We start from the raw sequence: 142320 nt of genomic DNA, 5'->3' as shown, positions 1-142320 counted from the left end.
CTGGATAATTTGAGTCACTCATTTGCCTTGCTCCTGCTTGCTGTAGTTTGATTTGCAACCACACATCTACCCAACTGGAAAATTTGCCCTAGGTTAACTAGCTTTGACTTGTCAAGCAGACCAGATACTTAGCAAAGGGTAACTCTGATTTTCCATCCTTTAGCTGGTGCTGCAGCAATTTGCAGCAGAGACCTGACCCTGTAAACCCCTTCCTTAGCACTGAGCATGAACTAAACACTGAGTGCAGGGAAAGTTCCAGATACAGCTGTACTGCTTTGTGCTGTTGGAGAGCAGCTCCTCAGATCTTTCAAGGGCCTAGCTGCTGAGTGGCTCAGGCCATAGGAGCAGGTGAGAGCTGCAGGGCAGCACAGCCACACTCGTGCACCAGTGACAACAAAGCAGGACCACCAAACCTGGCACACTAACACACCTGGCTCACACATGCCTGAATGCAGGGCAGCCCAGCCCTTCCTCAAAGCCCACACTCCTGCTGCAATCACAGGTTTGTGAAAGTCCACCAAAAGACAGCCTGAAGTGCAGAAGAGCTCAGCTTCTTGGGGCTGGGTATCCCTGTTAGAAGCCTCAGGCTCATGCAGGCTCAGCAGCAGGCATTCCCTGTCATTCACAAGGCCTGAGCAACACAGGGAGGTGGCAGAGAAGAAAGAAGCAGGAGTTGGCTAACCAAGCAGCACATGAGGCTTGCTGTAAGTTACCTTCCAGCTTGGCTGGTATGATAGCAGAGTAGGGACACTGAGCCTGGGTTTTTCCTGGGTACTGCTTGTGTAAAGGAGATGGTTTGCACAGCCTGTGTCATAGTGTCATGACAGCATAACCTCCCAGGGTTTGTACACTGATGGGGGGAGGGTCAGGGCCACGTGTACAAGTGCTGAGTGTTTAATAAAAAACTGTTTAATAAAAATGCTGAAATGACCAAGCTTTGGGTTATTTTTACCTCCTGTCTGAAGAGATCAACATATGCCACAGCAGCCACTTTGGCAGCTCCTGGAGGCTCAGTGGCCTCCCACCCATCCTGAGTGTTAAGAGTATTTCTCATCTTTCCTTATCTCCAATCCATTGAGACCAGTCCTGTGCTTTCCTCCCAGAGCATCCTTTTGCAGTACTGTCTCCATCCTCTCAGTGTGGCTTCCATTGGAGACCATAGTCCTGCAGGTTACTGTTAATTGCACCAAAATACACCTGTGTGCAATGCTGGCCACCCGAAGGAGGATGTGGATCCTCCCAGAAAAGCACCCTCCTGCTCAGTAGAAGGAGGAACAGGCTGCCTCAGGAAGGCTGTGACTGTCCAGCACCAGAGGCATGAAGGCCAGACTGTCAAGAGTGACATGGATAAAGGTGACCCTGCACATATATTAGGTTGCTTGAGGTCCTACAAAACCTGGCTTTCTACAGTTTCCATTTCTACTAAGGTTTGTTGTGAAGGTCTTGAGGGAGAAGGTCCAGGAATGAGGATGGGAAAGCAGCATAGTGCAGTTTTTCTGGTTAGCTTTCCTTTCTAATAGAGGGGTGTGGTGCTGCCCACTTCCACCCACCTTTATGCCAAAGAGAGGGAGAGGGAACAAGACAAAGCCTGAAAACACAACAGCTGCTTCAGCAAACTGCCTGAGAAGAACTTTATCAGAAATACAGAGATTTAACGCTTGGTGATGGTTATGTTTGTCCATTGTGGTGTTCTGTTAAAAAAAAAAAATGTACCTTATGCTCCTAAGAAATAAGTAAAAAGCATATTTTGAATGCTTTACCATCTGGCTCAGTTTGTGTTCACCCCCTTCGTCTACTGGTGTGATCGGCAAGATGAAAGACATCCCACCTACTGTAAACCAAACACCATCTGTAGGTGTGCATGTCCCCTGAGAGCCTGCTGTGGTTTCAGCTCTCAAAAGCTGACAGCAGCCTCAGCTATCAAAGAGGTGATATGGGGACAGTGCAAAAGGACAGATATGTTACTGCCCTCTGCTCAAATTATTTCATTTCTAATTCCTGCTTATTAACTTTTCAAAAAACCACAAAAGAGAAGCAGCCGTGAGGGGAGCACAGAGCTGCTGGCTTACATGAGCTGTCTAGCCAGACCTCGTTTCTCTCTAGCATCTCATCTGACTTCCATCCCTCTGTACCACTATCTCGCCTTTCCCTCCTTCCCTCTTGCTTTGTTTGTGTTTTCCCACCACAGTGCAATACCTTGGCTAAATCCAAGTGGAGTTTTCAGATGGCAACACAGGGAATGTGGCTGGTCCCAAAGGACCACAAGTCCTGCTCCAGGCCAGCAAGTTCCCAGCACATACAGTTGATTTGTAGCAAGAGATTTTTTTTAATTTTTTTTTTTTTCATTGAGAAGAACAAACACAGGTCCCTCATACCATAATGACCCAGGTCCTTTTGCCAAAGTGTCCCCTGCACCCCTTTAGCTACACCTTGGGAAGAAACCTGACTGCCCACACCAGGAAATCTAAACCCCAAAAGTTACAACTTCCAATGTTATTAGTGCCTAAAGACAAAATCCAACAGAGCAGGAAGCAGCAGATCTGCCCCAAATAAGCACCTGAAGAAACATATTGGAGGCCCAGCTACTCTTTCTCCTGGCAGGGTTGCTGGCTTGGGGATTCTGTGCTGAAGGGTGACAGTGCAGCAAGGGGCTGTGTGGCCCCAGCAGGTGGCAATGCAGCCCGACAGCAGCAGCCACCCCGCTGCTGCCAAGCACATTCCTGCACTCCTCAGCTGCTAAATCCTACCTCGGGAGAACTGGGATTCAGCTCTTGGGAAAGGTGCTCAAACCAAAAAGCCCACATGGGTAAGGGTGTGTTTGTATACTGTGGGAATAGTATATATGTGGGGGACAGATGTGAGAAACATGGAAGCCCTCCTGAAATGCATGGCCTGAGGAAGGGATGCTGCTACCACAGAAGTGGCATTGCTTGATGTGGGTGATGCTCTGCGAGACCACGGAGAAGATGAGGGGACTACTGCAAACGTGGCATCTGGTGACTGAGGATGAGCATTGCCACCACCCTGGTACCACCCCACTGGCACAACTGACCTTTGAAAGCAGAAGATGAATGTGAAGGGCTCTGCCTGCCTAGGTGGTTGCAATGCATGGCTGCTCTGAGACTCAGAAAAGACCAGCACATCTTTGCATCCTGCCACATTTTTTCTGTTTCAGAGACAAACTCGCTCCCCTCAAAAGCTGTTGGGGAAAAGCAGAACAAAGCAGTTCTCAATACAGCTGATTCGAGACAGAGCCTGCCATTGCCTTGCTCATAAAGCTTTGTATTCCCAAGTGTTCCCCCAGCCAGCTTTCATCTTCAGCATGGTGGTCTCTGCTGTTTCCTCCTGCAGAGCTGCCTGAAGACACTTCTCTTTTACCTCTCTCCCCACCTCAGTCACGTGCTTGTTTCTGTCTCCATGCTGCTGCTTTGAGGGAAGAAGGGTGGTGGCTTTTACTCTGAATCATTTCACAAATCCAGTTTACAGCAGCACAGCAAGGGGAAGGCAAAACACAGTGTGGGAGGAAGGAAAAAACAGCTTATCACAAGGAAACCTGTGCCCTCCCTGCCCCTCATGGGGAGGAAGCTTTTGAGTACAGCCTAGGATCACCTCAGAACAACCCACCAATATTTGGATAATCTAAATGATAAAAGTTGCCAGCAGAAAGAAGAGGAGAAAATTAAGTTGTTTTTCATGTATCACTCAAATTCAGAGGCACAAAAGCCATATGTTTTTGCTGCCCTCTGTTCTGGACAGGACAGCTTGCAGCCACCCTCAGATGGCCTGCATCCCACTCCGCTTTCCCCATAGGGTGAAAGATGGCAAATTTGGCCAAAATGGACAAGAGATCTTAATGACTGACCACCCTCGAAGCCTGGGCATGACAGTACACTGCTTTGCTTCCTCTGCAGCAAGGAAGACAGCCAGCCATGGAGAAGGCACAGAGGCGGTGCTAAAAACAACTTGAAAGCCTTAAGAAGGGAAGAAAAGAGCAGAACTGTGGGGAGCCATTTAACTCAATCTCCTCATGGCTGGGGAATTTCTCACTAGGAGGACACGTGTCAGGCAACCCTTGCAAAAAGGTTATTTTGTAGCCACTGCAATTTGCTGCAGCATTTGCAGTGTGTTCTCAGGCAGTAACCAAACCCACCGGTAGTATTTTGCCTGCCATAAACCCCATTGGAGCCCTGCCCACAAATAGTTTACACTGTAGTATGCAGCTGTATACAAGGCAGGAGCAAATGTTCCACATAACGGCTGTTGGCCCTAATCAGGTGGAGTCGTGGATCATATTTCCAGCATTTGGCAGAATTTTATTATAGATACTCCTCCTTAAGGATAACCCCTCACTCCTAAAGGGGAGACCACAGCAGTGCCAAACAGCTTCCTTGTTGGGGAGACCCAAAGCAGCCTTTAGTTGCAGGAGTTTCCCCTGTTCCCAGGAGGGCTTTGGAGCGCTTTGCTCTGTCACTGCCTACCTCCATCCTTACACTCCCAGTAGCGGACAGGAAGGGAATAGTCAGATTTTTACAAGTGGCCGAAAAAATAAGAGAGATGTCCACCTCAGAAGATAAAGTTTAAGACTTTGAGAGAATCATCATAAAACACAAGCTTTGGAAAGGGCAAATCCTACCTCCAGGGATACCCTTGTTGGGAATTTATAGCTCATTTATCACCATGGGAAAGAGAACAAACCCCACCTGGGTGACAGCTACAGTGGGTCACAGTTAGGTAAAAACCACAACAAGATATAGCTCCCCACCCCATCAGACTGCAGTGCTTAGTACTTGCAAGCCTGACAAATTCATCTGCAAACAACTGGGCTCCAGACCAGAAGTGGGAAGTTGCCAGTGGAAGCATTTGGTAATCCCTGGTTCATCACCATAGGGGATAAACTCCAAGGTGTTTATACCACCCAAAGCTGGGAAATATCCCATTCCAGCAGTGCTGACCTCGTGCTTTACAAGCACATGGAAAAGACAGTTTGATGTATGGATCCCCAGGGAGTACAAACATGTCCAGGTTCTGGGAGCACACAGACCCTTTTTAAAACAGAACAATCATCCTCCATTATCTTTCCCCCTCTCTTTTCGTTGTCTTCACAATGCCAATAGATCCAGTTCCCTGGCTTTAAGCAGCAATAATCTCAATCATTTACTCCAATAACCACTTAGCCTTCTGCTGAACAGTCTATGCATTCAAGTGTGGAATTACTGCCTTGTAAAACCCGGGACTATGATATTAGCACTAACTGCCCATACCCCTGATCTGAGCCAGGTGGTGTCAGTCAGCAAGGGGGAAAGAGACTTTCTGTGTAATAAAAAAAAGATGGTTTGGCATCCTTTCCTTGATTTTCTCTCTTGGAGATTTAAGTATGATAGGTGCTTTATTGCAAGAGGGCCTGATCTGGGACTCTCCCCAGTTGTGATTTTCACAAAACCTATAAGGAAGGTGATCACCTTTCTACACTTCCATCCTTCTTTCTAATTTTGTTGGAATGATCCAAAAGAGTCAAAAACATCACTGGGAGAATACAAAAATAAGGACAAGTAAGGCAAATCCTTAAGCCTCACCTTCTTAGGAAACCAGGCCAAGAACAAACCATATTACTCAGAGTATGGAATTTGCAGCCAAACTATTCAGTTAGCAAATGCATTAGATATACCTGAACAAAACTCTTTAATGATCTGGATGCAGCTTGGATCTTCCTTAGATAAAATGAGAGGTAAATTCTGCAATTAATTGCACCATTTGGAAAAAGAAAACCACATCACTTTTGAAGGCAGCTTTGAGAGCTCCACTAGGAACAGGGAAAAAGCTTCTATCCACTTGGGATAATTCTCTAAACATCATAATTTCATCAAGAGGAATGAAACTTGGAGCTGGAATGATGAGACAGCTCATTCCAGTGGACGTGCCTTGCCTTGGACTGGGACTCAGCAGACAAATCTCCTTCCTCTGTTTGCAACTGCCAAGCTGGGGCTCTTCCAACAAGTAATTTGGCTGCTCTCTGCTCTGATTTTCTTCAATTTCTTTTGCTCATTTTTCAGCATCTCCGAGGTAGAGTTTCTCATTATCTCTTGATGTGGCACATCACAGAAGGACCCCAGTTAGAGCTTGAAATCTGAAAATGCTTCTTTTGAACATGCCACACTGCAAATAGTAACATTTGTACAGCACTTTCAAAATGCTCCAAAGCTGCTGAAGAAGAAATCAGTACCTAAATCACCAAATGTACAAATATAGAACTGAAAGCAATGCAACATTAATACTATGGCTCCAACATTATGCCTGTCAAATCTTGTGAGAGAGCCTTGCATGGGCACAAATTTAGGGCTGGAAGACAACACAGAGAGAAAAGTCCAACTGGCAGTTTGCAGTGGCCATGGGAAGATGAAAAGCACTGTCCTTCAGGAACAGACAAATGGTGGGAGCAAATACATTTTAAAAAAAAGGCACACTAGGAGTCTTCTCTGACCCTGAAACAGGGAGCTGGAAACCAAACTGAACTGTGATCTTCCTAAAGTGAACCAGAAGTAATAAAATACCCCATATCTTTGTTTCCCAAAGGGGTTGAGCACTTTGTTTGCCTCATGACAACTCTGAGATGGGGATTCAGGCCCTGTGATGTGGCCACTGTGCAGACTTGTCCTGCCCCCAGAGCTCAAGAATGGAAAGGTGTGCCAGACCCTTGTTCCTATCAATTCAGCATTCAGGCATTTGCAGGTGATACCACTTTGATGTGCTGGGTACCAAAATTCTGTTTGTACATATTTTCCTCACTCTCCCTATGCCTTGAACCCACTTACCAGACTGCCTGGTTGTATTTGTGTCTTTGCTTGTATCCTCCACATACCACTGTTTCCCATTAGGATCATTTTCTCCTTAATTTAAATCCTAATCATGCAACACACAACATACAGTGTACTAGACATTCTTGTGGCCCCAGAGACATCATTAGAAGCAAATTTAGCTATGAGTTGCTCTTCAGAAAACCACCTGTAGTAATGGATTTTCAAAATGAAGTGAATTGAGATACCTTGATTTGGAGGATGTTCAGCTCAAAAATCCACAAAAGGAGGCCATGGGGTAGTTTGTTTTTTCAGAGACCAAGACAGGTCTGAAAATCACTTTTGACCACTAAAATCCTTGGCCAATAGATAACAATTACCATCCTCATTACTGAGCAAAGGCTGACAGGGAAAGCAGGTCTGCATCAGAGGGAAGAGCAACCCTCAGTCACTGAAGCTGCCAACAACACATTCCTCATGGCAGATGTCAGCTTATCCCAGGAGCTGCCACTGCCACTTTCTGCTGGATTGTTTTCTTCAGCTGGCTAATCCTGAGCTGCAGCAAATACACCACTCGTCCCCTTCCAGCAAGCAGACAGACCCCAATAGCCAGGGCTCACAACCATGCTGTGGTTTCAGCATTCTCCTTCCCTTTGAAAAGACAGGACTGTGGGATGAGATACACTTGTCAAGTTAATTGTGAACTGGGAAATGTCAGTTTTGAACTCTACTGTGAAGAAAGCAGATCTGATAAGTTATATGTGCTTGGAGTGGGGGCAAGGTGCCTTTCAGCATTCACCACCCTCAGACAGAGAAAAAAGTGTGCTACCCAGGATTATCAGCACGCTACTATGAAGTGTTAAAACCCACAGCAGACAGCGCTGATTACAGCTCTTTAATTACTGCTAAAATTATAAAAGCACTACACCAAGTCTTTGTGGAAATTGCACCTTTCAGAAGGGGAGATAAAACCTCTGCCTCCATAATTGCAACAAAAGGGAACGGTAAGAAGTTTTTAAAAAACAAAGGTGCAAAGAGAAAATGCTCTAAAGGAACATAAGCCCCGTCAAATTTTAAAAGAGAGAGAGTATCAACTGCTTGCAGATCATAAAAACCACAAATGGGAGACGTACCTCCAACCCCAACAACAGCAGGTATAAATGAGACATTCCAGCCTCACACCTCACGTTGGTTATTATGTCATTACTGAATCATGTAGAGCAGCTCCTCTCTTCAAGCCACCCTGAAAAGGCTGTGCTAAACTGACATTCAACTCAGGAAGAGGGAGAAGAGAGGCACTGGCAGCAGGCTGCTGACATTACATCCCTTCCTTTGGAAGGCACATCCTACAAGGGAAAGGTTGGATAGCCACAGTCACATTTCCAAATGCCTTGATTCTCACCTTCCCTGGTTATCTCAATATGATTTTAATGTAATAAGAAACCTGCACGCTCATTGCAGGGAACAGCATTGGATCTGAGAGATGGTATCTTCATAATTGCTATACAAATGCTAGGTCCCTAAAAGCTTGTAGTTTAAATTTAAGCAATCTCCTTTGTTCCTGCCAATTCACTTAAGCACAATAAGAATTAATAAACCATCTTGATTAGTCATTACCTGTGTATAACATTCAAAAGGGCAAATCAGAACACACACTAAATGATTTCACAACAGATTCTGAAGGAGAAGCACTGGCTTGTGTTCACTGCAGCACAACTAATTTAAAGAAGTCATGAGCTTGGCATTTGTGTTTCAGGATCCAATCCCCCACCTATTTCAGGGCCTCCAAAACTACAGAAGTGAAGACTTCTTCCACTGTACTTACCACTGTCATTTAAAGTGTCTTTGCCACAAACATTCATCCAATCAGCTTTGGCACTTAGGCTCCAGTTGTACATGCTATCCCCACTACTATGATCCAATAGCTCTCAAGGAGAAAGGTAGAAATAACCTTCCAAGTAAAAAGGGTTAAAAGTCACATCCAGAGCAGCCCATGGCCAATTGTTCCAGTTCTATCAGCTTAACACAGTTGCTTGGGATGATGAGTTTGGGACAAAAATATTTAATAAAAGTAACAGGCATTTCTGAACTACCTTCAGGAGTACCAGTCTTCTAAAGTATGTCATCAGCCTCACACTGGCAGCTCTGAAGCATCTCATATTGCACAGCAGCTGACTCTCACAGAAGTTTATCAAGCAGGAGAAAAGCTCTCAGGGCTGGCTATTCAGGCAGAAGGGGTTGAAATGGAAGCCTTGCTCGTATCACACTCTTTAAGAGACCAAAGACCTGATTACATTACATCTTATATGAAATTGCTACTTCAAACGTTGCAAGTGCTGCAGGCGGAGGCAGAGGCAGCTTGCACTGGCTGCCAAATACCAGGCACAAAAAGCTTTCTTAGGGTGTTCATAGGGACAATCCCCTCCAGGGGGTCCTTCAGCCCTTGTGCTCTGATGTCTTGCCCAACCCCACAGGATCTCCAGTTCCTGGATCCAGCAGCACCTTTTGTGCGAGTCACTGTGCTTTTCCCATTAACAACCTCTGATCTCATAGGTCACACAAGAAGCAAAGTGACATTCTTGAGCATCACCATGTCCCTTGCCTCCCTACAGCTAAATAAGGGGTGCAGCAGCAGAGGTCTATTTAAAGCCAGCCAGAGTAGCTACTTGACAGACCCTGGAGGAGAGACATTTCTTGTGTCAACATCACTGCTCCCTGAAAAACAGGCTTGCACCCATGAGCAGCTTCAACGGGAAGGTTTCACAGTGCTTCACCCAGGTTTGTTTTCTCTCACACAGAGGGAACACAGAAATGTTACAAGCACAGCACAGAAGATCAAGCACCATCACAGCCAGTTTTAAACAGCTTGGCCAGGTTTATCCAGTGTATTGCTGGCTACAGTGAGACCTTCCTACCTCCTGTAAGAAGCAGCTGGAAGCTCACTGTGTGCTCTGTCCCCTTGGGCTGCAGCATGACTGGTTGCTAAATCCCCCCTCTCCAACTAAAAGCATTAAGGGACCCACATCATCATCTTGTGACATTTATGAAAAGAGGCTTTTTACCCCTGGTTGGCTGGAGGAAACCTTGCCAGGTCCTGCCTGCAGCTTCCTTTGCCTGCTGCATGGAGGACACCTCTCCAACCATGGGCTGGGCACTGGGAATGAAAATCCTGGTGGGGGTAAAAGGACAGTGCCACCAGGAAACACCTGTTAACTCTATGGAAGAATGAAAGTCCACAGACAGCACTGAGCTGGGATAGCTGGGAGGCTGGACCAAAGGCACAGTGTCAATTATGAAAGGATGCTACAGCTGGAGTGCCACAAGGAACACTGCCAACAGACAGTAGCCTAAAACCTCCAAACCTCCAATGCAAAATGTTAGCTCCATCTTTCCATGACAACTCTCTGTATACAGACACTTTGTACACAGGATGCTCAGAAACATTACCACAGTGATTCATGATAAAGGAGGAGTTCATCAAATGCTTTATGCTCATTTGTGTCCTCTCAGATAACCACAGTACAGATTATATTCTAGATATTTGTGTGGATCTCTATCAGGGCTTAAATAAGCCTTGACAATGCTACTTGTGTTCTTAAAATACTTTTCTGAAATATGTATAATACGATTAATTATATGATAATGTAGTTATATCCCCTCTCCCCAAAGAGTATCGTCCTCATGGACATGATTCAAAATGCACAAATATTATCTGAAACCTACATAGGTCCCACAAATACAAAGTATTTACTGCTAGGCACAGAAACAGCCAAAAAATTTTGGTTCCTACAGCTTCGTTCTTGCTGGGCTGTCTCAAGGTTTGCATATGACTGAGCCACATACCACTTAAATTCTAACAGAACAGCAGGACTCATGCATGCAATTAGAAAACAAGGTTTTTGGTGTATCAAACACATTTTGGAAGGTCTGGGCATTAAGCAGTATTTAAGCAAATGCAGACTGCATGCTTGGCAGAGACAGGATTTCAGTGACAAGTCAGAGAACAAGGACAAGGTCTCAGTGATGCTTACATCTCCAGCCTCTGGGTCTTGAAAGTTATCCATACCTCCACTCATTGAGAAGTCTTATTGATGGCTGAAGAGAAAAAGAGGTGTAGATTGTGACAGCACCAGATTTCCTAAAACAGACAGGACATTTAAGTTTTGAGAGATTTCAAGCCTGGATGATCCCTAACAGAAAACAGGAAAAAAAAAAAAAAAAGAAAAAAGGGAAAGAGAAGAGGTTAATACCTCATAAGTCACAATGAAACCTTCCAGGCAACAGAGGTATGTGGGGACTCCAGGCCATATACTGAACTCTCCTTCAATGCCCTTTCCAAGCCTGAAGTCACTCCATCTCCTAGTAGATTAAAATGAGACCTAAGAAAGACACAATTCATTTTAAATGGGCAGTAATTTAACTCTGCTGCATGCTCCAGGGAAAAGAGAGGAAGGGGAAGGCAGGGAATCTGCAGCTCACAGACAGGCTGTAGAGCCTTGAAGACACAGGAATCCCAATTGCCCAGAGCAGCACCAAGGGGGATTTCATCCTATTCAGTGTGAGAGAGCACACAGAGTTTAACATCTTATCCAGTACCTAACATTATGTTTAAAACTCCATAGTACCCCTCCAGGCCCACCAGCTAATGCTTTCCTTGGTACAGAGTCTGTCAGGTGGGATTTGACACACACAGTCTGCCTCCACTGCAGCCCTGCTTATGCATATTTTTGTCACATTTAGCCAAGCTCTTGCATTTCAGAGCCTGGTTGCTCAGTGATCTATAAACGGGTGCTCATGCCAAGGAACCTGAGGTGCCAAGAGAATGACTGAAAGCTTTACAGTATGGCAGAAAGCAAACTGCAAAGAGCACTTGGGTGACACTTTCTCCCTGAGGGAATGATGGCATGGGGAGGGTGAGCTGAAGGCAGCCCCCAAGTCATCCAGCAAGACTGAGAAGCAGGCACACCTCGAGGAAGCTGCTCCCCCTGCAGTCAGCCCTCCTGGGGCAAGGCGGGGGGGTGGCAGAGATGCACGTAGAGGAATGTCTGGTATGTGCCACTGCCAGTTGCTGGGGGACACTGACATCATCTGGGACAAAATTAGAAAACCTTGAGCAGGAGGGCAATGTGGCACAAGTGCTAAGTCAGCCACAGGCTATATGTGGCACACCAGTTGGTGCCTTCTTTCCCCTTCTTTAGAGACTCATTCCTCTGCCTGCTCCTTCAGCAAGGTTTGACTTCAGCCTACACTGTCCTGTGACTGCTTTGTGCCCCTGGCTACATTCAGGCTAGCAACACCTTATACAGCCAAGAGGCAAATCCTCCCTCCAAAACACACCCATCTCCTCTGCTGAGCCAACAGAGCCCTTCATTTGTGCATGTAATCCAACCTTTGTGCCATTATATAAAGCTGTCCCCAGTGTTCATCCCTATTTCCTATCACCTGCAAATCCCTGCCTGTCTGGTAACAACCCTACACAGACACCTCCTCTCATGCTGTGCCCTGCTCCCAAACCACCTTCCTCAGGACAGGGCACCCTCCTCAGACCAAGACCCCCAAAACATGTTGACCTGGCTGTTTATTGGGCTTGACTCTCTTCTACATGAGTTTCTACAGGTTATCAGGGCATCCTGCAGCTGCATCTCGGATAGCAAATGGCTTTGCTTTTTGTTGAAAGTGCTTTCATGTTGAGTACTGAAAAAGCCAAATCATTAGCAGACTAATTAGGCACCCTGTTGCACACAGCATTACAGCTGAAGCTGAGATCTTGAAAGTTTGCTGACAGTGGATCCTGGGCTTCTTACTTAAAGCCTGAGGTGAAACGTGCAAGAATCAAACTGGACCAGCAATTCCTCTATCTTTTATGGCCAAAATTACATGTTTAAGAAAACACAAGGATCTCTGCAGCACCTTGGTGTGGCAAAATGCACCCAGTCTCTATCAGTTCAAGAACTGCTGAAGCACAGCAAAATGTATTACATATTCTTTCCAAGTCTGTTATGAATTATAGTAACTCCTATATTCTTGATAACTGCCTAAAGTCTCAGTTCCTTCCTGGATCTTATTAGGTTTTTGGCCTCAAATAATCCTCCAGCAACAACGTGTACAATTTAACTGATGTTGGAAAAAACATCATTTCCATGTATCAGTTTTAAATTTCACTGAACCTCCCTTGTTTCCATTCAAAACACTTCTCTGTGAATGTCCTTGTACTTCTTGTAACTTTGGATAACAAAGTGAGTACTTCCCACTCATGGGCTGAATCAAGTAGGTGGTTGTTTCAGACCACTACAATCCTTCTCAGAGATCACTGCTTGCCAAACGGTACACGTACACTTGCAATTTTTCCTGCTGACACTGCAGCCACCCAATCTTCAGAAGAGGAACACAGCAAATATTTAACAGCAGCAGGTGTCAGATAGGGGTTGATCACAGTAAAGAGAAAACACACTGGACAGCTGAAATGATAGCAGATAAGTGTGCATGGGTCACACTTCTCCTAAATGCTCCAAGAAGAGATTGGAATATGTTGACTATACTTAGGTGTTTGTAAACAGTCTCTATTCTCACACCTTGCCCGAAAGCAAAACTCCCACCAGAGCCTTTCGAGTGATCAACATTTCCCCTGGTGCTTGATCTGGCATCCTGCCATGAACTCACCAACAATTTCAAAAAACAAATGGGAAGTTAATTGCATTTTCAGGCATTTTAGACAGCAAAAGGCAAAAGTCTTGAAGGGAGATCATTGTGAAACAGAGCAGAAGCAGCAGTGCTCACCCTTTAATCCAGCAGCTCCAGGGCTTGCACGGTCCCCTGAAATACAGAACATCTTGTTTTCTACTTCACTGCATGGATTTAAACCATCACCTGCCTTCTCCTGGAGAGAGGCCTGGCTCCCTGGGCTACAGGAAACCTGAGACGGATCCCTCCTTTTAAAACTGGACCAGAAAGGCAGGGAACTTCAGAGCAAACACACAGGGTGTGCAGCCCAGCACAGGAACTCCCACTTCCTCCCACTAGAAGCATCAGAATGAATCAATGCCAATGCTCCGGATGGAAAACACACTTCTCTTATGTTAATTCAACTAAATCCAGCCCAAATGCATAGAATTTTTGCATTGGCCAGAACCATATCCTCATCAACTAAACCGGTAAAAACCAGGCAGGCCCCAAGCAAGCTGCCCCCTGTGTCAGTGAGGAGCAGGGCTAACATGGCATTGCTTCCAACCAACACCTTTCTCACTGCTGAATTTGCTGGGGCCTTGGGAAATCCGAAGCTACATTGCTGTTCATTGTGCCTCCCCTAAATATGGATTCTCCTGCAGGAGAAGAGCATCGATGCACTGCCCGGGAGCTGTGCACCCAACAAGGCAGATGCAAGTGAATTCTCATCCCCAGCTGCTGCTGCTTTCCCTTAGAAGTGGATCTTGGCAAGTCCCAGAAAGCATGAGGGAGAGTCTGGGGTTTGCTCTAGTATTCCTGCTTGCATGAAGTGGCTGCTAAAAGTGAAAGAGGAGCTTTCCTGCTGCAGCCCCTGGAATGAGCTCTGCAGCCCAGAGCAAGATGATATGGCACCACCAGGGACCTGCAGATAGCAGCTCCCATGCAAGATCATAAAATCATAGAATATCCTGAGTAGGAAGGGACCCACAAGGATCAGTCACTGAGTCCAGCTCATGGCCTTGCACAGGACAGCCCCAGGAATCCCACCACGTGCATGAAAGTGTTGTCTGAGCTCTTCTTGAACTTTGTTAGGCTTGGTGCTGTGACCACTTCCCTGGGGAGCCTGTTCCAGTGCCTGACCACCCTCTGGGTGAAGAAACTTCCTAATAGTTCCAACCTAAACCTTCCAACACAGCTTCATGCCACAGGAACGCATCTCTACATCACCTGGAACAACTTTGATCCCTATGGACAGATGTGATGTGCTCCCAGAGATGCCTTGGGACACATCCAAACTTACCAGGCAGATAAATCCATGGTGTTCTATCTCAAGATCAGAAAACTGACCTCCTCCTCCTCTTCCTCTATACCTGTTTTATCTTTTCATCTGATCAATATACAATTATTTTGGGTCAGCAACTCACAAAATCTCCTTTGCTGGAGATTCTTAGACAGGTTACATCATGCAGAGACAGCACAAAGTTCATCCTTCATTTCAGAAAGCCTGCCCTCATCTCAAAAATACATTTCATGGCATCTTTCAGGCTTATTTCAGTGGAAATCTCAGGATCTCATAGGAATTATTAGACCACCATTGGTTCTTTCTTGCAATTAGTATTCTCACAGGTGTAGTGATGTATAAAAATTGGTTTAGACTATTTCTTCCCAAGTTACACCTCCAGGATCCATTCACTGGATTTCACTGAAGTTTGGGTTGTGCAATATGAAACATCAGCATCACTGGACATACCCCCATCAGGTCCCTCAGGAATGACACCCTACAGGTTCCTGCTGACCTGCAGCAGTGCAGGAGAGTCCACGTTACCACCTTCCCAAAAACAGACTAGCAGAGCAGGGATCCCTCCATCAAGCACCTTGGAGGCACCCAGCAGAGCTCATACATCATAGGTTTTGGCCTACAGGCAGAGAAATAGGAAATTAAATCTCTCCTGGTCTGTGTTCCCTAAAGCAGAAACTGAGCCAAGGCTTCAAATTATATCCATCAGTGTAGATCTATTGATTCAAAAGGGATGACTCAACTTCCAAGAAGTCTCTTGCTCAAGGTCATGGGCTGTAGCAAAGAAGAGCTCTGAGCATAGGTTTTCTTACATGAAAATACACCTTCAGCCACTCTCCATCCCTTTTTTTGGTGTGCATTTTTTTTGTAAGTTTACTTTCCTTAAAATACATTAAACTAAAATGGAAATCCTTGGCTGTCCTGTCAGACTTTGGATGCATAAGTGTCTGTCCAGGCCTTCAGGTTTTTAATTTCTAATTACAAAACACTCCACAGTATAGCTCATGAGACAGAAAAAAGGGCCCCATCAAAAGCCTTACACTTACTATAACAGAACTTGAGGAGTCTGGAGAGTAAATGGGAGAGGAATTGCTGGAGAAGGAAGGAACAGGCAGAAAAATCCAAGCTGGATTTTTCTGCAGAAAATCTCGATCTTGCACACCCAAGGGAACCATCAGGTTTGAAAGAGTTAGAAGCTGTTTTGCTGTGCTAGAAAAAGTCTACTGAAAACAGAAAGGCCATCTTATTCTGGAAGTTGTGTCTCCTGGGGAGCATGGGGAGCAGGGAGGTCCATCAGGAGACTGAGGAAAGATAGACAAGGGACACAGGATGGGCAGGCAAACAAAGCAAAAGCAGACCACAAATGCCTCCTTGGCCTGATGGCCAGTTTCCATTAATAAATACATTACAAAAGGAAACCTTTCATGTGGGAAGACAAAATCCAGCTGATCTCCATTCTAATAGGGCACAACTTATCCCTAGCAGAAGAAAAAAAATATCAAAGAAAAAGATTAAAGGAAGCAATTTTCAAATTTAAACACAGTCTTACCATGATGGAAAGGAATAATAAGAACAGCTGAAAGACACTCAGGGTCACGTCAGGGAGAGATGCCTTGGTTGAAGGTACTGCAGTGTTTTCCATATTTGTCTGCTTTATTTTTAAACACCCAGAGCCTTTGCTTGATCAACACTTCCTTGAAAAAGAAGGAAGCAGAGGAGGAATGAGGGGCTGTAGGGAGAGATGCAAATTAGGTTGGAAAATAATGATCTTCCCAGCCATGAAAGTCAAAATTCCTCCTTGAAACCAAATCCTCCTGGAGTGCTATCCATGGCACGGGGGGAAAGGGGAGGGAAGAAAAGAAAGAAGATTTATTACTTAAGCAGAACTGAAATTCTGTTGAGAAAAAGAACTATTCAGTCCATACATGAATGTCAACAGTAGATCTGAAACTGGGCTTGCCGTATTTGCACACATAAAAAAAAAAGACAGGGGAGATGGTTCGAGTTTTTTAAGAGGGAGAAAAAAGCCACCGAAGTTCCTTGATCTTATGAAGCCCTGAACTCTTATATTCCATTTATAGCTCGAGCTGGAATGACATCCCCCTTGATTATCAAGCTGTCCAATCCAGCTGCATGTGTCAGGACTCTGTGAGGCACTAAGTGAAATATATATATGCCCTTAGAGAGTTTAACACATCGGGTCCACCTCTAGGGCACAGGCTGTAGCTCATTCTGACCACTGCTCCTTTCCCAGGATCACTTTTAAGAGGGTTTTTTTGCTTGTTTGGGGGGGGTTGCTGTTGTTTGGGTTTTTTTTTTTTTTAAGATTTTTTTTTTTTAGAGCACCTTTACTTTCCAATTTAAACACCACAAAATGGCACCTAAGAAGGACGTAAAGAAACCAGCCGCAGCAGCGGCGCCTGCGCCGGCACCAGCACCAGCACCCGAGCCAGCCAAACCCAAAGAACCCGCCATCGACCTCAAGAGCATCAAGGTAAAAGGACGGGCGTGTGCTGACTGCGGACACGAGGGGCTCCCCAAGGGGAGAGTCCGCAGAGTCGCGGCTGAGGGACGCAGGGAAGCGTTGCGTGGGTTCGGTTCCGCTTTGGGGACTGCGGTGAAATGAATGAGTAACCTCAGCCAGTGCATTTGCTGACCTGCCTGAGCTTTTAACTGGTTTAGTAGCTGTAGGGGTGTAAGGCATGGCGCATGATTTAACACAGGAGTGACGCCTGGGGATGTTAAAAGTATGTTGGAGTGTGGACCTCAGAACATTTTACCAAATCAGCAGTCTGACCTGTTTGGTGAAGCTACATTTTTCTTTTGAAAAACACCACAAAAAAAAACTCCCCAAGCCCCCTAAATTAGGTGCACAAGGACAGGAAAAGGGTTACTGAAACTTGAAATGCAATGTTTTCCCATAGCACTGTGCTAAAACCAAGTTTTATTTTACAGTTTACCCTCAAATTCCTTTCAAATTTTTGAACCGCCTGATGACACTGGTCATGTGCTTTGAGATCAGTATGACTTATCTTTAAAAGAAGAAACAAAACAGATGAAAACAGAGGGTTTTGGCAGTTTCACCTATTTTCTTTTCATTCACATTGTACAACAAACACTGACAGAGACCATGAGCCAGAAAGACATGGATGGGAGCATTTCAAGTGATTTCCTCTCACTTTTACATTTGCTTACAATTTGCTGCAAAAGGAAAGCATCAAAGAGGAAGAGTCTTTTGGAGGTTTCCCTCTGACTGCACTGTCATTTGTTCTCATGATGTTTTTAGACTTTGCATGTCAACCAACATTACTGACTGTTGCCTTGACCCTTCAAAGAAAACTCCTCCATTTTGGGAAATTCTTTACTTAGGAAAGAAGAGAGGGAGGTTAAGCAGTTAAAGAGAAGAGATAGACTAGTTTCTCTGGGTAGGACTATAAATAGTCATTCTCCACCTACCTGACAAGCTGATTGGTCCCAGGACCAATTTGCTAAGTTCTACATAAGAAATCCTGCCTATTATGGATAAAAGAAGGAGAACAAGGACTCCTAAGAGGACCTACTCATTTTCATCTCATGATGAATTATCTTTCAGATACCTTAATTCATATAATCCCATGATCATAACCAATTTAATGAAATTTCTTCAAGTTTACTGTAATTTATCCAGTCAGGAATCAGTATTTTTCTGAAAGGGTATGTAGCTTCTCATAAAATTGAAGCTAAAGCCATTGGCAAAGCATAACAATAACAAAAGTTATTAAAAAAAGGCATTTTTAAATACTTTGAGTGATCACGGTATAGGGTACACAAAAATCCCACTGGTTTTCAGAATACTGCCTAAAAATTAGATTAGGCCTCACAACACACTCATCTCCAGAAATGGAGGGAAACACAAGCTAGATTTCCTGCTAAATAATTTAATATGATTGGATAGCTTTATATGTCCAGTTCATTAGGAGAAAATAGAATTTTTAACTACAGTGAACCTAGCTAGTCTATCTTTACATAAATAGACTGAATAATATATTACCAGCTAAAAAATGGCACACTGCACTCTGAGGCATCTGCACTTCACTCCTTTACCCAGACAGCTCTCTGTAACAGCAGGACATATATACTGCTAGAACAGAGAGAACTCTACAGGTTTTGTCATATTCAGACTGATAAAAGAAGATACTCTCCTTAAATTCTTTCTTTTGAAAGATAATATCAGACAAAGTATTTTCTTCTAGGGTCCCAACCAGCCACCCTGGGTTATCCCTTTTCACCCTTTGAGAGTTCATGCAGTGAAGGGAAACAAAGTTGTGTGGAAAGTGATCTGCCTGGGCAATTTGTGGCAAAGTCAGGCATCTTAGTTTTCTGAGTCTTAGCCCAGCCCCTTAATTAATCCTGAATCCTTCCATTCAGCCACCAAAGTCTCAGCACAAGAAAAGGTGTGGCACCATTTCCAGCAAAACTTTGGAGCCAGAGAGTACTTAAAGCTAAGCTTTTGACTGGGACTCTAAACAGTTCAAGGCCACGTTGGATGGGGCTCTGAGCAACCTGGTCTAGTAGAAGGTGTCCCTGTCCATGGCAGAGGGTTGGAACTGGATGATCTTCAAGGTCCCTTCCAACACAAACCATTCTGTAATTCTGTTATCTGGAGCTCTTTGCACTGATTTACCAGACACAGAGACAAAACCACCAGCACTTTGAACCAGGGCATCAAGTGGGCTCCCCTGCACTCCTCAGGGAATTAGCAGCTATTCATGAGAGGTGACTGGGAATGCCAAGGTGCAGCATCATGATGATCTGGAAAGCCACACAGCAGGCTTTGTTAGCTTTTATAAAAAGATATCCGAGCCCATTCTAAGTGTTATAGCTGGAGTGGGTAAGGATAGAGCTGCCTAACAAGGGCTTACAGCAGCCAAATAAACCACATTTGGCAGTGCACTCCATTTTAAGTTAGCATCAGAAATCATAATAGTCTCCAAAACAAACAAGAAGGTGGTTTACAAACATGAGCAGTGATTCTTTTGGTGGTACCTCTCAGCTTGGATGCTCTGCTTGGCCCATCTGGTTTTCTGACCCTTTTGGTGTGCACAGTTTGAAACTCCAGATATTTTTTTCCTTTCTTAAGAGGACTCAGGCTGGGTTCTTGCAAATGCAGGCACCTCAAAACTGTCTGTCACCATCAGAAGTTGTGACAGACCACTCACTCTCTTCTGTTCTTTATCCCACTCTTGAAATTAACCCAATTAGAGCAAATATCTGGTGATTTGCTAGTGCTAATAGCAGCTGTCATGAGATTTTCTGTTTTTGAGCACCATCTATTGACTACAGAACTGAGTAACAGGAATACCTCACTGCTAAAAGCTCAAATCTCTAAACTGAGCCCTTTCATAGCTCACCTTAGGTTGTAGTGCAACCAACACAGGAAGAGAGTCAAGCCAGGGAGGAAGACTTTGTTTTAAAACAGAAACATGAAAACCTCTTTCCCTCTTACTCAGGAAAAAAAAAAATCATTAAAACCTCAATCTGTTTTGCACAAGCCTTTCCAGTCCAAATTTATATTTCCAGTTTTCTTTTTTACTAACATGGCCAGGATTTGCATTAGGCATAGGAGTTAAATAATAACTGAGAAAAGAATAGGGTGATGGATGCAGCTGAGAGCTACCACTGCAACCAATGATGATTAACAGCAAGTATGGTCCAGCGCACTCCCCAAAAGTTATATGTTTTGTCACTCCCTCATATGTTTTGTCAACTTCCTTCTCTCACACAAGCCTGGGTGAGAAGAAATGCTGAGTTGATGAACAGCACTACTATGGGTCTATGTCTGCAGCAACTTGATAAGACATTAATGATGTAGAGGTCTTATGCTTGGTTTTGCAACTGAGGCAGCGGGGAATGGATAAATTTCCTATTGCCCAAATCAATATAACTTGGTCCCTATCACAAACAGGAAAAACATGTTGTTTTTTACTGAAATCTGTGGGCCTTTCCTAGCACACACAGCCAGCCCTCGGAGTGAGACCAGGCTCACAGCATCAGCTGTGGCATTTTGGGACCCATGGGCAGGAAACGCTGGGTGCAGTGCTTTATAGGTACCTGCTCTGTTCAGATCGTGACCTGAACGTGTAGTACCCTCATCTGGTGTCACACTAGACCCTTCACTTCAAGGATACATCCGAGTATCCTCCCTCAAGTAGAGACAGAGATTGGGTTCTTGCAAGTATCCATGGTGTAAGTAAGGTTCATTTGGTACACAAGGCTTACCATATTGGTATTTTCAGACTGAAATCCCAGGACACCAATTATGCCATGCCAAACTGTAGATAAGCCACCTAAGTGTTTAGAAAAAAAAAAAAAATAACAAAAAGCTATCAACTAGTAAAGACTTTCTAAAGTCTTGTGTAACTGTGTGATGCATGATGATTCCTTTTGCATGGAAGCAAGCCTGTGATTGCTTGTTTTTAAATACAGAGCTCTTAAGGCAGTAACTCCAAGTATTTCTCCAAGTATCCTTATTTCTTGTTACATTCACTATTCCAGTAGGTCATCTCTGAACAGACACTCTGTTGGACATAACCAGAGAGAGAGAAATTCAGTAAAATGCACTGACAGAAAGCTCCTGGGCTGGAGGGTGAGCAGGACTGCAAATGTCAGCTAAAGAGCTCTGAGAGCTGTCATGCTGCAGACCAACTCCACGGAAAGCTGTGGAGGGAGAGCAGGAATGGGAACAGTAGCTTTGCTCAGAGCAATAAGGGCTTTCTTAGGAACCAGGAGGGTTTCACTTGAAACTTTTGGCTGAGGTCTTCAGATTATGCCTGATCTAACTCCAGCTATGGCTCCGGAAACATTCCCTAGGATGGATATTCTTGTTGGACAAGGTCATCAGTCCCAGGTGCACTTACAGGTAGGACGGGGACAGGGGTCAGTATGATTTTAGCCTTAAGAGATGTAAACATGCCTGTCTGATGCCATCCCGACCAGCTTCCTGCTCCTGCTTTGATCCCTGAGACACAGCACCAGTCAGGATCCAGCCCAGAGCAGCCCAAACTCAATCCCTTGCTCCATCAGTCTCACCACTGATGCCAGACCCATGTTGCTGACAATCACTGGATGGGCAAGGCATGGCACAAAGGTGCCTGAAGACAGGCAACCTGGACAACAGACTCTTGCTGTACATCAAGACATCCCTTTGGGACACTGTTGGAAACAACAAACAGAAACCACCGCTTAGTTTTCTTTACAACACTTTCGGAAGAACTTTGCCTCCTTTTTCCCTAAAGTGCTGCTAAGTAAGGAGTCCCTCAAAAGTAGGGACTGTCCATACATATTAGTAGACACTTTTCCTTATGTCTGCTAACCTGAAGAGTTATTTGGAAAACACTGTTGTTTTTTTTAACAAGATCCATTCTTAGTAATTCACAGCTTTGGCAGCTATAGATACCTGTAGCCTTTGGAGAGCCTGGGAAATGGCAAGCATTGGTAGAAACAGTGGAATTTAAAGTGGAAATGAGTGTGTAACATTTTAACAGCTCACACAGTAACTTCCAACTGTTAACAGTTGTGTGGAAGAGCCTTTCTCCCATCAAAACAACACCACAGTATTTCTAAACTACTGCTTTAAGCCCCATTAGAGCACAGAGAGATTGAAACAGATAGTAACAGAAAGATATTTGAGTTAATCTTACATAAGGCAAGAAGGCGACTAATTTAGCCAATGACAAGTAGAGAAAGAAGTTATCTGTAAGGAGATATGAAACAACCAACCAGGAAATTTGCCCTCACTTCACTGAGGTTTTATTACATCTTATACCCACTGCCAAAAAGTACTTTGAACTGGATGGTTTACCCCATAGCATTTAAATGTCAAGCAGCAATAGTTTAAATTACATTATTACTCTTAACACTGCCACTGGGAGGCATGTGAAAACAAGAAATCTCTCCAAAAGTAGGGCTCCAGAGCCTCACATCTTGTGTATCCTCTTGATTATACACATTCAAGCCCAACTAAAAGTAATTAGAGAAGTGACACATTTACAAATGAGCACAACTGAATGCTCTTCCCCCCATGAAGCTAATGAAATCTGTTCAAAAGGATATGATTAACAGTGCAGGTAGAGCACATATCACACCCAGACACTTCAGAAGGGCACATTAATTAAATGGCAGGGCTCATTCAAAAGTTTTTGCACAGCTGTAAATCAACTGTGAAGTTACAAGTTTGAAAAATAAACAAACTGGAAAGTTGCATAAAATGCTTAGGAAAAAATTCAAATTAATCTGCAATTTAGTCCATTAAACTCAGAGGTATTTTTGAACTATTATTCCAAACCTCCTGGTATCTCACACATGCAACTTTCTCTCCTATATTAGCAGTGATGGGGTTTTTTTTCTTTCTTCAGTTGTATTTCCAGGCAGCTCTGCTCTCAAAATGGACCTCACTTTTTCAAAAGCCGTTCTGCTTTCTAGTGTTTCTCTGCCTCATAAGCCATGAGGCCAGATCCATCAGGCTGTTGATTCTTACTTAAATGAGAAGCAGCCTCTCTAAAACCCATGGCACTGGTCATACACGCTATGGAACTGGGGTGAGGGGTGGGTGAAGGACAGCCTGCTTTTAAGAGGGGTTTAGAAGCTGTGTAACCCTGCACTCAGTGATGTCTACTAAAAAAGATGTTCAACTGTATTAATCAAGGAGCAGGCATTAATGGTGAGCAGATATCATATGAACTGCTATAGGCACAATCCTAGCTTATCTTCATCCAAAAATAAAAAAAAAATTCCCCTCTAGTCCTGCATAGAGAGCTAAATATACAATGAATATCCTAAGGGACCCTTCAATTTTCTCCTTTCTGATTTTCCAAGGCATCTGATATGTTCTTACTCTCTTCTACAGAGACAGTACCTTGAAATATCTGTTGACTCCCTAATAAACTCCTAAAATTATTCACTTCTCTGTAACTCATCCAGAAGGTAACAAGCAGATTGAGCAGCTGAATGCTTTAACTCCCAGCAGCATGCTTTCTCAGGGCTTTTCTTCCTGTCCAGACCTTTCCACATTCATAGTGAGGACAAGGCAGCTGTCACTCAGCACAGCTCAGTCCGACACTCAGTACGACTCAATCCCAGTGCCCACCAGCCTAAAGAGGCAAGCACAGCACCATGCTGCAAAAGTTGGGGCCCTAAAGCCCAGGAACCAGTGATTTGTGGGAAATCAGAAGCTTTGTTAATACTTTGGAAACAAAGATTTGTGTGGATTGGGTCTCTGTTTAGCTGGTGACAAAGGCTTCCATAAAACCCTATTCACCCTGTCCTATAACTGGGACCTGGTCAAAATACCTCTATCTAGCACCAGAATTCCTAGAAGGTGGTCACATGTGGGGAAAAGCCTTAATCTTAAAAAAAAAAAAGAAACACAAAACCAAAAAACCACAGACTCAAACCACACCACTTTTTTTCCTTGGCACAGGTAACCTTTTGGATAATAACTCTGCCCATCAATAAGGGATAAGGGAAGTTAGACAAATCCAAGTCCATCTGGTCTTTCCCACGTGTTGCAGTTGCTTCCACCTTTCATGATTTTGTGGGGGGGAAGGTGGGAGGGGAGCATTCATTTTCTCTTAAATCAATCTCCCCCTGAAACTTCAAATTCTTCCCTAAAGCCTTAAGCCTCAGTGTCCTCTGACAATGCAGAGAACACTGCCAGGATCAGAACAAAGAGCAGAGCGCTGCAAAATATTTCCATCTTTTGAAGTTTCTGAAAACTCCTTACAGAATCAGAAATCTTACCTTTAATTTCATTTAAAGAGTATTTGAAATATTTTCCATCTAGGCCATTGGTAGGTGCCCTTACTTAAAGCAAGTACACTTTAACCCCCCAACAGACCTACTGGTTTAGAGCAGGGCAATTCTTAATTCAAGGGAATGCAACATACCCATACTAGAATATTCTTCCCCACTAAAACTGTCCAGTAAGATTTTATTCAAGGATCAGTATTGAAGTGAAGAGCTGGTGTGGTGCACTAGTATTTCCTCATCAAAATTCTAAGCCAAAGTCTCACATGGTCAAAAGATAATCAACTTATATGTAGACCTCTCTCAATTTATAGATATTTTATAGCCCATTCAAGCCAAATGACTAAAACAGGTATCAGTTTTCTATGCCCAAGGCAAACACGCTCCAATTCTTTTCTGCTTGGTGTCTTTTGGGATGAGCTTTGTTGTAGCCAAAACTTATCTGCTCAAGAAAATTAATCTAAGTTTTCCTTTAAAAACAAATATATATTCTGTTTTCAGGGGAACACTTCTCAGTTGCCAGCACTGGAGAGCAAGAGGCTGAGGGCAGAAGGAAAATTCCACAAAAGGCAACACACTGCATTGACCCAGGCAACATTTCAGCTCTGCCAAACTCTTTTGAAAGGTCCTCTATTAATGCATTGGGATTGATGGCCAAGATCTGTATTAGCTTCCTCACTGCCCAAGTCCCAGTCCCAGCCTGTGTTAATCAGGTGCTCTGAGCTGTGCTAAACCTATATTAGCTAATTCAGGCAAAAGCATCAACCCTCTTTCAGCACAGCCACACCTGATCCTGGCTGTACTTGGCCATGAACACATCCCTGTTCCCACAGGGCTAATAGCAAAAAAAACCCCAACCAACCAACTAACCAACCTAAAAAAAAAACCACCATCAAAAACTAAACAAAAGCGAAGGTTTGGCAGTGGAGCTTTTTCATACTCAGGATATTTTCCAGATATTTCCCAAAAAATGCAAGTAATCTGTTTGAAGAGAGCATTTTTGAGCCAAAAGGGCAAGCTTAGAAAACCTTTGCAGTTGTATCTTTTGTTTCTTAAAATAGATTAGTGTCTCAAATCCAACCAAATACTTTGACCTATTTTGATTGTTCAGTAATAAAAAAAACCAGCAAAGTTAAGTCTGCTTGGATTTGATTCTTTCTTTCAGTGTCCTCAATATACTGAAAAGAGACATTCACAAAGGTTATGCTTCTCTTCAGGGTAACAGAGAGCTACAGGAGAAAGTTTTCCTCACTAATCACATCTTGTCAGTAGAAAACCAACAGCAGTGACTTCTCAACAGAGGCAATCAACAGAGATTAAAGAAGAGATTTGAGTTCACAACAGGGATCTGTTGTTGCCACACAACCATTCCCATCCTGGCTCCATGACGATCTTGACCCAGCTGAGGCAACAGAGAAAGACAGAAACTTAGAGTAAAGTTCTCCAATCCCATTACAACATCTCATCCATTTGGAGATTTGGCCTGGGCTTGGGGGATGCTAAATGGTGGGACTAGGTCTTTGTTACTGAAGAAATTGAGCCTCTATCTCCTGCAACCTACTTCAAAAATTCCCACTTGTGGGCCCACCATAAGCTGCAAACCCAAAAGAGCAAGTACTCCTTACCCACCATGAACAGTACTCCTCCCAGTTCACAAAGCCTTTTGGGGGCCTTAGCTCCTATCACTGCTGACTGACTCGATAGCTTACTGGAGAAATAGAATCCTTCCCTATAAGGAAGTCTTGGTAGGTCTGGACAAGGAATATCTCCTCTTGATGGTACAGACCCAGAAAGTGCTGACATGAATCAAAATTACTGCTTGTCACTCCCTGCCCCTCTCCAGGTTCCTAAAAATAGCCATCATAAGATGTCGATCAAGACATAGAGCCTCCTGTCACTTTGCCCTAAGAAAGCTAAAGAACTCGCCAAGGGGAGGGACCTCTTCCTTCTGACACCTAATCCCAGCAATGCCGTCAGCACCACCCCATAAATAAGGGGAAGAAAGGCCAGGAAAGCAGGACCACTCTCAAGACCTCTCAGCTAATCCCTCCTGCCTGTCTGCTGCTCTGCTTTTCCAACTCAACCATGGTGGGTGCACTGGAAAGCTAATGGTTAGCAGTGAGCCAGTGGATTTTATATAAGTAAATTGGGCTTCTGGCTCAAGTTAGTTCTGGGGAGGGGTGGGGGAGGACAACCCAGAAGACAGTTCAGGTTTGCTTGGTTTTCCTCCTGAAACCTAAAGGACTATGCAAAGTTTTCCAGTTAGCCTCAAGTTCCTGACATGCAATGGTAGATGTGAAGCTCCTGCAGCTTCCGACAGCACGGTTACAATTTGCTAAGCTTTTTGTTAAATCAGATGGAACATGCTAAAGTGGCAAAGGAAAACAGCAATATTTTATATGAGAAAATATCATAGTGTAGTAGTTTATGAAACTATGTACTGTCAAAACCTAATCTGAAACACAGACTTTAAGGGATTGGTTTAATGTCTATGTTCATGTAAAAAAGCTGCTTGTTGAGCAATATTGCTCCAAATTGTGTAAATAAAGCAGGTCTGTGCTAAAAAAGTAAATTACTTGATGGTACATTAATTACTTTAGTTAAGAGACTTTAGAATTTGTTGCTTATAGCCACAATTCTGGCTTTCTCTGGGATGCAGATTTTAATGGAATCTTTAACAACAGACCTGCTGATGCATTTTTACAAGGGAAGTTGCTAATTTAGGTCGCTATAGCCTAATTAAATTAGGCAAGACAGAGGCGAGAGGGTGCTCAGGTACTTTGTGCTATTTGCTTTCTCTCAGTGCATTTTCAGCAGTACTAGTTCTCTTTTTTCTCTCTCTTTTTCTTCCCAACTGCAGTCCTTCTCTGCTGATGAAATTAATGGTAAGTGAAATCAAAGTTAAAGTTCAACAGGGTAGGAGGGGGAACAAAATGGCTACCAAGTGCTAAATATTCACTAGCCTTAACAGCTCTTTTGCTAAATGCATTACTTCTGCACATCTGACAGACCACACTTTTGCTGTTTTGGAAGACGACTCATGGACTGAGCTGGATGCTTTAGAAAACAAACAGGTTCTCCCCAGCCCCCCCTTTCCTAAGCTATTTTTTGTGATTGATTTCCTTCCAACAGATCGAGTTCTCCAAGGAGCAACAGGATGGTAAGTTACAAGAGAGCTGATGTGTTTTAAGTGTATGTGGGTTCAGAGAGGAGCTACAGGCTCCAAAATTAACCTTTATGAAACGATGAGCTTGGACTTCAGCTGGTACAAATCATCACACTCTTGACTTCAGAGCAGCAGTGCTGACTTACACTGAACAAGAATCTGACCATAGATTTACATGTAATCTATCTGGATGCTTACATGCTGCCAAGCTGAGAAGTTTATGCCATGGTACGAAGAAAAAATACACTGGCTCTGCCTACTGAACACTTTTCTGTTGTGCTCCTGTTCTGGCTCTTCATAAGGATGCTGAAAACAAGTCTTGTATTTGAAAGTCACAGAGGAAATAGGTAGATGAAGGACAACAGAAGGGGAGTGGACTTAAGTTAGCTGCAGTGACTTTGCAATCTTACATGATCAGAAGATGCAAGAAGTCTACATGTCACTTTGGCCAGAAGGTATTGTGGAAGGGGGGTAACAAAGGCTGGTTTACTGTAAATGCATTCAAGAAGCATGGAAGTAGTCAGCAAATAAGTGACTTGTATAAACTTGCTTATAAACACAATAGTCTGGACATGTTGCACTTCTTTAGCATCTTGCTGTATCATCTAATTCACAAACCACAAACAACTTCCAAATTTTTTCTTTCGAACTTCTAGAAAGAGACAATTAAAATCCCTCATTGAAGATCTGGAAATCTAAGCTAGAGTGTTTTAAATATGCTAAGAGATGCATTTGAGCTACATTAAATAATGCTAAAAAATGCCAAGAATTCAGTAGCACATATAGTAGATTACACAAAGTATTTAGAAAGGAAGATACAAGGACTTTCTAGAAATTCAGAGGGGGTGGAATAGCTAGAAACAGATCTTGAGAGAGCTCTAAACTTCCTGAATATGAGCCTACTCTAGGCTACACCATCAAAGCAATAAGGAAAGGTATAGTGCAGCAAGTGAGACTGGAAACATTTCTCTTCCTGCAGTCTAAACACTTCTGGCCACAACAACAACAACAAAAACAATCATTCAGCCTCTTCTACACTTTCTAATTCTGAAACGTTTACAAAAGGATTGGGAGGGCTTATGGAAAAATGCCATCAATTCAAAGCTGCTGGCATGGATAACAAAGCAAAATATATCTTTCAGATTCCCCACGTATTTCAGATCATCCAGCTGCTGTAACTGTTGCAATGACTGAGCCAAGCAGTAGAGCAATTAGAACCTACTTGAGAGAGGGAGAATTTCCCAGGAACAGAGGTGGCCCACCCTCAGTAACTATTTCCATCCACACAGGCTGATGCACCAGCAACTGGTTAGTACCATCCTCAGAGAAAGACTTTAAACATGCTTATTCCAGCACAGATACAATCTAGGACTAGCTATGGAAAAAGAAAAGAATTAAAAAGAAAAACGCCGCAGCAAGGATATATCGCAGTGAAACGCATGCCTGAGAGACAAAATTAGATCAGGCCTTTTCTCCAAGCTGGGAAGCAGTGTTCAGAACACACTGAACATAAAACTTCATGGGACTTACAAAACAGAGGAACTCTCCTGACAGCTTTGCTAATAGCACACTGGTGTTGTTTTATAGTTCACTCTGACTAAATGTCGCTGATGCAGCAGATGAAAGATCAGATCATATGGCATAAATCACTACAGCTCTATTGATCTTAGCTGCTAGAGCAGGAGCTGATATCAGGTTGGTATATAGTAAGGGGAAGCTCTACACAGGTCCAAAGGCCTTTGTTTCATACCCTACAATAGGAGCTGTAAAGAGAGAGGGTTAGCAGTAAAAGATGACAGTCTCTCACATCAGACAGCAAAAGGATTAATTTCAGATGTATTAGATTACAGACTATCAGGCTGACACTGTGTACCAGCACTGTTACTAGGTGCCAGCAACTCCTCCACTAAGGCAGTACATGGAAGACTAAAGCAAAACCAAATACCTCCAAATCACATCCCCAGCACAAGACAAACCAAGGCATGACCTGAAATGTGGTGTATTACTCCCAAATCTGCCCCAAGACACCAAGAACATTCCACAAGCTGTGAAACACAAAGCCTGTCTAGCTGCTGGATGTGCATCACAGCCAAGGGAAAGACATTTCACTTGGTTTGCTTGGAGCTAACCCACGGCATCGTCAGACACTGCAGTGCAGAAGAGATCAACAGCACAGTCCAAGATGCTCTTGGCACATGAGGTTTCAAGATGGCTTTTTAGATAGACACTTCACCTCCATCCTCTCCTCTTCTTTCAAAGCCCTAGTTCTTCAGTTATTGCAAAACACACTCTAAAAAAACCTGAAAAATATGGCAAGATGATTGACATGGAACTTCCCAACAGAAGATGAAGGCCTGCAATGTTATGGAGGTAACCACCTGTACTGACTCTTGTAGGAGAAGTGCCTGTATCCCAAGGCCTTGTCCAACAGCAAGGGGAAATAAGTGAACACTGACCACTTGGCAGCACTGAAAGAAGCAAAATGTACACATTGGAAATGCACAGAATAAGGCACCACACAAGTTCTACCACTGGAAAAAGCTGGATATTCATCCATCTGTAAGAAGTAGGGACAGATCACAAAAAGCAGAGATAAGAGGGAACAAACGTGGGTAGAAATCTCTACTTTTAAGGAAAAACAACAGTACAAGCATTTGAAATCCACCTTCAGGTTTGCCATTAGCACTATGCAGTCGAGAGACTGGGATTGCAGGTAGGACCCACTGAAGCAGGCAGAGGTTTTGCCCTGCTAGGCACTTTCACAGGAGAATCCCAGTCCTCTGGAGAGATAAGGTGGAGTGGATAACAACATTTTTACCTTGTGCTGCTTCATCACGTAAAGAAACCTGTTCTTGAATGAGAACGTTCATGGAGAGCTTATGTTTCCCTGTCCTTGAAATAACTACAGGGTCAATCATAAAGCTATTGATGGCTATTAGAGCCAGGAAAGCTATGAAAGATAGATATAAAAGTTTAAAAATAGTGAAACCGAAATGTCACAGGGGAGGAGTTTTTCTTGGGATTGTGGGCCAAAGATTCCCCTGGCTAGCTCCCCCGGAGTCAGTGGAACATTGCCAGGAGACAACAGGCTCACATCTTTGTCAGCAGGGAGCTGCCTGGCTCAATTTAACCATTACTCTTCCCTTGCAGACTTCAAGGAGGCCTTCCTCCTCTTTGACAGGACCGGTGATGCCAAGATCACCCTGAGCCAGGTTGGTGATATCATCCGGGCGCTGGGGCAGAACCCTACAAATGCCGAGGTCAACAAAATCCTGGGAAACCCCAGCAAAGAGGGTAAGTGCACTACATTCTCTCATGGGCCCTTCTTGAGGCTGGGGAACTGCAACTGGCAACATCAATAATCACAGCAGGAGAGAGAGGAGCTCTTGCTCTGGTGGGCAGTGAGGGGGACTCTGCATCAAAAACATACGGAATTTCTCCAGTTTCTTTGGAAGAGGACGATGCTGATGCGGAATACAGGGTTAAAACCTTCTCTTGGGGACATGGAGAGGTCTCTGTAGGGGCCATTTTGGTGCCAGCTTGGTGTAGATGTAGCACACATTCATTGTTGCTCACAGTCCATTTGTGTCCCAGCCCTTGCTGGGGAGCCATTTCCAACAACTGATACTCGGATCTTCAGGTCCTTCCAGTGCAGGAGGACTGCAGAAGCCTTGACATGCCCTGGGACTGGAAACCCACCTGTACATTTCTGCTGGCTGGACTAGTCTTCTCAAAGTTCCTACAAATCTGGACATGCTGAGGCATATGTTGGCTATTTATTATATTTATTATAGCAGCTATTTTCTATTTCCTTTTCTCCCCTTTTAGAGATAAAGAGAAATCATGAATATTGTAGTCACCTCTTAACAAGGACCTAGAAGCAGGAGATCCCTGCTTTCAGTCATGCAGAGAACCATATTAAGATGGATTAAATTATATTCAAACCCCCAGGCCTGGCAAAGGCATCTCTGAGGAACAATTCAGAAAGCATTAGCACTAGCAGGGAGTACCAAGGACTAACACAGCAGTGAAACCATACCAGGACTTCAAGTGACTCCAGCAATAAGTGACAGTGATTTTGATACAGCTGGGTAGTAAAACAGTTTCTGTAACAACTGTATATTGAGAAATCTCTGTCATGTTTCCATCTATTATGTTTCATTGCTGCCTAGATTAAAGCTGTGTTTTGCAAAGATGTGGGAGGGAAAAAAAAAAAAAGAAAGAAAAATCCTTGTATTTGGCAGCCTTGGTACAAACAACAACCAACCAAAACCAACAATACTTGGAGAAGTCCTCACCGAGGTCTACAACTTCTGGCTCATGAGAGCAAAGGGGTTTGATGCACTAAGCTTGGGAGTCCTTAAACCTCCATAGCAAATATGTCAATAGTAAATTTGGACATCCCCCCCACTGTACTTTCCTATTTTTAATTCATTTATTCTTTTGCTAATGGGGCCTGCCACCACATCAAAGAGACCCTGAAAAGGTCAGTAACATGTCAGCAATCCCAGGGGCTTGTCTAAGTCACTACATCCCACACTGGTTACCTTTTCCCACTGCTGGAGCTCAAGATTTCTGTGTGACTACATTCTGTAGTCCTTTCACTCCCCAAATCCTTTCAAAGATCAACTCATACAACAAATTTCATTTCTGTGAAAGAAAAATACAACATGCACACAAGCACATAAAGTTATGTGAGAAGAGGGCTGGAGCAGGGATGTGAAAAATCAGATCTGCATGAAAAATAACTCCCAAGATAAGAGAGAATCCAGATTCCACAACTGTAAAATTGTGAGGCAAAAATTAGAGTAAAGGCCAGAAAAAGGTGCACACACGAGGTGGGAGGCTCTCCCACATTTCAGGGCAAATATCCCTAAAGAACATACTTGCAAGTGTCTAGCATGTAGCTACTGGTGCTTTCTTTCCAGAGATGAATGCCAAGAAGATTACTTTTGAAGAGTTCCTGCCCATGTTGCAAGCAGCTGCCAACAACAAGGAACAGGGCACCTTTGAAGACTTCGTTGAAGGTCTGCGTGTCTTCGACAAGGAGGGCAATGGCACAGTCATGGGGGCTGAGCTCCGTCACGTGCTGGCTACTCTGGGTAAGGGATTATCATCTCCGTGAGCTCTTCCAAAATTGCTGCTGTTTGAAGGCATATGAGAAGGAGAAAAGACAGTCCAACCAGCTAGGAGAGGTAGGAGGCCACCAAGCCAGACAAGACTCTGAGTTTTCTAACTGGTAACCCACTAAGAAAGCAAACAAAGCTTTGGGTTTTCTACTGAAAACCAGAGGAAAGGGCTTGGTTTATGACTTCTACATTCAGGTGAGATATTAAGAGTGCCTGATATTTGATGAACAGAGAGAAGTCTGTACATCTCAGGGACCTAACACACATGGACAAAGGTAGAAGATTTGCTGCATAGTTTCTTTACTCTGTGGTAATAATTGGAATCACTGTCTATATGCACATGCAGAACTTCTAAAGAAAGTAAAAATTAATAAAGTTCATGTCATATATGTCTTGTTGTTACTAACTCAGAAAACAAGGAAAGCCTTTGGAGAAGCTGTAGGGTTCAGCATCAGTTGTGTGTGGAGGAATTAACCAAGCTCTTTCTGCTCTCAGGTGAGAAGATGACAGAAGAGGAAGTAGACGAACTCATGAAAGGCCAGGAAGACTCAAATGGCTGCATCAACTATGAGGGTAGGTGCAAGAGTTCAACATCCTCCCACCTTACATCTCTCCTCTCTCACACAGTTTCACTGCAGTTGGCTCTTAGCTTCTCAGGCAAATCAGACAAAGCTCCAGGAAAGTTGGGTCAAAAGGCTTCTGCGTGCAAATGACCATGGCAACGCATTAATCCTGCAGTCACAGCCCGCAGAAGCCTGGGTTCAGCCACGGCAGAGGAGTTGTTCTGGCCGGCGCCAGGTCTCCAGACCGACTTTCTGTAGAGCAATTGCAGCCATTGGAACCAATCCTATAGCTAATGTCTTAGCACACTTAAGCAAGAAGAGAACTTGATTTGACAACATTAAACACTTCGAGCCTTCTATCACACATTTGGGTCAAATCTGACCAGGAACCCGCGTTCTTAATGCCATCAGCTCATAAACAGATGTTATTTATAAAGGTATTTCCCAAGGTAACATTTGCTGCTCCTTCTAACTAACATATCTGTATTTTTCCACAGCATTTGTAAAGCACATCCTGTCTGTCTAAGTGGAATTCTCCAGATACCAAATGGTATGTTCTTCTCATCTCTACACTTGTGTGTTTGCTATGCTTAAAGGTTTCTGTATACCCATGGCCAACACAGAAGTGACACTGTTTCCTCAATGATACCAACAGAATAAAATGAGACTGTTGTCCAAGAGCAAAGAAAACAGGAGTGCAGATTCCTGGCTCTTGTTCACAGCCCTGTAACTCATTGAAAACTGTGTTTAGTGGATTTTTCAAACGTACACAAACTGGGAAAAGAAACCTCAGGCATAAATATTATCCTAGATGTCTGTTGCCATACAAAATTAGAGTGTAAACTATGCAGATTGACAGCCTGAGACATTTATCCTACAAGCACAACTGAGATTTTTAAACAAAAAAAATGAAATCAAAGCAGCATCTAATAATTTGTAGATTTCTGTTAAGAAGTATCTTGAATACTGGTGTGAAATACTGAGAACAGCTCTGCAAACAAAATAGTCATGTGAAAAAGGGTATTGTAACAGTCATGATTAATAGCCAAATGAGGGCTTCAAAAGTAAAAAGAAATAAAATTAAACCCTACAACCTTTATATGTTGCTATTCTGTTCAAAATAAAATAAAAAAAAAAACCAGCAGCAGCTACCTTTAAAGTACAATCAAACTATTGTGGGTCAGTAGGTTTATTTGAACTGCTAGTTATTCTATCTCAGGAAATACACATTCCCAACTCCTATTTGAAACAAACACCTCCAAATAGGAATCAAGGGCTCATTTTGTCATTTTGCAAATGTTTCTTCAGCCAACATTGACTTCAGATCTAATTCTCTCATTCCTTCCCAGAACAAGTCAAATTCAGAAAGACCAGACGGCACTTAAGATTTGCCCAAAATTTTTGCTCAGTCTGTCACCATCAACATGGAAATTGCATAGAACTGGATGATGTGACTCCAACCCCATCACTTTTTACCAGTACAGCCATGGGTATCACCTCTGGGTCACTACACCTTCATCTAAGAAATCTGAGTTTTCACCAAAGCGAACTAGATGGAATAAACTGCTACCATCCAGGATCCATCCATCCCAACAAACTATTTCCATGCTATTTGCAATGAAACAATGTCATTTCTTGGGAAAATAAAGCATCAATAAATCCCTGTGGTCACTTTGTGGCTATAAAGTCTTTTCTTTTCCCTCCAAAGCTGTTCAAACCTACCCAAAGCAGCACTCAGCACTTATTTTCTCTGTGTATCTGAATTTCACAAAATAAAGTTTTATTAATAAATAGAAATATAGACATCTCCGGGAGGTCACTCTACTGAATCTGAATGAAAAGTGTTTTCTTTGGGGACTGGGAGGAGGACTAATTAGGGAACTACTACCTACATCAGCACTTAAAACATCTTGGAGAGGAGATCTGGTAGCTGGTATCAGAACAGCTCCTAAGGTGGCTCCTGCTGGCACATCAGGCAGCATCCAAAACCAGGCAGGGTGGCCCTGCTGTAGGGGACCTTGCAGAACCACTCTTCCCAGCAAAATCTCCTCTGTACTGCTGCAACAGCGGGTCTGCAGCACTGACAGGGAAAGGATCCTACCTGCTGCCTGTATTTATAGCTTCATGGCTATAAAAAGCTGCCAGAAGTATCAGCCAGCCTGAAAGGCTCCATAACTGGGAACAGGGGCAGGGCTGTGATAAGAACAGGACAACTACCCCTTCTGCAGTGACACTGGGAATAGCCATAACTCAGGGAAGTATTGTTACATCCCTACCCTTAGATGTAGCTCCTCTCTCTTCCTTAAGCATTCCTGAAACTGCCCTAATCCCCATTTGGGTATCAGCTTGTTCTATTAAAACCCTGCTTTGCCTTATTGAGCTGCTATGCACGAAATGACCATCATTCAAGAGCCAACAGGTGCAGCAGGGGCAGTTGGCACCAGAATAAACTGCAGCTGCTCCAACAGCAGCTGCCTCTTTTCTGAGGCTTCCCAAAAAACCTCCCATTTAAACCCTCACTAAGCTGGTAGACAGGGCCAAATGAACCTCTGAATTACACCCTGCACAGAGAATGCCAGCAGGTAGTTTACAAAGGGTTGTGGTTGCTACACGCACAGTGGAAAAAGCCCTGGATAGAAGGAATTAAAAAAGGAAGTTGTTTAACTTCATTCTAAAAAGGCAACAAAAAAACAAGTGTGGGATACACAAGCAGACTTAGCCTGGAGGGCATTTCTCAAGGCACTGCTACACACCCTACTGCTCCTTAGCATACATGCTCCAGGGAGAAGCATGCTCTTTCCAAGAAACTGTGGATCTCAGTTGCTGGGAAAGCAAGCAAACAAAAACCTAAACAACATTTCACCATATATGCTGTCAGCCTCCTTTTCACACTGCCCTATCAACACTGCACCGACACGTGGTCACAGAACCAGCCTAGTTCAAGGTTGGACAGAGCCCTAAAGGAAAGGCTGAATTTTCCATCATATTTTCCTTTCTGAAATTGCAAGTTTTACTAGTTTCTAAAATATTTGGGACCCAAGTCTGGACAACTAAAAAAGTTGAATGACTTCTCATCACTGCAGAAACAGATTTTTCAGCCACTCATTTTTAAAAAGTCACATTCATATTTTTGTTTAAAACAAAGTGCCAGATTATGAGACATAACCAGTACTTCTCTGAATTTCAATTGCACGGAATCAAGCTAATATTGATTAAATCACTTTCACTCCTCAAAGTACAAATAATTTTTAGAGACAAAACAGATGAAAACAGAGAGAATACTCCTTTCCTATTACACTGTGACCAAGCCTGAAAGTATTTCACAGGGCTGCATGGGGAATGGATTTTTATGCTATCCAAAAGTTTTAGTAATTTTGAAAAATTTCCACCCAAATTGAGGCCAATACCTGAGAAAATGTTCATGTGCTTATAAGACAAAAACGTTTTGGGGTGATCTTATATAATTCAGTCATTTATAAAGAATTACAAACTCTTTATATAGTACTAGCCTCTTTCAGCTAGTGACTTCAACTGAAACCTCTTTATTCGTTTTGAAAATGCAGAAAAAAGATGTTTGGGAAATTTAACTACAAGGAGTTTTTTTGAGAAACACACCAAACACTCTCAAAGTCAGCTTTAGCTTCATCAATAAATCCCCTTCAAAAGATACCCAATCTGAAAGTACAGTTTGGAAATGCCTAAACAGTAGGAGAGCAGGGAAATCTCCTACTTTGCCTCAGAACCATTTAAAGGTTGAACTTTTTTCAACCTACTGCCTCCATACTAGTAACACAAGCATCACTCAGAGCTCTGATCCTGGGGAATGCTCCTTACAAAAGGCTGCTTTATGTTATATTTTTTGTGTTCACCTCAGAAAAGAAATACTCCACACAACCAGGACCGAGCTCCAAGAGTGACTGCAGAGCCCAGCAGCTGGGGAAGGAAAGCCACGCTGCATCTGTTCAGGCTCTGAAAAGAGAAAGCAATTCCCAGTTCCTGTCATCTGACACCTCTTGCCACCATTACATTTGCTTTGTATTTTAAATAGAACGTGGTTAATGAACATACTTTCCACTACTCGGTGCAACTGATAGTTTAACTCCTTGGGACTAGGCCTAAATCCCTAGAGAAAGGTCAAGCTGCTAAACACTGGTTCTTGGTAGGTAGCAATAGACACAGCAACTGGCACGTGGAACAGGCAGCCTACAAAACTGAGATGGAAGAGTCAGAAGGATTGAGGAGAGGTGGTCACCAAGTCCAAGGATATATGTGATCCTGCTCTTGGAAGAGACTGTATTCATTGAGTTGGGTGCTACCACACACATCTCCACAGCTGTTTCTGCCAGGACAGGGATAGCCAAGAAGCCCATCCAAGATGGGGATTCATGTCCACTGAGCAGAATGCTCCTCCTGCAGTTCCCTGCTGTCTGAAGTCCAATGTCCCTCTGTCTAGCACTGCTCAAGGGTCTGGGTCCTTGGCAAGGAGAAGGTAGAAGCTGTTTTCTACTACTCACAGTAATTTCTTTGAATATATCCTAGACCCAAAAGGGCTTTCACAGAAAACCACATTATCAACAGAAACACCTCTTACATTCAGCAACTGAGCATCAGAAACATGGACACCACTCTTAAAAGGAACATTTCTGCACTCTATCAACATTCTCCCTAGTCTTGGACTCTATTTTAATTTATTTTAGAAGAACGATCTCCAGCCAGTGAGCAGTGCCATTCTGTGCAGAAATAGACACCAGACAGACAAGAAAGGGGCATTTATCCAGGACAACAAAGCACAGCAGTCAGGTATGCCTGATGTGTCAGAGTTGCCTGTCTTACAGCACCTGAGTGTTGTACACAGTGCACTCCACTCACTGCCACAGGCTTGCTTGGGCAAAGGTTACTCAGACATGTCCCCTCACAACTCTCTCTGTGCAGCTTTTTTCCCCCCTCACTTCCAGGAGACACTAGTCATTTCTCCTCCCACCTACTAAGAAACCAAGGAAGCACAACAGCCACACTATTCTTCCCTACAGCACGAAGGAATGGATAGTCAATTAATGAATTGACCCTAACACTGCAGGAGTCAGTGTATGTATGCACTGCCACCTCAGTGCATCCAGCCAAGGCTATGAAGATTTGCTATCTGTTTGAAGACATGTCCAAAAAGAGAAGGCTCCAGGGAGACCTTAAAGCAGTCTTCCAGTACCTTAAGGGGGCTTACAAGAACACTGGAGAGGGAGTTTTTACAGGGGCATGTAGTGATGGGATAAGGGCAAACGGCTTCAAACAAAGAGAGCAGGTTTACACTGGATATTAGGAAGATATTGTGAGGGTGGTGAGGCACTGCAACAGGTTGCACAGAGGATTTGTGGATGCCCTGTCCCTTGAAGGGTTCAAGGCCAGGTTAGATGGGACTTTGAGCAATATAGTAAAAGCTGTCTTTGCCCATGGCAGGGAGGTTGGAACCGGATGATCTTTAAGGTCCCTTCCAACCCACAACATTCTATGATTCCAACACTTTTATAAAATAGCAATATGTGATTATTTCCCATTATTGAGGTGCCTGACATCGCTGTATAACACCACCTGGGTCCTTCACACAGATCTGCCAGCCCTGACCCTCATGCTGGAATGGCAAATCCAAGAAGAGAAAATTTGGCAGACATCCTCTTTCTGGTGGGCAAGCCTGACTGTTCACATCACTAAGCCCCCTCAGCCTTCATATCCCTGTTCTCTACACTAGTACTGAGGTAATTTTACAAAGCCACCGTACATGTGACACTTCCATCTGAACAAACTCCACAATTGTAACTCTCCAGTGAAGTAAACTTGCTTCCACAGTAAAATACTGAATACCATTATTACAAGAACAATTGTTCCACTTCAGCAGGTTTTCAACCAAATCTCAAGTTTTAAACACAATGCATTCAAACACTCCTCTTCCAAGTACTACTTTATTGTCCATGCAGTCCTCCTGCAGATTTAAATCTACTCCCTTCTTTTGCTGGGGAGGCTGACTTTTACAGGCATACAAGGAAGGGCTCAACTGTGTAACAGAAAAGATGCTTCCTCAGTAAGCTGTTATTTCTCATCCATTTGATAACAAAAACGTGATACTTTCACCTACACAGGCACTTACATTTACTTCAAAATGAATTCTGACATGTCACTGAGAGTATCAAATTTCCCTCTCACGCCAACCTTCAGATTAATTGGCACAGTGCATATCAGACCATGGTTTATTAGTGCATTAAACTGAACTGTCCATTACCAACATCTATGATTTGGGAGGATGGTATAGATTAGTTCATAAACATTTAATTTCTCCACCAATGTAGCAATAATGGGTAGCAGCACTCCTAAATCAAACTGTTTGTCCTAAAGAAATGGCCAACCCTCTGGAAAGGCTTTGCACCAAAAAAAGAATGAGGGAGATCGATAAAAGCAATAAAAACACATCTGTGTATTTCCTTAGCAACATGAAAACTATTTCAATAGGGATTATCCACACTGGTTAAAAGAAGGAGCAGTGATAATTATTATACTTTTAAACAGAAAAAATCATTTTCACTGTGTCTCCATAGTTTACATACACCATTTATTTCTTTAAGGTGTACAGTCTTCTGCTCAGTGAAAGGTATTTAGGCATGGAGAAATGTCACATGGTGAATTGCAGCCAGTGGCATGGCTCCAAAGGACCCTTCGGTGGTAGCTTTGCAATTCTTTCACTCTAAGCTCTTTCTTTACTCCTCTCTTCTCCTCTCTTTATTTACTTCTTTCTTCTCTTAATCTCTTCTTTTCTTTAATCTCTCCTTAATCTCTTGTGGGTAACTTAAAACCAATGGTTTGCATTTTACTAAGTTGTGGCATTGGTGTTTGTTGGGTGCTCTAGTGAAATGCCTCTCCTTGGTTGTATGTTACCACTGTGAACCTTTTACCAAAATGCATATTTTCTCACTAATTAAATGAAGTCTCTTGGAAAGAAGCGTGTAGCTTTTTCTCTTTACACAACTTCAAGGTATCAAAGAGCTAAAGGCTTTGCAAAAGTTCAGGTGGGATCTCTTGAAGTCTTCAATATAAAAGTAATACTCCCAGTAAAGCTTAAGGCTTTGGGACTGAGGTGTTACAGTAAACAAAGTTTCTAAACTGTATTCTAGAATTCCTGATACTCAGGACTCCTAAAAAGTCTCTCTTCTCTGAGGGGAACTCCTCTTCCAGGCTCTCAGCCTCCATTAACTGAATTCTTCTCCAGGGCTCAAACAAACACATGCTTTGCTGAATCCCAAACCCAGCAATATTAAGACAAAGCTACACCTCCTTCCACGTAAAAGGGGTTAATTGCTTCCTATACTTTTGCTACAGATTCCTAAACCAGCCATCATTCAAGGAACAACGAGAACATTGTGCATGTTATCATGCCATGCACTCCTGGCACCACAGGGGAAATTGAGGATGGACATTTTATATTCACTTCCTAGGCTGTTATGCTTCTCCACTCTATCAATTCAGAGACACAAAACCACATAAGTTCTCTTTCATCTTTCCAAACATCAGCTCTCTAGAATGTTTGTTCAGGAAAGCATTTTCTTTGGCTCCTTGTGAGACAAAAACAGACGCATTTTTTACTCCATGCTACGCTGAACAGCACTATTTTTCCAGTTATTCTCCTTCATGCAAATGACAGTGCTTATTAACAGTCTCATTAGCTTAAAAAGTGGTTTCAATTCAGAGTTTCTCATCTGTAACATTCCTGTCTATCTGAAGAGCTAAGTTTGGTTTTAGAAATGACAAATAAAACATCTCTGCCTTTGTTTAACTTCCAGAGTTTCCTCTGGTCTGTTCCTTGGTCATTCAGGAACATATCTGATCTTCAGAGCAAGGGTTGATGCTCTTACTGTACCTCTTGCACGTCCCCCATGGAATAAAAAACAACAGCTGATTAAACACGTATGTGAACATGTGAAGGCCATACAGAAGAACACATTTTCAGAAGAGCAGAACTTTCTTACCTTTTTGGCACATTTGCTGAGGTTGTGAAACAAGCTCCACAAGGAGGGCAGGCCAGTATCTGCATCAGCTCAAGTCACAGCCCCACAGACACAAAGCAGCCTTACTAATCACCACAGTAGGAATTCAGCCATCCCAACATGCCTTTCTACTTCCTCTGAGCTCAACACCTGCACCTGTGCAAGTGTGGTGCTTGGCTAATTCAGGCTCTTGGAAGCAGTGGAGCACCTGTTTTTAATCCACACCTTCTTTCCTCGGTGTAGATTAAACCCATCACATTATTTTACACATCAATTACATTAATTTCAGTAGAAGCTTGCGTCATGCTATTCCTGCCAAATTTGGTGCCACTTTCTGAGACACAGGCAAATTCCCTCCCAACCCCTTGCTGAACTGGGGATAAGAAAACATCATTTTCTTTTTACCTGCACTAATAAGTCCAGCCACAGCTGAAAAACAGGTCCTGGTCTCAGTGTCTAACAAAATTAGCAAAAAGCATGTGAATGATTTCATACCAGGGGCTTAAACAGAGAATTCTCAGTCTCCTTTCACACCACCAACTCTGAACTGGTGAGAAGAGTTTTGGCTAAGGTCCAAGTTAGGCTGATTTCAACCGAGTAGCTCATTAGAGCTACTGTATCTAAACCCCCAATAATTGGTGCATGAAACAATACAAATGTATTCTGCACATTAAAAAAAAAAAAAAAAGGTGTTAAAAGAGCAGAAAAGCAACAGATTTTAGGACTGGCAAGCCCTGGCACCAAAGTTGCTTGGCACTTCTGAAGAAAAAGTAGTTCATGAGGACTGATCTCAGCGTTGTCTTTATCATTTGAGCTCTATTAAACCAGCCGAATGGAGCAGCTTTCTCCCAAAGACCAAACCAATAAGGAACAAGAAGTCTGAAGCTGTAAGCATCAGTACTGCTTGAACAGAGGTAGCTTAAAACACTATTTGGAGTGCTTAATGCCACCACACAGCATACCATTCATTTTGATTCTGATATAATAAGAAGTACAGAAGTATAGTTTCATCCTAAAGCAACAATAATACTGATTACACACACATGTAGCAGCCCTTTTCTGGGAGGTAATGCCTTATTAGCACAGCCCTGTTTCATGCAATGCTTTCAACCTTCAGCAACACCATAAGTATATTCATGTCTGCTGTGATCAGCAAGTGCCTTTCTGTGCCTTTTACAAACTGGTGCTCTGACCCATGTTGCTTGAAAATCAAGTGCATTTTTAATGGTCTGCAGGACAACAGCTCTGATCAAGAGACAAACTTTGCTGAATTCTTCATAGCCCTCTTTGAGAGCTTTCACCCTGTGCCACATGCTAAAGTCAATGCAGATGGGTGAACACCTGAGTGAGTAGCTGAAGTTTCCTTCTTTGGTGCCAGACTTAACAAATTCTCCCTACAGAGGAAACCAGGACTTCAGTCTGTAACTTTCATCCTCACTGGGAGCACTCCCTGCAACTGCTGCTCTTGAGCTTTGGTAGAAGGATTTTGAAATAATTTACTGAGAACTCGTACAATCCTGCTCCAAACCAGCACTGCTGCATGCTGAAAACTGCTGACAGCTACCTAACAGAGAAAGACATGTCTGCACAGGTTTCAGGCCAGCATCCTAGACTGACAACCCTTTTAAAACATGTTACTTTGAGGTTTCATATTAAAAGACCTGGCAAAACCAAAATGTGTCCCATGGTAAGATATTACCTGCCACCATCACCTTCAGACCTTCAAGTCATGTTCTCAGGTCATGAGACTCCCACACTTGACTCCCACATGCCTCTCCCTTGCTGATTCCCAGCTACTGCTGGACCTCATATGCAGGCTTTGGAGAATCTTTCTGTGGGACATTTCTGGTGCTCCAAGGCACATGTTGGAGGAGATGGCTCTCCTGCCAGCCTGTGCTCTGCCAGGACAGAGGAACGGGAGCTGGTTACCAGGAGCCCCTGCCCTGAGGAGGCCCACTGGAAGGCACACACATCAGCTGCAGCCCATGTCTCTCTGTCACATCGTCTCACACCCACATGACTGACACTGTGTGACCCCATGCAGAGGCACGCTAAGGAGAGTTGCATACCAAGGGCAGAGTAAGCTGAGAGCTTTGCATCTTATTCCAGCTTGCCCTGCACTATAATGCCAACATTAAAAAGTTGATGATGGGCACACATGCTAAATTGGCACTCTGTTCTTGAAAAAAGACAGCACATCAACTTTAAATAACCTATTCAGAAACCAAACCTCTAGGCTATTCATGGCTAACCAAACCTCTAGGCCACCTACCTTTATTTGCTAACTTTGTATTTAGCAAGGCCATGTGCTTTTTTTTTTTCAGTAAGATAATGCTTTAAATTACATGCACAATGGTAAACATGTTAGACATTGTTCCCAGCAAAGAAGGCACTGAATATAAGTTCTTTCCAGCTGTAGCAATGATGTATTAACATTGAAAATCGTGAAAAAAAGGAACATAAAGGGTGACTCAGAAGACATTGCTCAACCAAACCAACTTGTACCAAAGCCCAGATGTCACAAAGTTTTCAGATTAGGGCAGTAACACACTGCAGGGGAGCCCACTGACTTGGTGTTTGCACATTATACTGGCAACACTTCTAATACCAGACGGGTGGATATTGCAAGTGCTGGGTATGATAGGGGGCACAGTGTTTACCACAAAGTAACAGAGATCTGAGCAGTTGGGAGTCTCAAATGGAAAATTCCCCTGCTAAATATGCAATATGACAGCAGGAGAACTACTAATTTGGGAGAATTTGCACCCAATAACATAGGGCAAACCATATCCCTCTCCTGAGCCATATGTACCAGAGGTTAGAAAGGAGTCACCAAGAACAGTGGAAAATAAGAATTAGAGGCTCAGTCTGTGACTTTACCCACAGGAGGAATGGAGGTGAAGGGACCAGACTGCACGAGGAAGGAGTACAGCACTGTCAGTTATGCCAGGCTATGCTGTCTCTCATTAAAGTTCCATTAGGTTGTTGCAAGAAAAGCACAATTCCAAGCTGGAAACAGCATCTATAAGGCCAACAATGCATTTGCACTCTGCCCTGCTGCACTGTCTAATTCAAGTCTGTTTTCTGCAAGAACATTTAAAAAAAACTCAAAAACCCCCAAACAAACAAAACCTTCCATCGTTCTTAATAACTGATTCTTTATACCCACACTTCTTCCCCCCCAAAAATGGTATGCAAAATGTCAGTCTGCTAGCCACTGTCTGTTTTGAGGCATTTCCTGATACCAGGAACCGATACTTGAAACCTGGACAAAGTTTACTTTTCTGTGGCTTAGGACAGGATCTACCATCTCTCAGCTCCCTTATCCCTTCACCCTGTGTGTGGGTGATGGGATATGTCCTGCTAGATTTTCTTGCTACAGCAAAGCTGCCAAGACTGCAAACGGGGTGACCTGGCATCTCTGGGAATGGGAATCTCCTTATCAGCCTCCTGTTTGCTAACAGATCTGAGACCAAAGTGCTGGGCTCACCCAGGAGCCTATACCAGTGTAAGGAAGGCACTTCCCAAGAGGCTGCTGTACCTGACAGGGCCTCGTAAGCATAGCCAGATTTTACCTCTGGGCATCCAAATGCAGTAATTCCCACCAAACTCCCATTCAGTTCTTCTCTCCCAGCTGCCCCTGCATGGTTCCCTCCTGCCTACTCTGATATAATAATATGAGATCAGACTCCAAAATGAAAAAATAGCACAAGTTTCCAGGCTCCAACTGGTTTTGTAATGCAGGTGCTTCTGCCTGTAACTACAGACAGACAGACAACTCTGTGCATTGCCAGTATGTCACACTAAAAACACACATGCCCTTAGAGAGGCTAGGCTGCTTTCAGGTAGGCCCATCCATAGGAATTCCTGTAGTGCCATCTCCTGGCTTAGGGTGCAGGAACACAATAGTTGAAAACAGCACTGATCAAATGAAAGATTTTTTTATACGTATACACTGAAAAAACTTTACAACTTAGTTTAGACTATGGATCAATATAAAAAAACATACGAACCATGGGCATTCTCTCAACAGATTTTGTACAATTCTCCTCCCAATAAAGTATTAGCTTAAAATGAAAAATATCTTCTGAGCTAATCTGCTTTGTGCTTTCAGCCATTACAATCTTGTCAGCATTTTTTTTATTTCTCAACAAACACCAAGGCTGTAAGAGACCCTTACAGAAGATTTATGGAGAGGAGATCAGAGTTTGTTTTGCATAGGAAGACTTTTCTGCCTAGAAGAGGTATCTTTCCCAAAGAGAGTTTTAGACGTTTTCTCCTCCTGCATTCCAGAGAAACGCTCCCTGGTAGGAGAAAAAGGTAAGTCTTGCAGACATGTCGAAGGCCCCACAGAGTGGGGTCCAGGGATAATAAAAGCCCTGAGAAGAACACAGGGTGTGTCTTTCCTCAGGCTCAGTATTTGAAACACCCTTAAGAGTAATGTTCTTTGAAGTCTAGTGTTCTCAACTTTGGAAATAAATTTTCCTACAATCCTTCCTCTGCCTGGCATTTCGGGGGTACCTGTGTATTATCTTACTTCACAAAGGCTTAAAACTCCCTTTTTGCTTAAATTTTTCATGTAATCTCATGACTCCAGAGGATAATTTCTGAGGGTTCCATAACACCACACGGGAAGCGAGGAAAGCATGTAAAATCCCATTGATGGGGACTGTACATTGTTTTAACCCCATATTAATCATAATGATGATGGGTAATGCCTATTTTCTAGATATCAGTTATAATTAATCTATCAATTTGTAGCTTACGGTATTGTTGGTAAAAGAAGCGTGTAGGAGCTCCTTTCTCAGTGAAAGATGCCCATTTGCAGCTCAAAACTCTCCCCAGATGGCTGACTCAGGAAAAGGATTCTCTGTCGGGGCTGTGCCCCATGCAGCAGGGTGACCACAGGAGCTGGAGGGACAAAGAATGACAAGCAGACTGTTAAACCTTTATCCTTTCCCCCACCTCCAGCGATTTCCTTTTTCTTAAAGTAATGCCCCCTTGATATCGAGTTCCTCAAGATCTGAATAAGGGTTTGAGTCAAAATATAATTTATTTTCAGTACAGTTATGAGCACTGAAGTAACTGGGGGAAAGGTAATTCTGTCAGTGGGAGATCACGACCACCTACTCATGGACTCAAAACAGACTCCAGACTGCAATGGAGAGAAGAACTGTGCATGAGGCACTAATGAGCAAGAGGTATAACTAGCAAATAGGGGGTTGAGTACGTATTAATAAGAAGGTCATGTAACGAAATGTATGCGGTTTTTAAAATGTATAAATAGTGTAAAATTTTGAAGACCGGGGAGCTAGCCTTTTGTGGGTTGCCACCTAGGTCCCTACTTTGCGCAAACTAGAATAAAAAAGATAGAAATACCTCGCCTCAGTGTGCGACTTGGTGCTACGTGATGGGTAACGTTCAGGACAACAGCTCCACCCTTCGGAAACCCACGCACAGCAGTGATCATAAACCACCTCCTCGAGGGTAGGAGCACTCAAAAATCAACGTGGGCTAAAGGCACAATGACCAAAATGCCCGATGAGGGGCAGCCGTCAGGGGAGGGGGCCCGGCTTCTCACGCGGCTCGGGAGGGTGACCTGGTGACGGCCCCGTCCCTGAGGGTGCTGAGGGGGAGGACGGAGGCGCGGCCGGGCGGGGCCACGCGGTTCGCTCCACAAACCTCTGTCACCCCTGCTCCCGCTCCCCTCCCGGACGTGACTTCAGAGCTACATGAGAAAAATATTTATCATACACGTTTCACCGTAATCCCGCTCTAAACACGGAAGGGATTTACAACGGCGGGTAGGCGGGAGCAAGGATAATTACAGGGGTGCGCGTTGCTAGAGGCTTTGGGCAGCATGACCCTCCGCGCGGGGCAAGCAGAGCAGCACCGCTGACAGAACCAGACGGCGACAAACGAAAAGCAAGGGACAGATAACTGAACAATCGCACATAACAGAGCGCCGCGCTTCGGACCGCCCCCCGTCGCCGCACGCGCGGGCGGTGCGCCCGCGCGCTGCCCCGCCCTGTCCCGTAAGATGGCGGCGCGGTTACTTTTCGCTACGCTCGGCTCTGCGGGTCCCCGGCGCCGGCCCTTCTCTGCCCGGGCCAGGTGAGCGCGGCCGGCCGTGGTGCCTGGGGAATCCCGCCGGGGAGCACCGCGAGGGCGGGTGGAAGGGCGCCCCGAGTTTGGGCTCCTTAGAGAGCGCGGTGTGTGTCTTTGCCCATCTACGTGGGGGGGGGCGTGTATGCGGGTTGATGGGGCCGTATAGCTGTATGTGCGCACATTCTGTATGCATACGTGTGTGTGGCGGGTGTGCGCATCCGTGTGCGTTCGGAGGGGTGTGGATGCGTGTGCTCTGTACGTGTGGCAGGAGGGTTGCAGGCACTGTGTGTGTATATAAAGGCGTAATGTGTACGTGTGCGGTCGGTCCTCGCCTTTGCAGGAGGTTCTAGTTCTGTGTTGTTCTTTGTTGTCTGTAATTCCCGCCTGAGTCCCTGGCGGGTCCGGGATCCCCCGGCCGGGCGGGTCCCGGGAGCCCCAGCGCATCGCCCGCGATATCCCGAACCTTTGCTCCACTTTCCCGGCCGGCCTGGGGACAGCGAGTCCTGTGCTGGCAGCAAGGTGACGGCTGGGCGCCTCGTTGCCCGGGCACACCATTCCCCCGTGGCATCAGGCGCTCGGGATCGGGGAAGGGGGCAGAAGGGCAGGAGTGTGATCACACCTTCCCCGGCCTTGGAGTTGTCTTTCCTAGGGCTTTGGTTGGCGCAAGGGATCAGCCAGGCCCTTCCCCTGTGTGACATGCAGGGTGGGAGCCACAATTAAACATAAGGGGGGGGGCTTAAAGAAAGCTCAACATCGTCTTAAACAGCGTTAAAAATAAGGTGGAGCTTTTGGGAGAGTCACTGTGTGCCTAGCTTTGGGGGTACAAAGTACTCAAGTTGCTGTATCCATTTTTTTACAAATACGATTAGAAATAAATAGAGTGTGTGTTTCTGGGGTGTTTAATCCTTTGCACCGGGTGACTACATGTGGCAGTAAATAAAGACTTTCGTCTCAATAACAGAGTAAATAAGTGTGGGCTCAGCTGAATTTTGCAGGACTACACACAGTTGCTGTGCTGAGGAACTTAGGAGAGATTAACAAAATGGTTTGAGAAAGGAACAGCGAATGCCTTTTCCATTTACTACAGCTCAGCTCTACTTAAAATTTCTGATATTTTATGGCAATAAAATAAAAACAGGTAAAAGAATCCAATGCACAAATATAAATTGAATTTTCATTTCAGCCTTCAAGTACTATGTCATCCTTTATGTTCTAAACCCCTACAAAAGCTTTATAAACCCTTCCTTGTTATTTCATAATTATACTTTTCTTGTGGGGTTTCTACTACTGACACCACTGTTCCAGTTTTTATTTTTTTGTTAAAGCAGCATTTTATTTTTATGTATGTTTTTATCAGAGTTTTGTGAAGATCGGCCTTCCCGCACAACAAAAATACCGAGATTTAGAATGATTTAGAAAGTATTGCTTTCAAGGTTAAGTATATGTGATAATGCAGAATACAATACATCCTTTGGAGCGTGCAAATCCACCCTGCACTCACTTTTATTTTGAGTATGTGAATTTTCAGCGTCATGGGTTTGCAAGTTTGGGGCTTTTGGGGAGGCATGTACAGAATGAACAAAATTCACCAAAAAAGTTCACTTGCTCATAAAGCTATTCCCTCAGTTTAAAATGAGCTGAATTGCATTTTGGAGGTTGTGTGGCAGGGGGAGAGAGAAGGCAGCGATGATTTTTAGCATCTCTAATAAACAGAAACTTTATTATTTTAGCTATATATGTATTATTATTGTTTTTAATTTATTTGAAGTGTTGAGGACAAGCTAGTCTGGCCATACCTCCTTTAACAGCTCACTGAAGTGCAGTGTCTCTTAGGTCTTTGTATTTATCTTGCGTATCCTTTGGACCTAACAGCGTGCCAGAGTTGGGATGTGAACCTGTGTTTAGCAACACAGGTGTTTCCTCTCTTTTAGTGTAAACATAAATAGAGTGCCTGTGCCCTAACAGATGCTTTCATTTGTCTTTCTTAGTCCTCTGCAAACTGAAGAACATGGCACGAAGCGCCTGGAACCATCTTCTGCTAAAACTTTGATGGATATAGGCACTCGGAGAATCTTCTCATCAGAGCATGACATCTTCAGGGAGAGTGCCAGGAAGTTCTTTCAGGAAGAAGTGCTGCCTTTTCACGCAGAGTAAGATAACCTCTTAAACATTTTGTTTTGCCAAATGATATGCATTTTTTCCCCCAAAATGCTTTTTGCGGTGTGACTCTTAATATGACAAGATAAACAGGTTATTAGTTTTTGTTTACAAGCTTTGTATTTCGAATTTAGTGAATTAAAACAAACCTGTGAAAATCACGCGTGAAGAAAAATCACACGTAATCAAAATTTGCCACATCCTCTGAGCTCCAGTGTAGGCAGTGTGGCATCCTCAGCTTAGGCCTATGAGCAAACAAATGCAGTTTGCAAGAGTTGCAGCAAAGCATTCCTGCTTTGTAGGATTAACTCTGACACCAGTGTCTTGGATGGAGTTAGGGGACAGTTCAGTTCCCATGGGGCTGATGTAACTAAAAAAGGCATTCATCTTGTGTCTAGGTTACATTGCAGTAGATTTTGTAACAACATACAAGTTCACGTAGAGTGGTAAGGTGAATTATGTATTACCAAGAAACTTGCACAAAACATCTTTGTTTAAATTTCTGTAACTTTTACTTCTGTGGAAATATGGGACAGAGTAGAAGTGTTGTAATTCCACTGAACTAGAGCTGGAGGGTAGTTTTAGCCCTTATTTTAGCTATATCCACTCAAGTTATAGTTGGGGAAAGAAAAGAAATTGAGGATTAAGTGGTTGTGAACTGAAAGTGTTAAGCTTCAGTAGTATCTTTACTTGAAGTGAAAACAGTGGGGGGTAGTGAAGGGCTTATTCTGAAATTGCCCTGCTAGGTGAATGTCCTGATACAGCTCACAATTGAGTGGGTGGAATATTGTGGCTCTGGGGCAAGAATGAACAGCAGGAGGCAATGGAAAGGACTTACAGCAGGGTTGGTGGCAGCTAGTTTTTTTTATCCTCAAACCACAGCCTTGTAGTAGTATGCTATGCTCTTCCATTGTGCACTTACATTCTGTCCACAAAAACAGACGTTTTCCCTCGTCTGTTGTTAGGCTTGTGGTGCAGGTTTGTAAACAGGTACTGGGTCTGCTTGAGGTTGCTGAAGATCCTGTTTGCTGTCGTGCTGACGCAGGGGTTTCTTAGAGAGGCTGGAACAAGTTGAAATTTTGTTCTTGCATCACTTCAGTGACTGATGAACTGATCTGTTCTCACACCTTTCAAGTAAACAAGGAGGCTTTAGGCACAGTATATTAATTGTCTGGGCTGATGTGAAAAGCCAAATGTGGCATCAGTGAATGCAGTTGTGGATTATTGTGAGGAGGTGAAGCTCTGGCGATGGGTGAAGTAGAGACAGGAATGGCCCTGAAAGTGAGGGGAGGGGTGAAGCAAAGGTGGTCAAGAGAGATTTGTGTAAGATTTCCAGTGTAGGAGCAAAAGCTCTGGAATGGAGCTTAAACACTAGAAAGCTTAAATACTGGAAAACAGGTTGCCCAGAGAAGCTGTGAACACTCATCCCTAGAAGTGTCCAAGGCCAGGTTGGATGGGGCTCTGATCAACCTGGTCTAGTGGAAGATGTCCCTGCCCATGGCAGGGGGTTGGAACAAGATGACCTTTAAGGTCCCTTCCAACCCAAACCATTCTGTGATTCTGTGATGCTATTCTATATGTAGGATAAGATACTTGATTAACTGTGGAAGAAGAGATGTGATATAGCTCTGCTGCACTCAGGTGTGTCAGAGGAATGTCTCCGATGTAATCTGTCTATCATATAATTTTAAAATTGTGTTTTTAAAGAAAAAGACATTAAAAAAAACACCTGGACCATTAATGGCTATCCAACTTTCTACTGAGTTGGCAAATCCCATTAAGAGGAACTATTTTTCTAAGATTGAGGGATTCCCATGGTGTTAAAGTTTGCAAACTGTCAGCAGCTAAGCCTCAACTCTATCTGTTTACACAGACTTGAAACTACCTTAAAGCAGTAATTTCACAAAATACAGTAATGAGTTGTTCTAAGTGCACAGGGACCGATTTTTATATAAAATTGGCTAATATGATAGCATTTTGGTTCTGATAAAGCAATTCTCATTGGCTGAGTGGAAGTCTTTCACAAAAGATACTGATGTGTTATACTCATTTTGTACAGGGGAAAATGGAATGTCGTGAAGATAAAGACCTGCTTGTAATTATCCAGATGGTTGTGGCTAAATCTCCTAAAAACCAGTCTGGTATAACAGTCATAACAAGTCTTAATGAAATTCCTGTCAGGTTACATGTTGGAAGCAGGAGTTCAAACTTGTTTTACAGTTGGTGCCCCTGTAATGCCAGTGGCATCTGTGGACTTGAAGATTAGAAAACCTGTGATTAATCCACTGCTTCTTGGCTGTGAAACATAGTTGTGTGTGTACCCTCACACTGTGTGTTAGTGTTCCAGTGTGAAGCAGCAGCCATGACAAATAAACAGTAGCATGTGGGGGTTTAATGTGTGGCCTTGTTCTTGTGTTCATTTTGCAGATGGGAGAAGGATGGCCAAGTGAGCAGGGAGCTCTGGGAAAAGGCTGGACATCAGGGTTTGCTGGGTGTTGCTATTGCTGAAAAACATGGAGGCATCGGAGCGGATATTCTCTCTTCAGCCATTGTCTGGGAGGAGCAGTGAGTACTAGATGCTTCAGGAAATATTTCAGTGATGACTATTTTTTTTTTCCATGAGTTGTCCTCATTATGTTTGCTTACAGAAAATGGAGTTCTCTTTCTTGTGGAAAGGTTAGTTTACACATATGTAAATCCCTCTTGTTTTAAGTATTCCGGATCACCGTTTGAGTAACAAGTGTCATTGTGCTCCACTGGCTGGGGGAAGTATTTTTTTAGCCTGGTACCCATTTGGCTGTGAAAGTACATTCTATAAATAATGGTACCAGTGCCTTAAATAATGGTACAAGTATCTTAATGAAATTCCTATCAGAAGCTCAGAGTCTCTGAGACTTCTGTGTAGTGGGATTTTCTTCATTGTTGCATCTGTGTTGTAACGATGTGGAGTTCAGTGTTTAAGTCTTTGTAGTACTTTTTCCTGAACTTCCCCCCACCTCTTTTTTTCCCCAGAATGTATGTTAACTGTACAGGCCCAGGGTTCAGCCTTCATTCAGATATTGTCATGCCCTACATTGCAAACTATGGCTCTGAAGAACAGATTAAACGCTTCATCCCCCAAATGGTTGCAGGCAAGTGCATTGGAGCTATCGCCATGACAGAACCTGGGGCTGGCAGGTAAGCCAAATATTAAACCAATTGTCTCAAATTATGTGCTTTCTATCGATTTATCAGTGAAAAACATTCTGAACCTCCTGGTTTACATGGTCACCTTAGCGATTAGACTATCCTACATTAGGTAGGACCTTGAAAAACCTGTTATAGGTTACTACATCTTTGTCATTTCAAGGTATTAGCTCTGAGTATGTTTCTGTATCATCCTGCTATGGGCAAATATGCTTTGTATTTACTTTTGCAATATAAATTTATAGTTACCAACTTGCTTGTCATGTGAACATACTTTTAATATGAAACATAGGAGAAAATTACATACCTTGGTAAAGAAGGCTTGACTTTACTATTAGCTTTTGTTGTGGAACAGAGCACCCTATTTTATTTTCTCTGAATCCTTCCAGAGAAATACTCCTCCTTGCCCATCATTATTGAATGGCAGCCAGCACGTGGAGCAGTCAGAGCTGGCTAGTTTCCAAAAGAGAGAGGGACAGATGAAGAGCAAAACCTGTTGGTGTCATGCTTCTACAAATGGTAGATGTAGCCCATGGCTTTTCGCAGAGCCTTCTGATCAGGACTGAGCCTGCTTAGAGGATGTGGTTTTGTCTGGCATTTGTCATTTAAGGCATATTGACCTGAGGGGATGCTGACCCATGCTTGTATTACACCACCTCCCACAAGCAGAGATGGGAAAATGGGACCTTGTGCTCCTGTATGATTGCATAGATTTATCATCCTTTTCCACAGCGTGTTTGTGGTTCTGTGTTACACTCAGCTGTTTCACTGTGTTTCACTATCCTCATCTGTTTTCACTGAGCCCATGCCTGGATGATATAAAATCTACCTTATTTTGTACTGGCTAGAATTCAAGATAAAAATTACAGCTTCCAGAATGGTTTCTTGAAGGACCTTTTGAATTTCGTTTCAGTGACTTGCAGGGAGTACGGACATATGCGAAAAAAGATGGAAGTGACTGGATTCTTAATGGGAGTAAGGTGAGTGCACAGACATACATGCTGCTCAGACATACAGGCTTTGGGAACTGAATGCATCCAGTACAGTGCACCAGGGTGTGCACCACAATTAGGATCTCCTCCCAGTCCCTTCGCGTTTGGTTTGGGGTTTTTTGTGTGGGTTATGTTGTGGGTGGTTTTTTTTTTCTCAGTTACTTTTTTTAATAGATCTTAAGATGTTTTTGTTACTGGCAATTTACAGACCAGTTATGGGAGGGCTTGTTTAGATTATTTTTGTAGCTTTTCAGTAACGCTATCAAAAGGGCTGTTTTCTCTTAAACTGTGAATAAAAGGGGAAAAAAAGGTGCTGCACAGTATAAGCAGGACCAAGGCTGGTTTTTAATACTGAGGTTTAAAAATAAAATATATGCAATACTACTTGTGAAATCTTCTGTGGCCTGAGTAAATACATGTTTTGCCACAATGCAAACTTCATAATCTTTATTCAGGAGCTTGCTGGTCATGTTAGCAGAAAAAAAAGAAAACCAGCTGTATCAGATGCTCTGTGTGTGTTGTAAAGCTGTTGCAAAGCATTAACCTCTTCTTTCATTGCTGCAGTAAAAAAGCAAGAAGGCAGGAATAGCGTTGAAATAGAATGTGGGTTCAACAGAGCTTTTTTTTAAAGCTGTGAAATGTCTTAATCTTCTTATGTACCCCTGCTGATAACATAGACTGATGGAGACTTCTGACCTTAGCAGAACTGCAGTGATGAGAGTGTGTGCAAGCAAATATGTATGTACAGGTGCTCAAAAGGTGCTCATGCTGTTCATTTGAAGCCAAGCAGGACAAGAAGCTCATTTCTTTTGCTAGAGTTAAGATGGATCCATTTGGCAGGTCCATGAGTCATTCTACAGGATTATAGTAAGCAGTAGTGACAAGAAGTCATTGATAATTTTGTGCATTATACCTTGCTGATTTAATTTGTAGACAAGAGAATCTCTGTGTTCATTTAATATCTACATTTGATACTGTATTCTTCTTTGTCATGGGACAGAAAAAGAAACAGATGTGTGCATTCTGTGACTTGACACTTCTGCCCCACATAATACTTCTCAAACTAGTGTCTGCCTTGTTCCAAAACACTTAATTGAGAAACCTTAAAATTCTGGACGCTTGAACCTTGCCTTTTGGTTCACCTGCGAAAGTGTCAGTGTAATTTTGCTTTCTGCTACTTGATGGTCTCTCCTAACTTCTCTCCACATAGTCCATGGCTTTATTCCAAGCTGCCTTTTTTACAGGTATTCATCACTAATGGTTGGATGAGTGATGTCGTGATCGTGGTTGCGGTTACAGACCGGGAGGCCCGATCCCCTGCTCATGGGATCAGCCTTTTTCTGGTGGAGAATGGAACAAAAGGCTTCATCAAAGGACGCAAGCTGAACAAAATTGGCCTGAAAGCTCAAGTGAGTTCATACGGCCCCTAACGGAATAGACTTGGAGGAAGCCTAAACCACTTAATGCCTAGCAATGGCTAAATAAATATAAGATGGAACTGTGGTTTTATTCTAGTTGTTAGACTTTAGAGCACAACCATGCAGAGTATGTCTGCTCATTTTGCCTATGGAAGTCTGAAATGTGGTCTGCAAGGAGACGCTGAGGAAGCTGGGTTTGTTCCCTCTGAGGGAACCTGGAAGGACAGGCTGTAGAGATGGTGGAACCAGGTTCTTTGTGGTGCAAAGTGAAAGGGAAAGTGGCAAATGACATAAGTTACATTAAGGAAAATTCTAAGTAGGTATTAGGAAAAAAAATTCACCATGGAAGTGGTCGGGTAGTGGCACAGGGGCCCAGAAAGGTCATGGAGCCTTCATCTTTGGAGCTTTGGAACGCATAAATAGGGCAAGGCCCTCAGCTGATTGTTTTTCTGGAGCTGCTTTGAATAGGAGATAAACTAGATGACCTCTGGAGGATCATTCTAGCCTAAATAATTCCATAATTTCGTGTTAGAGTGTACAATAACAAGAAAAAAAATAGGGCAAAAGAAGTGTAACGAAGAGATTACAATGTTAGACTATCAACTGTTGTGTTTCAAATCCTCTTAGGACACAGCAGAGCTGTTTTTTGAAGATGTGCGGTTGCCAGCCAGTGCCTTGCTTGGAAAAGAGAACAAAGGCTTCTACTATCTGATGGCAGAGCTCCCTCAGGTAAGAGGAATGTGAGTGCTTGCTGTCTGTGGGAAGAATAAAAAGACAATTTTTGTCACTTAGTCTTGAAGTTTATGTATTGTGAGGAGTCACCTTGGACTCTGAAGCAGGATGTCTGTAGGCAATGTTGTGTTGATGCTGCTGCTTTTTAACTGAACTATGCAGTGCTAGAAGTGCAATTCTTTGGGCATTTTAAAAATGTTGATATCTACCAGGTCAAAGCCATATCTTTTAATTTTAATCTTTTAATCAACAACCCAGCTATTGAAGAACCTGAGGGTAGTGTATTAAACGGAACATACCACAGTTTCCTTTTGTACTTTTACTATGGAACCACTTTGGTTAGTAAATTAAATATAGCTTGGAGGTCTCTGATGCATTTGGCATTCTCTTTAAAAAAGAAACAAGCACTGCTGTTCTAGCTCTTCCACCAGTAGAAGCATATTAAAGATATATGGAACTCTGTTCATATTCCAAAGTGAAAAAATCGTTTAGCTGCCAAAATACCTTGCCAGTTACGACTTAGTTTATGAAGTTTTGGAACTATTTGGGAGGACAAAGAAGCAATGTAGTTTTTCAAAATGTGACTGTGCTTTGTCAAAACTATGACTTTGCATTTGTCTCATCTGGTAGAGATCACATTTATTTAATTTTATACTGTCAGTAAATACAAAACCTGATCAAAAAAATATACATTACAGCTTTAAAGAAATAGATACACTCATGAACAGATTCAGCGTAATCATCAGATGATTTCAGTGATGCCAGAAGCAATTGTTCTGCACTTAGTTTTTGGTTTTCACCACGTTATGAGGAAGGAAAAACTAGCTGGTTTTGTAGGCTTTGTTTTTTCTAGAGTTATCCTATTGAAATTGTCAAATATAGCTGTTACTTAGACTGAACAGTGAAAACCAATAACAGAAACAGAATTTCATGTGAATTTTTCAGTCAGTAAGAGTCCTGTGGTTGATTTGTGGCTAGTTTTGGAGTCATCATGATAGAGCACAACCCTGTCTTAAGACCTAAAAGTGAGCTTTAGGCAGCAAGGTGTTCATCCCACTTGCTAATTTCAGTAATGCAATGTTGTCTGGTTGGATATTTTGTGTGACTTCTGCCTCCCCTCTCTTAATGAACAATACTGAACATCTGTGTCCCGACTGTGCATCTAGTGTGGAGAAATGTAGGATAACTCAACTGAATCACATCATTTGTGTCCAAAAGGAAAGACTTCTAATTGCTGATATGGCTCTGGCTGGCTGTGAATTCATGTTTGAAGAAACAAGAAATTATGTGAGGCAAAGAAAAGCTTTTGGGAAGACAATTGCACACTTGCAGGTGAGTTTGAACTGAGAGACTTGTATACAAATTCCAGTGTATGCTTCCTGTACGTCTGTGTATGTGAAATAGTGAACAAATCAAAATTTTGAAAGGATTATTTTCATGGGTTTCACGTTTGGACTGTGTTGTTGCCTCTGTGCCCATCATTCATTTTTGAGAAGCAAAATAATCAAAAAAACAGCACCAGAAAAGCCTTAGTGTATGTATTTTATGACTGAGGTAAATACCTCCCAGCAGTACTGCTTTTGGAAGGGAAATATGTAACCAGGAACTATACTGGCTCTTTGCTGCTGTGAAGAACAATTCCCGTGTTGCTCTTAGGCTTGCATTTTACTGCCAGAGGTCATAATCACAGGGTCCATCACACCTGCCTGTGTTTCTGTATCTGCCCAGAATCCTGGAGGCTGCCTGTGCAGGCACTGTGTTCCTCTGCACACAGAGCATTGCAGAGAAATGGCATTAGAGGCTGGTGCTGGTGGGGACTCCCAGCAGTGTTCTTGCTGCCCAGGTGCTGCAGAGGTGCTTGTGTTGTTTTTGTTGGCTTTGTGGGTGTTGTAATGAGATTCCTCAGCCAGCAGCGAGTTGGGTGTTTGTGTGACTGCCTGTAAAACTGTTGGATTATGCTCTGTGGGCAAACCTCACTCCTGACAGGGGTAGGTAACTGTGTTTTGAGACGTTTGTGCCCACGCTCTTTAGCTGCAGTCATAAAACAGATGTTCCTTTGCGCAGGATTGTGATATTACAGTTTTCCTGACCAAGCTCCTGCATTGGGTTTATAGGATAGAAGTGACTCATACCAGTTAAGGATGTTGGCTGCCTCATTTTTAATATACTTTTGAAATAATTAACAACAACAACAACAAAAAAATCCATTTCTATGTCTTGGGACTTCCTTTGTCAAAATCAAGTCTTTAGTTGTGAAGGGCACCAGAACTGGGCCCTTTGGAGGCTGGAATGCCAGGTATCTTTCAGGAGACTATGATCTTTGTCTGTTTCTAAAGTTAACATTCAGGAATCCATAATTTCAGATGGAATTTAGTATGAGCACCATGCAACTTTAACACAAAAGAAATATATTTTACCTTTTTTTAATGTAGGTCAGGGATGATTCTTATTTGTATTAGCTCAGTATGCAGAGCTCTCCAAAATAATTTCCTTTTTTTAGGCTAGGCCACTGCCAACCACCTCATAAAGTGTATTATTTTTACCAAAATAATACATTTCTGCTTAACTCTTCAGTTTCCTTTTTTTGTTACTGCTGGCTAGAGCATGCATATAATAAATAATCCTTTCTATTAGAGCTCTGCCTTGGCTAATTTATTTACTCATGCTGTTTTACAGTGTTTGAAATCAAATCTTATCTTTGTAATAGTAGACTGGTCTGGTATATTTGAAGCAAGATGATCTTTTTTTTTAATACAATTCTAGAACTGAGCTTAGAAACAACTTTTGTTATTGGCTGATATTTTTATCCTCTCCCTACCAGACTTACAAGAAGATGGTCTGAAGCTTGCCTGGTCTGGTTTTAATACACTTATGATGGATTTTTCCTTTTCTATCTAGATACTCTTTTCCAATGTGACAGAACTCAGTGCTGAAAAACTTTCTGCTGGCCTAAAATTTCTTTTATTTTTTGCTTATGTCTCTTTGCATGTGACTGAAATTCTGAAGAATGCTTAGGAAGGCATTAAATAGATGGTGAAATGTTGTTGTTAACTGGGGAAATCCGTGGCTCTACAGAGTGAAAAGACGTTCCCCCACAAGAGGGAACACCCAGAGCCTCCTGCTCTGTGCTCCCTAGGAATTTGTTTGCCAGGCTCTATGGCTTTTTCTCTTAAATGCATGTTTTGAGTTGACCTTGAGAAGTAAAGGGCGGTACTTTTCTCTAATAAGACTGGTGAAGACATAATTGTAGGGACAGTAAGGTGTCTTCTGGTGTACAGAGCCAAAGTTGTTTGAAATAGTGATTTCTAACAGAAATACTTCTGGAAAATGCTTCATTTTCTACTTGAAGTGTTAAACTGTACTACTTCTGCTCTCTTTCCTCTGCCCCTTCTATCCAATTCCAAAACCAGACGATACAGCACAAGTTGGCAGAAATAAAAACGCAAATTTGTGTGGCCCGAGCCTTTATGGACAACTGTCTGCAGCTCCACGCAGATAAACGCCTGGACTCTGCCACAGCTTCTATGGCAAAGTATTGGTATGTAGTTACAGTCCTTTGGAAGTGTTACTTGCATGATCTTGCCAGGAGTCTAGTGATAAAAACACTGAGCTGTTAAGGACTCATGAAAAGATAAAATTACTGCCTGATTAAAGCAACATTGTCAGCTTCTAAAAGAGACCACTAGCTTTAACTTTACTCATGTGCTCAGCAAAAATGTTAGTTACATTGAAAACCAGTGTTGGTTAAACAGATCAATTTCAAAATAAAGATATGCTTTTGAAATAGGCTTCTATTAATAACAAGGTCAGGATTCAGCTTTAGCTTCAAGTATGTGTGAGTTCTCCATTGGTATTTAGACAAAGTTTACATTTTACTGTAGCAAATTGTTGTTCAATGTTTGTTGGGTTCAGCAGTTTTTTGGTGGTTTTGTTTTGTTTTGTTTTTAATGGGGTATGAGGCTTGTTTTGCCTTTTATAAAGAAAAAAAAAGGCAAAATTGGAATATATTTGAAGCTCTATGATACTTTTTAGTCAATGTCACTTAGCAATAGCTGTTTGGTGCAGCCAGTTTCCAAAGCTGTCGGGTTTTGGGAAGAAATAGTTGGCTACGGCTGTCGCTGTAACTGAGACTAAACAGTGCTTTCCTTTGTTGTTCAGAACTGCTCCTCCCTCATCCTGTACTTGGTGGTGTTATCTGTTAACTTAGGTTTAACCAGAGAAATCTGGACGAGTGGAAACATCTAAGATAGTGGCACATGAATTTGGATGGTTTGAGTTTGCTTGCAAACTCAAGAGGGGAGAAAAACGCACAAACGAACAAATAATTTTATGGAAGATGCACAGATTTACAGGTTTTAGGCTTTTAAAACGAAGTATAGAGGAAACGAGCAGAGAATGCTGAGGGGATCCAGAGAGAATATTTACAGTAGAAGGAAGGATTTTGATAGAGTGTTATTCCTGGCACTGATTACCTAGAAGTATCAAGTACATAAGCAGAGGCATTCAGTTTTGAGGAGGAGGAAACAACGAGTGCCAGCTCAGATACGCAAACTTACTTCATCAACGAATTGCCCAAAGCAAGGCATTTGAAACTCCCTCACTTTCCCAAACTGTTTAGCATCATGATTTTTTGTGGATTTCCCCTTTCACTAGTGGAGTCCCTGTGGCTCCCTTCCATAAAATTTCTTAAATGGTCTAGAAAATACTTGAATATAAAATTGCTTTATTCCCTAGTGTGTCAGGAGACTCTGTCCAGTTAATTTTGCTTCAAACCTTTGGTATAGTCAGTGATATGACTTAAAGCTTTGAAGGATTTTAAAATGTGGTTTGTGCATCTCTTTTCTTACATCTGGAGAAACATCTGCTGGGTTGTTTGGAGGGGGTTTTTTGTGGTGATAGGTTGTGTAACATACCTAAATTAATTTGGGAAAATATATAGGAAAGACAGTTGCAGTAACTCACTGCTGCAGATTTAAAGTTGGTATAATAAACTGTAAAGATTTCACTGAATGAAGGGATGGTTTGGAGAAAAGGACTCCTACATTCTTCCATGAGAAGCAGTTGACTTGAGTTGTCATTTTTGTTCCTTCTGTTGCCACTCTGAAAGCTGTATGCTTAGAAAGTGGGTTTTTTCATGTCTTGTAACTTTGGCTTGAGCTTCCAGTGCAGTTAAAATTTATTTTGCTGTTAAGTCCATATTTTACAGGGATCAAATCCCAGAAGAATTACAGTACTTTTTAGAATTGAAGATTCTAAAATTTATGAGGAAATGTAGTTATCCCCAGGTGATGGTTATGCTCAGAGAACATCCTAGTGTGTTGCTAGTGGGAATGGGTGGGGGGGAAGCCTGATTTTTCTCCTAATTTCTGGCAAAGCTGAGGGGTTTGGTAAGAAGAGAGACTGTATCTGTGTGCTTCACAAAAGGTATCTCTTGGCCTGTGAGAAAGGTGAACAAGCCTGAATGTTTTGAAACCTTTCCTTCTCTGAAAGCTGTTTGATGAAGAGAATACATTAAATTGAACAGTATTTATTTCTTACTAGTCATGTTATGTTTTTGGCTTAACATATCTCTCGTAATGTTTCACAGCATAACATCCTTCTAAAAACAAATTTCTTTTTGTCCATTTAAGGTGTTCTGATCTCCAAAACAGCATAGCTACTCAGTGTGTGCAAATGCATGGAGGATGGGGGTACATGTGGGAGTATCCAATTGCAAAGTAAGTGTAACATTTCAGACTTGCATGATGAAAGATTACCAGCAAAGTCAAATGAGGCACTTCCTTTATGTCTCCCTATCAGTTGTTTAGTGTTAGTAGTGATTTACTGTTCCTTTTCTCATCGTCTTTATTGAAAGGCAATCTACTGTCCGGATGTCTGCAAGAAGGCTTTGTTTTGATTCTCCAAATAACTCTTAAGCTGTTCAGCAATTACCTGTTTTTTCACAAAATAGGAGTGGGTTTTTTAGAGGAAAATATTAATTGAAAAAAAGAGAGAAGGAAAACCGTAAAAACAAAAATGAGAGGAGCTAGTTTTTATATTTTATCTGAAATTAATGCGTATGTATGAAGAAAAGAAAATGTTGATACAGTCTAAGTCTTGTATAATGCCACAGGATATCAACTTGCTGAATCAAGGGCATGCCGGGCTACACTCAGCTTTTTTACACCTCTTAAAATGAAAAGCTAAGAGATTTCTATGCAGAAAGAAGAATTTGCCATTCCCAATTTTTTGCTGACTTTATGAATTTAGAGACAGGAAATTTTTGTCTTTTTCCTTGTGCATTATCTGTGAAGGTTGTGCACCATTAGTGCCATTTGCCACAGTAAGAGGTTTTGATGCTGATTTTATTAAAAAAAAAAACAAAAAAACCCAAACAAACCCAAAACAACAAAGGGGGTAGAAGTAGCAAAACAAGGACTGCTGTGCAGTTGTCATAAATAGATAAAGTATTCTTTTTAATTAGTAGGTTTAGATTTTTTTTTAAATTCATTAAAGAGTATAAAATATTGCTTTAAAATAACTTGTTTCTAGGTGTTTTCAGTGAATGTAATTTGTGAGTGTTCTGCAGCCTATTTTACTAAAGGAAGGACAGCAAGTCTTGATCAGGGTGTCCTCAAATCCTTGCTTATCTGTGTGTGCAGTAGTTGCCCATACAGGGTTTTATTATCAGCATGGTCCAGCAACATGCATGTTTCCAGGGAATGTCTCATTGCTCCTGAGCTGTTCTCTCTATAGTGAAGCAGAATTAGGAGATTCCCGGTTTGGTTCACAGCACTTTGCAAAGTTATAATATTTTAGGCAGTTAAAGCCTCTAGGAAAATATGAACCTCTTTAACAACAGGAATTGCATTTAAAAAGAGGGATCTTCAAAGATAAAACAACTGTTTTTCTTTTGATTGTATGTCCATTCCAAGGAGGTGTTTTTAATCTTTCCTTGCTTTGTTTTGTTTCCCCCCCCCCACAGAGCTTTTGTGGATGCCCGTGTTCAGCCAATCTATGGTGGTACCAACGAAATAATGAAAGAACTTATTGCTAGAGACATTGTCAGTGACAAGTAGGGCAGATGCTTACTACTTTGGAGAGTCTCAGAGAATCCTTTTATATATTAATATATGGCATAAAATCAGGCATCAGAATGTAAGGTAAATAAATTTGGTGTATCATATTCTTTAAATGAAGTGACACTTAAAAAAAAGAACAACTAGTAACACCAGGGTGCTCATATGCAGGATATCTAATATCTAATGAACTTTAAATGTTTTTGGACAACACGGAGTACTCTGTTTCAAGAGTTTTGAATCCAGCCCTCAGTTTTCAGAATCATATTTCCAGAGGAGTCATATTCTTAACTAATAAACAAAATTAAATGTTAATGTAACTTTGAATTTGTATTTCCCCTTGAGAAGTAGAACTTGAAACTTTCGCTATTGTTGCTATACACCTGCTCACTGCACAGCAGCCGCCCGCTGTGCAGCTGACCCTTATGTTTACATCTAACCCGGAATGCCTTATTTTAATTAGTTTGTTCAAATAAACGTAATAAAGCATTTCTATGCAATCTCATGCTTGTCTACGTTACTTCAAAGCCCGAGGGGGAACCGGGCTGCTTGCTCCCTGCCCGTGTTCACCTCAGGGTGCTGAGGGGGAGTTCGGAGGGAGGGAACATAATGCCGGTGAACGTGTTTTTCTTTTATTGGCATAATAACTCGGAAATATTTAGGCAGGTTAGTGTGTTTATGGGTTTTTTTTAGTTATTTTCACATGTTAGAGGTTACAGTTGCACCTCCCGCGGCGGGCACAGCGCTCTCCCCTCAGCTCCCTCACAGCCCCGGCGCGGCGGGAGGGAGGGGGCGGGGGAGCGCCCAATTTGCGCGTCAGGCGGGAACCCTGCCAATGGCGGGAGGGCCCCGCCCCGGCGCGCCGGATTGGCGCGGCTCCCCCTGAGGAGCGAGGGACCCTCCCGCACCGCCGCGCTGCGCTTTTTGCTGGGGCGGGACTCTTCACATCGGCAGTGCGAGCCGCGCCGGGTGCCGCTCGTCGCGGGCTGAAGGCGGCGGGGCGGGCCGCTGCGGAGAACCTGCGGGTGCAGAGGAAGCGGGGGTCGCGGGGCACAGCGGGCAGGCTGCGGGCGGCGAGGCGCGGGAGGCGGGGGGCAGGCAGGCCGGGCGGCGGTTGGTTCCCAGCGGCGGGAGGGGCGGGTGGGCTGCGCGAGTGGGGGGGTGGTAGGTCGTGCTCGCGGCGGGCGGAGGCCGGTGGCGCTGAGGCGGGGCGGGGCCGCGCGGGAGGGGGCGGGGCTACCCACGCCCGCCACGAGTGTCCCACCCGGGATTTAAATCCCGGATCAAAACTTCTCTCTGGTAATCAACCTGAACCGACCGACAGAGATTCCTTTGCCTCGGAGTAACCCGGGCCGAGACTTCCCAGACTGCAGACCGCTTACAGAGCTGGATACTTGATATAAAGTAGTTAGGAAAGCTCTAGGGAGCAGCTCAGATCCAGGTGTGTCCCGCAGCCTGCCTTGAGATTTCTTGTGTGATCTTGAGCAAGCCTCTCCGTGCGCTTTTTTGCAAGCTCCCTGCTTGCAAAATTCTGAAGTGTCTCACAGAAAAAAAAAAGTAGCAATGACTGAGGTATTCCATACCCCTCACCAATGGGAAGCAAATTAAAAATGGGGATTTGCAATTTCCAATGGGAGCCAATTAAAAAAGAAATCCAAATTATTAAAGTGTGCTTTTTGTCAAAAGGCAAATACTTCCTTTTTCTGCTTGCTTTAATAAAAAGGAAATAGTAAAAATTAAACCAGATAAAGCCTGGTAGATGTACTACCTCAGAAAGCAGTCTGTGTGCCTTAGGACTCTCCTGCCTTATTAGTCCATGTTATGAAATCCTGGGAAATGTTCTGGGGAGTATAAATTCCAATCATCTTAATTAATGTCTAAGAGTTGAGTGTCTTTTGTTTAAGACAGGGTTTTATGGCCCTCTCCTCAAAGGCTGAAATTCAAAAGGAGAACTGAAATGTTGGTATGGACTTCATGATGGATTGGAAAGTACTGCTGATATTTGTTAGAGACATATGTACAACTTACTTACAGATGCACCTGTTGTAATACAAGAAGTGTTTAACATATGTTGAAATTACTTCAGATGTTACATTGTAAATGGTACTATAGACTGAACGGGAATTAGTTGATGCTGTGGTAGTAAACTTGGGAGGTACACCCGATTCTGTTTGGAAGCAGTCATGAACTGGGAGAAAAACAACCCCGAGTCACGGATTTTATCATAAATGAATTCTAATGAGTTCCACTTGAAGTACATCCTTTTTTTGATGGTTTTTTTATGACTGGAACTGGGTGGTCTGTCTTAAATGGGTTTCTCTTGGTGTTCAAAGAGAGATCCTTTTTAGGGGGTGTGTGCATGTGTGTTTTGTTGTGTTGGTTTTTGGCCAAAGAGGAGGAATTTGTGCTTATATCTTCTGGAGTGTACAAAACTGGAGTTTGGAGTTTTGTCTGGATAGTTGTGCCTACAGAGTGAGTGCTGCTGAAAGTTGAGACTCCCTGAATAATCCTGTTCGGGTTTATGTTTTTTCTTCCAATCTATTAATAGAACAAAATACTAAAATGCTTAAATACATGTCATGAGTAACTGGGCTGCTTTTGAACTGAAAACAAAAGCTGCCTACTGAGATGATTTTTTTTTAAAGGGTAGCCCCAGGTGTGTTAAATATGGATTTCTTTCCTTTTCCTTTGATACTTCTAACGAGGACATGCCCAGGGGGCCCAATATCTCTTTTGCGGTAGTTGCTGCAAACTGTTCTGTGAGGAAATGCAGACTGTGCTACTGAGCTGCTCTCTCTATTCTAAGAAATCACTGTGATCCTGTAGGTTTAAGGAAAAGTGGGAGGGGTAGTTAAAGCACACCCAGGGGATGCCTCCCACCAGGCAAGGCTTGGAGAAGCTGGGCAGGGTCAGTCCTGCCCACTGCACTTGGCTGAGGCAGTGCCGCAGTAGTGCCCGTCTGCCAGAGCACTTTATTTTTGTCCTGTGATTATCAGGAAGGCTTTCCAAGAGGAGCCAGGGATTACAGGGCAAACAGCACAAAGCTGTAGGAAACCAGGTTCTGTCAGTTGTGTTGAGGGCAGATCAAGCTTGCTTGTGTGGCGCTGTCTGTTCTGCAGGTTGTTTCTAAGAGGCCTTAAAGCCTCTCGAAATTGAAAATTGCAGTAGAGTATTTTTGAGCATTCTTGCTGAGCTTAATTTTCTGGTGTTTCACCAGATGCTGTCTGTTGCCAGGATCTTGTCTTTGCTTTTGGAATGCCTTCTAGACAAGGTAAAAACAGTGGAAGTTGGCTTATCTGAAACACTGGTAATCTGTGAGTAAACTGGAAATAGCCATATTAATTTGTAGGCCCTTGAATTTCAAAGCAAAAGGAAATAAGAAATATAAGAATCTTACCCTAGTCTCCAGAAATCTCATTACTATCAAGAAAATTTCAGGTGTTTGGGATGAGGAAAGATGACTCAATTTACAAGGAGTGAAAGCTGGTACAGAGGAGCCTTACAAAGGCCCATGCAAGTGGAGTTTTATTGTCATTGGAAACAAAAAGATCACAAACAAAAAATCCACTAGAAGACAAAGCAATCCTCTCCCTAAGCAAAAATCCCCCAGAACATTGTCTGCAGTGTTGTGTAACCAAAGTGATAGTGTTATGCAAGGGGGGGAAGTCAAAAAGTGAAAGGACCATAAACAAAAGCTGGGAAGGGAGAGAATGCCACCCTGAGTGCTGGCAGGTTTGTGGGTGGTTTTGTTGTGTTTCTTTTAATAGGGAGCAATAATCACCAACAGGAACACACTAGTTTCAGGATTTAGGCAAATTCTGGTGAGGTAAACCTGGTAGGGAAGGGTATAAGGCAGAAATGAGGACTAAGAAATCAGCAAAGGTAGCAGGGGGAGAGGAGAGAGAGAGAGGAGTAGGAGTCACTGAGGGCTTAGGGACCTGTAGGTGTGGTGAGAGAAGGGACCGGGTGCGGGGTCGGGCTGTGATAAACTGCAGTTCCCAGCTATATCCTCCTGGGTAATTAAGGCATTAAGGGAGGATAAGCATAAAGTCACTTTAAACATCAGTTGCTGTACTGTGCATGTCTGGTACTTGTTTCTTCCCTTCCCCAGTACTTATTTAATGTCAGCTTTTCTTTCTGCAATACTTTTTAGTCTTTTAAGTGGAGTGTGTATTCAGCAGATGAAAGGCAAACTGTTTGCCAGTTTAGTAGCATTTCAGCTGTTCTGGTTTTGAAACCTCACCTAGTGCACAATGGAAAAAGTTCCTGAAATGGTTTACCTATGACAAAAAAGCTTTTTGCAGAATGCAAATACAGTCTCTTCCAGAATACCATTTTGCAGTACCTGTCTTCCCTCCCTCTGTGCTTTTATTTCTATTTTTTTCCCCCCCAAAGGTAGTAGGTTTGGCTCTGGAAACTCACTTCCAATAAGGGTGGAGTGAAATTATTTTTGCAGCTTTCTGCCAAAATGAAATAAAATGTGTCAAAATGAAAATTGTACAATTCTTGTCGAGCCAAGTACTTGTACTAAAATTTGTTTATAATTTTTTTGCAGCTGATTCTTTGTTTTGCTCATATGTCAATGACTTTTTGTGTGTGTGTGTATGAACTTCTTGGAGAAATACCAAGAACGGGAGACGGGAACAGTCACAGCTTTTATGTAGTCTTAGTCTATAGTCTGAAATGAGGTGAACACACCTGAATGTCTCACATGACTGTCCTCAGGGCAGAAACATTTTGTGAGGATTGCAAGTTGCTGGGCAAGGGGTTAATTCAGCGATTTCCCTATTCAAAAGCATTTTATTTATTTTTTAGCTATATTGTAATTTAAGCGTCTTCTGTCAGGCACTCCTAATTAGTTAGTGTTTTGTCAGAGCTCTTTAGTTTACTGTTTGTGGTTCCATTTGATGGTACTTTGATTTATTCCTCTCTTTCCCCTAAAAGAATGGGAAAGAAGTCCCCCAGACTAAACAAAAAACAAAGAAAAAAAATTGCTAATGGTATGCATTGCAGTTTTGGAAATTTGAAACTGTACCAGAAGGGTATGTGATATTTGAGGGAATATGATCAAGTTAAAACACAGTACTGTGTAATTTTTGTGCTGCCAGTTTTTTGAATAGCCTCTCCATCTTCATGCAGGTATGTCTTCCACATCTCCAAACTTCTTGTTTGCTTGAGCAGCAGCTCTGCTCAATGTGAATGTTTTCTGATTTTCAGGAGTAGCAACCTTTGCCTGTTAAACCACTCAGACCAAGGGATGTGGACAGTAAACCTGAACAGTTATAAACTGGTTGCTCGGTGTATGTAGATACCAGGCTGATGTTCTTCTGGGAGAGGTTCTTGACATTCCAAGGGACAAATCAAACATGGGGACTCCTGAGCTCAGAGTAACCCTACAGAGGAACTGTGGGCTTCACTTCATTCCCCCTTATGTTTTAGCTGTGTTAAATTGCTCTGACTTACTACAGTTATTTGCCATATGCTGAGGGCAGGCAGGCATAAGTGTCTGAGTCCATACTCCTCTGGATTTAAAAATTCTTGGGCCTGCTGGCTTTTACAAGAATGGAAAGACACAAAGCCATGAGTTAACCAGATGCTGAGAGCATTACCGAGTCATCAGAGCCTTTAGGATTCAGGGTTCCAGCACTCATCAGTGCATTTCCTGATCCTAGAACGGGGCTCTTCCTGAACAGCTGTCCACTGGGAGGGCTTTGTTCTGATTCCTTGGTAGGCTGAAGTTATTGGCTTATTGATAAAGGTTAAAATCCTGGGGATTTTAGTAGTATCATTTAGGATTAGCAGTGTGACCACCAAACTTGGTCCCGGTGATGCTGGATAGGTGATGTACGGAGAATGAGAACCTCATGGTTGAAGTACGTGTGGAGGAATGAAAGGTGAATACAGCATACCAAGAGAGGTAAGGCAGTGCTGGAGCATGTGGCTCTCTGTTTTTCTTCATGTTTTGAGAGTTAAGGAGCAAGTTTCCAAACTGGTACTTCTCAGATCCTTAGGTTTCCATATCTCCCTTTAATTTTCACATCTTCAGTGTAAAAAGTCTGTAGTTATAAACAAGATAAGGCTTCAGACAAGGAGTTTGCTTTTCTTAAGGTCCATATGTGGACCTTAAGTCTTGGAATCATTGACCCCTTATGAGATCTGTGCATTAAAAATTGCTGAGCTAGGCAGTTACTGTGGAGATCAGAGAAACTGGAGACATTAAAAGTGGTGCAGTGGAAGTGCTGCACAAACAGTACAGTGGTTCAACAGAGAATGTACTGTGGCATTACTGTGCTACACTCACATTTGCTACTGCTCTCTTACTGTTTTTGGTTTTGTCTCTAGCTTCTTAACAAAGACCTGACCGTAACTTATCTTTCAGTCTTCTGCAGGCCATGTTCAGTTAAATCATTCACTGGGCTTCTTTAACCATCTCCTAAACAAAGCTGTAAGTACAGTGTAAAGCAGTGATTCCTGCTGTGTAGGCTGTGGAACAGATGCAGTATGACTTGGCAGCACAGCTGCTGGCAAGAAGGGGTGAAGGTTGAAGCTGGTCTTTTGATCTCAAAGTCTGGGAATCCTTCATTTAATGGCAAACCACAGGCAAAAGGACTTGTAAAGAAAAATGTCTTTTCTCAAATTGTTATGAAAAATATTTTGTTTGAATTGCACAGACAGTGCCTGATGAATAAAAAACTGAATACAAAGGCATGGGAAAGATTTTTTTTTTATTTTTTTTAGAAAACATTTAGAGCTTAGAGTTCTGTGTTTTGAAAGCATTAACCTTGATGATTGGTTTCTAGTGTGTATTTGTGAGAATATATAATAATTAATCAAATGCTTGCTTTATATAGATTTACAGTAAATATGTTTCTCCCAATAGTGCCAGTCATGTTGTTCATGGTCGTGTTTTTCAGTTTGGGCAAGGTGAGATGACAGTCCTGAACTTTTGAGTCTTATTTCTCAGACTGATAGGATCAGAAATGAAATGAGGTATGAACAGTTACTCCCCTGAGAGGTAAAGGCTTTCATTGCACGTGGAAAAACTCTGAATGAAATAAAAAGAGAGTGTTCTTGTTTGACTTGGGAGGGAGTGTAGTCTGTGTTCTTTAGATAACATCCTTTTTATGGAATCTTTGAATAATGATGAAATGTTGAAAGAATGGAATGTCTAAGAGTGTAGTTGTATTTGTACTGTGTCATGAAAATGAGAAAATTTACATGGCCCATGTTATTTTCAGGTTTGCTGTAAACTACCTACTGTAGATATAATGACACCAGCCCTCAGAGAGGCAGCAACAAAAGATCATGGTATCCACTTGTCACCTTCTTTGTCCTCTAGAGCTATGGAGTCTGATACAGCTTTGTGCATGGAAAATTCCAGAGCAGTGGAAGAGAAGATAAAAGAGGACTCCATCGCACAGATTACTTGCTCAGTCCTGGGGTTCCCCACTGCTGAGCCCAACCTCAGGAATGATATCTTCAGTGTACAGCATTTTGGTTCCCCACCAGCCTCCAAGCGCTATCAGTCTATCTTGTTAATGAGTACAAATTCTGCGTTTAGCAACAAAACTGGTAAGCACATGAAAGCAGGAGAGCCCGGCTGCTCCAAGATGAGAAAGGCATTACATAATGGTGGTGACACATCATTTGGTCAGATTAGTCACTCAGAACCTGAGCAACAGGTCAAAGGGGCAATGTTTTCAGAGGCCGCATCTCCGAACTTAGCAGGAACACAGAGACTCTCAGATTCAAATGTAACTGAATCCAGTAATGCAGAAGAAATGCAACTTTTAAATGGTAAATGGTACAAGAAGAATGGGTTTTTGGGTAGGGCTTTGGAAGTCTGCGCTGAAACAATAAAAGGGGATTTATTATACCAAATTCTTCACGGGCCTTCAGAAGGGATTTTGAGCTGCACCCAGGAGGAGGTGTATGCTCGCTTACTCCAGTGTGTCACTAAGCAACAAATGGAAATCAGTCGCGCCAAAAGAACTCAGAAGCGTTTACAAATGCTCCTGGCAAAGCATGTTATCAAGCACTGTGATCAGCAGCTGAAATGCTTCGTGAAACATCAGCTTCAGAGAATGAAGTTTTTCCATGAGCCAACCAGATTTTTGAGCAGTAACTCCCTCAGGTGCACTGAAGGTTGGCCAGAAAACAATGCAACTACTTTGGAGAGTAGTTTGAGTGTGGACGTACAGAACGGAGTTACCGTTGCACCAGGTGAAATCCGGGGGTTTGCACTCTCTACTGGAGGGCTGCTGTCTCGCGTGGAGAAGGACCTGGACTCTGATGCAACATGTAGCAGTTCAGATGAAGATGGTGAGGAACAGACTGTAAGAACAACTGTGGAAGCGTAAGTGTTAAATTCCTGCTTAGACTCGTGCTTCTTTCTCATAAATCAGGATGGAAGGGTCTAGATCTGCACATTCCTTCGTGTGTGATAGTCCTGCTGAAATCAGCAGGACTGATGGTGTCAGCTAGGTTTGACAGGGAGGGAGAGTAAGAACTTGTAATGAACGCATTTAAGGAGCAGTTGTTTACTGTATTGTGGAGAGCTAGTTTTGTACTGCACCCTGTCAGTTCGCATTAAATTAGTACTGCTAATAATTCAATACTCGGATAATGCTTAAATCAAATAGTGATAGCAATGCTGTAAATGATAATTTTTGGCCAGTATGAAAATAACTTTACTTTTTTTCTGGAGTTATTAAGAATTAGTTAACGTTAGGATCTTGAAATCCACTATGATGTGATAATGAGTAAAAATTGTCATCTGTTGCAGGTGTCAAGCCATCCAGTATTTGGGAGTTATATATTGAAAAAGTTTGGTTCTTTGAATTATAATTTTTAAGATGTTAATTTACTTACTGAAGTCATTCTGCAGTTAGGAATGTAGCTAGCAGTGGTGTTCTTATTGTTGCTGGTATCTTTTTCATGAAGAACCAGAGGGAAATGAGTATTAACTAATACTGTCTTGAATTGGCAGGAATCCTGTCTGTACAAATTATTGTAGATTTGGAAATCAGCAGCAGGTAGGAGAATGAGATAATAAAATTGTTCCCTGATGATGGTACAACCTTTTTTCTTTTTATTTTTTTACCTCTACCTTGCTACACTATTAACACAATCTCTTCAGTCCAGAAATTTTAGCAAGCAGTGAAAGGACAGCTGCTTTCCCCTTCCTAGAGCTGGAGAGACAGAGCACATCTTAAGGTTTGTTGGTATGTGATAGGACAGTGACACAACAGAGCTTCACACAAACACAGCAGCTTATTTGGAGCTTCATGGCACCCACATTTCTAGCATCGATAGCCAGGACTAGGTTTGCGTTTACTGATCTCATCCTCTCTGCTGTTAGGGAGTGTCTAGAAAAAAAAAAGTAAATAAAAATACTTGAAAACACTTATTCTTGGTCTGCTTCTTGAAAAGCATAATGCTGAAAAGAAATCAAGGAAACTTCTGAAATTGGAAAAGAGCTGTGCCCTGTTACACGTTTATAGCTTCAGTCTAGCACGGCTGTATCAAATCACTGCTGTTCTCTTAAATCACAGAGTTCTGTTAGACTCTGTAGGCCTGGAAAACATGAGAAAGCTTTCATTTCCTTTTACATATTGTCAGAATGGTAAATACTGTGCTGAAGTCCAACCAAAGCATAATGGCTCGCCAGCTAAGTTAGGATCACCCTAAATATTTGAGTTTGCAAAAGAATAATTATCCTTTTGAAATATTTTAATGAAAAAAAACCCATCATTTGGCCTCTTCCCAGTGTAGGAGAATCTACATTCTTAATTGATATGTTTGAACTTTTGAGTAATAGCTCTGCCTGTAAGATTCTTATCTTTCAATTGTATGAACTGAAAAAGAAAATTTGTTGAGAAACTCTTGATTTTCGAAGGATAGTGGATGATATAAAACTTTGACAAAAGTTTTGTGCAAGGGTTTTCTTTTTTTCTTCCTGCCAGGGACAGTTGAGTTCCTAACTCTGCCTGCCAGTCCTTTACCTTTATTTCTTCTTGTAGCTTTTTGAGTTCCTTAGAGGAGCCCCAAAGAAAAGATACAAGGACTCCCTGAAACAACATCTCAGCCTTGGCCATATTGATCACCATAACTGGTCTGCTCTGGCCTCCAATGGGGAGGCCTGGAGACACCCCATCTATAACGCTGCTGTCTCCTTTGAGAACACACGCAGGATCACTCTCGAGGAGAAAAGGCAACGCAGAAAGAACCGTGTCTTGCAGAATACACCATCTAAGGAGTCTTTCTGCTGTGCCTTTTGCAGTCGGATATGTCTGGCCTCATAAGCCACCAGCGTGCCTGTATCAAAGGTGGTTAGAGCCTTCCCAAATCTTTGTTTGCGAAGCCTAGCCATGATGATGAAGTTATCTGAACTTAAGGATTATTCAGTTTGCTTTGTTGCACTGATGAAAAAAATCACAGAGGATTATTAAGTGCAAAACCATCACCTTTGGCTTAGGAAATCCCCAGGCTGCTGTTGCTGGCAGCTAAGGGAGTGTTCTGGAGAAGCACTGCTCCCTCCGTGCCTGCCCTCTTGTAACATTCTTATCTTGGCCACTACTAAGAGGCAGGAGAGCTGGGTAGATGATCTGTAGTCTGACTCAGTGTGGCCCTTTTTTGTGGGTTGTTTATTTTCCTCCTTTTTTAATGTTCTTACAGCTGTGCAGTGGTGACCAGGTTAGTGATATGCCTTAGCTAAGGCCTTGCTACATTGGCAGGGCAAGAATCCCCCGTGTTTGAGTTGTGCTGCTGGGGCAGCTCGCTCAGAGTTACAGTACCTTTGTTTTAAGCAGAGGATTTGTCTGTGAGCGTAGGCTGAGGCAATACTTGAATTAACATAGCAGTGAGGACGGCCCTTTTCTATTTGGTCCTATTTGGATGGATCATTAGATTGGAATGTTTTTCTTCATTTCTCCAACCTTCCTAAGATTTGTGTTTGTGACTAAAAGGCTGCGGTTTTTCCTCTAGGTGACAAAGGTAAATTGGTTATTCACCAGTGCAGATGGTAAGATCAGCTGTTTCCTGAGCTTTGCCACTTTAAGGCCTTTTGGATTGCCTTTCACCTGGACAAAAGAAACAAAGCTAACATCCTTATTTAGTTCTCTTAAGTAGATTTACATTCTTCAAAACGCCTTTCTCTACTCGGGAATTGACTCGAAGTGCTTCCCGGAAAACCCGTAACCATGTGGGTTGGAGAGTACTCATTTCCTCATCTGTGACTTAATTTTTCATAGTGAGGACTTTTACACTGAATTTGTCTGTGATATTCTTCATAATGTGTAACTGTAGATACTATAATGTTCTACTAATGCAGCAGTTAATGGGAAGAATGTTTTAGTTTTGCCCATATCACAGTGTACTAACTACATTAGACTTGAGGGTATAATCATGCCGGTGACTGGTTTTTGACATGACTGGGGTGCTTTTTATCCTTTTTGGGCGGGCAGGAGTGTCAATCCAATGTGCAAAGTGGGGAGGAACCTGCAGTTACCCTAATTTTACCTGAAAACAGTGTATTTCCCATCAAGAGGAAGAAGTTGATTCTGGTTCCAATTCTTCACACTAGGAAAAAAACCTGGAGCTATTTTTAGCACTTTGAACCTGTTCATTGTCATTATCCTGAAAAGAGTTTTGCCCAATGAGTGTTGACATAAGCTCTTCTGAGCTGTATCTCAATGCTTTGTTGCTCAGGTAAGATTGTGTTTATCTATCTATTTCAATACCTTTGTTGTTTAGTTGCAAATAGCTGTTACTAGATATTTAGACCATTATTCCTCCCTTACATAGGTCCTGTCCTCAAGACAAGAAAGGTCCTTGGTCTGCTGGTGATGGCAATTCTTCTAGTTGATAACTCACAGTACTTATTGAACTTCTACAGTGTCTGGAGTAATTGGAAAGCCTCATGCCATTTCACGAGCTTAATGAAAACACATTTTGTTCTTTGTGTATTTACTAAAAAGAAATATGAAAAAACAATTCGCTGTCTTCAGGACTTTTGTTATTTTACTGCTGCTGTCAGCTCATGGAATGTCTTTAACCTGTCAATTTTCATGAAAGATTTCTTTGGCAAAGCACCAGCTTTCCATCCTTTGGGCATAGGAAATTCCCAAGACACCACACAGGGGCTATGGTAGTCCTTGTCTCTGGTTTCTCAAAGGGTCGGTGCTGCTCACTGGCTCTCTGCTGGGTGTTAGCACTTGAGGCAGGCAGAGGGCCAAGGAGGGCATCATGAAGGTGACTATGAGTAATTCTTCAGGAATTCACAACTAACAGTTGAAATCCAACACAGACAACATTTCACCAGCTGAGTTTACTTGAAACTTGTTGATCTTTGTGGTTCATAAAGATGAAAGATTATCCATAGAAATGGTCACAAATTTCAAACAAGGTGAACTGGGGGAGGATGTGAACTCAGATGTTTTTCAACAACACAGCTCTGCTCTAGGAGCTGTGCATTGTATCTGGCCAGGCCAACTTCACATCCTTATTGGTCTATTTTATGTGTGTTCCTGATGTGGTTAGAAGTACAGTGTACCACAAAGAACTCTGCTGCTCAGGTGATTATTTTGGAAACCTTTAAAGTTGCAGGGTGCAGAGTTTTCCTTCAGTATACGCTAACGTGTGTGATCTCCCAGAATCAAAAGATGCATCAGTGGGGTTCTTTGCAAGGCACAGCTGCCCACTCCATGTAATACATGCACCTCATTGATTAGAAGGAAAAGCTGCTTGCAGTAGATTTTTCTGCAAATTAAGTAACTCTTTCTACTCATGAAAAGTCCTGTGCCCTGTTTCCCCAGTCTTCCTTCCCCCATCCGAATACAATCCTTTTGCAGCATTTGGTGGGATTTTTTCCCTCTGAAATGTTTTCATGCTTTTCCTCTGATTTCTGAACATATTTTACTGATTATTCTCCAGCAACCTCAAGCCTGACGAAGACATGCTGTTATATTTTTCCATGCCCACAGGGTTTATTGTGCCTGGAAAATTTTTTTAATGAATGTGAAGAGATTGTAAATCTTTTTCTTTTTTATTTTCTTTTTTTTTTCCCCTCTTAGATTGCTAGTTGGGAAGAGAGAAGATGGAAAATCTGCTTTTAGTACAAATACTTGGTGGGGAGGAGAGCAGTAAGGCTGGGAGAATACAGGAAGGAAGAAAATATTATGACTGGTATCTCCAGACCTAATCTATTTGTTCTAGGTTATTTTCCATTTTTGCTCGCATTTTTTCTCACAGCTAATTGAGCAATATCAGTGCAGTTCTGCAGGCCTAACTATAGACAGCACTGCTGGGGTTTATTGCATGTCTTCGAGCCATGTTTCAAAGGGAGGCTGTTTGTTTTGCAAGGTCAGGTCCTAATTTTCCACTCTGAGCTGTAATTTCAGTTCGTACATGATATGAGAACTGAATTCTGGGTTTGGGAAGGGGAGGAAGAGTCTGCCGGGACTAAATACTGCTCTTAACCCCTAACCCCCAATTGTTTCCAATTTTTAAAGCTTATTTAGTTTACAAGTCTAGGAAATGTCTTATTTGCATAGGAAATTAATGTGAGTATAAATTCATAGATGCTAATAATATGCTGATTTCAAAATGTTTTATATGTTGCTTTTTCAAGAATTCCATTCCTTCAATTCTTGGCTTCTATCACTAGAATGTGGGAGGAGAATTGTTACCAGGGAAGGAAAGAAAAGATAGCTTTATATTACCTTCTATTTTCACATTAGGGATACGTGTATTATTTCAGAATATATTTAACCTCACTTGGTTGGATTTCTGTAAGATGGATTTACAACTTCTTTAGGGTCCCACATGCATTTAGTGTTTTGCTTTGGAGATCTCATGTAGAGCAATAAAAACTTGCTTTTGAGCAAGACTTCCTTCTTACAATACCACAGTAATGTTCTTGTGGGTGAGGATCCTAATTTCTAACCTGTAATTGCATTAATATTTTTGCAGCTGCTGAAGGCAGACTGAAAGGTTTTAATGAAAGACAGAAGCTTTGACAGGTTGTAACCTGCAAGGGAATCTTAGACCTGGGAATGTCAAAGCTTCTGAGTTAGATAGGTGCTGAATGCATATTAAATAAAAACTTGGCATTGCTCTCCTTAATAACTGTTTAATACACAATCAGCATAGTAGAGTAGCAAATCTAGTAGGCAGGCACATATGTGTATGCATATAACCTTGCATGCTTAATTAAATTATAGACAAGAAGAGTTGGTGTTTGATGTCAACTGCTGATGAATCAGCATTTTATGGCTAGCTTTTTTCTTTTGCTAAGCTGTGAAATGTGTTTGTTTTAATTAAAAGGCACATTTACAAACAACAGTGAACTGTCTTTATAACTTCTTGTGAAGAGAGGGCAGCATTATTTTGGTTTATAGCTAACACTGATTTTGTGAGAATCTACTTCAAAGGGATATACATCCAGTGCCTTTGAAAATCTGTGTACATTGGACCCCGATACAGGAAATCATTTAAATGCTTTCCTTTTCACATGAAGTAAAAAGTGTGCATAAAGACTTCCCAAAATAGGACTGCTCTCCTCTAACAGGGTTTCATTCATACTGCTAAATATGGGTTAGGAATGTAACTTTAGATGTTGGATTTAAATATATTGACCTGTGCTCTCTTTTAATAAACTGAAATAGCTCTAAATTATTTTATTTTCATCCAAACATTTTGCCTAGCTGTTGTGAGAAGACTTTTTCTGTTGAGGAATTTAAATCAATTTCATTTTCAGTTAACAAACTTTTAATTACTGATTCTGGTATTGGAAAAAAATAAACCTGAAGGTCTGTGTTTGAATATATGTGCACTATAACCTCAGATTCCTCCCAGCCTGTGGGGGTAGACTGGGCAGCAGTAAAACCCAGTGAAACTCAACCCCAAGCTCCTATAAAACACAAAACCATCAAACTGTTCAAACCTATGTTCACTGTACTCCCCACACCTTGTCCCTGCAGACTGAATCGAGGGGTTTAACCTCACAAGGAACTCCATCCCTGCCCTGCAGAGCAGACAGCCATGTGCTGTTTGGTTCCTCTATTACCTAATCCCAGCACGCCTGAAGCCACTGTCAGGGCCCAACAGCCTTGATTTCTCCTCTACCAATGTGTCTCGTGTCCCCAGGGCAGGTGCCACAGTCCCCGCTGAGGCATTGCTGATGGGGGCTCAGCCCCTCTGCAGCTTCCTCTGGGTCCCATGCTTGGGGTGGGTCCTAGACCTCAAGGCCTGAAGTGGGACCAATCTCAGCTCTGCCAAACTGCCCTCCGAGCCAGAGGAGCACTCTGGGGTCCTTCCAGCTCTCCTGTTAGCCCGTTCCCCACAGCACTCTCCACCCGAGGGGGCACACTGCTCACACTGGCGGACAGCAAGGCACGTTCCCAGAGGTGGAGGTCAGTGTGTGGTGGTACCTGTGTTGCTGCTCCTCCTCCTTTCTCACTGGTTTCCTCCACTGTGGACTTCCCCACCCGCCACGGCCCTGTCTGACTCTCAGTTCCTGATGGGGCAGTTTTACCCTGTTCTGAGGTGCTGCAGCCCCTCCACTACCAAAACCCTGCTGCTGATTTCAAGTGCATCTGGCTTCCAAGTTCTGGATCAACTGTTTCTTGTCTGTCCAAAACGTCTCAAAAAAGAATATGCTTCTTATCAATTTGACATTAAAATCTGATACTAAATATATATATAATGAGTTACAAGCTGGAGTTGTACCTTACATGAATACCATACCCACCTTTTCCTTATATATGTGTACAAATTTTAGAACCAACCCATTTGCACAGATCTTTAAAGGAATGTATTTTATAAGCTCTGCCTTATTTTGTGTTGAGCTTGGACTGCAGACTTAGGACTGCTTTCTTGATTTCTTTTTCAAGGGCAGTTGTGTAATACTTACAGAGAATTTCTAGGCCTGTGTTCCTAGTGTTTTGTTGTTAGTCTATTGATGTTGTGCCATTTCAAAGGCAAGAAAAAAAGCTTGTTTCCAGGCAGCCCTGTTGTTCCTGAAGAACACGAACATCCTGAAGAAATGAACGTGCATAAATTTCTCTGCATGTTAGCACTACCAGCTTCTCTGTTCCCTGTTGGACTGATGTACAGTGTGCTGAGGTTTTGTGGAAGAAGCTGAGGTGCTGGGGCACCTCAGTGGAATCTTAAAAAAAATATTTGTAACAAAAGGCATTGGCAGATATGCAATTTGCAGCGTGGGGGGTTTTTTATTTATTAAGAGGAAATTGTGCTGGTTGTTTACCTTTTGCAGGTTTTTACTTCTTGGGCAGTTAATATTTTAACTGACTCCACCTCCACCAACCAGTTTGGTCTTTTTATCATTAACAGCTCTAAAGAATTATGTAAACAGAATTGGAGATGAAAAGCACATACCAGGTTTTGAAGCCAGCCATTGGAAAAGTTCAACGCTGTAACAGATAATACTCTTTTAAGGAGTTGAATTTATAATTTCTTCTTTGAGCCCTAAATTGAGTTAACAATTGAGTGCAAGTGTAACAGTTCAGTTTCTTATGTAAAACCTGGTAGCAGCAGAGTGATTCTTTGCAGGAACCCTGTAGAAGGCAATTACTGGCTGTGGCATCTTATGAGTTTGGAAGATGTGATTTCTCAGATGAGGGAGTATATAGAGTGCCAGTGTGAAATTCTTATGAAATCTCTTCTTTGCTAGAGTATCCAAGCACAGAGACTCCCTTTCTATATTTGCAGTTTTCTTCTACAGGCTTTTCCCCCTAAATACCGATTTTCCTCTTCTCTCCTTCCTGCTGTCCTTTCTAAGCTTTTTTGTTAAAGATGTAAAAATCTTATTCTGTTGCTACTTAATTTCTCCCCCCACACCCACTCTGGTTCTATACTGTGAATTTTCTCTTCAAGGGAAAATCACAGCTGTGGTTGATAATTTCAGGTGTTACTGTGTAAATTCCTCAGGCTTGATGGCATAGCAGAAATGTTCAGCTGGCTACAGTTTTTTTGTTTGGGAAGGTAAGATGTGTGTTGTGTATTAGTATCAACATATGTTATTGGATGCTATTCTGAAAGTATTAAATGGCCTCAGTGTGTCAGAGATGGTGGGACCAAGCACAGGTGCCAGGAATTGTTGTGATGAGCAGTTGCTGATGTCTGTAGATGACAGGGAGAACTGCTGGAAAATGTCTACCAGGTAAAAATTTCTGTTAAACACCGAAGAAAACAGCAACCCCAGAGGCTCCAGAAGAATAACCTCGCTGCAGATCTTCACAGAGATTGCAGGATAATTTTGAGTGACAGAGAACTCACCTCGATTGATTGGAGGGGAGAGTGGGGGGTGCATAGTTTGGTTTGGTGCATATTGTGGCATATTGCTCCTAGATGGTCTGAGCAAAGGTTAAGAGTGAACTGTCACAGTAAATAGTGTTTTCTTGTGTAGTGTTGATCAGCTATAATACTAGAGGACAGAATTTGTTGCAGTTTGTTTTAATCTTGTTTGTACTCTGGAATGCATAGAAGAGATCAAGTTCATAAAACAGCACTCACTGTTTTTTTAAATTATGTAGTTATTATGGGTTTAACAGTTAACTCATCCAGGGGAATTAATACTTCAACAGCAACTGAAGGTGGTTCATTCTGAAAACAAACATTGAGTAGGTGTGCTGGAAGAATTAGTCCTTGAGAAAGCATTTACGGGTCATTTCATAGTTGGACATGCTTGTTCAGCCATTACAAGTGTTGGAAATTTTGGTTGGTAGTGGGCACTTTTATCTCATGAATAAAATAGAGATAAAATTATCTAAAATACAAGCACTACATATGTGAATTCAGCTAATTTAGATGTTTCATTTTGTGTCATCTAGTTTCATAGGTAATCTCTTATTTACTGTCGGTGTCTGTAGAGAGAAGAAAAATGGACATGTTGAATTTCGTGGGCATGTTGACAGAAAGTATCAGAAGCCCTTTGCTCACCTTAATGGCTTGCAAGAAAATAGTTGTATTCAGGCCAGCTGCTTTTTAAGCATTGCCATGTGTACTCACAGGAAAACTGACTGTAATCCTAGTGTAAAATTTAGGGGTAGCTCAGGAAGTTCACAGTCTTTCAGCTCCAGTCCTGGAGGGCCCCCCACCATACTAGTGGTGGAGCATTTGTGACAGAGTGCCATGTGGACAGTATGAACTCTCTTGTGGTTTTGTACAACTGAGTGAGCTTCCCAGGAGAATTGGGGGACGTATGATTTTTTCCGGTGTTTTAAGTCTCATGAATTTCATGGTGAGTCATATGGTGGGATTTAAAAACTGGAGAAACTTCTGATTTTTTTTTTTTGCTTTTCAGTTTCCAGAAATCAATCCTTTACAAAAATGATAAACTTCTGCCGTTGTTTTCACTGATTCCCAGCAGTGAAAACTCCCTCCTCTTTATCCTGAGGGTTGTCTTTCTGTGGTTTATGAGCTGCTTCTTGCTCCCAAATACTTCACAGCTGTGTGATTGGCAGTTGGCCTCTGATAGCCCAGGAGTTCCCAGTGAGAGGAGAAGATGAACCAGCAGGGATGGTAGAGGTCACTTTAGGACTAAATTATCTGAAAACTGGATGCCAGAAAAATGTGGATTAACTGAAGGGAACATCACCTGGCAGAAAGAGCAGCATTTACTCTGTTAAGAGACTGAATGGAAATGTAAGTGTGAGGGGTTGTCAGGAACAACTGCCATTCTTACTTTAATTGCAGAATTTTGGAATTGGAGACTTTTTTTTCCCACCCACACTACGTAGGTGCCTTAGTCTCTGGCTTATTCATGTTTAAGAATGTTGTAACTTGAAAGTGTTGGTGTTCTTTGAAACCTTTTGGAAGGAGACTATGTTTTGGGTTGGCAGACGTAGTTTTTGGAGTTCAGATGTGGGTCTGTTGCAAGCACGCTCTTTTCCTGTTCCGCAGGAAGCATCCTGTCATTGTCCGTGCAGACGTGTGTCACGGTAGGGCACGGTACTTGTTCACACTGGGAGTTACAAGGCTGAAAGGCCTTAGTTTCCTTTTAATTTTCAGGATATAAGATACTTGTGGAGAATCTTGCTGTGGGCACTCCAGAGTACTCTTTCCTGTGCTCACCATACCTATTTGAGTCAACTGTGCTGGATACTTACTATCAATCCCAGGTTCTCTGGGTTTTTTTGCATTTTAAACACCACTGTGTTTCTCCTTCATCATTTATGAACTGTTTTCAGGCTTATTGTCTGTTCTCTTCCAATTCTAATAGTCCTGGATGAATGCAGGAGATCATCTGCACATTCAGTCATTCCAAGACCAGTAAGTTTATGTGCAGATTTAATATTCCGCTGTGCTACAGTACTGATCAGGAGAAACTTTGTGAGTGTAACAGGGTTTGTATCGAGTTGCCAGCAGAAGAATGACTTTGGAATTCCTGTGGATGATGTTTGATGTTAGAGTCGAAAGGGCAGAAACAAATTAGAGATGCTTTGCAAAAGGTGCACACAGGAAGTGGGACAGACAGAAACTTCTTTATTCTTTTCTCATTCTCAACAGAGAACCAGAGCAGGAGCTTCTACTTCAGCACCTGCTCGGACTTCCTCCTTCAGTAACAGGCCTGGTTATTTTTGTAACTCTTTGTGATTGTTTTTTTGGTTTGTTTTTTTTTTTTCTTCTCTGGATTTTCAGAATTAATGAATTCTCTGGAGCCACCTTGAAACAGCTTTCTTTACTGAGTGAATGTTGAGCTTTACTCTCTAGCATCTCAGGAACAGATTATGGGCGAGTTTTAATGATTTTTTTTTTTTATTTACAATAGTAGGTTGTCATTTGTCACTCAAGTGACCATACTGCTTTGCATGCAAACAGTTCACTTCAGGAATGTGAGCATAGCTTATAGTGATTTTATCTTCCTCTGAGGAAACTTTACTAAATAATGTGTAGAGAAATAGACTTAGAAGCAAAAATGGTAAATAAATAATGCAAGATCAAACGAATATGAGTGACAGGAATGGGAACAGAGTTCAGCAGTGGTCTTGCCTCTTATCCTGTCTGCAAGGCATTAAAACTGGGAAAGGGATCTAGACCTAAACTTGATCCCTTCTCCCTGCCTCTGAATTTGAAATTACTGAGGAGCAACTCTCTAATCCGTGTCACCGTGGAGCTGCCCAAGTCCTCATGCAGGCAATGGCCATGGGGCAGCCTGAGCTGGCAGGAGAGAGAAGCTAAAATTGCTCAGGCCAAGCCTGAGCTTAAAATGTTTGTGCTTAGTTCAGTGGAAACTTTTCCTTAGAGTGGGGTCTAAGGACATTGTTACATGGTGTAATTAAATCCTGTTAGTTATATAGTACAGTTTAAAGCCTTATGAAATACTTGTATTTTAGAACAAAGCAAAAATGTACGTAAGGTATTTAAGAGTGAATGCAACCAATTAATTCAAGATTTAATATTGTGTTTAAAGAAAAAATGCAAACTCATTTTTGAAAAATAACTGGTGATGTAGCTTTGCAGAGGTTTATTGTTTTATATGTACCACAGTAATATACAGAGGATATAATTTATTTGTCTTAACATTTAACTGTCCTGGTTCTATCAGCTGTGGTTGGGTATTGCTTTTGGATTCCCTTATGCCATGGTGATTTCATGCAGTGTAGGGGAAATAAGACGAGCTCTGGCCCTTTCCATTCTGCTTCTGGTTTCCCAGCTGTGTACAGGGCACTCTTCTTTTTTTCCTCATTTGCTTTCTGCCTCAGTTTGTTTGAGGGTAGCTCACCTGTCTCCCCAGACTGTCTCATCTGGCTTGGGAGGGAAATGTCATTGTGATTTTATTTCCTTTTTCCTGGGCTTTCTTATTACAATGTCCTGATTTGTGGGGTTTCATAGTTCATTTGTTTGTTTGCCTTTTGAGAAAGGAGCAGAAAAAAACACCTCAACCCAACCTGTTGGTTTTTTTTTCAGTTATCCTCTTTATTCCTCTTTACCTTTTTTTGTTAAAATGATTAACTGAGGGATTTATAACAGCCTCATTAAGCAGCTCTTTCTTAGACCTAGCTTTTTGCCAGCCCAGGGTCCTAAGACAAATCCTAGCTTTTCCAACCACCACACTTGTGTGAACACATTTGATTGAAAACTAGGAATGCAGATTCCCTCCCTTTCCCTGGAAAGTGTATTTTATGAATTCCAGGAGCACATACATGCAGAAGCTGTCAATCCCAGAGAAGTTCCTGTTCAGAAGACCTGATGAAAGCATAAGTCACCAGGACTATTTTTGCTGATAATAATGGGAAAACAAAGAGAAATAAAAAGGGGTTGTCAGAAAAATAGATATTCACAAGATGACTTCATATGCCTTTTTTTTCCTAGGAGAAAATAGAGTTCTTTGAATTACTTTTTGATGATAGTCCACATTACTTCCACATAGAATTTGGATTTAGATAGGACATTTCAATGTCCTATCTAAAAGGAAGATATTTTGTATTTTAGAGGTGATGTACTGTCTATTCTTTCTATTTATGATAGCTTAAGGAGACTGCAAGTTCTGAAATTTTGAGTCATATTGTGTTTTATAGTCTTTGCCCTGAAAATATTAGGATTCTCACATTTGGCATTTCTTTACTCATGCCAGGACATGTCTACCATCTTCCCCAGGGTGCTGTATTATCTTTCTTTCATTGTTGAGGTAGTTGACACAAAATTTTGCATGAAACAATTACACTTCTGTGATGTTCCTGCACCAATTCACTGGCATCTGCTTTTTTTTTTTTTGGTATCTTTTGTGATACTTCAGTGCTCCTCCCTGCCTGGGGGACAGGAGATCATGTATTTTGCCTGTGCAGAACTTACGTACAGTGTCACCCAGGATTTAGATCCAGTAGTTTTCCCAATAACTTGAGTAAAAGCCCCTATTTCCCAGAAATTTGATTTTGTTTGTACAGTTCTTTTAGCTACTTGTCAACTTCAGTGGGGAAAAAAACACTAGTCATTTTCTGTAAATTAATAAACTCAGATAATAGTAGGATAGTAGTGGAAGTTGTATGCTAGAATACTGCATTGTCTTTCTCTTGCTTAAATTTATTGAATATTAAGATTGTTTGTTGAGTGTTACCACTCATTTGTTTAATAGGTAAATTGAGTAATGTTTGCTGATACCAGTGATGAATTCAGCATAATAAAATTAAACTAATCACAATATCAAGTACCAGGAAGCATATTTTTTGTGTTACAAAATACACCTATTTTAATCAACAGTAATAGTGACCTGACTATACTAAACTGACACAGCTGTATTTATAAAATAGCTTGAATAAAAGAAATCTAAACTACTTAGTTGGATTTTTTGGGCAGTGACCTGATATCTAGCTGGTCATTGCTAGATGGTGTTTTATTAGATTCCAGTTGTTAGCAAATAGTGTTTGTGAAAGCTTGTGGGAGGGAGTGTGGTGTAAGAGTTTGGATTCTTGCTGATGGAATTACTGGAATTCCTTACACATCTGTATTCAGCCTTAACTGATACAGTTTGGTAATTTATCCAGCTCTGAGTTTTATAATCCTGAGCAGAAAACTAGCTTAGTCTGGGAGTAGCCAATGAACATGAATTCTACTGGTTTGGGCAAGTTCTGTTGCTACAGGAATAAGCTGATGTGAAACTGGATGGGTATAGTCAGATATTTTCTGAAAGCAACTGAGATGCTTGCAACATGAGGCAGAGCAGCTGTCAAAAATGTTCTTGTGCAAATGTGGTTATCTTTATTTTTGGACTAACCAGCATTTTGTCTTCACAGCAGCTATACTTCTGAATGGAAGTGGCTTGCAGACAGAGCTAGAATTGGCAGCCGTTGGACGTGGCTTCAAGCCCAGATTTCAGAACTAGAATACAAAATCCAACAACTAACTGACCTTCACAGGCAGATACGTGCCACCAAGGTATTGTCTGTAAGCTCATAAATGGGCATTTCAAATCATCTTTTGATCATTTTTTGGTAGTATTTATTTATTTGGTTCCTTCTTGTGGTTTGTTTTGCCCTAGACTTCTTGTGTCTGTGCAGGCTATTGCATGCAAAGTTAATGGGAAAGACATCAGGAGCTAAAAAGTGTTGTACCCTAAAGGCACTCATATGGGACTGGGACTTGGGAACTTGTACCTTCCTGTTTAAGAGAGTTAGTGACTTGTGGCTTTCAGGGGCACAGCACAAAGTACTCATTTATCACACTAGTTTTTCCCCCTGCAGAAGAGGCGAGATTTGGTTTTCAGGTGTGATGGCTGGTTATTCATTTTTGTGTTGTGGGCTTTCCAGGGTGGGTTTTTTGTTACTTGCAGTGCATGTTTATTCTGAGGATTAGCTAGTTAATGTTTGTACAGCATTTTGAACAGGTCAAGGATTAATTATTACTAAAATTCCAATGTGTGTAACTCATGTACTAGTTTTTGTAAGTCGAACTGGCTAGACAGTGGGAAAGTGACATTCCTAAAACATTAGTAATCTAGCTATCTATTTAATGGGTTCCTCAGGTCATTCTCATGTACAAGAAGCCAAACCTGTGATAATTCTGGTGATGTGATAGTGAGGGGTTTTAGAAGAGAGTGCTTTAACTCGCCGTTGATAAGCCTCATGTAGGTTGTCTGGTCTGTGTTGGGGTCAGATAAGCACAGATTGAGAGTAGCCAAAAGATGCTTCAGACTTGGTGGGGCTACACATGAGATTGAAAAGGAGTTAAAAAGGAGAGGTAAATCACCCCAGAGATCAATTTTCTCTGAACACATGAAGAAAAATTATTCCCTCTTCTCCTTTCGCCCTCAAAGCCTTTCTTTTCATATCCAACTTCTCCCCAGTCAGATTTTTCTTTACCAAAGAATTGGAAAGCCTTTGTTGGACGGTGTGTGCCCACAGAACTGAAAGGAGATTTTGTACTTTGGTAAAGGGTGAGAATGCCCATGTTTTACTGTAGCCCTAAATACCAGAAACATGCACACTCTTACACCCAAAAGCTGTCAGCCTTTAGGATGTCATAGATCTGATGAGCTACAGGAGATGGAGAAATAAATATCAGAGGAATAAGAGGAAGAACATTCTTTTAGTCAAGCATTTTCTTCACATTAGGTGGTACGTTGGCTTGGAGCCTAGTCATCCTCCTGGTGGAGATTTTTAGGAACATTCCTTTTTGCAAACTTCATGCCCCTTTTACCAGCTGTGATTTTCAGTGTTTGGCATTGTGTCCCATAATGAAAGAAGGCACCTATTTTCTTCAGATGGGACTTTTTCGTGTACGTGTTTACAATACACCAATGCAGCAGCTAGAGAAGGACAAGTGGGCTGATAGAAGAGCTCTTTGTTTTCCTTTAGTGGCTGCAAAGGAGTTACAGAATATCATTAGAATTTGTACCCTGTGTTTAATGGTTTCAGAGTGTTTTTCATGTGTTTTGAGTGGAAAAAAATGTGATTCAGAGCCAGTGAACAATGATTTCAAGCAAAATGCCACTCCTGGAACACTATAACGCAATAGGAAGGGAGATGAGTAAATTGTGGGCTGTTTCCTGGCCTACTACATTGTGTTTTCTCCATCTCTACACACACAGAAGTAGCAGCCCTGGATCTTTGAGTCCTTATATCTGCAAAAAAACAGTTCCATTTGGGAGGAAGGGCAGTCATTGCCAAAGCCTGCTGGTTGTAACCCACTTAACTTATAATTCCCATATAGTCCATATTAGTCTTCTAATTCTTTACTCTTCCTCTTCTGTGCCTATTCCATCTCTCCCTTTCCATACAGTCTGTCATTTTTCCTCTTCCTTTTTGGCTTTCCTCTTTCCTTGCCTGGTAAGCAGGTTTCTGCAACTTCAAAAAATAAAATTCCAGTGGAAGCATGTGTGTGTGTGCGTCCCTCTTTTCACCACTTTTCATGTGTGTCTTCCTGTTCCTCTGACCTCAGAATTTGGGTTTTAGACTTTCTAGACTCTCTGTGGTCATGACCTATCATTGTTTTACTAAAAAGACCTAAAGATTCTAAATTCTAACGGAGTCTGAAGCTATTAAGGTACCTTGTCCTCCTGTTGTGGCAAACAAAAATTAGATGTCTGCTTGAATTTCCTTGAACACGCTACCCGTAGTATAATTCTGTCTGGATTTCTGTCTATCTGCTGGAAATGGAAAACCACCTGTGTAGAAAATCTGGCATTGATTTGATGGACATTCAGAATCTCTGTGCCCCTTTTGGATGTTAAAGCAAGTTTTCAAATCACTTTTGTTTGTTTTTAGAGAATATCTTTGTTTGAGGCTTTGAATTTATAACTCAAACAAGGGAATGAGTTAGAGACATGGTGAGAACAGGACAATTTCATGTTTTCTCCTGGTCTTCCCTTTGAAGTTTCTTTGAGATTTGCTTTCATGTTTTAAGGCAAGTGGCTGCTGAGGCAGGAGTCAAAGTCTGAGTAGAGCTACAGGATCCTTAGTTTTCCACAGCCACGACTTAGGTGAAGTCTGTCTTGCTTAAAGAAATAATAATAGGGCTTCCTTTTGTTTACATTATGACAGTCTTCCTTGTTCCTTGGGTTTAGTGGAATATTCTTATTAGAAATACAAATTCGAGGCAATGTAATTGAATGGTCCCATTCCTTCAATATCTGCTTGATATTGAAGTACTTTAAAGCAAGTACTTTCTTTCTCTTGGGAAAAAGAGAGGTTTGATAGCCTTTTCTGAGTAATAAATTTATTTACTCAGTATAATGGCAAATTAAGGGACTATTTGAGGACTGGGTTTGACTGTTACAAAGTAATTTTTGCTTGTATGTTGTCGAACATTTTAAATTTTTAAAACAAACCAACTGAAACATTACCTAGGATTGTACTTGACACTTCTATTTTTCTACTCTGCCATGTGGAAAACTCAATAGGGGTGTTATTTTCCTAGTTCCATCTCTGAATCTCCATTATTTCCTTACCAAGTAAAGTTATATTTATTTTGTTAGGTGGCATTCTAGATGTTACACCATGTCTGATACCACATTTGTGCAGATGGTCTTGAAAAGTAATGAGATTGGTAGAATGTTTAGGATAGTTACCTCTAATTATGAAACTCTAAAAAATCTCACCTTAAAGAAAATTATTAAATTGTAAAAGGCTTTTGTTTTGAATGGTATAATCTCCACTACATAAAAAATAACTGCCTTGATGTTTTACTTAGAACATGGATAGGAATAAGAGAAATAGAGCACTTTAAAATACCTCTGCAAAATTTATTGACTGCGAAGAGTAAAACCAACTTCAGATCAAAGGGAGGTTGTTTCTTACAGAGAAGCTATCTTAAATCAGTAGCAAAGGATCATATAATACTCTAATAAGTATGAATTTCTGATTTGAATTTTGGCACAGATGTTTAAACAGTGGTATAACACTGGAGTGATTGCTTCTATAAGGAATAGCAAAAATGATACAGCTTTTCATTAAGGAAAATGCCTACTGTTTCTATATTTTAGCTGTTAAATGTTTTTAAAATCTAGTTTAAGTGTTCCAAAGTCATTGGGAGGATTTAAGAGGGACGTGCCAGGTTTGACTGCCCCTTAAAAGTGATTTAGGAAGGTTAATCTGTTGTCAACCAACTGTGTTCAATTGCTGTTGTCTAGGGGATGGTGATCTTAGAAGAATTCCCATTTCCAAAAGACATTCTGAAGAAGCAAATACAATTGACAGACCAAGAAGCTTTATTAAACGCCACAGGGAATTCGCAAGCTGCCGTTGAGAGACAGGATTCTTTGCCGGAGCATGACTTTGAAATGTCACCCAGCAGTCCCACTCTGCTCTTACGAAACATAGAAAAACAGGTAAAGTAAAACGGAATTGAACGGGCAGTGGAGCCAAATGATTGACTTCAGAAACAGGGCAGGTTCCATGGTGATGACTTCCAAAAGGGAAGATATTTTGCAGTCCTGAGAGGGGGTGCTGATTAATCGAAGGGCTTAAATAACTACACTGTACACCAGATTTACAAATTAGCCTTTTATTTCTGATGTGTCTGTGTCACCGCTTTGTTTCCATTCAAGCGGCCACATAACAACTCCCAAGAGCCATCCACAAACCTGCCTCTGCTTTGTAGTTAGGGTCAGTGTAGAGTTGCCACAGGTTGTTTCAGGAAATACTCACACAGCTGACAGTGGAGATACATTGCACTTGAAATAAAAAAAAAACCCAGCAGAATGTGGTTGTTGATCTGCCTCCTCAAGCATCATGGGAATCAGGTTCCAAGCTGAGGAATTCCAGGTACTTAACAAGCATAGCAGAGGCGTAGTTGTGAGGGGAGTTCTGCTTTGTTGTTTTTAAAAGCTTCCAAGGTTAATTCCAGGGAATATGATGTAGACTCCAGCAGGGTTTTCTTTTGCTTGAAAGTACATAAAGAACATGATAGGATCACATTGCTGAAGGAGGTACAGGAAATTTGTTTTCAGAATGAATGTATGCAGTCTGTGTAAAGCAAACATGACAAAGCCACTGTGGGGCATCAATATGTTGATCTTCTGCTCCACATAAAATCCTTGTCATCCACGTGTTTTTTTCAATGGGATAAAAGTAACTTTAGGTACTAGTGAATCTCTGTGCCAATTTTTCTTATTTGACAATCATACTTTCTTGCTTTTAAAATGCTCCCCCTGTTTGATAGATCTTATCCACCACAGGCAGGAGTGGGGAAGCAATGAAACAGGAAATTTATATGCTCAGTGCCAGCAATTGCATAAGGTAAACCAAAGAGCATTTTTAGAAAGTGGTAAATTGCCCCTTTTTAAGTGGTTGCTTGGGGAATTAAACACACTTTTCAGTAAGGCATTTGACAATTAAAGTCGTAGTGATGTGTTTCCTGGTCCCCAGGTAGCCACAAACTTGGTCCAAGAACTTTGATGATCTGAAAATTACTTGGAATTAAAGCTGTTTTTCATTTAACGGATGTCACAGATCACATCGGATTTTTTCCCTTTACACCACAGAAGGCTCTGGGGTTTGATTTCCTTTTTGACTACCAGTTCTGTAAATCAACCTTAAATCTGAGGGTCTGAGTTTCTTGTTCAGTATTAGGAGCAGCAATGCTGTAGGCTGAAATACATCCACAGATATTCCCACAGGATTCTTCAGTCTGTTGTTAAGATATTGCTGTGTTAAAAATAATTTTACTTGTGAACAAAAAAACCCCTCGTATAGAATGGAAGTGACTGAGGCTGGAAATTTTTATTACTACTGTTTTCAAGTCCTTTTTAGAGCTTTCCAAGTTTTTTAAAAACATGTATGTTTTTCCTTGTGTTTTGGAAGTCTGCCATTGTTTTTGTGCTTTTATATGTCATAGAGACTTTTCTCCTTACAGATTGAATTTTGTTGAGATTTTTAAATCGATCTGCTAAATATTTTACTGGCATCTCGTTTGCTTTGTCCAGACCTTTTGTAATTGACTTGCTGTTTCTGTGCTTCAATATCCATCCCTGAGTATTTTATTCTGATGTGAAATTTTCACCTGATCGCATCATTTGAACGTGAACAGAAAATATGTGAGTTGTAATAAAATGGAAAAAAAGTTTTTCTTCCCCTTTCTGCAGAAATGTAAAATGTAAATGTAAAATGAAAATGTGAGGAAAGCTTACTGGGTAACCTTTAACAATGCATGTTTTAAACATTCCTAGTTCTGAATGAAAATCCTACAAAGTAATGTAAAAGTTTTTTTAAAAAAGAAGTATGCAATTTCAGATACATTTAATTTCTGTTTAGTATGCAAAACACAGTTTCCTCTAAGAAAACTATGTTTTTTGTCTGCCTTTAAGGTCTGACTTCTAAAACAAAAACATAGTTGAGAAATGTTATCTGGTGTCAGTCCACAATTCATTGCTTTGCAAGCAGTAGCTCTTAGTCTTAACAAGTTGGCTGCATTTGTTTTGGGGCAGTTCTGAAAGTCCGGGTCTTGATGTTTTTGGGGGTCTTCTTGTTGCTATTTTTGAGGATACCAGAATATTTTATTCATTTTATCTGTGGTTATAGTAGTCCTTCTGTAGTTACACTCCCTTTGTAAAAACACCTTTGTCAAAGTACAGTGAGCAATGAAGAGGATTCTTTTAAGAAGAAAAATACTTTGAGTGAACAAAATGTACAATGAATAGACAGTTGACCTTGTTTCCCCCCTGGTGAAATGCTTGTCAAATGGCCAGTTACCAGCTCTGGCTGCAGCTGTTGTAACATCAGCTGTGCAGTGTTCTGGTTTCTTTTTCCCTTTAAAAAACCTTTGGTTTCAATAGTAAGATTGCTAATGTGTTTTGTGTGCTACTTACTCAAATGTATAAACAATGTCTTTGGCAGGTTGTTCAGGGTTACGTTGGTGTTATCCTGGTTTTTCTGGTGTAGTTGAACATAATAATTGTGAAAGAAAAACCATGCAACAGTTGATTATTCACAAGAAGAAACTAAATGTGATTATTCCATGATGTATGTGACTGGAATCCTGTGCAGGAAATCAACAAAACCCCAAGACCTTTGAGCTGTTGAGTCTGGATAAAAGTCTGACTACATTTTTTTTTAAATTTTTTTTTCCAGAGTGCACAACTGAGTGAAATCATCAGCAGCCTAATCGCTCCACTCAATCTGTCTCCAGCTTCTTCATCTCTTTCCTCCAAGATCTGCAGGCACAGACAGCTGGTCAATGGCATCTCCTTCAGGTAGGTGACAGTGTAATTCTCTTTTTTTTTTGAGAATAACCTTTGGTAAAGTTATGTAGATGGAACTAAAAATCATTACAGTATTAAATCAGGAAAAGAGAGCTGCTTTCTGTAAGCTTCAAGAGAAGTCAAGTCTTGTTTATAAGTTTGAAAGTAGTAGGTTTTTGTGTTGTTCTTTGAGACATCATAAAAGTATGCAGCCACTGGGAAGATGAATATATCTGTGAAGTAATGAAAGAGTACAGCAACACACTGCTTGTGATTGTTTGAGACTTAAAGCCTTCTGTCATAGCGAGTACAGCTTTATTTCTGGAAAAGTGACAAACTAGATTAGGAGAGTACATAAGCAATGTCACCTGTGTCCCAGCATGGGTCAGTGCCAGGGTGGCAAGTGCCATTAATTTTAAGCACATCGGTCTTCAATAAAAGGCCAAATTTGTCTTTGCCACCTGCATTTTCAGGAATCTGGAGATACTATTTTCCATTTGAGGTCTTTTGTTCTGAATGGACATACCTTCCAGGATGACTGTAGCTTGAAATTAATATTGTAGAAGAATGTTTCTCAGCAGTAGTCCATCTTTTACCCAAAGTAATTCCATCCTTTATTCAGAGATTTTAAGTACAGTACAAGCTGTAATAAGTATTAGTCTCAAAACAGGTTTAAGGTGATTGACTACAGTTCTATCTTACAAAAGACTTGGGTACGCCGGATATTTTTCCTGATGCTGGTAATGTGATTTTTGAGGATGGAGGGGTTGCTGGTATTCACAGGTCTTAATTAAGATCAGGTGGGTGAAGAAACTGTTCCCAGCTCGAGCTGTGGTGTTTATGGCAGAGTGTGCAGCAGAATGTAATTCCCTGGAATTCCTCTCTCTCCAAGGAGAGCTGGCCACACCGTTTGTGTCAGCAGCTTTGCTGCAGAGGCTGTAGCCTCCCACAAAGGGATTATAATGAGCAGCTTGGATGGGCACCTTCTTTAGCTGCTGTCTGTTCCACAGCAATTTTGTGACTCTGCCCTAAATATAAGGATGAAGGGGTCCTGTCATGTAGTATCCATGCTCCTGATGTATCAGTTATTTACAGATAGTGTGGAGGAAAATCAAAAGATTCCTCAGAGTTCTGAAGTAAAAATAGCCCTGAAATAGGAATTCCTATTAGAGATGAGTATGTGAAAGAAGAGAGTAATTTAGTCTGTGTCTTCAATCTGTGACTTTTTCATGAGACAGCTGAGGAATAGTTCCTTTTAAAAATATTTCTAGAAGCGTATGAAGTTGACTTCTTGATGAGAGACTCTAATGATGTCACTTCAAGCCAATTCTCTTCTGATTTATTAGGCACTGTCCAAAATCAGTCTTCTTTCCATTTCATAAGTAACACAGTTGTTTGCTCATGGACCACTCTCTCTAAGGTTGGTTGTTTTCTACTCATGACCTATAAAAAGCCCAGAGAATGTTAGGACTTGGAAGATTTTCTCAGTGCTGTAGCTCTGAACAGGAATTTGATGAGTTAGCTGTTGGAAGGGGATCTGAGAGACTTGAGAGCTTTCTAGATGAGCTAAATGGGTAATTTTAACTTTTCAATGCTTATGAAGTGTTTAGAAATCTGCAAATAAATACTGTTCATTAAAGATGGTAATTAAATGTGATACAGGGTGGTTATCTGAGAATCTTGCAGGGAAATTTGCTCCCTCCTACTTCTTGGGGGGGTTTTGAGTGTGTTTCAAATTTTTTGAGGTATTTTATTGTAGTAGCTTTATGTTCAATCAATGGAGACAATTAAAAGCTGCAGTTAACTTAATTCTTGGCTGCATCTCCCTTTGCTTTTTTTAGAGCTCACTCTCACTGTATTCAGTACTTCAGAAAGTAGAAATCAAAATCAAATGGAAAGGGGATTTTTTTTTTTTTATTTTGAGGGGGGAAAGAATGGATGAAAGTGATTTTTATTGAAGTAAATTCTTGAAATTAGTTGTAGGCTGTTGATGTGAAAAACACAGTAGTGCATGTTTCAAGTAGGTCTAAGCATGAAGTTCTTTGGGGTTGGTAATCATGGAGTTTGGACTGTTCCCAGTGGAAGTGGAGGTGCATGTACATTTCCTGGCTGACTGAATGTGGGTAACCTTGAATTGCCATTGGTCAATGTTTAATTACATCAGTGCCTTCATTTCTCTATGTAGCTTTTCTTTGCTTAATTGAATCTAAGTGCCAAGATTAGCCAGATGCATTGCATGAAGGTAGATGCTCATAGAAGCAGTTTCCTAAGCTAGTGATAGCTGCTTTGTTATGAGGGGAGAGGAAGGAAAAAGTTCATTACTTCAGTGCAAACAGTGCCTGTCTGGTGTCTTTGTGTGCAGGCGTGCACCTGGGAGTTAAGGTCAAGAGCCAGAAAGGCCAACATGTGAGCTCTGAAGGGAGTGTTCCCAGAAATTTCATGACTTTCTCAGTTGGCAGTGCTCTACTGTAGAATCACATTTGGAAAACCACCGAAACTAAGATCAAACTAAATGGGCAACTCAAACCTTGATTGGGAAGCCTGTTTACACAGGTGACAGGGAAACCACACTGCTCTTTACTGGAGCTCCAGGCCATGGAGCTGAGATCTCTGCTCTGAAAATGGAGCTGTGCATTGCTGGAAGGCACAGGAGCGTTTGTAGAGCACTTGGCAGAGACTGCAGGGACTTGGGCAGACCACCAGAAAAAAGACAGGAATCACAGAAGTTGAGGAGCCAGACTGAGGAGCTTTTTGTTCTAATTTACCTGTCCAAGTTGTCTCTCATGTGAAAGTCTAGAAGTTGGGCTTGGGACCATCTGACTACAAGGTGGATAATTAAAAAATGTTTTTGATAATTCAGAGAAAGTATTTTAAGAAATCCATTGCATGGACTGTAAACCTTGTATTTCTTAAGCTGTAAAAATGCAGTGTTCACATTAAGAATGTCATGCTTCAGTATTTTGCTCTTTTTCTTGGCACTTACTGATACGTTCCTTTAAATACTTTGTACCATTCCTCTGTTAATTAGCACATTTTTTTTCATGAGTCTGTGTTGCTTATTAGATTGTTCTGATGTGTCAGAAGGACAGCTCAAATTCAAGCCCATAAAGCCTTGTTGCCTCACCAGCACAGCACGGGATGGTGCTTAATCACACTATCATAATAAGCCCTTCTGTTTAATAAAAATGTACTATTAGAAGAATACCACTTGTCAAAAAAGATGTGTAAGTGGCCTTGTAATTAATTACTTTTCATGTTTTGTTGTGTTACAGTTCTACTAATAAAACTGTGACTTGTCATAAGACAAAATAATAATTTGTGCAGATAGATGACCTGTCATGAACCAAGGCCAAAATATCTTTTATACTTGCACTGCTTGGGCAGTTTAGAGTTGTTATCAAATTTCTAAGTTTTGTAACAATAAATGCACACTTGAGTGCTTTTTGCAGCAAGCCTTCAACTTTGCAGGCAGATGTTCCTACAGCAACACAATGAATTCAGGAATACCTATAACAGGGAAGTCCAGTCTTCCCCTACCCAGTTGGGGGAGTGTTTTGAATTCTTGCCTTGTGGAAGTTATGTGTTTTGGTGAGCAGACTGGCTGTAGATTGGTGAGAGTGCTCTGAGGTTGTTCCTCGTATCAGTGAAAGGTTTTCTATTGCTCTTGGCCACGTCTTTGCACTTGACTTTGACTCCACACAGAGTGTGTAGAGTTCCTAATTTTGATACAAGTGCTTTACAGTGAGTTTCAGCCCCTATGCTGAATGGTCACTGGTTTGTAAAGCTTTGCTTAGGTTTCAGTTCTTGACCAAAACTAAGAAATCTTGAAAGTATTAGGGCAGGACTCTAGGTCTCCTGTCTTGAGTGAAATGTCAGTTTGAAGGGAAATATTAATTGTAACTTAAGACTCATAGATGTTAAAAGTGTTAGAGAGTTCTTGAATTTGGAAAAACCAAACCCCACTATATGCTTGAGGGCTTCATTTTGACATTTGTTTCCATGAGCAGAAAGGTGAACAAGAAAAATAAACTTCCTTTCCTGACCATAGAATTCATCAACAAACAAAGCACATACACTGTTTCATGAAACACTGTGCTAAAACATTTTAGTGCTTATAAAATTTCTTAGAATTAGATAGCTAATGCTAATCAGTGTGTGAAGTCTTGACCTCTGCATGTGGAACATATTTAACTTTTTGTATTTCTTCCCCCCATTAATCATGAAATTGCAGAGCTTCAGACAACAGAGAGGTGTCCTCTTCGAGCAGCTGGTTGCTTGATCATCAGCACATCAAGAAAAGAAGAAGAGACAGGACAAGACTAAGATCTGTCTCTGTAACTAATGTGAGCACATCTGCCCGTACAAGGCCGCTTCATAGTTTCCAGAAGAGGAAACTCTACAGAATGCACAGTGCCTGTCACTGGAATCAGCAGGTAGGCCTCTCTCTGTAGGAGGGAAAACCAGAGTCCAGCTGCTGGAGTCTGCATGTGTCTTGTCTGGTATGCCAGAAGAATAAGTGCATGCTGTGCTGGTTATTCCTTGTGTCCAGGGGCCGTATAGTATGTGAGGCAGGAGTAACTGGGTGTGTCAGCAGGAGCTCAGAGTTAACGAGTTGAACGTAAAAATTAAAGATCACTCAGAGTTCTGTTTATCAAATAAGTTTGTTGTATGGCTATCTTTAAAGCTCTTGTACAGTCTAGGAGACAGCTCGAGAGGTTCCCTGGGAGGCCTGACTGCTGAGGAGACATGCTACAGTGTAAATCAGCTGCCCACTTGTTTTCAGAATATTTGTTTTAGCTACGAGAAAGTTTACACAGCTGGTGGCACATTATTTTCTAGGAAATTGAATTGCAATATCTTAATCTTGTTTCTGTTTTTGCTGTTTCTGATTAGTCATATTGCCTTTTTCATGACACACTAAAAAAAAAATACTTTAAAACTCTTAAAATTTTCTGCATTACAGAGGAATTAATATTTTAAAATGGAGAAAGCCAAACTCTTTGTTGTGCAGGACAAGGCTATCTGTTTGCATCTGATATTAATAGCATATTTCTGGTAAGAATACATAATGAGTTTAGCTGTGGTGCTTAAAGCAACGCTCTAATTTGGGAGCAGAGACAGTACGAACTCATTCTTTAGAGCAGTACTAATCCCAAATGGTTTTAATTTCTTGGTTTTCCTTTGCCTTTTAAAAGTGTGTTATATCTCCATGTCTCCTCGACTAACTGCCTAGGATTTACTAAGTGTGCCAGTGGTCTAGGGAGAAATTTCCCTTGCAAGGATGTTTTGTGCTGATTCAGCATTCTCTGCAAAAACTGCAGACGTGTCCTAGTTTTAGCAAGATATTTTATTGAAAAACTGTCCGATTTCTTATTAGCTTCCTGGCAGTGGGGCTTAATGACTTGGCAGCCTGCCCTGGAGGTTTTGGTAGGGGAGTTGGGGGTAGAGTTGAGAGCTCTACCTCCTCCTAGATACCTAAGCTTTTCATCTTCCTTGTATTAAACAAGGAGTCTGTGGCTGACTTGGACTTTATTGTTTCCCATTCAATCCAATCCGTGTCCTGTTGCAGATATTGGAGGCCTCATGACTGAGTGATGCCTCCAATTCCACAAGTGCTTCTGGCAGCTATGGAGATGGATCCTTAGCCAGAGACTCCAGGACTTTCCCTTCCTTCTACTTAAACATGAGGAGTTTTCACTCTAGATGCAGTTTCTAAACTATCAGTTCTTCTAAACTGTTTTAAACTATCAGCTTTTCTGGAAGCATGTGTCTTTCAGGCTCATGTATTTCATATTTCTACAAGCACTGCCTGTGTCTCTGCGTTTTGAGAACTGGGCCAGTGTTAGTGCAGCTCAGAGAATAGCAGTGGAGCCTTGTGATCAGAAACTTCATTTCTGCAGCCCAGCATTGGGAGTTCAAGGCAGAGTTTACATTTTTACCTCCAACCAAGCCATAGAGCTGAGCTGCTCTGCATGCTCAGTAGTTTACCCTGACTTATAGATTAAAAAGATGTATTTGCAATTTACCTTTGATTGTAGAATGCAAGCAAACAGTGCATTTTCAGGTTACTATTTAAGACTTCAAATATTGGAAGCAACTGTGTGTCTGCTCCATGCTCTTGACATCTCTGACCATATACCAACCCAACTCCAGTGTCTCTGTACCAAAAGTGCAGAGATGTCCCAAAGACAATGTGGTAAAACACCCCTGTAGGGAATGCTCTTTGTGCTTACTGCATCTCTCAGCTCAAAACCCTGTATTTAGACTCTGCTTTTCGATGTCCTTTCCGTGGGGAAGTTAACCAGGGGGCAATGTGGAGAACTCCACCACAGGCTATAGATAGATGTGCTCCAATTCCTAGAGAAAATAAGACATGGTGGCAGCAATCAAACTGTTAGCTTCAGTCTTCATGCCAGTGCCAAACTCATTTCAAGTTTTCAGAATTAAGGTAAAGCAGTGAACAAAGCCTCTTACACAGTTTTGGTTAAAAACAGAGGATCAGAGATTCCACTGGGGAAGTAAGTGATAAAATTAGACTGGACGTTTCCAGCACATTCTGACAATCAAATCTAAATGGGTATCGGGGCTCTGAATTACGAGCCATCAACAGTGTATTGTTTCATTCAATAAATCTTAGCTAACAGGGCCTGTCACTTTGTTAGTCCTGCACTTGCTACACTTGGTTTCCTAGCTGTTGTTGAGATTGCTCAGCCTGTAATGGAAGAGCACTGGCTATCAGCCCAGGCTGGCTGCTGGATTAGGCAGATGTCCAAGGGTAAAATGGGGAATGGCTTCTGGGATTGATACCTGGTTTTCTCTAAAAATGCATTTATATTCCTAGTAGTAATCTAGCAAATTTCCTCTGGTCTTTCATGGAAAAAAGGATTTACTTCTTAGCAGCATGGAAAATAGTTTGATTTTTAACATAACTTTAGTGTGTCATCTCTAGCAAGTGCCTCTCCTGTATTTCCTCAAGTTTTACATATTTATGTAACCCACAATTGGTAGGCAACCCCATTTCTTTAAGGTCAATGGCCTGAAAGCAAACTGGAGCTATGGAAGGCTTGCTGCCACCTCCCTGCAGCAGATGTGGAGTTAACAGAGACCAGATTGCCAAAGTCAGAGGAGAAAACTGAATCTTCTGAAATTTGCAGCTCCAGCTTCTTCATGGTGCCTGGTTCAAAAACCACCAGCAAGCAGCGCCTGGCAGTGCTGAGGGGCAGTGCTGCTGTGCAGAGTAATTTGAGAAAGACAGTGACTAAAGAATTCTGACCAGAGAATCACAGCAAAAATGCAGACTTCCCATGTGTGGGAGATTAAAAAATGTTGGGATAGCTTTGAGGAACTTGGGTCTGGGGGTTTTTTTGTGATATCTGGTTGTACTCTCTGTGCATCTGAATGGCTTTCAGTGTGTTGTCCCTCACATCTCTTCAGATTCATTTGAGAAACTCATTCTCTCCCTTCACCCCCCAATATCCATGATAGGAAAAGCAGAGTATGAAACTGTGAACTGCTATCCCATCTGTCAGTTCATAAGGTCACTGGGAAGACAGCCACATTTTTTGTCTTATCTACTGCCATGCCACATACATTTACAATGAGTATGTAGTGACCTATTAGCCTCCTAGTGCCTGTTGAGAGATGCCCTATATTGTCCTCTACTTAGCTGTATTTCTTTTCTGAAGAGGGCTACACCTGCTCTGCTTACACAGGGTGGTATCTGAAAGAAAATATAGAATGCTATGAAACTCTAGACGACCTTCCAGACTGACAAGATAGACTGCAAATAAATTAAAACAGGATGCAGGGTGTTTGGTTTATCTGTCACCATCTGATATCCTCAGGAACTTGAAACATCCCTCGGGGCCAAATCTGCTTGTCCCCTAATTCAGATTTACTTAAGTACCACAGATGATCTGTTTTTCTATCTTTCTTCCCTATCTAAATAGCTTGGTAAGAGCTTAGGCCATTTCTCAGTTGTGAGTCAGTGCACAAGCCACCCAGAATAATCCACATGCACAACAAAAAAATCCATGAAAACCTTATACAGCTCTAAGTGAATTTAAGAGGCAACAGAGCAATGAGATCTGAATACTGTCAACTTTGGGTCTGTCCATTTCTTTGCAGGGTTGTAGAGCACAGTGGGTTTTTTTAATCTGAAAATTCTCATTGTATTTGTATCTCCACCTGCTGGAGGAAGACTTGATTGTGTGGGCTGAGGCACATGGAGAAAAACAGAATTCAAATTTGCAAAGATGCCAGCACCCTGAAAGTTGGGAATTGAGATGCAAAAACGTATGTTTTGGATACCACAAGAAAACAGGTGATATAATGTTGCCAACTCTTGCAGTTGCATATTCCCACATTTTTTTCTCCACAGTCTCAAATGGGAGTTAAGTGAGAGCAGAAGAATATCTGCTTTTGTTTAGTGATTTGGAAAGAAAAAAAGTCATTGCTTCTTCAGAAGGCTCCAAAACAGACAGGAGAAAAGTATTGAAATTCTAGGGTATGCGTTTCTTATTTTAATCTAATTCTTATGTTGGTTCTATGATTTTTGTGTCCAGCAGCATTCCCAGTGCATGCTTGGGGCCAATGAGGCTTTCTGTAGATGCCACTTGATAAATACATATGGGTCTTTTCCCATTATTAATTTTCAGTTTTTAGGGAAGAGTATGTGTGTATGTATATATATACACACATACTATTATAATTTGTATCTATCCAGCATGCAGAGCCTTTATCTTACTTTAACAGTGGAAGCTGCTTTAACACTGGAAGCTATAAAATAGGTTAAAAGTCACTGAAACCTGAGTGGGAAAAGAAGTTCTTCTGTGCATTCAGGTATTCTGAATGTGTGACAAGACTTTAGTGTAGTGGGCAGGAAGGGCACCTCTAGTTTTGTAATACTGGCAGTGGAACTAGATCCATCCTTTGTGAGGTTTGTGGCAGACCAGTCAGTCTGTGAATTCTTTTTTTTCAGAATGAAAAACCTGTGTGCTTTCCACAGTCCTACACCTCTAGCTTATTATGACAGTTCTGTAATGTTTTACTGATCACATCAACTCTTAATTTCTGTGTGGCATTTTTGAAAAGATATCCCTATGGATTAACATGTCTTTCCTTCTTTTAGTTAAACTGATCAAAGATTAAGCATTAGCCTTGATTTTTTCAATTGATTTGCTAGTTGAACTAAAGGTCTTTGTTTCGGGATGTAGAGGACAGCGTGCACTTCCTACAAAGCAGGTGAAAGTCTCCCATTGGCTTGTAGCAGGATTAAAGAAGCTAAACTCCATGTATATTTAGGAGAGGTGGGTGGTCTCTGAGAATGGTAGAAGCTATAAGTGCTTTTAGGACACTGTCCAAAAATCTGAATTTGAGACAAGCTGGATGCTGAGTAAGTTGTCATTAGTGTTTTATGGAAGTCTCTGTTCTCCACCTGGAAAAACTGGTTTCTGCCGTAGGATCTGCCACTTTATCCTTATTGACAGCTTCAGAGGGACCAGAGGTAGATGAATTCATTTACATCTCAAGGCAGCTTGCTTCCCTGTACCTAACCTGCACGGGAAAGGTCTGTCCATCTGACATCTGTAGAAACTTCACCTGAAAGGGAGAGTCTGTTGTACGGTGTGCATGTGTCAGCACCATCTGTTGTGCACCTTCCCATGCAAGGATGTCTTAGATGCTTTGCCCACCTTCTCTCCCATTACATGTTGATAAGAGAGAAGGTCTTTGAGGCTTTCAGATTAACCTTTCACTGCCCATGTGTTGTGTGTTGCCCCAAAGCACTCTGCAGTGAAGTCCTGCACGTTTATCTTGTGATTAAAAGAGGTTTCATGGAACTCTTATGCTCTGCCAGAGGGTCATAGCTCTGCTCAGAGCAGGTTGTTGAGTGCAGAAGACAAAGGCAATGGAGCAGTGGACTGGCCTTTAAGGGAGATGCTGAAGCACTGAAGCAGAGAGGTAATAGGATTAAAACTTGGTGTGTTTGATATTTAAAGAGTCATGACCCATACACACAGTGGTTCTCTTGAATCCCATAATTAAATCTCTGCAGTTTAGTTGGTTACCCATTTAAAGAACAGATTTTGATATTGAGGGGGATAGCTCTTCTTTGATGTTGCTGAAAAGTTCTGAGGGTGTGTTTGTAGGTAGAACAAATGCATTTTCCTTGCCTTTCTGGGCTTAATAAAAATAATCAGGAGCAGACATGACAGGTATTCAGCAGGGTGTATTTGTGCAAACTTAATTAACTTACTGGATTCATACACAGTAGCATAATTGAACTGTGTCTGTGTACTGTTACATTTAGGCATGTCTCCAGAAATGGTAGGAGTTTTAGTGATCCGTAGCTGAAACCAGAAAATGAGTATTCACTTCAGAATTTTTGTAAGGGAGCACAAAATATATTTCTTTTCAATTATGGCACACTTCATAGACTCACACTTTTTTCTCTGCAGAAGTTTGGGTGGCCAGTAGTGTTCAGCTTTCTGACCCTTCTATAACAGAGGCATGAGCCAGTTGTGCTTTGCCTAGTGCATCACTTTATCACAAAGAAGTGCGAGAATTGTTTTGAATATCAAAATTATTTGCTTACTGTATTTTCTGTAACTCAGTAAAATGGCACTATGAGGGAAAAAAATCCAAGTTTAGAATTCATAATATTCTAGAAAATTAGATTCTGTTGATTGACACTGTTCCTTATGAAGTTTAAACCAGAATGCTATTTTAGTTGAATATTTAAAGCTTGCACACTCCTGATTTCCTCTTAAATACAATGTGTTTTCCTTAATAGAATGAATTTAATGTAATATTATAATTCATATCTGCTTGAGCTCAGGAAGCATGAGATTTTGTATTTCTGTAGTGAAGAAAAATGCTCCAGGAGATGTACAAGGTATAGTAGAGCAGCAGGAAAATTGATAAGAGTTTAGTAATCTTGCTTTCTGAAGAGCTGACATTGTGGTCAGGCTTGCTACAGGGGCCTGTCTTGTAAAAGCTGTGTGCCATGGTCTTCCTGAAATCCCTTGTCATTGCTGTTGATGAATGGATATATTTATGGGCTTGTTTTCAGTTGGGGTGGGGTGGATTTTTTTGTCGTGTTAAAGAATTGATAATTTACTGCTGTAAAGGCAGCTGGGTTGTAGACTGTGTTCTGCTCGGAATTGGAAGCAGGGAGAGTTTAGCTTTCCAATAAACAGATCTTCAGTTTTGTTTCAGTAAGGTTGAAGCACTTTCTTTGAATGACACACTTTAATTCCAGAGCAAAGGGCTTCTGAAATTTTTTCCTCAAGAGTTGATTAAGTTGACATTCCTGACAAACATCACTAATTCAGCTTTTTCCAGTGGAAAACTACTCCATCAGAAACTTAAACTAGATCTGGTAGCTAGGAACACAGACACTACCAGGTTTTTTAGCTTTTTTTTCTAATAGCCTCACAGACATTTAAATAAAATTGCTCTTGCTTCTATAGAAGTCCTTATTTTCTTTATATTACAAACTAGCTTAATGAAAGATTTCATTACTTAGATATTGATGCCAGAGCATTTGAGGCACTAATGCACAAATTCACGGATGAGGTTTTATAATTCCCACCACAGGTAAGTTGAAGAAAAGAATTTTGCATTTACCAAAATTGGCAGATGGATTTTGATACAGTTTCAAAATAGATTGTGACTGTGGAGGTTGTTTGACCATGTTTTTGAGCAGGCTGAGTTTTAAGCTATAATCTAAATGTGTTTGTGGCTAGAGTGAACTAAAGCAAGAAAAAGTGAGTCAGGACTATAGAACTGGATGCCAGAATGTGATGGTCTTATCTATATATTTTCTAGGTAATTTTACTAATTAGTATTCGGGGATTTCTTTTTAAAGAATGAGAGATTTATTTACTGCAATGTGGATTCATTTCTGTAAAAAAAGGACAAGCAGAAGTGGTGCAGTTGCAGCTTAAATAGTGGAGTTTCAGGAAGCTACTTCATTTCTAAAAACCAAATATGAAGAGGAAATATGCTTTTGTGCATTTTTGAAAAGCAAGCCCTTAGTGCATGGAGGTAGAGCAACTACTTAAAAGCTCTTTAAGCTTGAGTTTAATGGTCCGTATAATGGGAAACATTAAACTCACTTCAGCATTTATCCCTCTAGTGTTTCCAAACACAGGTCCCAGTTCTGCTAGCACTTCATGGATGTTTAAAGTTTAACAGATGAAGAGTCCCATATGTTCGTCACAGGAGAATAACACAAAATAACACAACGTTGATTTGAAGGAGTCCTGGGCTAGAAAAGAATTCTTTCCAAGTTAAGTTGAAAGTACTTGTGTATAGACCTGTGTATGGAGATCAAAGTGGATTTAGGTCTGTTAATGTTCCCTTGTGGGGGGGAAAAAGTTAAATACGAGAACCTCACCACCATCACAGCATTACAACATCCTTGCTTGATTTTAATAGTTTCTGAGATACAGTAGCAGTGTAGGGAAGTTGTTGAGAAGAAGGGAAGAGATGGAAACGAGAACTTTTTAGTGGAATATTTTCTAAGATAGTGTGGGTTGTGAACACTGATGCCATCTGACAGAAGGACTGATTTCAGTAAGAGGAGGGGGATTTTATGTGGTGAATATAATCACTGCATCACTAACACATGAGTGGCACTGCTAGAAAACAGCCTGGAATATTTCAGGCAGGAGAAAGCAGCTGAAGAGATTTCTTGGATTTGGAAAGCAGCAGTACTGAAAATATAAGTCATGTTCATTGATGTTCTTGCCTTTGATGCAGCTGCTAGATATCTCCTTTTATAAAAAGTCATAAGAAAATGTTGTATTCATTCTTACAGTATTTTACACTGGAACTCTTTTCCAGGAGATGATAAGTGTGACTATTTGCACAGTGATAGGCTGAGACCCTTGAAGTACCCACTTCTCTCCCTTGCTGTTTGTAGGATCTGCAACATTTGGCAAAGTATCAAAGACCTATAGAAACCCTTAAAATGTCAGTATTTGGGGGATTACTACCACTGCTATCCAATAAGACTTAAAGTACCATCAGAAGTATTATTTCCCTGCAGGACTTCTGTAGCATGTGCTGAAGCACAGACTTGACTGTTTGCTGCTTTCTTGTAGCATCAAATTCAGTTCTTTCCTTCTGTCTTTCAGAGCTCAGTATATGGCCTGCACTCTGATGCTTACTCCTGCCCATTTTCACCTTCTGTCTCAGTCCTGTTATCTCACACCTACCAGTTCTGTGCCACCCATCATTTTACCTTCCATACTTGACCAAGCCTCACAAATAAGCAGCTAAATTAATCTTTCTTTGCAGTTCTCCTCTTCCTAGTAATTCCCCTTACTACCTATTAATCAATCCTCAGTGCGTCCCTCTCCGTATTTATTGCTGTGTGTCTTCTTTTGTTTATGTTGCTTACCTGATGTTTAAATTGTAACAAGGTGAAGACTTTGCCCTCGTTTTGTGTAAGTACATGGTGTGCTTAAAATGTTAAATATAGTTGTTTACATTAAAATGGATGAGCTCGAACTGTCTAGAGATATTGATAGTAAAAATGTGACGGGATAAACAAAGGAGACCCTTCTATTTAGTCTCGTGTTAGGTTTGTTTGTGCTCTCTATCTTGCCTGTTGTGCTGGAATTAAATTTTAAAGGGTATGGATTTGTCATAGGATAGATCAAAATAAGGATTAGAAACAGTTACGTTTTCTCTGAAAGCTTTGACAGCTGTTTCCTGCCCCTAATTGAAGGGGGTTTTTGTATTCTTTGTATTGTACACCATGGTCCACGATAAGTGGAGGTAAGTCACACTTAGACTGTCTGAAGTTTGTAGGAATACTTCTGCCATTCACATGTTAAAGGATATCACTCCCTGAGTTGTTAGTTTGTTGGGGTTTTTTCCTCTTCTGGTCTAATTTGAAGTACATGAGTAAAGGAGAAGTTAAACTTTGTTTCTATGTATTCTTGCAGACTCTGCCATGTAGAGATGCCTCCTTTCCATGTAAAACTCAGTTGCCATATGTGGTGCCGGCCTCCACTTTGACCAGCAATGAGTACAGCACAGAATCTAAAATCCTAGATTACGTGCAAGAGCTGGACTCTTCCTTCCATCCAGTCTTATCATTCCCTTCTGGTAAGTAATGCCATGACTACAACAGGGTGGTTGTGCTTGTGACAACTGTAGAGGTTAAGGACTAACTTGTCTTTTGAGTGATTTTTAGAACTTAGTTTTCTTAATAGAAAACCTCACACTGTCAAAATACGTGAGTTTAGACTACAAATCTGAACTTCATCCTAACTTTTGAAAAGCACACCACCTAGGTTTCCTATACCAGCAATGCTCTTACAACCTAGAAAGACTGACCAGGAAAAAGGTGGGTTTGGGTGTGTCATGGTGTGTCTAATTGAGTCAGTGTTAGTCCTTTAGAGATGGTACTGCTACCAACACACTACCATATCTTAGTTGTGTTGTTTTCATAAGCAACTTTCTGTTCAGGCCCTTTGTACTAGTTTTAAAAAGCTTTTTTTAGGTTTTCTAATTGTTTTTGTGATAATCAGCATTTTTGGTGATCTTCAAAGTTTATGATTTCTGTCATCTGATTCTTTAGTCTTTTTGGACAATAATGCATGTGATGTCTGTGGCTCAGCTGTGAAGTTAGTGCAGGTGCAACCCAACAGCAGTTGGGACTTCAAAATGGAATAATAAATGCTGCTATCAGCACAAGTGATTCATCCTATTGAGTTTTTGTGTGATTTTTTTTGTTTTAAGAAAATCCTGTTTCCAGATTCATACTTTACTCAGTGCTTTGTGTACTTTGCTGTCTCTGCCTCCTCATAAAGACCACTAGTCTGTTTGTCATTTTCTTTCATGTGAAAGAATTACTGTGAATAAATGCATGGTAGAAATTTTCCAAGTTGTAGCCTGATTCAGTTTCATGTTTTCTTTGCAGCTTTCTTGGTTATCCCCTTCCAGAGAAATAACTTCTCTTAAAATACTGCTTGTGCTGTGCCCACATCTTTATATATTAAAAAAACCCAAAAGCGCCAGCAGAGTAAAGGAAAAGGGGTTTGTTTTAATTTTCTCTTTGTGCTAAAGATGTATTATTGGCCTTTGTTTTGTTTTGGAACTCTGGGAGTTTGATTTTTTAGTGTGCAGAGAGGGATTCGAGATTCAGATGTAGTTCTCTCACGTTGTCTTTTCTTGTATTTTGCTTTCAAAGGTGAATCATAATTTGCAGACAACCTAGCAAATAGGGTAGAGGGACTGACTCACTTCTGGAAGCAGAGCTGCCCATAGGTCTAAGTCTTGCCTTCACAGTTTCCAAATGACCAAGGATCTTGTCCAAAAATACATCAGTAGTTGCAGTGTCCCTTAAACACAAAAGCACCTGTTTAAACTTGCACCTTGATAACTGGAGAATTGTAGTTTGTGTTTAAGAAGTTTGGGCTTCTGGTATTTCTGCACCTAGCCTGTGGATAAACTGAGACAAGCACTCCTGCCCTTTTGATTAAGATAGAGGAGCACAAAATAAAAAATCTCTGAAACATACAGGTTGTTCCTCAGGTGAAAAAAGACCAAACCAAAAAAAACCCAAACCAAAGCAGGAGAAATGTTTTGGTTAATTCTTTACTTAAATTTTGTGACTAATACACCTTTGAAGACCTTCTTTATGTTTTACTTGGAAGTAGAATAGGAAACACGGCAAGATCCTTGAGGTGTTATGACAGAATACCTAGATAGATCCATATCAAATTGAAATAAATTGTTCTTTTTAGCAAAATTTTTTGGAAGTTTCTGTCCTGGCTCACCTTGAAGGCACATGAGGCTGAGATTGTGTGTAAATATAAGTAATTTAAGGCCCACCCTTGGATGCTGCCCTTGGTCCTCTTCTCATTCTGAATATACTAGCTGTCAAGCTGGCTTCTTACACTGACTTTTTTTTTCCTATTTAATTTCTCTTCGTTCTTGTAATTTCTTTTTTCCCAGAAAGGCTTTTCAGAGAGACTTATTTTTCTTAAGCCTTCCTGCCTTACAACAGGGGGTAAATTCCTTACCACTTGAGATGTTTTGCAGGCTAATTCTGGGTTAGAGCTCCCATCAGGAAATGAATTGCCTTGCCCTGCTGTAACCTTTTCAGGGAGAGAGAGAAGGAATGTACCTTGAAATTACCTCTAGGCTCCCGGCAGTAACAATTTCCAAAAGCATTAATGACTAATGACTTGTACCCAAAAGGCTGAACTGAAGCCTCTGCAGATTCCAGGAAAAGCACCCTGTGTGCTCTCTGCTGTGCTGGGTCTTGTGCAGGAGTTCATCAAGAGGGGAAGAGCCCAGGCTTATTCTCACTCAGTACCTTCCAGAGCGTGTGTCACTCAGCACTGCTCAGGGATTATATTGCACTGTGTTGGGTGAATCAATTCCTAGACCTTAGTGATGATGGATAATACATTGGCTCAGAGGTTGCCATATTTCTAATACTGACCCTCTTCCATTTGGATTTTTGATTTTTTAGATATTCCTCTTCACGTATACTTTGAAACATTATTAAGGAAGGATGACATCAAAGGAGAACCTGTTGATACCTCATCTTTGGGAGGGGAGTTTAAAGTGTCCTCTGACAGTGGTATGTAAAGCAACATATTTTAGTATTGGCAAGACCATTTTCTGATCATTTGTCAGTAATTTCTTCAGTTTATAAATTTAGCACAAAGCAGGTTATCAAAGAAGGTAACCGATTAAGGCTTTAGGTGGAAGAGGAATCTCTTCCCAGACCACAGTGTCAAGCTCTCCTTTGTTGCACTGAGATGATCCCACCAGAGCTGTAGGAGGGCACTAATAGCAAGTGGGGGAGTTTGGGCCAGGTGCCTGACTGAAGTGCTGTTTACTATTGGGATTCCTATCATAAGTTTTGGTGTTGTTTTTTTTCCCATTATAAACAGTTTACCAGTTGAGATTTCCTGTAAATTGCGTCAATGGAAAATAAGTTTTTGATTTGATATGTGCTTTTTTCGTTGTAGACTATAATCAGCATCATGTTTCTGTCAAACAATGGAACAGTGGCTGTTTATCTGTTTCCAAATCTCAGTTGGTGTCAAGAACATCCGATCAGCTGTCAGAAGGAAGAAAGAAAAGACACCTAAGTGAGACAGCAGTAGGTAAGAGAAGTGCAAGAAGACACTAACTCTTTTAAAATATGTACTGTATAAATGCATTTGTAATCACTGGGCTTTGAGAATTAATTTTGTCTCCAAAAAGGATACTCTTACGAAACTTGGGACACCATGAAAATAATTTGCTATTTTAAAGTATAGTAATCCTCTTTCTTCTTGAGTATATATTACAACAGGACAAGCTTCTGTATTTTATTTTTGGAGCACTCTTAAAGGAAACTGCTTAGCAGTCCAACTGTGTTTTTCTAATACTGGGTTATTCTTAATATGAAAGGGGTTTTTTTATAGTAGTCAGTGAAACAGACTGAATTGCAAAGTTGTCTGTCAAATCATGTGCCCAACAAAACATTTACTATTCCTGGCGTGTTTGGTCCACTGTTTCATTTGTTGTGTACTGTCATTTCTGGTTCTGGATTCCTTCCAGACTGTTAAGAGGACTTGTGGCTAGCCACTGCTTATTCTGTTTTCACTCCTGTTATCATTATATTTTAAGCCATTGAATCTTTACTTCAGCACTTGGTAAATTAATAGGAAGTGCCCTCAAAGTTCTGTAGAATAATGTGATAAATTAGGGATAAAAAATTCAGTGTACCATTGAAGGATAAATGGCATCTTACCCTCTCTAGGCTGTTAGAATGTGAAGTGTAACAGATCTTGTTACTGATTCATTTACGTGACTTTTGGAAAACTTTTGGCAAATTCGCTCACAAGACATTTGAAGACAATAAATCACTGAGCAAGAGAAGAAACTATTAAACTAAAAAGAATTAAAAGGTCTAAATGATCAGCTAACATTGCAAAAAAATAAACTTCTGATGCATATCCAGCTAAAACTGCTAATGTAGTCTTACAGTATGAGGTGGAAATATGGGAATTACTGCAGAGATGATTTAATAAAAAATTACGATCTATGATTAAAAAAACCCCACCCAAACCCACAATACAAAACCCCAAACCAAACCCACCCAGTTCATGAGAAAATTACAGGAGAGTTACTCAGATCAACAATTGGAGGTACTTGGGAGCTCTAGTAAGAGGGCAGACTGCTTCCTATAAACCTTTTGAAGTTACAGTTAGTCTTCTGCCAATAGCATTTAGTTTTTTTAGGTAATGGAACAAAAAAAACTATCTGTTATTACAAGGATCATAGTTTCCCAATGCCAGAAAACTGTTCTGTGATGTATTCTCGAATAGCAGCACAAATTGTAGCTTATTAGTGCTATGGGTGTAGTACTACATATTTATTCCTAATTTGGACTCTGTATAGGAGAAATTATCCATGGGGAAGATCAGCCTAATGAACAAGGCAAAAAATAAAAGCTGTGTGCCAGGGAGTTGCAGAGCTGCCTGGGAGATGAGAGTTCATGTCCTTGACCCAGCCTGTGAAATACAGTCTTTAGAATCAGTCTCACCTCTTTTTCCACGTTGGAATACACTGATTCTTTTTATTAGTTGGTATTAAATTTGAGTTCTCCTTTCTTAATGGAAATTAAGGCAGAAGGAAGGCAGAACAGGTGGTTAGACTCTGAATCCCCCTAAATGCTGCTTACAGTGGGACTGAATGGGAGTAAACAATAATTACAGTTTGTCTGGAGCAGTGGATCACAACTAAAAGAAACCACTATTGGTTTGGAAATCTAAGCTAATTTTGTTCATTACCCTTGCTGCCAGTTTTATCATTTATTAAGGAAGAAACTGTCAGTAAGGGCTCAGAGAACTGGTGAGATGCACCCCAGATAGGGAAGTGCTGCTAGGGAACAGGGGAAAGCATTCCTCTGTCTGATTGCATTTACTGTGTGTATGTGTATGGCAGATCCTGAAAAAATAATCAGGATTTGCCCATGTGAAGGTGGTTTCATGAGGAGAAATCCTTTGTAGAAGGAGAGGGATGAGTTTTGTAGTAACAACAATGACAGGATAAGCAGCAAGTGTTTATTTAGATGGCTTTTTTTAGTATCCAGTAAATTGTGAGTGGTTCACTGTGGGGTTCTAGAAATGACTTTACAATTACTGTATGGAGAAATTCTGCACTCTGATGGACAACAGCCAGTATGTATGTTTTTATTGCTGTTTTTGTGACAGGCGAAAGTAACACTCGGTTTGAGACGTTCTCCTTTCAACATGGAGAGCCAGAACCCCACAGCAGTTTTGCTGCTGCGACCAGTGTCAGCACGATGTCTCGGCCCACTCACAGCTCTTCTTCACAGGTAAACCAAAAATGCACCACTGCCTCAACTGAAATCTCAAAAGGGAATTGTGCAAATTGATAATCCAAAGCCACACACCTTTCACAGCTAATTTAGTGTTAAATTACAGCACTGAGCATTTTTACAGTAAATCCATCAACTAATGGATTCCAGATTGAGTATGTGGTGTTTCTAAAACAGATACTTACTTGTGAAAGAGTTCTGCAGATCATACTGGAGTGTAAGTTTGGTTTATTGGCATTGTGCCTTTTTTTTTCCCCAAATTTCATTAAATACACTGTGATTTATGTTCCCAGTTTTACACATGGGCTCTTATGACCCTTTTTTCTTGGTGCAGCTACATAAAATGGCCTCATGGTGCAAATACAGTCACAAAATTTATTAATTCTCAGTTTCACCAGTTAAAACACTTTGTACAGAACTGTAGGCAAAGCCTCTGGTATATAACTTTGATGAGGAACAGCAGAGCTCTGGTTCAGTGAAATCTCTGCAGAAACAGTCTGTTTTATCCGAATTCATGGCGAATTTCACAATAATATTCAGATTTCAATTCCATGGTTTTGCTAAACTTAGTGGTATACTGGTGCTCTGTAAGTTGTCATGTTTTAATGCAGAGTGGAGTTTAAATGTGTGTCCCCTACGTAGTTTTGACAAGTCATACTCCTCCTTTTTTTCCCTTGAGCCAACCATCATCAAAGAACACCTAAATGGGCATTTTAGGATAGTCTGTTTCCATTAAAGCTCAGTTAAAAATGGAGAACTTGTAATATGGAATGTATCATGATTTAAAACTAAATTTTCTCTCTCTCTTGGAGTTCTTAATTATATCACACTGAAGAACCACTTGGGTTACAGGTTAGTAGATGACAGAAGATCATCTTTGTAGACTGCACACCATGAAGAAGGTGTCATTAACTTCACAGTTCTCCTAAGTACTCAGAATTAACTGTACCTGAAATCAAGGAAGAGAAACTCATGTTGATTTCAGTAAAAGTTACACTAGCAAGAAGTAAACCTCAGAAATGAGACAGTTTTAAGATTTATTGAGATTCCATTGAAGGGAGGGAGATGTTGCAAGTCATTAAGCCGCTAAAAAATGTGTTGAAGTTACAGACTTTCTCCTTGTGAAGTTCTGATGTTTCTCAGCTAATGTGTACTTCCTGTGATTTGAGCTGACTCATCCCCTCTTGTATTGATTGTATTATTCAGCATAACTCCAGGAGGCGGTTGAGAAGTGAGAGCTCCTATGACATAGACAACATTGTTATTCCCATGTCGCTGGTGGCACCATCCAAGTTGGAGAAACTACAGTACAAAGAAATCCTTACCCCAAGGTTTGCTCACGACCTCTTTAATTGCAAAGATAGCAAAACAAACGTGAGAATTTTGACAAAAATATAATTAACATGGAGCATGGAGTTAGAAAATGTTATAATTCAAGGATGGTCTCTTCATGTGCTTGAGGCTTTTTTATCTGTGCACTTCAGTTTGTGTGGCTGAAGTGGTGGGAAGACTGGACAGCTGATAGCACATGGAAAATAGTCTGATATACACAGGGAGGTGGCAGATGCACAGACTGGCTAAAAACAGAAGTGGGTTTATATCATCTGAATTATAGTGATACTCATGGCCTTAAATGTGCCATAAAGCTGACCGACTCTGAATGGTTATTTGGAGGTTGCTGTCTTTTTTGTGTGTTCCTAAGAAAATAGTTTGCTGTTTCCAGTGAATTAAACAAAATGGATTTAGCATATATTTTTTAAATTCAGACATTCTGATACAGTAGAATAAACTTATTTTTTTCCATACAGTGTAAGCCTATAATCCCTCATTCTAGAGACATTTTGTTTGTTTGTTTCAGAAAAAGAACATGAGGTAATTGATCTCCAATGCTATAATTCAGTGGCTTACTAGCAAATTCCCTGAAATTGGCTAAATGCACTTGTTCTGTATTTTAAATCTCTAATATGTAATTGCTTTTATATTGCCTTTAAAGCTAAAAATATCATTAAGACTCTGTTGGGTAGCTTAAAGACTGTGTTGGGAAAAGGAAATGTTAGATACTGAGTTGTGAAAGGAAAATTTAAATTTCAGGCATTTTTTATCAGCACCTTAAATTTGTGAAATTATTTTATTTGAAGGAAATTCTGAAGCACAAGCAGTGATGAAAAAGGATTAACTAACAATATACTTTAGAAACAAAAGAGTCATCTCTACTGCTGAAATAATGAAACAGTATTTAGGTAAATTAATTTGATTTTCCTTGTCTCATTTCTAGCTGGAGAGTTGTTGAACTTCAACCTTTAGAAAAATCACATACAGATGAAGAAGAGGTAGGCTGTATTTTAATTAAACCACCAGTTTTTATTTAAGCTAGATATAATATATAATTGGGATAATTGGTACATACTTTGTGAAATCACTGACTTCATGCAAATCCCGGTAAGTTTCAAGTTTCAGAAATAAAGTATTAAGTATCAGATTGTGAAAATTTGCCTGTCCCTTGCTGCTGCACAGTCAGCAGGCCCAAAGGGTCCCTTGGGTCCAGCCTTTGCCTTCCCTGCTCCTGAGCACTGTCATGCTGGCTCATCCAGTGTCTGTCTCCTCGGGGCTACCTGTGCTATAATGCTGTTCTTTTCTCTCATCCTCTCCCTCCGTGGCCAGTTCCCATGGCATGTTGCTCTTCAGATAGTAATTAGGCATCCTGCCTATAGGTCCAACAAGTTTATTCAATTTTCTTCTCAGTATTTGTTTTCCTGCAACCCTTTTGTTGGGAGGAAACTTTTCTGCTTTGTCAGGAACAACATAACCTTCAGTAGTTCCCACCTGCCTTTTGAGCTAAGTTTGCACATCATGGGGTACTGTTGCTTCCTCCAGACATAAGAATCTGCTTTTTCTTCAGGGAATGTCCATGGACTTGGCAGCTGAGGGTCTCTTTCTTCCCTAATCAGGGGTTTGAGGCATTTTGTAACCTTAGGGTGAACATACCAGCAGGTCTGGTCTCTAGGCTGGTTTTTTGTCCTTCCAATCTTTTTGTAGCTCCTTTTCCAGAAACCTGCCAGTTTTGCTGTCCTTTAAACATCTCTAATCTCCCTCCAGTCTCTGCCACTATCACCAGCTGTAACTGTAGAACTTTGTGCTCTCATCCACAGTATCTGTTCTTGAACTCCTATTTCAGAGAATCTCTACAACTGGGGTAGAAAATACACTCTGCACAAAGGCATTTAGCTTCATGACAGTTTTGGTAGGTCTGTAGCTTCCTGCTCCATGGAAATGAACCTCTAGGAGAGCATCATGGCCTCAGTTCCTTACCTGGTGTAGTTGCACTTATTGGCAGCATGCTCTTTGGTTGGAAGGAAGAGAAAAGCTTACTCTGTCCCCACCTTTTCCAATGCAATTGAGAAATTCTTGTGAAATCTGGTGGCCAGATTTATGTCACCTCCACCCACTGACTTTTGGGCTGCTACCTCCTCAGCCAGCAGGAAACATGCCTGATCTTCCTTTGTACTGAGAAGGTCAAGTTACATGCACAGGAGAACTCTCCTGCAAGGATATTTAATTAAACCATTCAGAGAATAACTAATAAGGCAGCAAGGGCACACTGTCCCTTGAGCATCTACTGTTCATTACTCTCTCTTTGTTCTGGTATCTGGTGGAATGAGGGATGGAAGAATTTCAACACCAGTTTGCCTTCAGGGCTTTCAGGGACTTGCTTGGAGGAGTCAGTGGGTTCCTTGTTTAGATTTCATATCCCACAGAGATGACTTGTCTTGTGCTTTAAGTGTATTTTGCTGAAGGGACTTCAGGGTGTCTCTCTGAAGCTCATGGGCCAATCACTCATTTAGGAGCCCTCCCAGTACATTTGTGTTTGACATGACTCATTGATCTAGTATGATTCATCTTCTGGCCAGGAAATAACTTGAGTTAACAATAAAGCAGCTTTGCCTCCTGCTGTGGCCCACTGTATCTGTATTGTTTGTGCTACTGGGTAGAATTAGAAGGGACAAGAGAAAAATGCTACAGATATTGTTCGGCCGATTTCCCCCTTTCTTTTGGGATCATGCTAATTGGTTTGGATGTTTTTCAGAGTACTGAGAAAAGGTGATTGATCATAATTCTTCCACTTCCTTTGCTTTAGCTTTGAGCCGAGTTACATTTGTTGCCGTGTAAGCTTGTGAAAAGACACAGGGAAACAGCACCATTACCTGTTTGCATTTTCTGCACTCACGCTCCTGACATGCTTGAAACTGCTCCTTGTGCTGAAGTAGGTCATTCATGCAGGAAAAGGGAAGGCAAAATCTACTCTCTGCTTTTATATAAAATACTCTTTTTCTTTATTTTACTGCATAGTAGCCTGTGGTGGCATTATATAATAGATTCTTTTCTGGCTATCTTCTGCATAGCTAAATTGAAAACTTCTGGAGTTGTCCTTGTGTCAAGCAGCAGTCAGGGATTTCTGCCACTGGATAACTTTTTTTTCCTTCCTTTTTCTCTTCTCTCTCTTTTTTATTTAAAGGCTTTCAGTGCAACAACCCCTATCCATGCAACAGACTTGCACTCAGTTTCCATGAGTTACAAAAAAATTTGTCATTTTCCACAGGAGCCACACTCCCAAGGATGGAAACTGAGCACTTTCTGGGAACCAAGCCTATTCACCATATTTGAGTATAAAAAGCCTTTATTTGAGTATAAAAAGCTTACCTTCTTTGGGTGCATTTTTGTTTCTGGAAATTTAGGCTTACAAGGATAAAATTGGCAATGCAAAAGTTAATCAGTATACTATCTATGTCTGCTCTATTACTTGCTCTAAAAATACTTAAGTTTCTGGAAATAGAGCATTTGAGTTTCCTGGTTTGCATGTGTGAATTTGCAGTCTGTTATTGCTTTAATGCATGGGAGGGTGTGGCACGAGTCTTCCTGTTTTATTTTGGTTTGAATTTGTCTTATCCAGGTTAAAATTCTGGAAAGGCACAGTTGTAACATTCAAGTTTATTTTGTAGTTGTTTGAGTAACGACAAATACTTTGGAATAATTCTGCGTGCAGTTAGTTTTGCGTAAGTGTTTTCGTGGCCTATGACTCAGTGTTCCCTGTGGAGCCAAAGAGTGAAACAGATTTTTGTTGTTTTGAGAACAGAATATTTCAGAAATATTCCTGCTGCTATTCAACATTAATGCACAGTGTCTTGTAGTGCAATGGGGGGATCCAAACCATAGTTTGCTTTAAGTCTTTTTCTTTGAGTGAAATCATTAGACATGTCTCACAAACAGGCCTTCCCCATTGCCTTTTGTCTCAGCATCACTGCCAGATCCGTCCACTGAGGACTGGCACTTCTTTTTTTCCTTTTTCAAACTAACCTTAGTGGGGAAAAATATCCCAAATTTCTCATGTTACAGCAACTTTAAATTAACCTAAAGTTGGTAAAGTACATAAAGCATTACAAAACTGGGGAGGGGCAGAGGCTGTACTGAACCAAGCAGAGACCTTTTACTCTGATGTCATGAGACTTTTATCCATAGAATAAAGAAAAATTTTTAAATAAGAAAATGTAGTCTTCAATGGAATAATGTAGAACTCTTTTAAACAAACAATTAGTTTAATCTGCTATCACTAGCTATGAAAGGAACAGTAAGGCTTATTTCTGTATTTTTCAAAACTCTTCACTTAAAAAAGGAACATGGACTTGGATTTTTGAAAGGAAGCTTGTTAAAAATGAAGTTTCTTCCCAGGATGAAAAGTTTTGGCAATTTGCAAAGAAAATTATTTTCCAAGTCTTAAGTTTTTCTTTCAAAATTATCTTTTGTTTCCACTTCAAAGGAAATCTGAGCACACAGAAAAATCCCTAATTTTCCCTGAGGGGTAACACTTTTGTAGTTCATAAAATTCTCACTTTCACGCTATACATCATTGACCTTGGAAAGACAAAATGTGAACTGAGATGCAGCCTGGTTCTGATGCCATCCAAGTGACAGAGCTGGTGAATTCCAGAGAGAGGAGGAAACCCACTAAGTTGACTTGCATGAAAGGAAACCAGCAGCTAACAATGTGGTTTGTGTTTAACATAAATAAATAAAAGCAATGAGGAGCCTTCAGCAAGGCATCATGAGATGGCCAAACAAAGCAGGCCTGTTTGTCTGAAGCTTCCTGTTGAGTGCTGAGGAGGAGCTGGGCAGCCACAGTTTTACCAGCAGGTCCTGAAGCTGATTCTTGTTGCACTGAAGGCTTTTGGATGCTTTTCATTCATTGTAATGCTTTGCTGTTGTACCCATAATGGCAGTGAACTACCTCTGGGCTGAGAGCTGTCCAGAGGGGAGCACTGCAGCTGCCAGTGTCACCTGTGGCACTATGGCACTACCTGGCACTGCAGTGAGGACTGTGCCATTCAGTTCTGTGTTTTGTCAGGCTCAATCAGAAGATAAATAGTGTTACTTGTATAAGACCACTGAGGATTTTCCTTTATAGAAAAAAAATCAGTTTATTTTCCATGGTCCCCCACTTATTAGTATAATTCTTGTCCAGGACTGATCTGGCTATGCAGCTTCACAGCTCCCATGGACAGGAATTGTTCTTTCCTAGAATTTCTCTGCTTTTGAGTTGGGAGTGGCTGACATAAAATCCATGGCTGCAGCACTCGTATGCTCTTGCCAACCTCAGCTTTTTAGCTGAACTTTGAATGGTTTGGAGCCCTTTGAAATAACTGTGAGTTGTGCTGAAGGGGTCCAGCCAAGAGCTCGCCTTTCCATCAGGGGAGTGAGGGGGAAGGGCAGAAGGGCAGCAAAGTGCTCCTCGCCCAGCCCTGGCTAAGGAACAGACTTCCTGGTGTGCTGCCAGCAGAGAAACAAAGGTGGCAGTGAAGGTCTGGTGCAATAACTGCATATTTTACCTGAAAACCTGGCTCTTGTTTGACGACGAGCAGGTAAAGTACTTGTGTTAGGGCTGGTTTAAGCTGTACTGGGGTCATGCAAACCATTGGCTAAGAAATAGTCTCTTCAAAGCAGAAGCCATTTTCTGCTTGGTTTTGTAGCAGGAATGCGGCACCTCAGGTTTGCTGAGTTTCTCTCTGTGGAGTTTTCGAAGTCCTTGGTGATCTCAGAGCTATTTCTCAGTGCTTAAAGAGCACCTGGCGAATCCTGCTGCCTCCCAGCCTCCTCCTGAAACAGTGTCTGGAAACTCCTGGAATTTTTGCTTGTCTTTATTATGTGCTTTTAACACTGCCTTGATTTGCAAATGAATACATGTCCTCTTAATTTTCTGCCTCTCACCATAGAGAAAAATGTGTTAGTTCCATGGGGGGGTATAATTTCTATATCCATTCAGATTAACCTCAGACATATAAAGAAATAAAGGTGCAAGTGACAGCATCCCATATACCAGAGCTCTCGTGAGCTGAACACGGTTTTGGGTGTGCCTTTATACTGCAAGCATGCATTGTGTTGTGTCCTCTTGTTCAGTGAACAGACCTTTGCAGAATTATATATAATACTGGCTGGCTTTGTTTCTAGTGATGTTTATGATGAGTGCAGCAGCTCTCCCTGTGTCTTGTTACAGGCAGAAGATCTGTCCGACGAAGCTTTTTCCTTGCGTCACACCAAGTATGAAGAAAGAGAGCGCGCGAGATGGTCGCTGTGGGAGCAGAGCCGCTGGCCCAGGAGGAACAGCAGGCAGGTGTACTGGCTTTGATAAGAGCCTTCCTATTGAACCTGGTCGGGGTTGTTGGTGCAGCAGTGTCACAAATGCTGTCACAGAGAAGTTTGAAAACGAGGGCGCTCTTCGTTAATTAACTCATCAGGGATAGTGCCAGGTATGTTTGGCTTTGTGGCTGGAAAGGGAAGGCAGTGCTGAGACATGCATACTTTAAGAAATTCGGCATGTCAGTGACCTGGTATTAGTGAACAAATAGCTTACTCCCTCACTGAAGACAGAGCTCTGGTAGCTGATGCCACTCCCAGTTATTAGGACTTCAGCCACACAAGAGTAACATGAGCCCTTCTTCACTCACCTGACTCAGATGAAAGTCCACTGCGTTCAGACATTATTGAAGGGGTCCTGGAGTGTGCCAGGGACCTTACGCTTTAAAAAGTCATTGTGTGAATGGTTCATTCTCTCAGGTTTGCCATCTGGTGCAGAACTCAACAGAATTAAATATAACCACTAAAAGTCTTTCAAAAAGTAGCGTATATCGGAGTGAATATCATAGAGCTGTATCTGCAGTTTGGCACTGGGAAGATGATTCCCATAAATCACTTCAGAATCTGAAGCATCCTGTAAATGCTGACATTTTCTGCTTTTTGTCATAGGCTTGTGTCTACTCTTGGATGAAAGTGAACCATGACACTAGGAATAAATATGCAAAGATAGCTTTCTTTAATGCAGGAGAAAAGTAGAGCTAAACCATCTTAAGGAATTCTATTTTAAGCAATTTTGAACATAAAAAGACCCCAACTTTAGAAAGTATATTGAAAAATAAAAAGTTCTGTATGTACCTTAATTTTGAAACTATGAACTTCTTGGCGAAATCTTAGTGCTACTTGAATTCAGAAGTAAAACTGCTCATTGATGTGAGCAAGGTCAGGCTTTCACCTGGCATTTCAGATGCGTGCCACTGTTTTATATCTAGTACAAATTTGTATTAAAGGCAAGGTCAAAATTTTTAATCCTGTTTAATTCTTGATTGCTTTGGAGTTGAGTCCAGAGCAGAGGAGAGAAGGGGGAGCCCAAGGACCTGCTGCTGCCTCTCAAGTTGCATTGGCCCAGACTGCTGACGGTGCAGTTTGGAGACTGCAGGCTCCGGCACATGATGCTGTGTTCTCCCAAGTGGAAAGAGCCCACGGCTCACTGACTTCTCTTGTCCAAAATCACAGTTCTGGTGAGCGTGTGGAGCAAGGCACAGGAGTGACCAGCCACCAGCTGTCTGCAGACAGGGTGTGCCTGTCCCAGCCCTGTTTTGTCCACTTAGCTCCTCCACACAGTGCTCCCACTTTGGCTCCAGACAAGAGGGTTGTCAAGAACCACATATGTTTTCATCTGCTCTTTTGATTTAAACAAGCAGTAGGTAGCATGTATGGAGAAACTGACCAATTTGAAAAGAAAACCTGAACTGTTCCTGGCAATGTGAGAGGACAGGGAGTAGTTCTTAAGACTCGTTTCTTTATCCTGCACTAGATCTTACAGCAAAAATGCCGACGGCCGACACAGCCAAGACCAGTGTGCTGCTGACCCTGCTCCCGACCCGACTTTGGAAGCCCACAGCTCTGTGTGTTCAGGGATGGCACCACTCTGCAGGGAGGGCCAGGACGCGAAGGTGGGTGCTTCCAATAGCTTCCAGGTCTGGACAGGTCAGTGATGACTCTCCCTACCATAAAACAAAGAACCTGAACATACTCCCCTGTCTCACTGATCAGAAACTTGGGCTGTCACCCCAGTGTACGTGCACTGAACGTAGTGCTGCTGTTTAGAACAAGATTGCTGTGCTTTTTAAATCAACCCCAAGATCTGTCAACAGGTAATAATTTCATTGCTCATTACACAGGGCATATGTTTTTAAGGCAAATATGGCAGGACTGGGTTCAGGCTGGATCTTTTTTCAGGGATGTTGGTGAGGGTTCCAGACAGGCCTGATGGTTATAGGGTCAGGTATCCTGATGGGTCTGGCACTGTGGAAAAGAGCTTCCCTCTTCCTGTACTATGCCTATTCAATGGTAGCTCTGTTAATAGTTCAAACCCTTATGTAGCCAGCTTACATTGCCAGCTGGTGCCTAGGAGTGTTGTATTCTTTATCTGAAGAGCCCTGCAAACATTGTAAAGAAAGACACTCATTTGTAACTTGATAGCAGATCATTCTGCACAGAGCTAATCAGTTCAGACTCAACTAAAATCCCTTTTTACCCTCTTTCCCTTTTTTTCCATCCTCACTCCTACGCTTCTGCTTCCTTTCAGTCTGGGCTGTGGGAACTTCGAGTTTTTCCACTAAAAGATGAAGAGGTAGAAGCTTTACTATGCCAAGATCAAGTAACAAATGAGGCTGAAATGTCAAGTGCAGATTTCCCCAGCAACTCTCCCTGCGCTCTGGGCACACCCACTGCTTTGCCAGACAATGGCCATCCACCAAGAAAACAATCTACCCAAGAGTCAGAAGACTGCAAAAACATTTGCCTGGGAAGCAACAGTACAAGTAAACAAAGGTGACAGGGAATAATGTGGTTCATTAAGAAAGCCAATTAAGGTGGAGAAAAGTGTAAGGTAAAATCTCTCTCATTCACACAGCATATGACAGCACAATTCAAAACCTTTGTGTTAGCTGCATATAATATATTTTCTTTCTTGCTTTGTAACAGGCAGGATAAATCCCAAAGACAACACTTTCTTCTTCCTGAACCCCAAGAGAAAGTAATTATTTCAAGCTGGAAGTCTAATATTCCCAGTGTCGCGAGTGGGCACACATAAATTGCTGGCACCATTCACTGTCTGTTGTCATATTGTCACATTTGTCAATAATCATCCTTTTCTGTTTTGTTTGTTTTCAAATGCACTTCTGGTTCTAGTGGACTCTGGTGCAGCAGGAGATGCTGCCTACCTTAGCCAACAACTTAAATTGAACACAGAAAAACTACTTGAAAATAGAGGGGATAAGCAATAGCCTCAGATTACTTTCCTCTGTGGCATGACCATGGGGCAAAAACCTGTCTCTCTAACTGCACGTGTAAGGTGATGGTAGGTGAGAACCAGCAGCTCCAAGCAGGTCATGTGGAAGTCTTGCATCTGGCTTAAAATCTGTACTCAGCTCTGAGTAGTGATGGGGCATGTTTCATATCTATGTCCTCAAGCAATAAGGTAGAAATAGCTCACTGTTTTTCCATAGTCAATGTATCTGCTACCCAGAAAGTAGGGTCTCTGCTTTGGGCGTGTGGGGAGGGAGAGAGAGGAGGAAAGGTGTTGAGTCAAATCAGTGATGCAGCTCTTGGAATACTGTGGTTTGGGTCATCTTATTTCTTAGTCCTTCAGCAGCTAATGAGGCTCATAATACTTTGCTTTAATATGTTTAAAGTCTTGTTACAATTTCTGTATAGTGCCTTGTAAGAGTCTCATAAGTATGCCAACATTTGGTGACTAGCTGGAAAGGAAAAGATGATTGATGTCTAGAAGACCAATAAAAAAAAAAGCCCCAAAGCTTTCCACTGTGATTCTGGATAAATTTTTCATTTCCCAGCACACTCACAGTGAGGAAACAAAGGCAAGCTGTTTAAACTTGCATCTAAATAGCATAGTTTGGAATGTATCTGCAATCCCAAGAGGTATTAACAAAGATTACACATTGAATGTAGGTATAATCCATCAACAGGATGTTTTTCTGTGTAGGACAGTTGAAGACAGTTTAATAGGAGTCTGTGTTTTTATGCAGTTTTCTTCCACGTGTAATATCTGGAATGGCACTGGACAGATGACCCAGTTTTAGTGTCCATTTTTTTTTTGGTCAAAATGACAGCAAATATACATACACTGGGTGTCTGCAAACAGTTCAGTAAAGTTTCAATGCTACAACCTATTGCTACATTGTAGTTTATTGCACATTCTGATTATTTTTTTAAACACTTTTTTAACACTGGTTTGTCTTAAACTTGAATCTTGCCTCAGTGTCTGATACAATAATCTTTGATGCAAGGTTGGTTTTTTAATTAAAAGTTATTTCTATATATGTTGTATATAGTCTGAATTTGATGGCTTTTTAGAAGTGAAGTAGCAGCAGCAGTGCTTCCTCTTGGCACAGAGCCCTGCTTGGCCCACAGATGGCTTTGCAAACCCACTGTAGCTTTGCTGTGGTACTGAGGCTGTGCTGGTGCTGTGGGGCCAAGAGCCCCCTCAGCACCTCAGTACTAAGCTGGATTTTGCCCTCTCTCTTGCCCTGCATGAGCATCTGCTGCTGGGAAAAGGTTTCTGAAAGGTACGTGTCTCAGATGCTTTGCAGGTCTTTTCCATACCTTTATCCATTCATTAGGAATGATACCTTCCATACCTTTATCATTCATCAAACCAGCTCTCACCCAGCTTTGTTGTAAGGTCAGGGCTCCCTGTGCTGTCTGATCCCTGAGGCAGTAGGAAGAGTTCCTGCACTTCAAGAAATGGGACACAGCAAGTAAACCAGCCAGCCAGCTGCCCTCCATGTCCTGAAGGTGCTGCAGGAAATGGAAATGCAATCTAGTACGTTAAGGGAAGGAGAGAGAGGAGGGTGTTTTTCTGGATTGGAGGGTGGGAAGGGTGTTAAAAAGGGGGCAAAAAAGAGGTAACACCCCCACACACACACAGGATAGGAGCTGGATTCCCGTTTGGTCAGCCTGGGGACCTGTAGAGTGTCCTTACGCTGGTGGTTCAGATCCTGGCTGCCAAACCATCGTGTGGCTGCTGGGTCATTCCAAGGGAGGGCTAAAGCAGCTGCTGCCTGAGCACTGCACAGCTAGAGCACGGTGCCAGAGCCATTCCTCCTGCTCACAGTGCCAGCATGGGCCTGCCCCACACGGTGGTGGCATGCAGGGCTCTGCCATCAGGTGTGCAGCATGTGCATGTCCTGGCAAGAGCCATTGGGGAGGGTGGCCAGGAACGGGCTGTATTTGCTTTCCCCCAGCACTTGTCCACCTGGAGGTCCCTCCCTCTGGCAGGGGAAGGTGGGCAATGCTGTGTGCACATGGCAGGTGAGATACTTTTCGGGAAGCCTTAGGCCGTGCTCCTCACCTGCGGCACCTCTACTCATCTGCCACCTTGCAGCAGACCTATGCCCTGCCCTCTCTGTCTCCACTGTGTCTCTGCTCCAGCCAGGAGCAAATTCAGGGAAGCACCTGATTTTTCAGTAGCCCCATTTCACTACTGGGACAGGGTTAGAAAACTTTCTTAATTCAGCGTGGTCCCAGGACCAGCCCCTCTTCATTTTCTTTCCATATGCTGGATGCAGCTGGAATCAGCACTGGTATAGTGGTTTATTGCCTGCAGCCCTTTTTCAAGCAGAACTGGGCTCCTACCTCCAGACAGCTGAGTTTTACCTGAATGCTGGTGTTGTGAGGAAGCTCCTGGTGGTGGTGGGAGTGGGCTGAGAGCTCAGGGCCAGGCTCATCCTTGAAGCCACAAAATGTGTAGGAACTCCCTTCTTGTTTTCTTTCCTTTTCAAAGTTTTAAACAGAAAAAAAACCAGAAACAAAACCCAACCTGTTTGTCTTTGGCTGTTAAGCTATCAAAACAGCTGTCGGTGCTGCTCCCAGTGCTGTGGCTGAAGGTGTTACAGAGGCTGACTGTGAAATACCAGCTTAAATATAATGCAGGAAGCCCCTCCCAAGCAAGAAAGGGGGGGTGCACAAAGGCATTTCCCCTGTGCTTAATTTACCATGTGCCATTGAGATTTTTTATTAAGGCCGCTTACGTTCTGCTCCCTGCTGCTCTGAGGGTTTAAACGCTTCATCTCTGCATCCAGGACCTTAATGGAATGTAAGTACAAATACAAACTACTTGACCCTATTAAAATTACGCCCAGTGTGTGTCTCCTGCAGTGTTTTATCTTGCCCAGGGCTGTGGGTGTACCCTCTGCAGGATGTGTCCAAGCCCAGCCTGACTTGGCTCTGTCAGAGTTGCTTTCATCCTATTTCCCAGTACAGACAGACCTGTGCTGTCAGACCCCCCTGGACTGCTCTAGACCATGTGCCTCAATACCACCAGGCTGTGCTCTCCCTTAACACAGCTCTGCAACCTCATGGGCCTGGGGTTTATTTGGCCCCATGGAGACCATGCAAGCAGCTTTTGCTGGGTTTTCATGTGGGCACTCGGTTCCAGTCCCTGGGGCTGTGACAGGCCTTCCTGAGAACAGGAGGGCAGGCCTGAACAGACCCAAACACATTACTTCTGTAAATGTACAGAGGAAAGAAACTTGAAACAGATTTAAAAATTAAAGGACATTCAAGAATCATTCATTATTGTTTTTCCATGAATGTGGTCACTAACAGCTTTAACCTGAGATGTGTAAAAGCTGCTGCAGCAGGAGCCAGCTGCATAAACCCATCTGGGTGGGACTCAGAAGCAATTAAGTAATTACACCCTGTATGTGTAATGTGTCTCTCCCACAAGACTCCTAACCTGAGAGTCAATGCAAGTGCAAACTGCCAGCTTTAAAACAATGACAAAGACATGGCTACAACCTGTGAAAGCATATCACAAGGTTCCACAAAACCTAGTACCATCAATTAACTAGCACAACTTGGGTGTTCCCCCCACATTATTTAGGATAAAAAGCAGAAATACTTTGATTACGCTTTCAATCCAGTTTACACTCAACTGCAGGAAGCCAGGATAGTACAGCTGTTGTTCTACTGCTTTCAACAGCATGAAAAGCCAGACTCCACATCCTGAACTAGCATTTTCGTAGCTGCTGGGTGCTCAGCCTGCATTTTACCTACCAGAGCTGTGACTGTTTGTCCATGCACGTACATTAAACTCAATGCTGGTTCTTTCTAGAAGCACAGCTAAGCTGCTCTTACACACCCAATAGGCCTTGGACTTGCCTTTCCTAGCCAAGCCTGCTTTTGGCAAGCCTCTTCTGAAAGATCACTCAGTGCAGTACGTCCAGACAACTCTGCTAGTTCCCAAATGGGGTTGCAAGTGGAAACAGGAAGCAACATTTGTTCACCTGAGCCACAATTAACCACACAGGAAAAAGATGCAGTTCAGCCATTTGAGACACTTGTCCAGACTGTTTGAACTAGCCCTCACTCCTCAAGAAGGGCAGTGGCCCTTGCTGTGGGGCACCTTGCAGGCTCTGGGCTCAGGAGAAAGGGTGTACCAGCTCCAGCACTGCCCTCAGCAGCTGCCAGGTGACACCTGCCCAGCTTTGCTACGAGGACAACACACCTGACTTTGGGCCTGTGGAAATGGGAGCCTCCTGGCCTGGGCCCCTGGGGGAGCAGACTGCAACCCTTCCGTAATTACAACTTAAAGGGAAAAATACCACGCAGAAAACCACAAAATATTAAAGAGTCAACAATCCTAAGTGGAGCTATGGGAGCCAGGTCTATGTAAAAATGGCCTGCTCAGGTCTTCCTCTGGTGTGTTGCAGCTCTCCTTTCCTGTGCCCAGACAGGCCAGTCTGTGAAGTGGGCACAGAACTATGTGGTTCCACAAGGTTTTTTATGGAGCCATCTCCAGACATTTCAACCTACATATCACTTCAGCAGTATCAGTTCTGTAGGTCACTACCTTAATGGTTTACTCAGGCACATAAACCAAGGAAGCTGTGGGACAAGAGAAAGGTTTTTAACTACCTGAACGGTTTTAAAGCAATGTTCTTCCACAGAAACTCATTGCTTCCTGGAATTTCAGACACTGCTGTCTTAACTGGCTATTTGAAAGCTAAATGAGAAGATATAGAAGATATTCCCCACTTTGTGACCTGGTAAAGATGCTGCACTCACTTGTTCGATAAAGGCAAAGCACAAGGATATTTCTGGCATCAGTGGGATTTTTTTTTTTGCTCTCTTATGACTGCATTTTCCCCAAACTTAGTTCCAAACCCAGTCATTTGTGACAGTCAGCTTAAAGGAGACTTAACGCACCAAGGAAGGGGCGTTTTAATGCAGTAGTGGAAAAGTTTTGTAGGAATGCACAGATCAAATGACAAAATACAGACACAGCAGAAGGCAGTTTGATTAAGAGTCTTCCACAAGACAGATCGCTTGTGGCAATGCTACACTCTTCTAGCAAGCAAAAAACTGACTGTAAGTCAATCCAGTCAGCATTAGAGCTTGTGCTATAAAATTAGCATCCACAGAATCAAGAGACAGGCTCAAACCATTGCATTTCCAACCCTGAAAGACAGGCACAACATTTCCCACTGCTGCTTGCTTCATCGCAGTGAAGGAATGACTCCTCTGTTCAGCATCAACAAGCTTCTGTGATTAGTGTTCATCCAGCCCTCCCTTGCACACGAGAAACAAGGGTTCTCCTGCATGCCCAGAGCCTTCTTGAACACAGCTTGGGCAGGTCTCATCGATCCAGACTGCGCTTCTGAGCTGCTTCTGAACACACATTCCTGAGCAGATTGATCACAGACCTCGGGTCTGCGCTCTTCATAATAGCACTGCCAGACACAATCATATTGGCACCTGCCTGAAAGACATGGGACACCCATTCAATGGAACTGGCTTACAGTTTTGCTGTTGTAAAGCACTTAAGGAGGTACTGAATTCTGGGCTAGTGGTAAACAAGCGCTACTTCTGGGACACAGGTGACATACCTCCAACTACAACACCCAATTAGGTTTAGAAAAGACAGCTCTTCCCCCCTCTTTCTCCATCATTGCTCCTATTTACCTGAACACACAAGAAACAAACAACTTCTCTAGCTTAGGGGAGGCTTCAGTAGCCACTATTAAGAAAAGGCAAAAGATTAGACCCCAAGTAGATTTTTATATTAGGTGCCTAAGTGTGTTCCCTCTGAAAACTTTTAACAGCCAAAATTCCTCCAAAGCTTCATTTTCTGGGAGCTGATCAAGTGTCTTAGCATAGTGACTGAGAACAGTACTCTGCTGTGACCTCTTACCTCTGCACACTTATGGATAGTGTCAGGCCCTACTCCTCCATCCACTTCTATATCCAAGGAGGGGAACTGTGTCCTCAGCCACTGAACCTGGGGAACCACATAAAAAGGTGGGCACTGAGATCCACACTGAGCTACCACCATCTCATGCAGTTTCTTACACATCTAGACAAGGTTTATTTACTTCACCACTACACTCCATACTGTTAGTTAGCTTTTAGCTCAATAAATAAGGAAAGAGAAACGTAGTTTACCTTTGGCATCATGTCTTCCATAAATTTTTGCCCTCCAAATCCAGGTTCTACTGTCATCACCAAAGCCATGTCTATCTGATTGGCCCAAGGTGCCAAGTGTTCAACTGTAGTGCCAGGCTTGATGGCCAAGCCAACCTGTGGGGAGGTAAGAAAAATCCAAGTGCACCTTAGGATGATGGCAAGGCTGGCCTGAGCTCAGTACAGACTCCTAGAAAAGTAACTGTGTGTCTGTCTAAGCTCTGGAAGAACAAGCTGGTTTAGGTAAAGATTCCCGATTCTCTTCACTGAGACTGAAGACTGACTTCATGCACTGAGTGTTAGGGCTGCAAGTGCCAATGTCTGACCACCTGAAATGGCAACAGTTAGTTTTTCATAGAATCATGGAATCAGAATATCCTGAGCTGGAAGGGACCCACAAGGATCACTGAGTCCAAATCCTGGCCCTGCACAGGACAGCCCCAACAATCCCACCATATGCCTGAGAACATCGTCCAAGTGCTCCTTGAGCTCTGGCAGACTTGAGGCCATAACCACGTCCCCAGAGAGCCTATTCCACTGCCCAAACACCCCCTGGATGAAGAAACTTTTGCTAATATCCAACTTACACTTCCCCCGACATAGATTCACTGGTCACCAGAGAACCTGCCAGCAAGGTGGCTGCTCATTACGCCGAGCGCAGACCGTGCTCCCCTCACCTTCATCCCATTCTCTCGAATGTCCTTTATCAGCGCCCCGGGATTGTCCGTCGCTTCTAGATGGAAGGTGTACTGGTTCGCGCCAGCGACTGCCATGGGCTTAACCCACTGCTCCGGCCTGGCCACCATCATGTGCATGTCTGGAAGAGGGGAGCGAGCGGGGAGCTGGGGCCGGGTCCCGCTGCCGAAGGGGCAGCGCCCCGCAGCCCCCGGCCCTTACCGAAGAAGGGCTCCTGGCCCAGCTGCTTGCGCAGGCTCTCCACGACAGGGTGGCCGAAGGTGATGTTCGGGACGAAGTGTCTTGGGGCCGAAGAGAGAGACGCGGCCGCCCGCAGGTTACCCCGGGCGGGCCGGGTGGGGCGGGCGGACCGGCCCGCCCCCGCGCCCCCGTCCCGTCCCGCCCGCCCCCGGCGGTTACCCGTCCATTACATCCAGGTGCAGGTAGTCAGCCCCGCAGTCCAGCATGCGGCTGCACTCGGCGCCCAGCGCCGCCAGGTCGCGTTGAGGATGGACGGCCCGATCCTGCACCCTGACGCCATCACTGCGGCCGCGGCTGCTGCCGGGACGGGGGCGGGGGCGGGCGGGGGCAGGGGGGGCGGCGCCTCCGCCATCTCGGGGCCGCGGCTCCGCCCGCGCTGAGGGACACAAATGGCGCCGCAGGGGGCGGTCGAGCGGCTTCGGCCCCTCCCGACCGCGACCCGCGGGCCCAGACCGAGGGGAGTAATGATAACAACCCTGGTCTGAGTGGTTTACAGTTCCCAGGGAAGTGTATTTCGTCAGCCTCAAAGACAGTTCCAGCCCCACGCTGGAACAGGGGAGGGCAGAGACCTTTCCAGGGGCACCCCCTGCGCCAGCACCGGGAGCAGACGGGTAAATTTTAACAAATGCTGTCGGTATCCTGGAACAAAACCGCCTTTCAGAGAGAAAGAGAGAGAGAGACCGCCCGTGTTGCGCAAGAGGCTCAAACACAGAACTCTGTCCTTTGCCGTCACTCCTTTGTATTTAGCCCTCGGGGCAACGTTTGCATAAAATGCTGAGGCAGCGGGACCGACCGACACACGGACAAGACAGGCACAGCCGGACATTGCTGAACACGACATGCGCTTAAGGCCTCTAACACTATGTAAAGCAGCATCGTTTGTCTTCACAGAGGAAATACACCAGTTCTGGTACAGAGAGACAGAAGGAAAGCACAAACCAGCTAGAGTACTTTGTATGCACCTCATCAGGACAGCATTAAGGGCAACCGATATGACAGTAAAACATGAGAAATCAGGCTAATGGGCCTGCGTGTCTGTGCCATCTCTCAGCAGCCATCCCACAAAACCAAAGCCAGTTGCCCGGCCACCTGGATAAAACTAAATTACAGATTATGTCATTTATATAAGCTGCATTGATTTCTAGCAGGATAGACATTAAAAATAGGCATTTTAGTCCTTGCTATGACTTACTACTGTGGATCCACCAGAGACAATGGAAACTTGAAACAGTTATTACATACACTGAATTAAATGAAGCAAATCACAGTAATTTTGTCATTTCTAAAATAGAGTACTGTGGTGAGGCCTCTACTTTTCATTAATGAAGATCCTTCCTTCTCATTTTCAGCAGGAAAGGTCGCGCCATAAAGTGCACCATGAATTCTCTGTGTGTTGTGTCTCAGCTCACATTTGAAGCTCTCCTCCCTGTGACTGCCAGTGACCCAGCCTACCTTGGGACTTGAAAGTGAAGCTGTGTTTTTCCTCATTTGTGCGTCACTGTTAATAATAACATTTATCCTCTGAAGTTCAGCAATTCTTGGAGTGACCTCCGAGCTAGGAGCTAATCCAAAGCAGTCTCCTACAGGTACCTGGTGTTGGCTCCAGTGCACTGAGGAGATAAGAAGCAGTACAGCATGTTTTGGTCAGCAGAGGAAGCAGTTTGTTGCTCAGGACATACAACAGGGCACTGCCAACCTCCACCCAACCACCTCTCTTAGAAAACCAGGTACCCTTTGGAGCTGCATTGGTGCACCACCTGTACATTATATATCCCCATATATATTGGGATATATATGCTGCACTATAAAAATAGTTGCTTTTTCATCCCTGCTTTTCCCAAGAGGGCTGAGAGCCTCCATCTCTCACCAGTGCAGTGGCAGCAGAGCATGCTAAGCACCTCAGAGAAAGATGGCCTTCGCTCTCTTCAGAGGTTTAATGCAGGCGAGTTCAGTCTTCAGACTGGTGTGCACAGCTCCTGTCAAATTTGAGCATTTGGCAAATGCCAGGCAGTGCAGCCTGAGGCTCCACCGGCTTCCACAGGCTGAAACCTGCTGCCAGGTGCGTGGTTAATGTTCAAAGCCACAGTAAAGTGCAGCGAGGCAGCTCTTTGTGTGGCTGTGTTTTAACAGCTACTTCAGAGTTGTTAAGGAGAGATGCAAGTCCTTTCTTTGGAAATGGCTGGCAGGATATCGTTTCCCTCCTAAGGCCGTTTTATCACGTGTGTGTCCAAATGACAAGCCTTCAGGAGCCAAACTGGTAATTAGCGTGTTTGAGATACTCTCAGGATGATCCAAAACATTTTCCTCTGCACAGTAATGCCACAATTATAAACCCCAGTTCTTCTAATGTGAACTGAAAAAGGCAGTGTACGATTCCCAAAGCAGAGGGTAACTTTGGGCATTGCTGATGATTGCATGGTTTGTTTCACAGCTGTTTGCACTTTGCCTGTCAGTAGCCAATGGCTAAATTCACATTTCAGTATAATTCCATGATGCTGCAGCAGAGCCCATAACTCAGCTGTGACTTCAGCTGATCCCCCTTGGGATCTTCCCCTTCTGTAAATGTTACATACACATATTTAACACTTGCATCCATGATCATTACATACATAAAATGTAGCCTTTTTAAATACAATCTCAACATGCCAAAAATAGATTCTTTCATCAAGTTTTCTGCCCTGGAATAGCCATCTTTTGTTTACAATGTATATATATATATATTTATATTTATATTTTTATATATAGGAACATGAAAATACCATATATAAATATTTACTTAAAATCCTTCTATCTAAGTACATCCAAGAGCATCAGTGGAGCAGTTGCTTGGGACCATACAGTTTCTTGGGGTTCTTTTTAAGCTGTCGAGATGAATTGCTCAGTACATTTAAGCAGGACAGTGTGGACTGCAGATCACTCAGCCCCTGCCCATCTGTATCTGTGCACAGCACGTGCATTCCTGCTTATGGAATGTACTGTATTCGGTTTTACAGAGCAAATATTTTTGTAGCACAAAGGCAATATCTTACAGACTGGGACGAAACTAACAGACAAGAGTAAGCCGAACTGAAGCCTGCAGGGCCAACAGAAAGGAGAAAAAAAAAGAGTCTAATTGCTTCCTAGTGCTTATGGTTGCTCTGCAAGTTAGAAACAATGGTCCCAAGCTTGTGAAAATCAAGCTTTAGATTGGTCCTGTCAGTGTTTTCACTGTCAGTACCAAGGTGTAAGAGCCTTGGATTCAGCTGCTATATAGCCCCCCTCTCAAAAACACTACAAAAATAAATATTGGGCACAATCACAGAAGAGGCTTTTCTGTCTCACGCAGTCCAACAGCCTGTTACCCACGAGGCTGCTGCTCACAGTACACGGCTGCCAGATCAAGGCTCTGTGGACCACATTTGCCTACACACCCCTACCCTCAGAATTCAGTACAAATTCTCTTATCTTGTGGTCTCGCCCTGAACTGAAACAGATTTCACAGAGACTTGCCAGTCTACAGCAACCTACTGATAGCCATTTTCTTATAATAAGGATAATAAAGTGCTCTTGGTTTTAATTAATTACTAGTCAGCAGTGAATTCTAAGGAGAAGGTGCACTTTCTCTTCCTCCTCCCACTATGGCACTTCCCCAGGAGTTAAACATGAGATTCATCCAGATCGATGTCCGTCTCCCCGAGCTCCACGTGTGTGAAGCTGAAGTGAGTGGCCAGCAAGGGGTTCTCCATCCCGTTGTCCTCACTGATGTGAAGGACAGTGTCCCCGTGCTGCAGCAAGCTGGTGGTCTCGAGGCCAGCATAGTCCTCGGTGTCAGAGAGCTGGGTGGGTGGGGTGCTCTGTGCTGCTGTTGGCCGGGACTCCAGGCCCTCCTCTTTTTCCTTCTCCTTCTCAGCAGAGAGTGCCTCGCTCTGCAACTGAGGAGAGCTGGTGGTCAGGCAGAGAGAAAGTGGGAGGGAGGGGGCAAAAAAAGCAAAGGAACATCTATAAAATATTTTCTCGTACAGAAATAGATTTTACCATAAAGGGTCAGGTATTTGCAGATTATAAACCCATTAAAATTATACCCCTGACAATGATATAGTTTTTCTGGTGAATCAAATTTGCAGAAATTATCAGAAAAGTTATCTGATTTCATTCATCAACACTTCCTTATTTCATCTGTTTTAACTTATGGCTTCAAACCGAGAGTAGGTTTAGATTAGATATTAGAAAAAAATTCTCCCCTGTGAGGGTGGTGAGACCTTGGCACAGGTTGCCCAAAGTTGTGGATGCCTCATCCCTGGAAGTGTTCAGGGCCAGGTTTGATGGGGCTTGGGGCAGCTTGGTCTAGTGGAAGGTGTCCCTGCCCATCACAGGGGGCTGGAATGAGATGATCTTCCAATCCAAACCCTTCTGAGATTCATTCTGTGATTCTGAAGATAGAGGTCTTTCTTTTGTTCATGATGAAGGACACAGCCCCAAAAGATATCTGGGCATATAGAAGTGATCTCAATGTCACTGGGGTGTTGAAGGGATGACTAGAATTGTCCCTGCACTGTCCTCAGTGGTGTCCAACAGAGAAAAATGTTAGACAAGCAATTCCTTTTTGCAATGTGATGCTTTTGCTAAAACAGTCCTGAGGCTTTTGAAGGAGTCCTTCCTTAAGGAGGCATCTCTCAGGGAATAACCTGCAAAACCTGTTGAGGAAAGCTTGCACTGGTGAGCAGGTCCAGAAGGACCTGTGATGGAAAAGGAAGATGTAGGAAATATATCTGCAAATTAGGAATAGTTGCACAGATCTAGAAGGGAATGGCTTTCAGAAGCAGGGGGTGGGACAGCCAACAGCCACTCAGGAGAGTTTGCTGCTGTCCCTCTCCTTCCAGCTTTCATTACAGGGCTGTAACCAGGTGACCCGGGTGGAGCAGGGGGGACAGAGCCACACCACAAACCTCTCAGTCACAGTACCTGGCCGGTGGCCTGGCTGTGGAGATCAGCGACAACGATGGCAGGGGAGGAGGTGAGCATGGGCTTGCTGAGGGGCTCCTGCTTGCTGGTCACTGGGGGGCTGCTGTGGCCACAGCCCACCTGCTGGGCCACCAGAGCCAGAGTGTCCCCAGGGCAGGCGGGGGGAGCCTCGGGCGGGGCCTCAGTGAACGTCACCGACCGCTTCTGCTCCGCTGAAGGGAACAGAGCCCAGAGGATCGAGGGTTAACGTTTGGGAAGAAAAACACAACAAGCAAAGACAAGAGATAACCCCTGTTGTTTTTACAATTAAGACAGGATTCACGGTTCATTCCATCTTTATAACCTGTCTAATTGATATCTAATCTGAAAGCCTTTTACCCTGGACTTTTTCTACAGACACAGAAAGAGTCAGGGATCTCCTGAGGTCTGGCCAGCACACCTGTCTTTGCCATGGCTTGGTGAGACAATACCACCCATAAAAACTTGCCATCCCAGAAGAATATACTGAGTTTAATTCCCATGTGAGTTAAGCATTTCTGCCCTCAAGTAAAAAAGGAAAACTGTCATGCAAATATATAGGGGAATTGCCTGAGATTTTGCAGGAAATCTGAGAAAAAAGGTGTAGCTGATAGACCCCCATTCCTGCAGACTAAGTCCAATATCCAGCATTAACAGAAGAGCACAGGGTGAAGACAGCTAGACTAAAAACCTAACAGTAAACCTGATATCCCTGCTCCTGCTCTTAATTACTTGGGGTTAACTTTTATGTTTCAAACATCCCCAGCAGTGCTGTTGCCCCAGAACACTCCTGCTGAGCTGTTAGAAACCCAGAAAGTTCACAAGCGACCTTGGCTCTTCCAGATGTTTCCTCCAAAGCTCACTGCTCACTTCAGATGGTACAGAATACAGCCACCTGCTCTGCTTGGCAGTGCTGACTGCTGGAAATGTACAGCATGGAGTGGCACAGTCCTACATTCATTTCCATGTACAATCCTTAAAGCTCTGAACATCTAAGCTTGTGAATGATGGGACATCCTTCTTTCTACTGCTCTCAAAAGCAGCTTCAAAACTTGCACATCTAGAGGTTTTGGACAAGGCATCCTGACAGAATACCTGCCCCCTAAATTCTCCACAACTCTTGGAGACAAGATAATCGTCCATGTCCATTGTCCATGTCCTCTTTCACCTTGAAAATCACTGGAGAAACCATCAAAGTGTTTTGAGGGGGTGATTTTCTGATAAGGAATCTACTCATTAGGAAAAAGGATAAAACTGCTAGGACTTCACTTTAATATAGGCCACTAACAACCTTCAAGTTAAAGCAACAGCACAGCACTTTCTAGTTTCCATGTGAAGTGCTGGTTCTGGGAGTGCAGCACTGCCCTACCGCAGGGTTTAGGCTTTGGCTGGATGCTCCGCCGCGTGGTGGAGAGTCGCGCTCCGGGACGGCTCCGAGGCTCCGTCTGAGTTTTCTGACGGGACAGCAGTGGCCGGCGAAGCTAAATGTTGGGAGAGAGAGTTAGCTGATGTATGCTCACATACTGCACAGCTGCTCCTCTGAAAGGAGAACGTATCATCATCATCTGTTCCTTTAGATGTCCGTTCACTCAACTTTGAACAGATACATGTTTTAAGGGTTCCGTGGCTCAGACATCTCCTTCATATGAACCTCTGGGGTTTGTGCCTTTTCAGTTTTAACACTGAAAGTAATGCAATGCAGGCTGTGTGACCATCATTTAATAATAATAATTTTTAAAAAAGGCTGCAGAGGACAAGATTGAGGAATTTAAAACAATTTAAACCCCTCCTCTCTTAAGGATTTGTCCAACGTCACAGCTAGAACTTGTGCTCCAGTTCCTGCTGACTTAAGGGACTGTACTCGTATAACACAAATTAGGTAGAAGGGGCGTGTCACATCCACAAAACATGTCCAAACAGTCACATCCACAAATGGTGTCCAAACAGACACAGACAAGAAAAGCCAACCCAAATGAGACAGCATTTCTGTGTTCTCACCTGCCGCAGGCCTCTCTTCCGCCCCAAGGGCTGCTGCAGAAGAAGGTTCTGCTGTCCTGGCTCACTCTGCACACTTGCCACCCTGTTAGATGTTGACAGCATTAGGCCAAGCTCACAAGCACCCTGTATAACTAGGAAGTGTCCTGGCAACTGGGACTAAAATAAATAAATAGGTCGACCAACCACTAATGGCACAGTCACTTCAAAGAGCAGTACTGTCTTTGAAGGATGGGGGGGACGTGTCTGTTAGGTTGTGGCTTCCAGGGCTTAGGAAAGGGTGGGAGGTGGAGTCATGGCATTCAGGACTTGGCCACGCACAGGTAGCATCCAAATATAAATAACTGCAGATTTCAGTTTTCAGTCATTGATTGATGCATCCTATTGAGCAGCACTCACTTCTCTGCATCCTTTGCCACATCAGTGAAGGCAAGAACATCAGCTTCCTAGCTCAAAAGTCTTCTTGTTTGCTTTTCCTTTTTTCAAGGACAATGTTGTAAAAGCTAATTTTTTTTTCCTCCCAAATAGACTCCATGGCCTCATCACAATTTTGTCATCTGGTTTTAATTTCAATTTAAGTCAACAAACAAAAAACAAACACAAAGTGACAAAGGATCCATTCACATAATGGATGCATGAGTTATGTGAACAAGGCCCCACACTCAACACTTGCAGCCTTAAGTCTTTTTGTGGCTAACAAACAAAAAAGACAAGTGAACAAAAATTATATATATATATATATGTATATAAAAAACAACAGCTTTTTGATTTTAAATACATTGGTACAAAATATCCAAAAATCTGCAGTAGAAGAATCTTTAGCAATAAAACATACTTGGCTACAATCTCATTCTGTCATTCAGCTGACCATTTAATCTACTTAATATAAAAATACCACACTCCCCTCATCTTTATTAAAGCACTGTATTCCTGCAAACAGTTAAAAACTGGTCATTTAGCAATCACCAAACACTTTAGCTGAATGAACTGCATCTGAGAGACATATGGCCACAACAGCCACTAACATTTAAAATGGACTTCTTCTAACTCAGGCAGCTGCTTTCTTAGGCCAGACTGGAATCCACTGAGCCACATGTCCTATTTAAGCCACTTCCAGCTCTATCTGGTACGTACTGTCAAGGATTCAGGACTGCAATCCAGTTTGATATTGGCCAGCATTAATCGAAAGGAAAACAACATTCTTTTCTCTAGATGTTTCCCTTGTATCTCCCTGGAATTGCTCAGTACAACCAACAGAGTGAAGGTTTATTGCCTGGCCATACAGGAGTGGAGGAAGAAGACAAACCTAGGGACAGACAGAACACGAGGGATGTCTGTGGAGAGGCTGAAAGAGCTCTGTGTCCTCAGCAGCTCATTCATCGCTTTGGCGAAAGTTATCGATTGTCCTTAGAAGGTCTGGTGGAACAGAACATGAGGGCTTCCTGCTCTGCTTTGGGGCAAAAGCTGGTTACACAACCTGGAAATCCTATTCCTTCCTCCCTTATCATTTAAACTAAGGCCAAGAGTTTTCATTAAACCATATCCAAATGTTTCTACCAGCTCTACTGGGGAGACAGTGGGAAACCTCAAGGACAGAGATATCTTGGGACCCTGAAGCTGTTTCTCTTTTGGTTGTCTGACTAGTAATAGTCCTGGACATACCCTCAGCAATCTCACCACAGCTGCAACTGGCTTGGGGCAAAAAAGAAAAGCTTCTTCAAGCTCAGAGCCGGAAACAACAAGATGTATTTGAGTCCTTTTGTCCCTCAGATGGCTTGTCAGATGAGGTCACCAGTCCCTGGAACATATATCCCAGCTTTTCCAAAGGGTATTGACTTGATTTACATACCAAACATCCTAAGCATTATGCAAACACCCACCTAGGGATAAGCAGAGCCCTCCTTGTTGGTAGGACTGTGTCCTTGACCCAGACAGTAACTGCAGCACATATGACTGGTAAGTCCAGAAGCAACACATCACTCCTTATTAAAGCAAAGAGACTGAACCTTAATTAGTCTTTAGATTTGTGATCCAGACTACCTGAAATTACAGCTTGGAGCTTAATCTTCTCTTTCTAGGATTACATAAGAACTTATTCCTCTGAATTTTCAGAAGTTTTTAGAGTGGTTTCTAGTATGTGAATGAAGTAGAAATTAGATGGACAAGGTCTTGAAAAAAATAGTTTTCTACTATTTTCGACTAGCTTTTGAGAATACTGTTACAATTTCTGATGAAGAAAAGGTAACTCAGTTCTGTGAGTGAGGAGACATAAATGTCTGTAGCAGAAAGACTACAATTATATTCAGTACAAAACACTGTTTACAGTGCTAAAACAAACTCAGTTCACATGTTATGAAAATACTTTGAAAAAGTCATTAGATAAAGGATGTACATGGACTGCATGAAGGCACAGAGGCTATACATGAGGAAAAAAACTATTCCCATGGAGTAACTGTGCACTGAGAACAACCAATAGGTGAGCAAAAGAAAGTCTGGACTTTGTGTCTTCCTGCTGGAGTCTGGGATTTTCAGCTTGGCTTATATCATAAGTGAAGTAAGTGAGCTGGTGGATGTCTCCTTCCAGTACTCAATCACTACACAAATTGGAATAATTTGGGATGATCTTAGGAGCTGAAATTGCAGATACCTATTGCAGGCAAAGGGTGGACCTGGGAGCAGCTGAGTGTCACAGAGCTGCCTGTGCACAGCACAGTCCTGCTATGGCTGCCTTTTTGACTTCTATCCCCAAATTTTGAAGAGGTGAAGGAAATACAGAGAATCATAAAGATCACAAATTTTGGATTAGTTACTGAATTTGCAGCTATAACCTTTCCCATCCTGAGGGTTTGTGAGGGTTTCTTTTCACATGAAAGAGCAGCACTACTGATCTTGTTTCTGTGAAAATGAGTATGGCAGGCTCTGTGCAGTCTGCCCTCCCTCCTTTGCTTTCTCTCCTTGTTTACCAGACCTGACCAGGAATGCTCTGTTTTTCTGGCAGCCCAGGACCCAAACAAGCAACACTGAATCAAATGCCATGTCAGCTGACAGTACGTTTTTCCTCCTGTGGCAATGTGATCGATAAGAATAGTTTTTCTGCAGGACATAAGCCAGATTTAGTTGGAATAACAAGCCACATCCTTTTTCTGCCCAACACAAAGATGCTCTGTCACTCTCTGAGTATCTCTGTCAGGGGTTTATCTGCACAATAATGTTACTCCCGTTATACAGGTCAGAGACAGGTGAGCAAAAGATCTAACACACCCAACTTTGTGGATGCATGTTGCCAGGACTACAAGGAATGACAGCCAGTGCAGTCACAAGTGGGGGCCAAAACAAACTTTGTCAGGTTGGCAAGCATAAGAAGTGATGCTCAGGAATGACAAGAAACCATGCAGCTAAAAGAAAAAAAAAGATAAGAAAGAAGAAAATAAAACAGAGACGAAGGAAGCAAGGAGTTTAAATGTCTGTTAAAAAGATGTACATGCTTGCCACATCGTCATGGTGGAACATACACAGTTTATGTCCCAAGACATATGAATGAGAGGGTGTCCTAGTTAGGACAGCTGAGACCAGTTCATCATGGTATGGGGGTAACCCAAAACTGTGTATTCTATAGCCTTACATGCCATTTCCCAGAAATTGTTAGCAGTAGAGGCCTGTAGATGTTCCTGTCCTCATACCCTTTTATGGAATTCCCCGCTCTGAGGGAAGGACTGAGCATCCTCATACCCTTTTATGGAATTCCCCGCTCTGAGGGAAGGACTGAGCATTCCTGCCTGAACTGGAGAATATATAAACTTGGAGTTTTGGAACCTTTTTACCACTTGTGGGATCCAGAGGAAGACTGCAGCTCATTGCTCTCAACCAGACTGAGACCACCACCCTCAACTGGACTGCAATCACCACTCTTGACCAGACTGCAACAGCTCTCCCACCAGCAGGTTTTTTTTCCCCTCTCCCTTTACTTTGGACTCAGGGGGGGCCCAAGAAACACCACTCTGTTCATGCCCCAGGGTGCTGGGTTATACATTTGGGTTTTGTGGGTTAAAACCAAATTGCTTATCTGTATAATCGTACTTATTGTATTATTTTATTAAATTGTTATTCTGACTTATAATCTCTCTTTTGAGTTGAGTTAATTTCCCCTGCTGGTTAACTTTTAAACCAGCACAGAGGGTAAGTGGACAAAGGCAGCAGAGGATGTGTTAAATATATTGTATTCTCAGACACATCCCAGCCTAGCTAGCTTAGATCTGCTGCTGTGATTGCCCTGGCAATGTGGATTCACTCTGATTTTTTTTTTTTATTAGGCACCATTAAGCCAAGGTAGGCACAAGGACAAACATCACAGGGAAATATGTTTATGCAACAGATTTCCACTAGAGTGGCTTCTCTTTCTTCTTCCTTTCTGATTTGGGAAAATATCATCTTCTGTCAGATTATAACCACAACAGATCACGATGCTGGACACATATGCTCCTCAGCCCTGTACCTCATGCTGTCTGAGCACTTCAGTGCTCTCCCCTTCCTGTCTTCCCTGCTTTTCTACATGGTTGCTATAGAACGAAGGGAAACAGACTTTAGTCTTTTTTGTTTTTGTCACTATTTGTTTAACTTATTTAATACTCCTACCTTCCATAACAGTCTAGTCCCTAGTAAATATGATTTATTTCTTTTTGTCAGTTATGACTAAACATCAGCTTTGAATTCAGAAGGTGATCCTAAACAGTTACTGTTGTGCTCCAGCCGAAATCCAAGTTACATTAAAAAAACCTCAAGCCTGCTTTATTCAAAACTAATGTTCCTGAATGTAAAACCAAATTAATTCTGTCCTATGATTCCCACAGCACAATGAGCTCCCACAACATCTGCCTTATTAATCCCGTCCTTTAGAGAAGGAATCCAATTTGCACATCTAATGACGCAGTTGAAACATCTTTTCCTTCTCACAGAGTTCTAAGCTACCCTTTTCAGACACATCTGCAGTATTTCTGTCTTCATTCCTTCTAAGGCTTTGCAGTGCTGATGCCCCTCCTTCAGACGTTAGTGCCTGCTCCTTGAAACGGGTAATAAACCTCAGCAGAACCGACTCCCAAGTACATCTGCCAACCAGTTTGCCTTAGGAACTCTCTGTACCACAGGGCAGGGTGGAGAATAGTGCCCTGGTCCCTAGAGAAAATTTGTGTGACAGGAATGAGTAGGAACCCATTGTGCAACTGATTATATTTCAAGGTTCAGAATAAATTATTGTGTTTAAACTCATCTGACTTAGTTGTCTCACATTCCTCAACCTCACCACAGTAATTAGGAGTGATTCCCCCTCGACAACAAAATCAAAACATTTCAAAATCGACACTGATGTTACCTGGTATCATCATGGCTTTAACTCAGATACGGACCTTCTCCTTCATCCTCCTCAACTGTAGCAAGTTTTTGGCTCTGCTGAAGGGACAACATGGAAGTTCTCTGACTGAATGATTTCTGTTCTCTTTAGCCCCCTCAAACATGTTCAATGACATGCAGTCCATCTTA

General features: G+C 42.1%; 7 protein-coding genes across 14 annotated transcripts in view; 4 read left to right on the top strand and 3 right to left on the bottom strand.

Moving 5' to 3' along the window:
- The window catches only part of LANCL1 (LanC like 1), an 18985-nt gene extending 18054 nt beyond the window's left edge, over window positions 1–931 (top strand). The window contains exon 9 of the mRNA XM_029959590.1: window positions 1–931. This exon is cut by the window's left edge and continues 1019 nt beyond it. The gene's annotated coding sequence lies outside the window, so the exon portion shown is untranslated.
- The window catches only part of CPS1 (carbamoyl-phosphate synthase 1), a 162099-nt gene extending 115778 nt beyond the window's left edge, over window positions 1–46321 (bottom strand). For both annotated transcript variants that reach the window (XM_029959481.1, XM_029959482.1), the window contains exon 1: window positions 46183–46321. The gene's annotated coding sequence lies outside the window, so the exon portion shown is untranslated. The remainder of the gene's footprint in view (window positions 1–46182) is intronic.
- MYL1 (myosin light chain 1) lies at window positions 16955–35074 on the top strand. Of its 2 annotated transcripts, none has more exons than XM_008928451.3 (7): window positions 16955–17245; window positions 27667–27694; window positions 30851–30994; window positions 32629–32802; window positions 33325–33402; window positions 33890–33942; window positions 34742–35074. In XM_008928451.3, the coding sequence occupies exons 1-6, from the start codon at window positions 17126–17128 to the stop codon at window positions 33916–33918; spliced, it is 573 nt and encodes a 190-aa protein (XP_008926699.1). In that variant the 5' UTR covers window positions 16955–17125; the 3' UTR covers window positions 33919–33942; window positions 34742–35074. The 2 variants fall into 2 exon arrangements, with proteins under 2 accessions (XP_008926699.1, XP_008926701.1); XM_008928453.3 differs by lacking the exons at window positions 16955–17245; window positions 27667–27694 and adding exons at window positions 26515–26622; window positions 27395–27419 and having other exon boundaries at window positions 34742–35068.
- Window positions 46322–47456: 1135 nt separating the features above from the next.
- On the top strand, window positions 47457–63572 carry ACADL (acyl-CoA dehydrogenase long chain). Its single transcript, XM_018071887.2, has 11 exons — window positions 47457–47530; window positions 49513–49674; window positions 52109–52246; window positions 52694–52858; window positions 53781–53847; window positions 55104–55268; window positions 55905–56006; window positions 57228–57341; window positions 59420–59547; window positions 61640–61726; window positions 62974–63572. The coding sequence occupies exons 1-11, from the start codon at window positions 47457–47459 to the stop codon at window positions 63065–63067; spliced, it is 1296 nt and encodes a 431-aa protein (XP_017927376.1). The 3' UTR covers window positions 63068–63572.
- A 722-nt stretch (window positions 63573–64294) lies between these two features.
- KANSL1L (KAT8 regulatory NSL complex subunit 1 like) lies at window positions 64295–123221 on the top strand. Of its 6 annotated transcripts, none has more exons than XM_018071739.2 (16): window positions 64295–64508; window positions 70407–71423; window positions 85822–85963; window positions 89655–89852; window positions 92593–92714; window positions 96934–97135; window positions 106661–106823; window positions 109201–109311; window positions 109706–109843; window positions 111941–112065; window positions 113275–113399; window positions 114344–114398; window positions 119612–119724; window positions 121226–121364; window positions 122000–122302; window positions 122398–123221. In XM_018071739.2, the coding sequence occupies exons 2-15, from the start codon at window positions 70411–70413 to the stop codon at window positions 122246–122248; spliced, it is 2895 nt and encodes a 964-aa protein (XP_017927228.1). In that variant the 5' UTR covers window positions 64295–64508; window positions 70407–70410; the 3' UTR covers window positions 122249–122302; window positions 122398–123221. The 6 variants fall into 6 exon arrangements, with proteins under 6 accessions (XP_017927228.1, XP_017927227.1, XP_017927224.1 ...); XM_018071738.2 differs by having other exon boundaries at window positions 70306–71423; window positions 85825–85963; XM_018071735.2 differs by having other exon boundaries at window positions 70306–71423.
- A 4403-nt stretch (window positions 123222–127624) lies between these two features.
- On the bottom strand, window positions 127625–130114 carry RPE (ribulose-5-phosphate-3-epimerase). The gene is given in 7 exon segments (XM_018071734.3): window positions 127625–128197; window positions 128630–128716; window positions 128881–129015; window positions 129576–129715; window positions 129796–129875; window positions 129994–130075; window positions 130078–130114. Coding segments are annotated over 7 exon segments (684 nt in total). The 3' UTR covers window positions 127625–128074.
- Window positions 130115–133027: 2913 nt separating this feature from the next.
- The window catches only part of UNC80 (unc-80 homolog, NALCN channel complex subunit), a 117647-nt gene continuing 108354 nt past the window's right edge, over window positions 133028–142320 (bottom strand). The window contains exons 61-64 of the mRNA XM_018071749.2: window positions 136792–136873; window positions 136163–136274; window positions 134776–134987; window positions 133028–133745 (exon numbers count right to left, since the gene is read on the bottom strand). Coding sequence (XP_017927238.1) covers window positions 133470–133745; window positions 134776–134987; window positions 136163–136274; window positions 136792–136873 — 682 coding nt within the window. The 3' untranslated portion in view covers window positions 133028–133469. The remainder of the gene's footprint in view (window positions 133746–134775; window positions 134988–136162; window positions 136275–136791; window positions 136874–142320) is intronic.

This window comes from Manacus vitellinus, unplaced genomic scaffold (assembly GCF_001715985.3).
Source record: "Manacus vitellinus isolate BGI_N305 unplaced genomic scaffold, ASM171598v3 scaffold_20_pilon, whole genome shotgun sequence".
NCBI classification, from domain to species: Eukaryota; Metazoa; Chordata; class Aves; order Passeriformes; family Pipridae; genus Manacus; species Manacus vitellinus.
This window is presented reverse-complemented; position numbering and strand designations above follow the sequence as displayed.

What these genes read in the sequence shown, in the direction of transcription:
- MYL1 (XM_008928451.3), top strand. Translation starts at nt 17,126, where the DNA reads ATGGCACCTAAGAAGGACGTAAAGAAACCAGCCGCAGCAGCGGCGCCT. An exon ending in TCGACCTCAAGAGCATCAAG is followed by an intron (nt 17,246 to 27,666) that starts GTAAAAGGACGG and finishes TCCTTCCAACAG; the next exon opens with ATCGAGTTCTCCAAGGAGCA. An exon ending in TGGCTGCATCAACTATGAGG is followed by an intron (nt 33,403 to 33,889) that starts GTAGGTGCAAGA and finishes ATTTTTCCACAG; the next exon opens with CATTTGTAAAGCACATCCTG.
- ACADL (XM_018071887.2), top strand. Translation starts at nt 47,457, where the DNA reads ATGGCGGCGCGGTTACTTTTCGCTACGCTCGGCTCTGCGGGTCCCCGG. An exon ending in GTGCTGCCTTTTCACGCAGA is followed by an intron (nt 49,675 to 52,108) that starts GTAAGATAACCT and finishes TTCATTTTGCAG; the next exon opens with ATGGGAGAAGGATGGCCAAG. An exon ending in TGGGAGTATCCAATTGCAAA is followed by an intron (nt 61,727 to 62,973) that starts GTAAGTGTAACA and finishes CCCCCCCCACAG; the next exon opens with AGCTTTTGTGGATGCCCGTG.
- KANSL1L (XM_018071735.2), top strand. Translation starts at nt 70,336, where the DNA reads ATGACACCAGCCCTCAGAGAGGCAGCAACAAAAGATCATGGTATCCAC. An exon ending in GGCAGATACGTGCCACCAAG is followed by an intron (nt 85,964 to 89,654) that starts GTATTGTCTGTA and finishes GCTGTTGTCTAG; the next exon opens with GGGATGGTGATCTTAGAAGA. An exon ending in TGGCCCAGGAGGAACAGCAG is followed by an intron (nt 119,725 to 121,225) that starts GCAGGTGTACTG and finishes ATCCTGCACTAG; the next exon opens with ATCTTACAGCAAAAATGCCG.